Source organism: Crassostrea angulata, chromosome 2, assembly GCF_025612915.1.
Source record: "Crassostrea angulata isolate pt1a10 chromosome 2, ASM2561291v2, whole genome shotgun sequence".
Classification (NCBI taxonomy): domain Eukaryota; kingdom Metazoa; phylum Mollusca; class Bivalvia; order Ostreida; family Ostreidae; genus Magallana; species Magallana angulata.
Window position 1 is genome coordinate 76,599,322 of NC_069112.1, and position 144,179 is coordinate 76,743,500.

The window sequence follows — 144,179 nt, forward strand, 5'->3', positions numbered from 1 at the left end:
AGCAGTCATTGATTAAAGTGAATGCAATGTAAAAAAAAATAAATAACATGCACTTCACAGTCCTGCCTGTATATAGCCATAATACTCTTCATGGAAGATAACTCCTGGTAGTCTCTCGTTGTAGAAGATGACGAACTGTTCATATACAGGGCAGGTGGTGGTGAAGACAACAGGTATTGTGTTTCTTGTAAAGCTGTTGTTCTTGAGACATGAAGTCCTCTCTGATATAAATGTAAGATACGTACAAATAAATGTCCAGTTAGTAGGTTTTGTGGTAAATATTGGCAGTAGAATTACGTATAACATCTCCAAGACAGTAGGTTTGGCTTTGTAACACAGTGTATAAGTAGTTTGCGATTAAAGTAAATGGAATTTACAAGAAATAAATAACACACACAGCACAGGTCTACTTCCCAAATCTTCCTGTAAAAAAACAACAGAAAACTCTTCATGGAAGATAACTCTTGGTAGTCTCTTGTTGTAGTAGATTACACATTGTCCATGTACATGACAGCAGAAAAACAGCAGCTATAGTGTTTCTTATAAGGTTGCTGTTTCTGAGAATAAAGTCCCTTCTGATATAAATGTTGGATACTTACAAATAGATTTCCAGTTAATAGACTATGTGGTAAATACAGGCAGCTGTGTAACTGAACATTTGTCTTACAGTCATTTCATGCATATCTTTTACAATTCATGCTATGCTATGATATGCGGTTTTAAAGATATGCTATGAGATTTGAACGCAATGCTATGAAATTTGAATGCAATGCTATGAAATTTGAACAAAACGCTTCTATACACAGAAGAGTTCCAAACATTTCGGAATAAAATGATAGGAAGCCAAAGTTCACCACTAATCTGCAAAGTGAACATATATTCTTTAAAAAAATAATTTAAAACCAAGTTAAAATTATGCTGTATGCTGTGCTACGGTATAAAATGACGAATGAGAATCTACAAGGTTGTATGTTATGGTATGAGATTCCAATGTTATGCTATAAAATCTCACTGTTATGTTATGATATGGCGTATGATGTAAAAGATAAATATCAACATAATTCCTTTGGGACACTGTTATTTTGAACATATGTTCAACTGTTGCACACTGGGACACGTTTTCATTAGCTCATATAAAAAAGCAAACACAGTGTAGCTTCAGTCAGGTGTTGAGCTAACGAAAATGAAGTTTGTTTTTGAAAACGGAGAATCCGAGGTACAATACTAGTCCAGAAATAACAATTATTATCATGAAGAGTGTATCATTTTAATGTAGAGTGTATAACAATATATAGAAACATTATATGTCTCATTGAAACTGGTCATTGATAATTTCATTGCTCCACTTTTGTTTTCATTCTAGTGATAAAACGTCAGCAATACAGTTTAACTCATTCATAATCGTGATATTCCACTACTAAACAACACCGGAAAAATACTCTTGAGTGCACGCAACCTAAATGTTCACACGTTTCACTGGAAGTGATCCTTAAATGAATAGTGTCAAGTGAATGCAATTTACCCCCCCCCCCCCCCCGAAAAAAGAGAACAAAAAAAAAAACGAAAAAAAAACCCACAACAAACTAACAAAACAAAAAACATATTGATTTATATTTTTTTCAAGTCATCTGATCAAATTTGTACTTCACAGACTTATTCCAGCATGACTTATCAGTTGCAACGATGATTTTAAGACTGTTTGTTTTGTGTGTACTTTTAAATATGTCATTACAATCGGAAGCTGCTATGATTTGTGATTTGGCGAGACTATCTTTGAGGTCATTCCTTCGGCATAAAAACAATGTTTCATAGCATATTGTATATTTTCATTGTAGAGTTCATAAGTCAGCGACGATTGAGGAAAAATGGAAAATCAAACAACAATTGACACTTTCATTAAAACAACGTTGTTTTGAATTTTCCGAAAGGAAATAAAACTAAATGCAAATAATAACACAACAACAGAGAGGGTGATATGTATTTATTTATTAAACAAAATGTTGTTTTTAATACTTAAAAAATTACGCTTGATAGAAAGTTTCAATGGGCATAATTAATTAATGAACATAACTAGACTAACTAACCTACTGTTCAGACATATTTTAAAAGTATATATTTACGTTAAAAATGAAATAAAAAGAATATGAATGTTTGTTACAGTATATATTTTTCCTTAAATAGATAAATTTGGGAGAGAGTTAAAAAAACATGTTGAGTGAGATAAAAACCCACACTGTACTTGAACAAAAAAGAACACTCAAAAGCTTCATAGCTAGTATAGTTTATTTTTAAACACATCTGGGTGAGTTACAGGGAAACTCCTCAATGTTGTTCTTGTAAAGTTTGTGCATAGTATTTTTCCAATCAATCACGTAATGTTTTAAAAAGGATGTATCACTCTTCGATACACATTTCATTAAAACATAAAAAATCAAATATTGTTTTCACACAGCGTGCAATTTTAATCACGTTATTACTTATCAATGGATTTTTCTAATAAAGTAAATCATTCAATGAATAATCAGTGACAATTTCCAAAGCAATAACCACATTCATCAGCAAAAGAGAGTTATGTTTGTTAGTGTTGTTAAATTAAAGATTTGCCTTTTTTAATGTAATTACACATAAAAAGTATTTTTTTTTTAAAAGCTGAGTTTGTTTTAGCTTTGTAACTTTTTCCAAACAGAAAAAGTAATTGTTTGTCATTCAGCCAACTTCACACTTCTCCTACCTGGAGAATTGAAACTTACAATAAATAGAGTTTCAAAGCGAGGGATACCACCGGTGAACATGACCACGTAATGACGTCATCATGGTGTTACACGGAGAATACCTGACAGGGACAGCATAATGAAATACAATCAAATCATAACGCTTGAATTATATATTGTTGGAACAATATAACATTATACAATACTGATAATATGTTCAAATTGTATTTTATATGGAGTTAACCATGTGCTTTTACATCAATTTAATGAGTAACACATAAATATAACATTCGCAGTTATTAAAAAAAGACATTGTCGACAAGATAAATAGTTCTAGCTGTTATGAATGATTCGCTAACCAATATCTAAAACAAAGAAAGAACACATATAGTTAACGAAATACACTTCTTGATTTTTTTTTACATTTTAAGTCATTAGCTAATATTATGAATCATATTTTTAAAAAAAACCAATCTTCATTAGAAATTATGAAAGATGAAATCGATGCAACAATTTACTAGTGTACACAAATCTGAGGCAAAAAGGTATTTAATTTTGAACTGAAACTATCATATAATTCATTAAAACTACGATACATAATATCTATATAATATGTAATTCTTTTCTATAAAACTTGACACTGAATCATTATATTTATCATTCAACGCATTTTGTCTCTCTTTACATTTATGAGCTGATGTACATTTATTCTCAACATAAAGTCTGACATTTAAATTATATTTCTATTGTTTCGTTCATCCTTAATTTATTTTTGCTGATGTACTTTCAAATCCTACTTGATTTTTTAAAAAAAAAAAAGAGACTTGACATGGTCCCAAATTGACGCACTCTATACATGTTTATTTTTTTCAAATACCATCCTAAACCCTGTCTTCACATAATTTGTTGGTGGCACAGCCACTGAGGTTTTCATTAGAAACCATGGAACAACAAAAATCACTGTCTGATGAAATAATAAAGAGCACAGTGTTTGCATGCTGCTTCTAAAGGATCCATGCGCTGGAAAAACAGAAAAAGAAAATTTGACCAAAATCGTGACCATGCCCCTTTAAAACATAACATGTATCAACCGTATGCCTCGTACATTGTCTATGTGCCAATAAGTTAGTTTATTTACAAAAACAATTTTTTCAGCTAATAAATCACATGAATCTATTAAAAACTTTCCACCCTACTTTGTTTGAGTGCTTAAATCAAAGTAATGTTTTTTAACATTTATTTCACCATAAATGATGAACAGTAAATATATCATAAGTTATATTATGTTTTCGGCGAAGTTGACGTATGTGTATATTAGAAGTTACGTATAGAAAGACATAGTTCATCAATGTCGAAAGGAAATAGTATGGTATTCCAAGAGTGCGCAGTGGGTATATAATATGCCATGTATTTATAATTTTATATTAAATATATTTTTAGTGGTTATAAAACTTTTATAACTACTGCCTTAATATTTTTTTTCTGCAAATCAAGCTAATTCTTTAACACCATAAAAACACGAAAGGAAATATTGCATTGTTGATTTTACTTTTTTATCGATTTAATGTAAATTTATTGTGTATACAGATTTAAAAATTATACATTTCTATTTTTCTCGTATATTAGTACATGCTACGACAAGTGTTTTGACCCATAGCATTTTAATGATGTAATAATATGTTAGTAATTTGTATTCACCGATATAACTGACACATATGAAAGTTATTGAGCACAATTTTAGCTAATTTATTCAGAATAGAATGTGGCACATAATATAAATTATTCAAATTAATACACATTATATAAATTCATCTAAACTATGTTACCTCTGAAAAATATGTATAACTGTATTAAACTGAACCGTATCGACCATAATGTAAGAAAAATGTGAGTGAATAAAAAACACTTTTATCAAAACCCAAAACTAACTTTCTTAGACTTGAGAACTTTCCTATATTTGAGTGTTTATCAGAGCTGTTGGGGAGAGGACAAAGTAGGACTAATTGGTGTTTGTTTGTTTTATCATTCGCATGCTATCCATTCCTCTTTATTTAACTATCATGGAAATAGTAATCTTTTGTTCATCATCTTATTATTTCACTTGCATCGTCTCTTTTTTGTCAAGTCTCCAGATTCCTACCGGATGCATGTATATAAAACAACATTATTTATTCATGCATTTATTTATTCATTCAATTAGTACTTTAAAGAGCATAGTCACGATTTCGGTCAATTTCTATTTTTTCTGTTTTTATCATTAACAATGTTTTAGGAATGCATTTCTAATGATCAAAGAGTCAGTCTTTGAGTTATTAGCAAGATACATGGCTCACAAATCATTGTCATGTAAGCAAGGCTCGTGTCCTGTTCTCTGTTTTCAGAGGTTCAATATACCAATACAAATCTTTTTCAGGCTGATGTGTATTTTTTTTTATGTTAAGCATAAATTAGCAATTCCTAATATTTTACACATCCATTTTAGGTCTAAAACTGCAATTTTCACTTCAACATTCATAACTAAACAGCAGCTTAATTTACTTAACAAAGAATTGTAATCTCTGTAACTTGCTTACAACTCATCGAATGGCAATAAAATTTTGGTTGCCTATCAAAAAAGCATTGTAAACATTAAAATCGAAAAATAAATTAACCAAAATTGTGACCATGCCCCTTTGAAATAAAGAAAAAATGAAAACATAGTCATGATATATGTATGCATCTAATATGAAATTAAGATTAAACAAAACTGTATTGCTATTTCATGTTAAAAAATCGAGGTTTTCTTTGGTGTATGCTAGTCGATGAATATTATAATAAGCTCTTTTTACTTCTTGTTTAACTTCCTTGTCACGTGATCATTGAGTCTGCGCAGTTTTAACCTTCATGTTACTACTTTTTGCTGTTGCGTGGCCATGCCTATACTCATAGAGTGATCTTATTTGACCAGATCGACAAGACCCTATCATGGTGTCCCTATTCGGACACTCTGTGTATCACCTCGTTGTCCTCACTGTGTGGTTCTGTCTGCTGGCAGTATCCCAGGCGGCGTATGGTGAGTAAACTTAAAGTACAAGCTCATTTTAACAATAATAACGTAAATATACATCAACATAAGTGTACGTAATAAGACTTACAGTGTTTCACAAGTGAAATAATTGGATAGACATCCACTGTAAACTTGCAAAGACCAATGAACTACAAATTTCGTTGTCAAAATGGTTAAAAAACAGAATCAGAATGATGATGAAAAGTACTGGGACTTCTATCGTCCCGTAATTTAAGGTAATTGGGTTTTATGATTCTGATAGAAGCAGTCTCTAAGACTCTGGTTTACAATAATGCATGACAGATTTGACTATCATGTTTTGAAGTAAATATCTAAGTCCCGGTCACACTGTCAAAACTTAGAGCTACGAGCTATCACGATTCTGGGGAGTCATAACTCGACAAAACTCGGCCAGTTTGCAATGCTCCTTGATAAAAGGGGTATCAGTTCGATTTTTTTCTTGCAATTAATTCCATATTAACAGAAGATCAGCAAGATTGTTTATTTTTAACATGAGTTTTAGTCAACATCTGTACGATTTGTGCACATCACTTTCTCCAGAACTCGTACGGACAGGTACACACTTGGGCGAGTGTATTCGACCGTTGTATTAGTTCCTGACGAGTTGTTGCGATTGTTTTGCGAGAAATGCCCTAGTTGTCGATGTTTCACGCCTTTGCTATTTTTTTTGGCTGTGGAATGTTTACGGAAATGTACACACTCGGGTGACAGTTGCACTAGTTCCTGACGAGTCGTTAGGATAACGCGAAATGCCCGAGCGTTGTCGACTTATTACACCTTTGCTATTCATTTGGTTGTTGGCTGTATAACGTTTCACAACAATGGAGGAATGTGCTTCTAAAGATAATCTTATAGTCGCCCATACAAAAAGGCAGCCACTTTCGTTTTTATCTTTTTCTTATCTTCGGAATGTCTGTACTTATCTGAAACTTCCAGACAACTGATCCCGGTAATTGCACCCTTAGTGGACCATCACCATAGTGATGTCGAATAAATTTCGAAAGGAACACGTTTAAGTTTCACAATATAAAGTGCTGCCATTTCGTGAAAGGTGACTAAAATATATCTCAAGTGACTGAATGGAAGACCACTGGTATATAAGATAAGAAAGCCCAGAGGGCTCATTTGAGATTCAAGACTTAAAATACGAGATTCGAAATATGAAATTTAAGATTAAAAATTCGAGATTCAATATCTAAATTAACTAATCAAATCATAGATCAGAAAACCTGTATCTTAGCGAGATCATTCTGCTAGAAAAAAGATCATCTGCACATGCTCTTATATACAAAAAATGCTATATTCTCTCTAACTTAATAATTATTTGTCTTGATTTATACGCAGAAAATATAACTAGACTAGTTATAATACAATAACTTTCGCAGTGATTTTGCTCGCCTTGTGCATCCCGACCTGATGCTTTTAAACCCTGGAATATTTCACTATCGATAGTTTAAATCTGGGGCCCGTTTCTCAAAAAGGCGTAAATCTGAGCCTAAGTTAGTCCGACTAACAAAGTTACGCCAATATTTAGTCGGGTCTAAGTTGCGTTTCTGAAAGAGGCATAAATTAGGGTTTAAATGTCGAAAAACTTAGACATCTTCGCTGAGTACTAAGCATGCGCATATTGTATTTTGATTTGCTTTGATGCTATGATTATATGTGGTGGATCAATTTTCCAATTCATAGTACATGTACCCGAAAGTACGCATGTTATACTTTACCACTGAATGTTCAAGCTGTTCATGACATTTTATATTAATAAAAGTTGAACAAATGCCTATACACATATTCCCCAACTCCCTTTCCTGTTTTTGGTTTAATCGATCGATTGTTTTGTTTTGTTTTTTTTCGGGGAGGGGGTTGAAAGTCATATACACCATAAACAGGGAATAATTCGCCCTGTTTAATTTTCAATTATTTCACCCTCGTTGTCAGCGGGCGAATTTATGTTGATTTTCAATATCTAATATTAAGTAACTTAAGTAACAGCTGTGACTGGGCGAAGTCACGACAGAGTGAAACTGTTTGCAAGTGTAGAAGGACGGAAATTAACCGTGACCAAAATAACCCTGTATACAGTATCTTGATTAAAATAAAGATATAAAAGCAGTTATCTAAGAACACCCTTCCTATTTAAAAAAAAGTTTTATAAATAAAAGGTTTTTCCAAGTTTAATGGAAAAGGCATCTAAAAAAATCCCCTATCCACTTCCGGATAAGACATTTTGCACCTTTGCGGTTTTAACAAGTGCATGTGAGTTACATGTATACTTTTTCCCTATCTGCTTTGGGTTATTGGGGTGGGGGTGTATACAATTGTTACATAATAAGTATGACAAATGCAAGCTAGTTAAATTTGTAAATAATGCACACTGTTGTAAAACTGCTAAAACAACGTTTTTGTATTGCAAGTCGACAACTTCGAAATAAAAAAAATCCCATGATATACGTACATCTTAAATATGATCAAACAAAACTATCATAAATTCAAGTAATTAAAGATCAATTCAATCAAATGAGTACAAGTAAACAATGCATATAAATATGCACGAAGATCATTGATAGTACCTGTAAACCATACATATTTTAAAAGAATTACGATCGATGTTAAATATGAACGCAATTGATCACTTAATCATTTAATATTTATTCATTTGATAAGATATCGACGCTTCTGATTGGTCGAAAAATTTCTTTGATACCTGCATCAATAAAATTTTTGCCGGATCTACTTTTTTACATTTACATTTATTTACATTTTTTATTAAATGACACTTCACACTTTTTTTTATTTGAAAATGTTTTATTAAATGATAAGAAATGAAGATAATAATTTTTCTATTGATCGACGTATCAAAGAAAAAATTGACCGGAAAACTTTTTCATCAATGCGCTACCCGCATTGATGAAGTTTTCCGGTCAATGTTTTCTTTGATACGTCGATCAATAGAAAAATTATTATTAAATCCTAGAATTAATAAGATTAATGAATTTGATTTCCAAAAATTCAAGGTGTGCATGTGAAATTTTTTAATATTCGATAACCTTGAGAAACGCTTGTTAACAGATCTAAAATTGATACACACGCTGCACGCTTCTAAAACATATTTTTAAGTAATATTTTAACAAACAAAAATTGATTGTATCTAAATGCGAGTTCATAAACATTCCAAAATACATGTAGCTTTCATACGGTTTTGTAAAGATACTAGGAGTAAAAAAAATGAAAATGAGAATTCATACGTGTTTAAAGTTTTCAGTAATACATGTATAGGTAAAGAACAAACAACCACACACAAGGACAAATTACAAATGTAAACGTTTTGAGCTGCTCCTATTCATAATTTTGAAATCAGTTTCGTTTCACGGGTTCAAATCTGATTAGAAACATTAAATTCTAGTTCATGCTTACTGAGTATTGATTTAAAAAAAAATCAACAATCTATTCGTACTTATACACATCTATCTTGTTGGGCAATACATGTTTAATTAAGAAATAATCTTTTTAATTATTGTGTTTATATCATTTATCAGGGTACACCCATTCTTCACACTTTAGGTAAATTTCATTACGAGTAGTAAGTATATTACTTACGTTTAATAAGATGAGCCCATTATTTATCAAATTGATTTAATCTTAATTTATTTAGAAATAGAAAAAGTTATCGAACAATAGGTATTTTTGAAAGTTATACGTACATGTACAAATATTTAAATAAATGTGAATGTTTTCTTTAATAACACATAAAACAAACCAAAAAAAATAAAATTATCTGTATATTTTGCCTTAGAAACAAAACACTCGCCATTTTTGTGCACAGACTAAGAACTTACGCCTACCCATTAGCAGGCGTAGATTTAAACCCAGATTTAGTCCCGACTAAGTTTCCGCCTTTTTGTGAAACGCAACTTAGTCTGGTTTTGAGGTTTAGTCCCTGATTTAGTCCGGACTAAGCTTACGCCTGGACGTAGGCCTTTTTGAGAAACGGGCCCCAGGGGCCCGTTTCTCAAAAAGGCGTAAATTTGAGCCTAAGTTAGTCCGACTAACAAAGTTACGCCAATATTTAGTCGGGTCTAAGTTGCGTTTCTGAAAGATGCGTAAGTTAGGGTTTAAATGTTTAAGAACTTAGACATCTCCGCTGAGTACTAAGCATGCGCATATCGTATTTTGTTTTGCTTTGAGGCTATGATTATATGTGGTGGATCAATTTTACAATTCATAGTACATGTAGTACCCGAAAGTACGCATGTTATACCACTGAATGTGCATAGTTCAAGCTGTTCATGACATTTTATATTAATAAAAGTAGAACAAATGCCTATACACTTCTTAACATAATGAAATGTTAGAGAAAAACAGCTGATATGAAAGCGTCATATATAAGAGGTTTCAGAAACCAAATATGTGACAATTAAATGCATTGTAGATGATATTGAGGCACAATCTTACATATTAATTGAACGAAACAATACATAGAAATTAACTTCAATGTTAGTGTAAACTTCAAATATTTATAGAATACAGGGACAATGTACAGTGGATATGCCCCAATACGTCTGCAGAATAAGAAGTATGCTTCATAGACACTGTAGATCTTTAGACATTTTCAGATGCTGGGATAAGGCTTGATTCTTTTTTATCAATTCACTATATTATTTATAGAAAATAATATGACAATGAGTAACCAACAGCAACCAACTGAAATCGAAAATATCTTTTGTATAAATAATATTACATGAACCTTGTCCATCCTCTGTTCCAATATTGAAAGAATGTAGTCAATGACATGGAAACGATTCTTGATTTTCTGCGATTCAAATGATAATAGTTTCGAAAGATATTAATAGACAACAATTAACAAGACATGAATTATCAACATTTGAGGCCGAGGTCTCCCCATCTCCCTTTCCTGTATTTTGGTTTAATCGATCGATTGTTTTGTTTTGGGTTTTTTTCGGGGGGGGGGGGGGGGGGTAAATTGAAAGTAATATACACCATAAACAGGGAATAATTCGCCCTGTTTAATTTTCAATCATTTCGCCCTCGTTGTCAGCGGGCGAATTTATGTTGATTTTCAATATCTAATATTAAGTAACTTAAGTAACAGCTGTGACTGGGCGAAGTCACGACAGAGTGAAACTGTTTGCAAGTGTAGAAGGACGGAAATTACACGGGACCAAAATAACCCTGTACACAGTATCTTGATTAAAATAAAGATATAAAAGCAGTTATCTAAGAACACCCTTTCTATTTAAGGAAAGTTTTATAAATAAAAGGTTTTTACAAGTTTAATGGAAAAGGCATCGAAAAATCCCCTACCCCCTTCCGGATAAGACATTTTGCATCTTTGCGGTTTTAACAAGTGCATGTGAGTTTTACTTTTTTCCCTATTTGCTTTGAGTTATTGGGGTGGGGGTGTATACAATTGGTTATATAATAAGTATGACAAAAATGCAAGCTAGTTAAATTTGTAAATAATGCACACTGTTGTAAAAACGCTTTTGTATTGCAAGTCGACAACTTCGAAATTAAAAAAAAATCCCTTGATATACGTACATTTTAAATATGATGAAACAAAACTATCATGAATTCAAGTAATTAAAGATCCATTCAATTATATGAGTACAAATAAACAATGCATATGAATATGCACGAAGATCATTGATAGTACATGTGCCCCATACCTATTTTAATAGAATTACGATCGATGTTAAATATGAACGCAATTGATCACTTCATCCTAGAATTAATAAGATTAATGAATTTGATTTCCAAAAATTCAAGGTGTGCATGTAAAATTTTATAATATTCGATAACCTTGACAAACGCTTGTCAACAGATCTAAAATTGATGCACACTCTGCACGCTTCTAAAACATATTTTTATGTAATATTTTAACAAACAAAAATTGATTGTATCTAAATATATGCGAGTTCATAAACATTCCAAAATACATGTAGCTTTCATACGGTTTTGTAAAGATACTAGGAGTAAAAAAATGAAAATGAGAATGCATACGTGTTGTAAAGTTTTCAGTAATACATGTATAGGTTAAGAACAAACAACCGCACACAAGGACAAATTATAAATGTAAACTGTTTGAGTTGCTCCTATTCATAATTTTGAAATCAGTTTCGTTTCACTGGTTCAAATTTGATTAGAAACATTAAATTCTAGTACATGCTTACTGAGTATTGATTAAAAAAATCAATAATATATTCGTACTTATATACATCCATCTTGTTGGGGAATACATGTTTAATTTAGAAATAAAGCATCTTTTTAATTATTGTGTTTATATCATTTATCGGGGTATACCCATTCTTCACACTTTAGGTAAATTTCATTACGAGTAGTAATGTATATTACATACGTTTAATGAGGTGAGCCCATTATTTATCAAATTGATTTAATCTTAATTTATTTAGAAATAGAAACAAAGGGTATTTTCTAAAGTTATATGTACATGTACAAATATTTAAATAAATGTGAATGTTTTCTTTAATAACACATAAAACAAACCAAAAAATAAAATTCTCCGTACATTTTGCCTTAGAAACAAAACACTCGCCATTTTTGTGCATAGACGAAGGACTTACGCCTACCCATTAGCAGGCGTAGATTTAAACCCGAATTTAGTCCCGACTAAGTTTCCGCCTTTTTGTGAAACGCAACTTAGTCTGGTTTTGAGGTTTAGTCCTTGATTTAGTCCGGACTAAGCTTACGCCTGGACGTAGGCCTTTTTGAGAAACGGGCCCCAGAAGTTTAAAAAAATGTGGTTATGGTAAATAGCTTTTAAAACATATCCATTTTTCGCGGAGGGCGGTAGGGGGTTAGCCTAATTTTATTAATTTTGCCATGTAAATTAAAAGCTTTTATTTCCCGAGGAGCTCCAAAACATCTGACCCCCTCCCATCTAGATCTGCGCATGAAGATTTGTATCCGAAAGATTCTTCAAAACGAATATAAAATATTAGTCCGGTTTAAAAAAGGAATATAAGCATTATCTAACGTTTGTTTTTGTATACAGTCATACAATATTGGAAATAATCACTGAGATATTTTCACACCATTCGTGCCATGTAATTTATACAAGACATTTAGACTACTTTTCTAAAGTGAACAGCTTATAATGAGTCATAGTGTTTGTCATTGCTTTCAAAAGAAGAAGAATGCAGTATATTTAATATCCAAAGACGAGATAATAATGTCCCAATTTCATTTGTGGAGAATATGCGAAAATTTGATTGCATATATTTTTCATAATTTATCGTTTAATTTTTTTTATATGTTTCTTTTTATCATCAAGAAAAAAATGAAAGTATATTTACCACATCCAAATTAAATTTCCCTGTATCCCCCGCCCCCGCCAAAATTGACAATTTATTACGGGATGAAATTTAATCAGGAATCATTTTACAAGAAGTTGATTGTTGCCATGTTGCCACTGTCGCCATACACACTCCACGACACCAAAAAAAGAAACTGCGGGGAATGAATAGAAGTTGGCAGCTAATTCTCTCAAATATCTAGTGCAAAAACAAACAAATAAGCTGTGATTTGTTACCTATCCTGCAAAATATTAATAAAAAGTGTTATCATCACATAACAGACAATTTAATTTATGTATAGGCCTATATACATGTATGTTCAACAATCATGTAATTCTTTAGAATTTTTCTAAAAGACAAACCCGATTAGTAATTATTAACAAGTTGTTCAAAATTAATTCTGTCATATATATAAGTGTATTGGTGTATTTAACTTTATTTGAGTCAATTTGGGTAAACAGATATACCAGCACAGTCATGAATACAAAATATCTAAATATATCTAAAAATGAATATCTTTAAAACCAGTGAATGAAAAGCAACGCAAGTCTAACTCGATGCTTGAGTGTTAGACGTTGGTTTGGATGCAATGGTACAGTAGGATCTGCACGTAAAACTCCCTTCTTCTCTGTTTCGCCTTTATTCAACGATTAGGGTTTTCAAGTTTCCTTTTTTTTTTTGCTTGTCAATATTTTTTGGATGAGTCTGCTCCCTTCCCTGCCCTTATCCCCTCGCGGTACCAACGATGAAGGGAATTATAGTTTGTTAATAGGTCAGCCCTTCCCAAGCTACCTCCTTTCTTTTCTCCTTAAAAAGGCTTATCAAAAAATTGCTTATATACATGTATTTCAATGAATTTAAATCTCTCTGTCTGTCTCTCTCTGTGTCTCTCTCCCTCCCTCTCTGTGTATGTCTCTCCCTCCGTGTCTGTCTGTCTGTCTCTCTCTCTCTATTTCTGAGTTTGACAGTACGATTATCTCTGTCTGCCTGTCTCTCTGTCCGTCTCTCTCTCTCTCTCTCTCTCTCTCTCTCTCTGTAACCTCGACCATGACATTGGATTATGGGTAGACTATATTACATGCATTTGTTTTCTTGCCGTTCAGGTCGCATATATTCTATGTTTTCTAAACTTGTATTTAAATCATGGTGTCTAAGCTTTATCATAACATCTAGTTTAATAGGTTTATTTTTTTTTATTGAGTTTCGTTTCATAGCTAAAATCACACTCAATATTAATCATTTACATTAAATAGATCTTTTTCGTTTACCTATTTTGGACAGTTGAGTTATAACAGTTAACAGTTGTCACAAATTTACTATGTATCGGGGGAGAATACATATATTGGGTTTAACGAGGCCGGGTCTAATTAGTTCTGCCCTAGATTTTTTAATGAAATTTTTTACCTGAATTTCTACTGATATAATTATTATTTTAAGATTAAAAAATAAGACATTTACCACACCGTTTGTTTAGGGGGTCATCTCAAAGTTTGTTAATCTTTAACATAGGACCCTATGGGATTTCGCTTGAAATGTATCAATTTTGCACATTTTTTTAAACTTCTGCCCTAGGGATTTCTTTTTCTGTTCTACATATTAAAGTTATTGCTAAAAAGCATCAAATGGTCAAATAAAAAAACCCTTTTACCTCCTGGTTTGTTCCAGGGGTCTTATCAAAGTTGATTTTTGTATGCCCAATTTCCGAGTTTTGTCAGATAATGGCTATTTTTTATTTGACAAAGGCGGAAAAGGTGATCTTTATGGTATTATTAAAGCATTCAGACATATCTAAGTAATAAAAAAATGTATAACATCACATATTAAGGGTCATTAATATAAAATACATGGTTACTGTCTTGAAATATATGAATTAAGCTATATTTAGGCGGGTTAAGAAAACGAAACAGAGGGTTAGGCCTGCTGAACCCTCTTCACGTTTTCGACCCGAGCCCAAATATAGCTTCTACTTCGAGACAGTTATGTTTATTCCACAATATAACATTAATTTTACACATTAAACGAGCCATTTTCAACACATTTCGCTGAATGTCTGCAGTTGAAACTATCACGCCATGGCGTCAACCAAGCAAAAAGATGACGTCACAATACAAATGAAACGCTGCGCGAAAGCGTGCGTACTCGTTCTGTACTCGGCCTCGTTAAATGCATCGGGGGAAAATACATACAGAGCAAACAAAATCATGAAGATTAGCAAAGCACACAGTGTAATCACTAACTTAATTGTTGATACTGTACTGGGTTAATTCATCAAAGTTAATTAAATCATTATGTAAATACTATATAAGAGCTATTAAGGCATTTATTTGTAGATAAACACATGAACAAATGATCTTTATTTAGAACAGTTGGATGTCGCTTGGATATACGTTTCAGATCCATGATTTGATTGGACAATTTTAATATAGAATTTCGAATTTCGACTCTCGTATTTTGAATTTCGAATCTCGAAACTTCTTGACTTTCGTATTAAATCACATTTCATAACTTTAAGCTAACATAGAGTTGAAAATCAAACAAACAAATACTTTTTTTGACAAAATGATAAAAGGCAAATAAGAAGACCAAGACGACAAGGAACTAAAGTAGATATACAAAAAAGTAGTAGAAATAGAAACCAGGCATAAGAAATCCCAATCACTTTGAACTGCAAGCGTGCTAAGATAAAAATTACATACATTTTCGGAGTAAGGGGAGGAAAAATGATCTAAAAAAATGAAATTATCTAAGGTTTTAAACAGATTTGTGCGGTCAATTGTTAGACAACTATTCAGTTTGATATAAAATCAATTTATTCTGTGTTCACAATTATTACAAATGATATACAACTCAGAAGAGAGCTTATATTCCAGTTCCTCGTGGCCTCTGTGGTCAAGAGTCTAAACAAAAAGATATAGACCCGTAAAAAGAACGCCGAACACATTTAAACTTGTTTGCGTAGACTCTTTGAGGATAAGAACATCCTCGAAAATGGCTATCAAACAGATGTGTGATGAGTTTGATAGCCCGTGAAAACGTTTCCGGGGCATTGCAGAGGCAAAGTATCGTAAACTAAAAGAGCCCATACTTTTTAGTTATGAAAGCCGTTTTATCCCCGTCCTCAAGATTAACCTTAATTTGCCAGTTTGCGGAGTGAACATCTACTTTTTAAATCCAGAGGCTACCCGCTATCACGTTGAGACACTCCTTGATGAGTGAAAGCGGATAGGTGCCTTTAACCGTCATCTTGTTGAGCGCCCGATAGTAAACGCACCACCGCACAGAACCGTCTTTTCTTCCTTATCAGCGCGAAAATAGCCACCCAATCTGACGTAGACTATTGTATAATTTCTGCGGCCAGCATGCGGCCTTCATGAACCTCTTCCTCTCCTTGGAAGACCGCTGGAGTGCTGCTTATGCGCTGATTAATAGGCCGTGCGTTTCAAGTCTCAATCTGATGCTCGATAACTGCGAACTCGCCCTGTTTTAAGTCACAAACAGTGAATACATCCGAACATTGTGTTATGAGTCGCACGGCCTCATGAAGCACTTCAGGCGGAGCATTATTCCGGATGTCGTCAAGTAACCCCGTCATGTGTGAGGGTACTTCGGAAGAACCTTTCACTTTGACTTGTTTCACAAATGCCTTCGAGATTCCTGATTCGGTCGCAGGCATCGCAGTTGCTAAAGGCAGCCCCTGCCGAAAAAAGTGCCTTCTGCATGAGGTTCATGAGGCACATTTAACCCTCGTTCCGGAATATTTAAATGACCTTGAAAGAGTTCACCCTACAGTACAGGGAATTTCAACATGGGCTCATGAATAAAATCAGACATCTTGCCAGTAATTCCAGAATTGATCACTTTCATTGACAATGGAGGTAAACGTACGTTGCATGGGCTGTTTGGTCAGACTACCCTCATGCGAAATTCTCCTTTGCAGCAGAGTAATTGTACTCCATTTTTTGCATAAAGTCAATATCCAGGAACATGTCGATTTGTCAATCCCCTGTGCGCCCCCTGTCAGCCCCTGTGCACATCCCCTGTGTGCCACTGTAAGCCCCTGTCATACCCTGTAAGCCCCTGTCATCCCCTGTAAGCCACTGTATTTCCCTGTGCGTGCCCCTGACATTCTATGTACGTTCTGTAAAGTAAACAAATAGCTTTTAAATAATCCTGAGTTTTAAAAGTTAATATTCAGCATTCGTGTTTTAGACGGTGCTCGTTTTTCTTAAGTTTGCATTTCATAGAGGGCAATATTATTAAAAATGTTAATAATCCTGATCCAACATTGACACAAATCAAGGTATACACGTACTTTTTGTAAATAATTTAAAAACAATAAGTGAAGGAATGAGGGATGTCTGCAATGTTCTGTGCCACGTAACCTGTCTGAGCTAAAGCGCATAATAACACAACATGATCAGCACGTGCATAAACACCAAACACCGATCGAAATGACCACCTACATTTTGACTGTTTTGCCCAGTGTAATGATGCATAGAATTAAACAGTTTTTATGAAGTTCATGTAAATAGCTGATCTTCGTTGTCAACATTTTTTGTTGTTGGGCAAATCATGAGAGAGAAAAAGAGAGACAGAGAGAGAGAGAGAGAAAAAGAGAGAGAGAGAGAGAAAGAGAGAGATATTATTATTTTACTGATAGACCAGTTCATTGGGATAGACGGGGGGATAGACCAGTTTATTGACACTTTTAAATTCTATCAGTGTGCATTTTCCAGATTAGTTATTTATATGCATTATTGTATATATATATATTTAGAGCAATGGTACAGGTAATGAATGATTTAATGCATATCTACAAATGACGGTAACGGGGTAGCATAGCTGTATAAACACACAATGATGATCTTAAACAATGTTCCGGGTTTGGGATTAGAAAGATATCATACATTTGTTTAAATTTGATTTGATTTGAAAAAATGAGAAATATGAGAGCAATCTACAGTTTTAATTCATATCACTGTGCCAAATGATGTTCTGAATTTAAATCTTTCTTTTCATTTTTTTTAATTCTTAGAACTGAGAAATCGAAATTTGTACTTTCTTGTTTTTTCTTGACAGACTGAAAAAAGTCATAAGGGGTGTTTAAACAATATATTGCATCATCGTGTAGCATTACCAAGCATCAAGGCCCTAGGACGTGTGTATATACATATACAAGTACACGTGTGTCTGTCACCTCATTGTTCCCAATCTCGTTACCGTGCACTGCAAATTGTCAAGAACGTCCTTGTACAGTAGCTATTATATAATCACTGACCGACCATTCATATCTTAGGAAGTGTGTGTATATATACATGTACACGTGTGTCTATCATCTCGTTTATTCCTACTTCGCTATCGTACACTGCAAATTGTCAAGAGGGGTTGTTTACAGTAGCTATTATGTCAACATCCTCTCCTTTGGAAAGTATAGCTTCAATTAGCTAGTTGTTAATCGTGTTTTCAAGTTCATTGATCAACTGATCTTGTGTAGAAAAAAAACATTGATGAATCAAAAATCAATTTAAATAATTATAGAGAATTTGTCATGAAAAATTAGAATTGTCATTTTTTTCATTGCATGTTTAATTTTAAGGAAAATAATTCCCGGGTAAAATATTAGTATCTTTAATGAAAAAGCAAAACAAACTCTCTCGCTCTCTCTCCCTGTCTCTGTCTCTGCCTGACTATCTGTCTGTCTGTCTCTCTCTCTCTCTCTCTCTCTCTCTCTCTCTTTCTCTGTCTCTCTCTCTCTCAGTATCTACATAAACTCCTTAGGTTACATGTGTAGAAAACACTTAGTTTAGTTCTACATTTACATGTAATGTGTGTTGTGTATGTTCTAACAAGGCTGCAGATTGATAAAGAATTGGTAATGAAATTAGCATTGTATGTTTACTTATGAAGAAATTGATTCCCGAGGAAACTATATAATTAAATATTTAATTAAAAATCAATGCAAACTCTCGCTTTCTCCCTGACTGTCTGTCTCTCTCTTTCTCGCATATAATTAATCAGGTTTTTTTTATTTCTCGACCAATATCGAAATAACCTCCTACATGTTGGAAAAAGCATTGACATGTTCTGACCTTGGCGGCAGGACGGCGTTTTAAAACAGAACTTACGACCAAATAAATTTAATGAATGTTAAAATCAATATTTCATTTTGTTGGCTGTAAAATATTATCATGGACATCAAAGCAGTTCTATAAATATGGTTATATCTAAGTTTTGTTCTTTAAATATCATTCCATGAGACTGAAAATATTAACGACTCTGCCGTAAGTTCTTTTGTATAACGCAAATTTCTGTTCACTGGCAATTAATTAAATTTACTTTGATATCTTCCACTTTGCAGTAAAAATGGATATGGAAATTAGATTTTAGAAATTAATGAAATTGATTATGATAATAAATCATCAGTTTTACCTCAAATTAAGAGTCCAATAAGCTGGTCAGAAACATATTAAACAAACATACTAAAATAATTTCTTAGCCAAACTTATATAAGCTATTGAAGCTATATTTTGCTATTCACGGGAAATTAATAAAGGTATATCAAAATACTGGGTTAAAAAAAGGAGAAAGGCGTACTCTAATGGAACATGGCTACTTATAAATTCTACATTCTGACTGATTTACTGGTTTTAGTGTGTACCTATATGTTTAGATATATTCAAAATTAAATGCTTAATACCATGTGTAGTGCTTGATCTTTGGTTTTATTTTATTATTTATTACCAAGAATCATACGATTCATAGGTTTAGGATATTCATAGTAAAAGTGTACATCTATGTGTAGAAAATTTTAAAAATGAACAATTCACTCTATGTATTTTTATGTCTGTTTTTCAAACATAATGGAGTGGCAATGTTCCTGAACTCTGAAGGACTACATGCTCTGACGGCTTTCACATCTATCTAAAATAATCCCCGCCCTCGCGTGAGGTTTACCACCCGGTGAATCTCAAGTCTTTAGTTTTTAGCATGATTATATAAGTATCAATAAATATTTAACAAAAAAATGTGATTTCTAAAATTACGATAACAGTGCGTCTTGTGATTTGGCGCTGTTAAGTGCAAAATTTGACTTATAGCTCAAAATATAACATATGTGATTTAAATAGTTGAATAAAGTAAATACTATTGAAAAAAAAAACAAAAGTCAAAAGCCGTACAGATGATGTCAGGGGTATACACAGGGAAGTACAGTGGCTTACATAGTGGGTTGACAGGTGCATACAGGGGATGACAGGGGCTTACAGTGGCACACAGGGGATATATACAGGGGCGCACGTTAGATGTCAGTGTATACATGGGCTCTGTATAGAGGCTGAAAGGGAGTGTAGAGGTGATGACAGTGAAAACACAGGGGGTGACAGGGGATTTTCATACGGACATGTGTTGTTAGAGCTAGCAGTGTGCAATGTCGAGTACTGCACTCCCTGGGACACCATCTACCTTAACCGGTATGTGCCGCACACTTTCCCCACAGGCAAAGCTCCCAGACCTGACAGATGGCACAACTCGAGAAGCCGCCCCAACTCTTGGAGTATCGAGGGAACTTACATTCTTGTTGTCACCACTTTTACCCACGCGAGCTTGTGGATAAGAGGATTCGACCCGATATTTGTTCAGGTAAACTCGCTTTAAATACCACTGCTGATAGCATGCAGAACATAAAGCAGACCCCTGCTGACAACTGCGAGGACAAGGGGGATAGCCCCCCCCCCCCCCATTCCACGCATTACTGGCAATAGCTAAATGAGCAACAGGCTCTGGCCTCTGTGGCAGATCACGCCTTGCTTGTCTATAAGAATCACTACACAGCGAGTATATTGAGGATCTTGACTGCCCTGGCGGACACACCTTACAACGATTTCCACCAAAGTACGGCCCCATTACTCTGATACACTATTCACGTGTCCCGACATTGCTGTCCGATACGTGGCCTACCCTACTGTCTCCAGTATTCCAGTGGTCTGGGAATGCCATCCATGAATGCTATCTGTGACTGTGTCTCTGGCCAGGAAAACCATCATCAGTTGGACTACCCTCCCACTATTACTTGTACCATTCGAGCAGGGATCACAGTGTTAGCAACCCTGGAAAACCTAGCATTCAATACAGGGTCCCTATCTAGTGTCCATTGTTATACCCCTGTAAAACAGTTACTATATAACTCTATACGAAAAAAAGTCCAGCATTTTGACTGTTTGACTGGAACTGTTAGATTGGAACTGTTAAAATTGACCGTTAAAAAAAGACTGTTGACCGGTGACGTCACATTCCGCGAAAACGTGTTATTGACTAGAAGGGGTATAACAAAACAGTTGTTGACTGTGTCTCGGGCAACAGTTTGCGAGCCGGTCCGACCAATCAACAGTTGCCCTCGACCCCAGTCAACAACTTTATACTGTTCCATGACCCATTTTCGCCTCAAGAGGCGGGATGGCGTGCGCGTTCTCCCTGGGACTTAATCCCTGAGAGTGATTTTCCCCCAAGTTCCCTGACACCTTCACCAAAAATTTTGTAATCTAGGCAAACTGTGACTCGAAAGCTAAAACCCGTGCTTTAATTAAAACACAATTGTGGTCCGCCGGGAGGACTCCATGGCCCGTGAATTGTTAGACCCAGCTGTTTCTTACACACCCATTTTTTAAGTAGCCCTATTCCCACTCACCCCTGGGTAAGGATTATGTCTACCTACCCTATCACAGTATTATCTTTCATTACCCGGGCGTGCGGAGTGCTGTACACTGGCGGCATAAAAAGGTGTTATCAAGTCTAAAAGCTGGTCAGACCTATTGTACACCTGACCTCCTACTGCATTTATATCCTCTAAGCTTGGGTTCCAGCTAGATCAGCTTCCCTAGTTCCCTTGCCATCCGGGACATCCATGAAACTCGTCACTCGAGAGCCAACCCTGCCCAAACCAAATGACCAATGCTTGGTGTGTTAATAGTGATTTTTGAATTTAAACAACTGTGTGTACCTGTCTGAAGCCTGTGTCGGAGAGATACAGCCCTATTATAGGCATAGATCCGTATCAGGACAGATCTCGAGGCGGCGACCTGTGATTCGGATAAAGCCCTAGGATACGTCACACAGAGTCCCGTCATCTTTTGTGATATACATGTTTTCGTTTTAACTTGAAGTTCTCATATATTTAAAGCCATTTTTCTAATCCTAAATCTAAATACTATACTTATCTAACATAAAAAATTTAGAAATCGCTTATATGAAAGAGTTTCGTACAATGGACGGTAGTTTTTAAAACAAATTTCATTTTTTCATTTAGGTAGCAAGGGACAGTTTCGAACAAAGTACCCGTCAATATTTTTTGTAAAATTGAGAGTTGCTGTACTTGAAGGCTTATGGGTGTTGCTAAAATTCATAAAATGATTTTTTAATGATTATCATTAGTTAAAGGGGTGTCTCTTGTTGAATTTGATATGCAATATGTAGGCCCCATATGTTAGGTACAATGTACATGAGAATCAGATGTAAAATGCGAAACCTGCGGCTATGACTGTTGTGCTGACTTTACACGGTGAAATTGCAAGTTACAGACGGGAGGTAAAATAACACGAAAAGTAGGTGGATGGGACATTGTAAACTATACACCGGTAAGTTTCTGACATGTGATAGTGCAACATGCACGCGGTACGGAAGGTCAACCCTCTGCAGGGAATTAGCTGGGGGAGGTCTAAAAAGCTGAAAAATCATGAAAAATTAGCAAAATATGAAAGGTTCAAAATCTGATAAAAAGCAGTATGTAGAGGATTTTACAGGTTTTGATTAGTAATTTTCTTCAGAAATTGGTGATTGGCCTTATCAAGAGTGAATTAAAGGTATTTGTGCTGAATGGGAACTGAGGAAATTCTAGTTACAGAGTTCCGAAGACATGCATCCCTTGGCTACAATGAATTGTATCAAAAAAACTGTCCCCTGCCACCTTAGATAAAGTGATTTTCTTCAGACTTCAAACTTGTAAGTTTTGAACTGAAAAACAAGAAATCTACGCTATCGAGTAAAACGTTAAAAATTCCCCAAAAAAAAACTGTAAGGGAAGAAGCGCGTTCTCGTTGCTGTAGACTTCCTATCGATATAAACAATGAAATCAAATATAATGTTATAAATGTTTTCTTTCCCAAAATTTTTACAAAACAGTGTATTCCAATCGGTTAGAAAATGAAATAAGAATGTAAGTCCTGAGTTCGAATCCCGTTGGAGCTTTTATAGTTTTTACATTCCAAATATGTTTAAAATATATTTTTTTTTTTTGTCAAATATTGTAACTTAAGAAAAACCGGCGATAGTAATTTGTTTATTGCCTGACGTCATGACGTCAGGCATATCTAAGGTTTAAAAGTTGCAATCTCCGAAACAGTGCAGACAATGGGAAAAGCAATATCATGATATATCACTAAAAAGATTAACCGATGCATGTTTAAGATGTCGGCATTTACGTTCACAGTTGATAAAATCAGTGTTATATGGCATGTTATAACAACAGCGAGCAAGAGTTTTCAAGTAAAAGGGACGTTCACCATGCAATACACGTGTGTAATCCTGATTTGAAAATAGATCAGCATTCCACCATATTTGAACGGTGAAAAAGGGGAAGGAGGTCATCGCAACAAGTTATAACATATTGTCTATTACAGTACAATGTAAGTAATAATTAGTGTTGGATTATCACTATTACAAGAGAGTCATCAGTTTGAATTAAAATAAAGGTATATTTATACAGCTGGAATGTTTACTGGAGGAACTAAATCGCCAAAGTGGGGTGTGACCCGATTTTCGTTCAGTCGGGCGATTTCATTAATCTTGAAAAGTGATTATAACTATTAAATGTACACTACTACATTTTGACAATTACTAATCAAATGTGTTTCTTAATTCGATAGATTTCTTCCAAAACATCCGAACCAAAGTATAATATACATGTATGTAGCTGTTACAGAACAAATGTCAACAATTCATCTGATCCCATCCCCATGGTTCTCGGTAATAGCAGAATTTCGCGCCATAATGTCTCATTCATAGTTTTTGCGTGTTTAAATCACAGGCACGTAGCATCGGGGGTTGGGGTGAGGAGGCTGCTTCCCCCTTCACCACTTTTTTGGCAGCTGGCACTTTTCTTAACTTTATAGGATAAATGGAAATATCATGGATTTGCCCCCCCCCCCCCCTCCACTTTTGTAGGAGCATGCAATAAATGAAACTGCAAATAAGGAATTCTAATTGAATTGAAGTTACAGTTAGGGTTTTTTTCAATGAATTTGAGAATTCATCCTTTTTTAATTGCTTTTCAAGATGATTTTGATTAAGCTGCCCACACACATTCAAAATCAAAACGTGTTTGTATACCCTTTCATATTTCATATGGTTGGACATTTTTAAAAATGCCTTTCAGTTGATTTTGCATCTTAATTAATATAACAAATACATGTACAATTAAAAATACCCGACTTTTTACCCTCCAGCTTTCAAGCTTACATAAACTTATATGATATGTGTACATTCCTAAAAAAATGAATTGATAAAATAAATGAATTTCAATGAATTTTAATTGATATATATATTTACATGTTCTAGATCGAGGAAAAGACTGATATTTCGTCCTTAATTTGCACGTTCCGTTTATAAATTTATGATCAGCAGCGAAAATTAAAATTCATTTCTGATAAGCCTAATTGATACATGCATGCTTCTATTGAATAATTTTGTTTAGTCAGGCAAGCATTTTTGAAAGCTATTACTTGTAATATACTTCTGTCCACGTTATTAAAATGTGCCCCATACCACCTTTACAAGCACTGGATTTTACACTGGATCCGCCTCTGGTATTAATTAGTATTGAAAAATTAGACATAATGTGAATCTAGGAAACAGTGGTTCCATGTTGCGCGTCAGATGAATGGCGGGATCTATAGGATGTATTAAAAGTCTGCCTTCTACTCTCCTTTCATGTATATACCGGTATATCAACAGATACAGTTAATGACATTTAAATCTCGGTGATAAGGCCATTTACCATGCAGTGTGGCTCTTTATCGTGCCGCTGCCTACATGTATCTTGGCACGATATCTCAGCTTTCAAAGTCCCTTTTCAAAAGACAGGAAACGTTCTATTTTTAGAGGGAGGTTTTGTTGTGTGTTTTGTTGGATACAGTTTAAATTATGTAAACAAACAGATCAATCTTTAGACTGATTTTCAAAAATTGGTTGACATTTACAACCAAAATATATACATTCCTGATAACAGTTAGAATTTATTTATATTACTATGAATGTTAATGTATTTATCTAATTCATAGTTAAAGTTGTTTAGGTATAGAGATGTTTTTAATTACCAAAGCATCGTGTGTTGATATACATCCCGAGAATGACACTATACTGTGTGTTTATCTTCACAGTTAATGTCGCCCTCAACAAACCAGCGTACCTACAGGACCCATCGTATAGTGACGCCAGTAACGCTGTGGACGGACGTAAATCAGACCTGAGTGAGTGGGGAGGTCAATGTGCTGTATCATATTGGAAACAAACCGCCACCTGGTGGGTGAACCTGACAACTATCCATAGCATCTACAACATCACCATATACTTCTTGATGACATATGGTCTACAGGGTATAGTCACATTTTATTCTTTTATATTTACCCTCAGATAACAGTTCTGTTAAAACTCAAATTATATTTATTTCCACTGACTATTATATTTAAGAATTATCCTATTGTGTTTGATGTAAAAGTTCGTACCACGATTTGATTATGATGTTTGAAATAGTTATTATGCAGGTTTATTTCTTGATTTTTCGATAATGCCGTGCATTGTTTTTACACGATAGCTCCTTTATTTTCCACGTTTGTTTGATTACCAATAATTTCTTATGTTTGTATTGCTTATCGAACGAAATATTGAACACAACTGAACTTTCGTAAGAATGCTGCTTTTTCACCCGCTTTTAAACTTTAAAAACAACACGTTAGTCATGTATTTGTATTCTACATAGCGACCGACTGTTAAAATGTTAAATACTTTTAAAAACATGTACATGTAACTCAAGGATTCGAAGAGTTTGAAAAATATGTTAACACGGTAAACTTTTCATTTGATTTGATGGGAAAATCTTATTCTTCGTGACATTTACAAGAAAAGTGCTTTTAAAGAAACAACTTAAAACTAAATCTATATGTATGAATGAAATATAAGTGATAATCTGCACGAAACATAAGTTGTTCTTTTGTGCATTCTGACAACCCAAATCCACGTGTTATGTGTATTTTTGAGATATTTAACGTACACACATTTTTTGTGTTATTAGACTCTCAGTCTGTCATAACATCACCGAGGTTTTATAGTTTAAGCATTTATATGATAATATATTCATCTCAGGTCACATGCGCGGATCTAGAGGGGGGGTCGGGGGGGTCCCGACCCCCCCCTGGAAAATGAAAATTTATTAAATTTACATAGTAAAATTATCGCGAAAATATGCCTCGGACCCCCCCTGGCAAACACAATTATCCTTCGGACCCCCCCTGGAAAAATTTTCTGGATCCGCGCATGGGTTAGTTACATACATGGTTCTAAATTCAATAACATTAACAGGTTTGAAAAAAAAACCCAGTCATTAATACTGTTATACTTTTGATATAAAGTCAATGGCATCGCTGTTTTATCATTGAAGAAAAAAATATATTTATCGCTAAATATATACACTACACGACCGCGGATCCAGAAAATTCTTCCGGGGGGGGGGGGGTGGGGGTAGGGTGGTCTGATAGGGTCTGAGGCATACTTTTGGCAATTTTTTTTATACAAATTTAAAGAAAAATTAATTTACAAGGGGGGACCGGACCCCTCTGACACACACCTTTCCTCTCTAGATCCGCGCATGCTACATGTAAGACCTCTGTGAAAATTACCATGCATGGACGCTGCACAATAAACGTCATTTATGATATTTTCTCATCCTTTTTTTATGCATACAATCAACAAAGATGATGGGTGCATAAGGCGTGTAAAACATCCATGCACGGTCGGACAAGATACTGAGAAATTAGAATATCAAATGCAAATCATTCTAATATTTTAAAAAATATCATTTAAAACAATATATATTTAACATATCATTTATTTTTAATCTATAAATATGTTCAATACTGGGAATATGTTGATTCAAACAGACATATACGTATCAAAACCTGCAAATAGTGTTTTTTTTTTTTTTTAGAACTTAAAGGCATTTTCTTATATAGAGTGGGTCTGTGCTCTATATTTTTTCTCATAGCCTAAACAAGGTATAATGGAAAACAAACCGATTTCAAACAACAAAAACGTGGAGAGGTGACCCACTATACATTAAAACTATTATTTTGTATCCCAACATTTGAACGTTTTAAAAAAATAATACAAGTCCGTGAATTCGAGGCCAAAGTGACACATAGTATTTAAACAGCCTACTTTGTTGTGTCTGAAATGGCTCAGTTGTTAGAGCACCAGACATGCAGCTAACCTTATATATCTAGGGATTTTGTGTCATGGGTTTGATAGCACACACATTTGGGGCAATATTTTGTTTATTTTTTGTTAAATATATTAAAAACTGAATATAGTTAGAAATTGTGCTTTTGCAAACTTGAATTAAAATATATTTAAATAGATTCAATTTAAAAAAAATCAAAAATGTATTTTACGACTAAACTGAATGGGCATTTGCGCTATATATTCCCTATACACCTTCTTTTGCCGATATTGACAGTCAGTGTTTCTTATGGGTGTTTGTTACAATGTACAGCAAAAATAATATTTCGAGAATCGGAGAATTGTTCAGATTAAAAAAAACAGATAATCACATTGCCGATGTCTGTATTGAGAGAGAGAGAGAGAGAGAGAGAGAGAGAGAGAGAGAGAGAGAGAGAGCGCGCAAGTTGGGGAGGGGGTAAAGAGAGATGTATTCATTCAATCATTCATTTCTCAACATTACTAATAAGAACATTTGATTTGGTTAATAATCAAAACCCAGTGTGATAACCCACTAAATATAAGATACGTCTATCAGTTCTCGTACTATCGATATACACATGGAAATTAATCTTGCATTTGAAAAAAAGAAAACAACAAATGTGGATAATTCTTGATTATTCCAATGATTACAGTTTATAAAATCGCATCAGAGATACAACGCTGTACACATACAAGCTTGAAGAATTTATTTGTTTGATTAAATAATTAAAAGTAGGTAATTTTTGCAAATATATATATCAAGTCTACATGTAGCATTGGTTTAAAATATCCTTTATGGTAATAGTGGTCATTAATCTTGAATTCTTAGGATAGTTAATATTAAATGTACACAATTTATTAAGGTTTTCCGCTCTCAGCGGAAAACCTTACTATTATTCTGAAAATTTTTCAAATTTCTTCTTATTTTTTTTTTCTTCTAGACGCCAACTTTGATCCTTAATATCTCGCTCGTTTGTTCACCGATTGTTTTGAAATTTTCAGGACTGATAACATGCCGCGTGATGTTGTCGTTGCATATTTTAGTTGAGGAAAATCCATATCCGGTTTTGAGTTATTCCCCTTTTAGTAAAATTTAACGACTTCTTTTGTCCAGGGGGGTTTAGCTATAACGATGACTGGCAGAGTCTCAAAGATGGGCTGGTTTGGAAGCTAATACATTGAATTTGTGCGAGATATATTTCATTTATTATTTAAATGCAAATAAAAGAGGTGGTATAGATGTTGAAACAAAGGTAAGAAAAAAAATCAAAAAAATTCGCGTATTTTCCGTGTTAGTTTTCTACCTGATAAAAATTTGTTATAACATGTATTTTAAAAGTTCTTGGTCTTACCCAGACCTTTCATTCAGTATACCGAAAAAGGGGCTGGCCCCTATAATTAGGGAGTTAGAGGCGTCCAACGTTTCTTGTCAATAACTTACAAAGGAATAAAAATTTCTAATGCATTATTGAAGCAAAGTTGTAAAGAAATTAATTTTGAATCCTTCCATAGTATTCAATTTAATGTTTTCGTAATTTATAGTCAGTATTTGCAGAAACAATTGTTGTCAGTTCGGTCCATTTTTGTGGGGGTGCGCACGTTTATGAGGTTATGAAAGGACTTCTTGTAATGCACTAACTGATACATGTAGCGCGCCAAAATAATTCCACATAAAATTCCCAAATGTTTTTATTCATATGTCCATTTTCATTTCATAAAGATGAACCTCTCTGACCTTATTTTTGTTGTTTGTTTCATAACTGTGCCCCTGTCTATATTTAGATGCATTACGAGACTCAGGTAACCGATCGATAAGAGAGTCGCTAGCTGTATTCATGGCCGTCGCCTAGACGACAGTGCATGTGCTTGTAGAGCTGGACGTTCACGTTTAACGCCCCACTGTGTTACTTTGAATTGTTTCAGTACTGGGAGATGTGTTAATAAAATGGTTCCAATACATGGTAATCAAACTCAAATTTTCTACAATACGTATACACGGCCGTCTTATAAAGCACAATGTGTATTACTGACATGACAAATGTACGCGAACGCGGGATTGCTCCCGATAGAACATTTCTTTTAAAGCAAAAAAAAAAATAATACTGATTTGCGATGAACATAATATAATTATCATCGTGGAGATGATTTCAAAAAGTGAATGTAATATTCGTATACGATAATATTTGAATCCAAAGCCGCTAGTTTTAAGTTACGATTATTAGGGATATTAATTATGACTTGCCCCGCGTTTCACGTTTTTTACTTGCAAAACATCTACAAACGGAAATACCAAACAACCTTCAGCAGCAACTTATAAATTATTTATTCCATACACAATTCTAAAGAGGTAATTAAATAAATTTTATAAATGCTTTATACTTGTACTCGCTATCTTCCATGGAAAAAAGTGGCATGGAAAAAATGTTGTTCAATGTTCATCAAATACGCTGTAGTCTTAGCAATCGAAAATAATTAACAAACTGTATATTAGTATTGATAGATTGACATATCAACAAACATTCAGACCCGCAATGTGTTTTTTTTTACAAGTTCTATAAAATGTAGACCTAATGACTGAATTATTTACCGTTTTCGGTCTGCGTTATTTTGAATCACGTGTGTACGTTATGTGTAGCCATATAGATGAACACTTTAAGTGTTTAATTTTCAAAAGAAATTGTGTACATGCAGAGCAATGCAATGCTAGGACAATTAAATTTCAACAATGTATATGGTTAGGCCGGTCGGACTGATACTGGTTCTGCTTGTTCTACAAATAGCGAATGTAAGACGAAGTATTGGGGGTGTTATATTTTAAACAAATATAAGTATTGCTTTCTTAAAAGCTTGCATTACTCAACTTAGTATTTTATTGGAAGCATTCTTAGTTACCTTAGCTGCATATATGTACCAATGACAATGAACTTTATTCTCAATAAACTGTGTTTACAGTGTAGAGAAGATATATACAAAAATTACATTGTGAAGAAGGATTAGTACATGTACACGCTCGGTCTGTATCCCGGAAAAATTGACTACCATCCGAAATTTTTCATACAAGGTCTACACACTTGCAGCTAACATCACCTTTAAAAATACATTTTAGAATTTGCCGCTGTTTATAAATTCATTAAAAAGACGCGCAGAATCAAGTGGTAATATGTCGTTTGATATGGGATTTATGACGTCTATTTATATTGTTTTCATTAAAATTATTTCAAGCTTGTGGGTGGAATGAAATCAGTTTCACATGTTATATGACATAAAGATGTCCTCTCCCCCGTTTTTCTCGCAGCAACTATTTTTTTTAAATTTACATACAAAAATTGAATTATCATGGAGTTGCCCCCCCCCCCCATTTTGGTAGCATGTAAAAAAAAATGGTATGAAAATCATGAAATTACGGTGAAATTTTGACAATTTTGAAAAATTCAAAATTCTTCTTCTTTTCTTTTTTTGCTTGTCAAGACTTGTTGGATGAGTTTGCCCCCCCCCCCCCCCCCCCCACACACACTTTCAAAAACGATGCTTAGTGTCTGAAAATTACTCATTTCTTTATTCCCTTCTTGAATAAATAAAACAAACCAACAAACATAACCGATCCAGATGAATATAATTACATGTATCAAAAATAATTTCCAAAACAAACTACACATTCATCCATCACCCACAATATTGCCTTTTCGATATTTGTCATCGTTGTAGACCCGTGTAACAATCTGTTAAGTAGGTGCTTGCACGACAAAGAACCCCTTGCTGATCTACATGTTCATTAACGCATACAAAGAAAAAATATATTTTGATTTATTTTTGAATTTCTTTTGATGTAAAAAAAAGAGAAGAAATTGGTTCTCAGTCTCTCTTTATGCCTGTTTGTTAGCGGTTAATCCAAGTTCATTTTGACTATCCTTTTGTAATTTTAAAAATGCGATGTAATTTTTTTTTCATGCAATATTTCGGATTAAGCAATGAAGAGTTGTTTCTTGAAATTTTATTAGACCATAAAATTGTAAAATGCTAACATTGAAAATTGTGCCCGATTTCTTTCTTTTTTTTAAGGTAAAACTTTATTGATTTAAAAAATGATTCTTTGAGACAAACAAATTGACATAATCAATAAACGTTTGACAATCTCTAACTGCAGGTCTGTAGCTTTTAGTCTGAAAAAGAATCGGATGGACGACCTAGGACACAGATCGTCCATCCGAATTTCTTGAAAATTGCCATTTCTTTCGTACGCGGACGCAATACTCACCGAGACTAAATGGTTCGTATCTTAAGTTTAAGTTTTAACTGCTTTGAAAGATAATATTGGTTTTCTGATAATTATGAACATGAATAATTAAATAAAAATGGTTAAAATTACAGTAAAATTACCGGCACCGGTCTTCTCCATGCGCGGATCTGGAAGGGGAAGGGTTCCAACCCCCCCCCCCCCCCCGTGAAATTTCTTTCAATTACGTGTACATTATAAACTTACCAAATATGCCTCGGACATCCCTTGGCAAACTCAAAAAACCGTCTGACTTTTCAACCCCCACCCCGGAAAAATTTTCTGATCCGCGCATGTTCCCCCTCCTCGAAATACAAAATTATTCTTCAAAACCCCCTGTAAAATTTCCAGGATATCCGCATATATACTAAGAGATTCATTGGCGCTTGCGTTCGATAAAAATGCGTGTAAAACGTTTGCCAATGGTCTTTTTACCTTCGTACCGGGCATAACCATAGTCCCACTCTGTGAATAAAATGCGGCGAATCAAGCTAGAGACAACGTGTTAAAATCTGTATTTGCTTATAAACATGTAGAATCATCGTGCAAAATGCACTGTTCAATTATATTTTTTTTTACTTTACTCGTAAAGTTCAACATCTGTTTTGTATAATTTTTTCTCACAGTTTATTTCTTACAAAGTTACTTTTTATTTAGTGATTGACACTTTTCAGACTTTATATGTGATTTCAAAGAGACAGAGTGTCATGTCTCAAGGACTGTTTATCTCTTAAAACAACATTGTGCAATTATCAGATTTTCATTTCTTGGACATCAAATACTCATTGAGTTTATTTAATATCTGTGAACCTTTCACTCAGCTTACTTATATCATTACCTGTCAATTTATACTCATTGTTAAGATTCTTATAAATAGTTATGTACAATTGTCAATGCGCAGTCTGGAATACGGCGGCCAGCCCCGGCCACGTCCGACTCTCCCAGAGTCTTGAGTCCGGAGGCCACTATTGGCCATATCCGACTGTTTGTAACATGTCTGTCTGTTAAATTGTTATAATGTTGCCATCGTTGAGTCTCGTCCAATTAATGTGGAATCCTGCATCAATTGCCTGTTTATTTCTCTGGAACTGTATACTGGTGGACCTTCGGGACGGCAAACCTACCCTTCGTTTTAGCTTACAGCCCACGGCGCGCCACAACCTTATACCTTATACACTTTACCCCAACATTCCCTCACCCGGTTCGTACTGCACACGACCGATGCAGATCCAGACGAATTCTCTAGCACCGTAAAATCTACGCGGTCACAGAAATATTATACAATTATTTAATGCTGGAGCAGTCAATAGACCAGAATATTTTTCCCGAGGTGCAGGGGACAGCTCAGTATGATCTATTGCCCGAGGCCAACGGCCGAGGGCAATAGATCATACTGAGCTGTTCCCTGCATCAAGGGAACAAAATTCTGGTCTATTGACTGTTCAAGCATTAAATAATTGTTTTATTACCTAATTCCTTTTTTAGTTTTCGGGGTTTACAATTTGCATATTGCAGATGGTTTTCGTGCTATTATGCAATATACTAAGATATTTTTTTTCATCTTTTACATGCACAGAACCTGTTGCATGCATTACAACATCTCAATTTAATAGTAGTTTAAACAAAAGAAGGGGGGCTTAAACCCATTAGATTTTGAATAGTCTTTTACCTTATTTGAGGCTTTAAAGATTATTTGATACTCCATTTTGATAACATTGAATTTGGTTTCACCAAGTACTAAAAACAACGTCTATGTAAAGGAATATACATTCCCTGAGAACTATCGAAAGGATGTAACATTAACATACCCGCGTTCTGAAATACGTTGCCGGTCCAATAGATTGCAGTCTATTGACCGGTGGTCCAATAGATCGCAGTCTATTGACCGGCAGTTCAAAATAGACGCAAATATTTAATTGGTAATAAAACAACAAAATCCGTTTGATTAGGTAATAAAATACTTTGTTTCTCAGTGTTTGTACATCTAATATTGTACTATGGTCAGCTAAAATATTTTTGTAATACGTCACAAGTATGACGCAGCTACGACGGAAAACCTAATCGTTGCTTGCAACGAGCTCGTCTCTAGTTTACTTCTATTGTGCTGAATAATCCCATAAGTATACAGTAAAACTTGTTGAATCTGAATGTTGTCCATTCCGGCATGTTGTCCAATCCGGCAAAATTATTCAGTCCCTTGACATTTTCTTATCATTTTATGTTTAAAAAAATGTTGTGTAACCCAGATCTTGTCTATTCTGTAAAACCGGCCGAGATGAAAAGAACCAACTCTTTATAATTAGTGGAAGTTATCTCCCGTACTCCGGCCACTCATCGATCGGCCTTATGCGGGATAATTACTGCTCAATTATCGATCAATTTTCCTTCGTTGCTTTTTGATTTAAACAACTGTGAACATTAGTCAAAACTAGCAATTCATTTCAGTTGATACCGTTAGGTCTTGTTATAAATAAATACGCATTTTTTCTGCCAGAATGACATCCAAAATGGGGGTTGTGTATTATATTTCACCTCATTTTTTTCAGGCCATGATTCACGACACCGTGGGAGTAAAACTGCCGGTATTGTTTGTAATGCGCGTTGTATCATAGTTACACTTACGGAGTCACATTTTACTTCGTCAAAATACTCCATTCTTGATTAAATTCCCGTTTATTACCGTTTTAAGCTCACCGGAGCTGAAAGCTCAAGTGAGCTATTCTGATCACATTTTGTCTGTGTGTCTGTAAACTTCTCATATTTTCAACATCTTCTCAAGAACCACTGGGCCAATTTTAAACAAACTTGGCACAAAGCATCCTTAGCCTAAGGCTAATTAAGGATCACGCCCTTTTGCAAAGGGAGATAATTAGGAATTTATGAAAATTATCGAGAAATTTTCAAAAATCTTCTTCTCACGAACCATAAAACCAGAAAAGCTGAAACTTGTGTGGAAGCATCCTCAGGTAGTGTAGATACAAAGTTGTGAAAATTATGACCCCAGGGGGTAGGGTAGGGCCACAATGGGGGGGGGGTCGAAGTTTAACATAGGAATATATAGAGTAAATCTTTAAAAATATTCTTCTCAGAAACGAATCAGCCAGGAAAGCTGAAACTTGTACGGACGCATCCTCAGGTAGTGTTAATTCAAAGTTGTGAAAAACATGACCCCCAGGGGTAGGGTGGGTCCACAATGAGGGGGGGGGGGGGGGGGTCAAAGTTCAACACATGAATATATAGAGTAAATCTTTAAAAATCTTCTACTCAAACACTAATCAGCCAGGAAAGCTGAAACTTGCGTGACTGCATCCTCAGGTAGTGTAGATACAAAGTTGTGAAAATCATGACCCCCGGGGGTAGGATGGGGCCACAATGGGGGGGGGGTCGAAGTTTTACATAGGAATATAGAGAGTAAATCTTTAAAAATCTTCTTCTCAGAAACTAATCAGCTAGGAAAGCTGAAACTTGTGTGGAAGCATCCTAAGGTAGGGTAGATACAAAGTTGGGAAAATCATAATCTCCGGGGGTAGGATGGGGCCACAATGAGTGGCTCGAAGTTTTACATAATAATATCTGAGTAAATCTTTTAAAATCTTCTTCTCAAAAACTAATCAGCCAGGAAAGCTAAAATTTGTGTGACTGCATCCTCAGGTAGTGTAAAAATAAAGTTGTGAAAATCATGACCCCCGGGGGTAGGATGGGGCCACTTTGGGGGTTGAAGTTTAACTTAGGAATATAGAGAGTAAATCTTTAAAAATCTTCGTCTCAGAAACTAATCAGCTAGGAAAGCTGAAACTTGTGTGGAAGCATCCTAAGGTAGGGTAGATACAAAGTTGCATAATCCCCGGGGGTAGGATGGGGCCACAATGGGTGGCTCGAAGTTTTACATAAGAATATCTGAGTAAATCTTTAAAAATCTTCTTCTCAAAAACCAATCAGCCAGGAAAACTGACACTTGTGTGGAAGCATTCTCAGGTAGTGTAGATTCAAAGTTGTGAAAACATGACCCCCAGGGGTAGGATGGGGCCACAATGGGTGGCTCGAAGTTTTACATAGGAATATAGAGAGTGAATCTTTAAAAATCTTCTTCTCAGAAACTAATCAGCCAGAAAAGCTGAAAATTGTTTGGAAGCATCCTCAGGCATTGTAAATTCAAAGTTGTGAAAATCATCACCCTCAGGGGGAGACTGGGGCCACAATGGGGGTCAAAGTTTAACACAAGAATATACGGAGTAAATCTTTAAAACTCTTCTTCTCAGAAACTAATCAGCCAGGTAAACTGAAAATTGTGTGACTGCATCCTCAGGTAGTGTTAAAACAAAGTTGTAAAAATCATGACCCCCGGGTGTAGGATGTGGCCACAATGGGGGGTCAAAGTTTTACATAGGAATATAGAGAGCAAATCTTTAAAAATCTTTTCAGAAACTAATGAGCCAGGAAAGCTGAAACTTGTATGGAAGCATCCTCAGGTAGTTTAGATTGAAAGTTGCAAAAATAATAACCCCTGGGGGTAGGATGGGGCCATAATGGGTGGCTCGAAGTTTTACGTAAGAATATCTGAGTAAATCTTTTAAATTCTTCTTGTCAGAAACTAATCAGCCAGGAAAGCTGAAACTTGTATGGATGCATACTCAGGCATTGTAAATTTGATTTTGTGAAAATCATGACCCTCAGGGGGAGGGTGGGGCCACAAAAGGGGGTCAAAGTTTAACAAAGGAATTTATAGAGTAAATCTTTAAAAATCTTCTTCTCAGAAACTAATCAGCCAGGAAAACTGACATTGTGTGACTGCATCCTCAGGTAGTGTAGATACAAAGTTGTGAAAATCATGACCCTCGGGGGTAGGATGGGGCCACAATGGGGGGTCGATGTATTACATAGGAATATAGAGAGTAAATCTTTAAAAATATTCTTCTCAAAAACTAATGAGCCAGGAAAGCTGAAAATTGTGTGGAAGCATCCTCAGGCATTGTAAATTCAAAGTTGTGAAAATCATCACCCTCAGGGGGAGGGTGGGGCTACAATGGGGGTCAAAGTTTAACACATGAATATATAGAGTAAATCTTTAAAACTCTTCTTCTCAGAAACTAATCAGCCAGGTAAACTGAAAATTGTGTGACTGCATCCTCAGGTAGTGTAGATACAAAGTTGTGAAAATCATGACCCCCGGATGTCGGATGTGGCCACAATGGAGGGTCGAAGTTTTACATAGGAATATTGAGAGTAAATCTTTAAAAATCTTCTTCTCAGAAACAAATTAGCCAGGAAAGCTGAAACTTGTATGGAAGCATCCCTGGAAGTGTAGATTGAAAGTTGCAAAAATCATAACCCCTGGGGGTAGGATGGGGCCACAATGGGTGGCTCGAAGTTTTACATAGGAATATAGAGAGTAAATCTTTAAAAATCTTCTTTTCAAAACCTAATCAGCCAGGAAAGCTGAAACTTGCGTGGAAGCATTCTCAGGTAGTGTAGATTCAAAGTTGCAAAAATCATAGCCCCTGGGGGTAGGATGGGGCCACAATGGGTGGCTCGAAGTTTTACATAAGAATATCTGATTAAATCTTTAAAAATCTTCTTTTCAAAACCTAATCAGCCAGGAAAGCTGAAACTTGCGTGGAAGCATTCTCAGGTAGTGTAGATTTAAGGTTGTGAAAATCATTACCCCCAGGGGTAGGGGGGGGGGCACAATAGGGGGATCAAAGTTTTACATAAGAATATATGGAGTAAATCTTTAAAAATCTTCTTCTCATAAACTAATCAGATAGGGAAGCTGAAACTTGTGTGGAAGCATCCTCAGGTAGTGTAAATTCAAAGTTGTGAAAATCATGACCCCCAGGGGTAGGATAGAGCCACATTAGGGGGGGGAATCGAAGTTTAACATATGAATTTATAGATACATTTTTTAAAAAAAATCTTCTTTGGGGGGAGGATGGGGCCACAATGGGGGGTCAAAGTTTCTCAGAAACTAATCAGCCAGGAAAGCATCGTCAGGTAGTGAAAATTCAAAGTTGTGAAAACCATGATCCTCAGGGGTAGGGTGGGGCCACAATGGGGAGTCAAATTTTAACAAAGGAATATATAGAGTAAATCTTTAAAGACCTTCTTCTCAGAAACTAATCAATCAGATGATTCTTTATAATTGTTAAGACTTTGGCCCCAGGACAATTCTTCTGCCTCACATGAAGGTTCAGAGTTTGATGTAGGTTTATAACCCGTATATAAACTATTGTTTAGGATCTTTTTGAGAACTGCTATACTTAACATGTGATATGACTATAAAATCATCCTGTTAGAAAAGGGACTAATGATTATAAACATAAGAATATCCAGGGGGAAAATGGATTTTATTTATACAGGATCTACATGTATTAGATTCAGGATCTACATTGTCCAGATAATTTATATTATGACTCCATTAAGCTGATTTTATACATATTGTTCTTCAGGTGAGCGATGTGGCCCATAGGCCTCTTGCTTATTTTGATTCCCGTAAATTTATTCATTGTTTCTTGCATAAAAACAGTTCTCGCCAATTCGTAATCAGCCACCTGTTGACTTGTCGAGTGGTTAATGTTTGTGAAATAATTTCCGGTGATTCATGCACTTGTATCTTGTAGGACTTCTTAAGTTAATCGGCTTGTTCAAAATTTATCAATTACGATGATTTGTTTGAAAAGTATTCCCATCGTACGTATTCCGTTATGCAATTAATGTTCTCCAAATAGAAAATAAAAATCTGCATCGTAATCACGATCAAGGAGGGCTAACATATTTCAGAAGAATTAAACATTTTGCAAGAACAGACGATCAAGACTGCATTATACATGTATACTAAAATTAATTAGCAATAATGTTCTCCAAACCGGACGTTGCCTAATCCGACCGAATTTCTAAGAACCACCCTCTGCAAGATAAGAGAAGTTTTAATGTATAAGCAATACTACACTGTATGTACAATCTAATTGAAGTTAGACGTGTAAAACAAAACCTCACCTCTACGACACGCTAGATACACAATCTAACAAATCTCCGTACAGAGTCACATCAGAACAACCCATCGTAGTCTTTTTTTGTGTGACCTATTGCAATTGGTCTTCGTGCGTCGTGCGTTAACAATTTTACATTTTTAACTTCTTCTTGAAAACTACCCGGCCTTTCGTTACCATTTTTAGTGTGAAGCATCTCTCTGGTAAGAAGAATTTACATTGTCAAATTTATGGCTCTACCACCCCTGGGGTGCCACGGGCGGGGCTAAATAAGCAAAAAAAAAGCCAAATTTTCAAAAATCTTCTTCTCTTCTCCCACACATGAGAGGAAAAACCTCGTTGCATAGTTATGATATCCATGACGCCCTCTACCAAAATTGTGAAATTTATGGCCCCTGGGTCAGGGGTTCTGGCTCTAGGGTGGGGTCAATATGGCCATATAGTAAAAATGTATTAAATCTTAGAAAATCTTTTTCTCTACTGCCATATATTTTTGAAAAACATGATTATGATCTCGATGAAGCCCTATACCTAAATACCTAAATTGTGAAATTCATGACCCCTTTGTTAGGTGTTCAAGCTCTAGGGTCGGGCAGATATGGCCATATAGTAAAAATGTTTTAAATCTTTAAAAATCTTCTTCTCTACTCCCACACATGTGAGCAAAAAACTAAATACATGGTTGTGATGTCCATGAGGGCCTCTACTAAAATTGTGAAATTCATGACCCCTTTATTAGGTGTTCAGGCTCTTGGGTGGGGTCCAATATGGCCATATAGTAATAATGTTTTAAATCTTAAAAAATCTTCTTCTCATCTCCCACACATGTGGGCAAAAAAAATGAATACATGGTAATGAAATTAACAATCTCCTTTACCTAAATTGTGATATTCATGGCCCTTGGGTCAGGGGTTCAGGACATGAAGGGGGGGGGGGCGCAATTTGGCAATATAGTGTTAATGCATTTATTTTTTAAAAAAATCGTCTCTATTCTCTCACATCTGTATAAAAAAAACTGACTAATAATTATGTTTACCAGGAAGTCTTCTACTGAATTTTTTTATTTTCATGTACCCTCAAGGATGGGTTTGGACTCTAGGGCAGGGCCAAAATGGATGTATAGATGTTAATGCATATAACGTTAAAAAAATATCTTCTTTACACACACCTGAAAGGTAAACTGAATTCATGATTTTGTAGACAGATCTTTTAGTTTTTCACCAAAATTATAGGTTTCACAGTTCTTTTTGAAATGTGGTCGTCATTACAAATTTATAATTTTTCTACTCCAGTATGAAACCTAATTAATTTGATGCACATTTGAGACTCCATGACAAGTTTGTGTATAGGATATTTGCTACTCAGGTGACCGTTAATGCCAATTGGCCTGTTGTTTAATTACATCGGAATTGTGCAGTGTTTAACACTTTGGTAAAAGGCGATTTGATGTTGTTATAAAACCCTCCAAAAATATAAGACTGACACAAACCATGCAGTACCACAAAACAGTGGTGTAGAGACAGTTTATAAGTCAAAAGCACGTAACATATTTTTTTTTTCAAAGTGTGTGTGTGTGTGGGGGGGGGGGGGGGGGGGGTGTTGCCTATACTTACTATAATACGATTTCACCGTTCATGAACAGAATTCAAATTTTTACATGCTTCTAAAAATGTAAGGGGGGGGGGGGGGGTTAACTCCATGATAATTTAATGTTTTATATGTATATCTGAAAAAAATGTTTGCTGCGAGAAAGAGTGGGAGGGTCGCCTCCCCCCCCCCCCCCCCCTAACTGCCCCATCCTACCCCGGATGTTACGAGTATATTATTGTATAAAAAATAGATGTTATTTTGTTAAAACCTTTTTCTCAAATCCACTAACCGCATTTCGTTTGTTGTGACATTACAGTGAGACAGTCGAAGCTGATTGTTTTTTCACCCGTAATTATTTTAGATAAAGTTGATACCTGACCTTTAAAAGAGAAGAGAAATCAGAAAATACCATATTACTTGCGTAATTCAAAAACAGACATTTTGTAAATTTTAGGTATTTAAACTCGCTTGCGGAAAAATACGTTAAATGTAATGTCGGTACTAGGCGATAAAAATAGTCGTGCAAAAAGGATCAATACATAAATAAATATTTATCTTTTTCAGAATGAAGCACTTATGTGCATTCTTAATTATACTCTAAAATGCTGAAACATAGGCATCGAATTTAATCATTTTTGTTTATGTGTTTTTGTTACATGTCTGTTTGTTAGCTCCCCGGCAGCTTAAATAACTAAGACGTTTGATTACATGTTTGTTACATGTTTGTTACATGTTAGCTCCCCGGCAGCTTAATAAACTAAGATGTATTTCAAGGTGGGAAGACATTTGATATTTGTTGGCTTTAAATATCCTTATATATCCTTAATTATCTTATCGATTTACCGAAGTGTACCTGGATATTCAAAATGTTTTTGTTCATTTTTGTTGATATTGTTAGGCATTTACAATTGTATAGATAGTTATTGATTTTTTTTTCTTGAAACAACTGAAAAGGATTAAACAAAACAAAATTTGACGTTCGTGATTTCATGACGTATTCGACAAGCAACGTCAAACAAAATAGTGTTAACATGTCTTACTAAATTTGTCATAACATGCTTAAAAAACACAATATCTTGAATGTCTTTGTATATTTGCATTCAGGAACAGTTGGCTAATCCAAATTGACAAAAAATGTGAATTTCTGAAAATGTGATCGTAAGAGCCCTTTTCTCGTGACAGCAGTCATATATATTTGATTTTGTTGACATAATTAATTCGTGATCGCTAGAAACTATAACTAAATTGAGAACAAGATTTCCACGAACTTGTACGCGACATTCTTCATACTTCCGATCAGATAAGGTAACCATGGTAATGCTGTAAAACATGAAGAATTGATGTACATGTAACGTTGTGATCGACATTACACAGTTTACGTATTATACTTATTTCTATGTAAATACATTCTAAACATTGAAGATAAAAACAGAGATGCATGTACACAGATACAAAAACTTGGTTTATTTTAGTTTTACATTAATTTTCATCTTAACGCAACAGATCATTGCAAACACTTTTTGTATGCACTGATCATTGTACTTGTATTAAATACCAATGACGCCATCATGCCGTGCGTGAATTTGATCTAAGGTTATGGAACAACGACATGGTGTTATGTAAAGAAACCCTCAATGTATTGAACGAGGCACCTGTTATATATGTTAATGTAATTTTATGTATTGTTCGCAGTCGATACATGTATATGTATTATTTGTTTATGACATTAATACTTCTTGATAATGAAGGCTGGATTAATCATTCTAAAAATCGTCAACATATGGGTGGCGATATGGATTAGTGACACATAATAAACTGTATATTAATAAAATAAGAGAGAATACTATGAGTTAGAATTAATAATTTTCCAAGGGCAGTTAAAAACATAATAACGTTTAACACCATGCTGTGGTAAAGGTTTTCGATTCCAGCGTAGACGCGACAACCAACTCATTCATCAACTACAACACGGTGCTAAGGAGGAATTTTGGTTAATAAGTGGTATCTTTTGAATATCAGCTAGATGCGTTGAACTCCTAGGGGCGGTTTTGTGGTCTATCTCTGGTTATCCCCTGTTAGTTGTGTTAGAATTAGGGCCCGACCCAAAACTCGATTTCCTTGTTTGTACGTGGCATTCACTCTTGACAGGGGCATATTAAAGGTATATTCCCACCAGGCACGTTGGGGGTGGGGCATCCCAAGCAGGTTCCCTGGGTAACACCGGTGGATATTTCTCTGTGGGTAATAAATTACTTGTAGACTGTGACATTCACTGGCCAATAAATGTTATTAATATTTTATCTATAAATTTTCATTTAATTTATTTTCTGGTTATACTTGTGTTTGAAGCGTAGGCATAGATGGGATTATTTATGATAATTTAATAAAACAAAACTGCCATTCTTTTATGTTATTTCGAATCTTTGTAGGTTTTCTTTAAAATAAATATAACAGGTTTATTGAATATACGGGATATTACAAACTTAGAACATTTTTCTAAAATAAAAGTTTAGCATATATAAAATAATATATATTTAACATTAATATATACTAAGGCGATGGTAAGACTTAATAGTTTTAACGATGCACATATCATGGAATATTTACATCAACCGGGTATGATTCCTTTTATTTTTAACGGAACTTATAGTTTATTTAGAGCTCTAAAGAAATCTACACGCCCCGTTTATCAATAGGTTACAACTTAAAGCGACCTATGAAAAGTCTCGGAATGCGCGAAATAATCATGATGGTATCAGACTCAAATTCCCATAGGTGACGACTTGGCTGTAATACAGTTTCTTTTAGCTAACGTAGTGATGTGAATTTACAGTAATTTAGTGATTTCGTTTTTTTAAAAACTTTTGACAAACAATTTATTTGTTAAGAGAAAGATGTAGATATAAACGATTATTGCAGACAGAAATTACATAACACACTTACGCGGGTTATGTATTTTACTGCAATTTCCTGCATGAATCACCAAAGAAAGCATTTTATTTTTTCACTAAACACATGCAAATGTTTTGTTTATTCCACTGCTTATTGTTTTATTTACTTCCTACACACAACTCCAAAAGAATTCTATTCCAATAATATTTTTTTAGTAATTTTTACAAAGCGTGTTTCATCCTTTTTTTTAAAATAACGACATTGTTTAATTAATCTAGCTTCTTTTATCAGTTCATCTTTGATCGTGATTCCTTTTGTAGTTTTTTATGGTAGCATATCAAATTACTTCCTTGGATTCTCGGTGTACGTCTCCAACACAACAGACAGACTACAGGGAACACTGTGTTACAAGGACGATAACTTTACAGCACTCACCATACCTTCTGTCTTCACCACCACCTGTCCTGTACATGGACAGTACGTTATCTACTACAACGAGAGACTACCAGGAGTTACCTACCCTGACTATTACTCTGACACTGTTGCCAGTTACCTCTGTGAAGTGGAGGTGTATGGTGAGTGTTCCTTATTTCTTGAATTCAACCTTGAATAATGATGCTTTCGGTGAACATTTGTCAATATAATTTCAATGCACATTTAGAGCAGCAATACTCCGTCCAGTGACACTTGAGGTTTGTTTTGATATTAATTTTAATCATAATCTTAATGTAATAAGAAAAGCTTAAAAATGACCATGTCTAATTCTTATTAAGCTCAATTTATTGTTGCTAAAGAATGCAAGATTGTTGTATCACTGATATAAACACAATAAGCTGCTTTTATCACATCCCTTGTATCATAATTCTTTTTTCTTATCATTATTATATATTACACACAGCTGCTTTACAATTTCTGTATTGTTGTTGGTGCATGTATAATTGAAGCGGCCAGCAGGAATACACATAACATCAACAACTTTGTAAATGGATGCACCGTTATTTTAGATTAAATACTTTGATCTGGGTGGGTGGGTGGGTTGGTGGGTATATGTATTCTTTTTAAATAAATAAGGAAAGAGTTCAATCTGTTTTAAGTGCTGGTTGTTTTTACTTTTTACAGGATGTCCTGGAGGGTTTTACGGGGCAAACTGTTCTAACGCCTGCCCAGACACCAACTGTTACTGTCACTTAGAAACGGGCACCTGTCAGGGCTGCAAACCTGGGTTCCAAGGATTCCTGTGTAAATCAGGTAACGAATGTTCTATTGTACACTTAAAAATTTGTACTATGCATGGGTACCACTGTGAAACCGTAGTGTACCTCATTGACAATGTTTTACAACTCTTTAATGATGCTTTTTTTTTTACTTGTAATGGTAAAACTTCATAGTTTTATAGATAAACGAACGCCATTTCTCAAAACCAAAAACAGGTACAAAAATCAAAACTCAAGAAATATGAGATTGAGTATGTGTATGATTTTGCTTCAAAATCTAAAACCATTAAAAAATATTCAGTAATCTGCTTATGCTCTGTCTTAACAGTAAAAAGTAGTGACTTCTCTTTCTATGCAATGGTTTACTGTTCGTCGGATTTTAAATCATTATTAACAAAATTGATGTCAATCGCTCACTTCATATTCCAAGCGCAGATCTCTTAAAAAAATTGTTACCAATTTGCAATGTAACGACTGAGTATCAAAACCTGTGACCTAAAAAGAACGACTTTGAAACAAAATTGATTTGTACTGCAATATGAATAAACAAATACAATGCCTTAAAATCAATCAAACTGATACCCTATTAAACAAACAGGCACAAAACAAGGTCTTTAAGAGCAAAATGAAGCTATTGAAAAATTGAAACAATACAGTTATTTTTATGTTGGGTGTACATCTGTACATCTGTATTTTAGATCATTCAATTTCCATAGTGATAATGTGCTCATGTATCTTTGGTTTTAACAATATTTTTTTAAATACACAATTTTATTCATTTTTTTTTTTATTAATGACGAATAAAAATGATCTATTACTTTTAACTTATTTGTGTTGCCATTCAGAACAACAACCTTTCTGACGTTGTTGCACACTCATTTTATTTGGTATAAGTTGATAATTAAATCAACATCATACATGTATATATTTGCTTAAGATTTCACCGGAAAATAGACTGTGCATTGATGTTGTTTTGTAAACATATTTTTTTAAATTACCATTTCATTGTTCTGACAAATGTCTAATGTTAAAGTAAGCATTTTGTTTTTTCAATAGCGTGTAGTCGAGGATATTATGGTGCTGAGTGTCAACAAGAATGTGGGCACTGCCGTGACGTAACTCAATGCGTCCATACCAACGGGTCATGCTTAACAGGATGTGAAGTTGGTTATGATGGAGAAACATGTAAAGCACGTGAGTAATAAAAAAAAATTAAAATCAACTTTAATTACATTTTAGTTAAAGAATTGGTGAACATTTATTAGGCATGTTACTAGGTTTTTTTTTAATTCATACGTTATCTATTATTTCAGCTTGCCTATATGGATTCTTTGGACCAGATTGTGCTGACAGATGTAACGACACCTGTGATGGTTGTAACAGATTCAATGGTTCTTGTGATACTGGGTGTAACCCCGGATGGCAGGGATATGAGTGTCAAGATGGTAATGAGAAATATGCACCGACATTGTGCTCATTTGTACTGATTACTGAAAAAAAAGTATTTGGCATAATATAATGTTTAGGTAGTAAAATGATTTTAAAAATGTTTTAAAAAGAATTATATCTTGAACAGTCTTGTTTTGTTTTGTTTTTTTGGTAAATACTGTCTAAATTATATTTTTTCATCGGTACAACTTTTTATTACTGTTTTTAGATTAAGCCAAGTCAATTGAGCTGATTTCAACCTCTATTAAGCTCAGAACTATTTGCTCATAAGATGATATTAAACTTAAATATTTACATTGCATTTCATCAAATATGAAAAACAACAAGAATTTAAGTCGCTGCTCGCATCTAACGTTTTGTTAAATGAGTTTGTAACACAGATAAATAAACCAACTAAACCGATTTATAAAAGCTTAAATACAAAAATTGTCTTCATGTTTAGAGTTGTTATCATTCAATAATATGTTTGGTGAAGCCATATATTTTTTGTAATGTATCAATTAACAAATGTATAGTTTGCTCATTTATCTAATCGTACCAGTATTTTACATACAAGTGCCAAAAAAATTGTTTATATATATTAATCTATATGTTTTCAATCAACCCTAGTTTTAAAACAATTGTTTTCTTTCCCAAAATTACTGTTTTATATTTAAGCATTGAATCATTATTTTTTGAAAGATATAGTCTCATAACTGCAGCGGTGTGTGCATACAAATTGAGTAACGCGCTAGCGCGTTGTGAAAATTTGTATGCACACACCGCTGCAGTTATGAGACTATATCTTTAAAAAAATAATGATTTAATGCTTATTTTTACATTTTTTTAAACTTCTTGCCTTGTCTGCATATGTGATTTATATGTCGAAATTTCTTTTTTATCCTAAGGGTAAGTTCAAATTAATGGAAGAGCCACTGTAACAGCCACAAGCGTGAACTTTGATTATCGCTTGTGACGTTGCATTTTACAGCGTTCAACGTTTGTGACGTCATAATAAAACTAGTCATTCTAACCTTTGAGTACCCTGTGTGTGTTACGGTCTTATAACTGCAGTGTCTTTTCACACACTTTACATGCGAAAAATATTTGGAATGTAAATATAATTTAATAAATAGACGAAAAAAAATAACCTTGGTTTGTTATTAGAGTACTAAGAGGTTTCTTTTTCGTTTCTTTCACCAGCTTGTGATAAAGGATCATTTGGTGAAAACTGCAGTGAAACATGTGGACACTGTCGTGACGTAGACAAGTGTTCTAATATAAATGGGACATGTTTGACTGGATGTGATGCTGGTCATCAAGGGTACTTGTGCAAAACATGTAAGTGATAACGTCCAACCTGATATGAACTTCCAATTCAAACCAATTTACTGAAACAAATAAGATATTGCATACATTGCTATGTATTTTATAAATGTCTAGCAAATAATATTTTCACGTGTCATGACAAAGAATTTTACTTGCCTGTTAAACTGAGAATTGTTACTTTTTCTAAATTTATTAAACAGTTCAAAAGCTGGAGGCAAGTTAATGATTATGTTTCTCATCCAAGTATCTTTAAGTTGCCTGTAATGCACTGTTAAGTTCACAGAGTCTGAATCTATGTACGTTTTTTTTTTGTTCAATATCAATATATTAAATGTAGCTTGTTCATACGGATTCTTCGGGCCGGATTGTGCTGAGAGATGTAACGACAACTGTGATGGATGTAACAGCATCAATGGTTCTTGTGATTCTGGCTGTAACCCTGGATGGCTGGGATATGAGTGTCAAGATGGTAATTTAAACATTTGTTAATTGAAAAAAAATTCATACTGTATGAATGTTCGCCATGTCTTTTTAGCCCATTTGCCTTTGTCGACTTTAAGCGGGTTCATAAACGTAACAGCAACATTTCAGGAGCGCTCTTTAATGACTCATTTTGGAAAAAAAACCCTTTCAAAACAACCCTCTTCTCCCCGTTTAAAATTAACAAACATAACCAGTAAAATAGTATATTTTTTAAAGAAAAAATACTTAAATTCTCAAACCTTCGTTAAATCATTAAAGAACTGTATCGCCATGTCCGTTTTATTTTCTATACAATTAAATTTAAAAATCATCTGAGTAAACTTCAATATAATTTTTTTGCAAATACAATGATATAATTAACAAAATATTTGACTTAACAATATATTTGATATTCTAAATAACATTTTTTTTCTATTTAACCAGCTTGTGATAATGGATCATTTGGTGATAACTGCAGTGAAACTTGTGGACACTGTCATGATGTAAGCCAGTGTTCCAATATCAATGGAACATGTTTGACTGGGTGTGGTGCTGGTTATCAGGGGGAATTTTGTAAAACAAGTGAGTTTATGAGTTGTGAGATTATGGGGTGTGATCAAACGTTTTTTATCCACTGTTCTAAATAAAACACTGTACTTCAAAAAAGTCAAAATTAAAATTGTAATATTACATTTTTACAGGATTTGTAAAGTTGTGTTAAAACTATCCTGTAATATAATTATACTGATATCGGTCAAACATGACATTGTCTTGGGCAATGATAAAAATCTTTTATCGAATCAATAACTTGATCCAAATGCCCGGATCACGTATGGTTGCAAGACGCGGGTCGAAGTGATACGGCTTGTTCGAGTTCATTAATACGGTGATGATAAATTTAGGACGTACAATTTCATTTGAACCAAAAAAAATTTAACGAATTTATTTTCAAATTTAACGTTAAGTCATTGAACGCAGCCTTTGTATAAATAGAACATACACATTATTTACTGTGCAGACCGTCATCAGTTTTAAGGTGGGGTGGTATGGACTCGTTAAATGACAGTCCGAAAACTGGATCGTATAACATAATCACTATTATCATGAAACAGATTATTGGCAAACAAAAGATCATTAATCCATTTGTACAACTATTTTTCAATACTTTTTGTATCCATGTCTTATATTTGAGATATGGATAACATAACATAAAGCATGTTTATAAACCATTTATTACTTATGGATTAAAATATAATTCAACGAAAATAAAATTTATTCATAGAATGTGACAGAGGATCCTTTGGAATGGACTGCAATGAAACATGTGGGTACTGTCATGAGGCAAACCACTGCTTTCATACTAATGGAACATGCCTATCCGGATGTATTGCTGGCTTTCAAGGGGATTTGTGTAAAACAAGTAAGTAACACTCGTTTAAGGTTAATCAGCGTATATGATTTCTTGTATCTAATAAGAGTATTATTTATTTTTTCGTCAGCTTGCCAGCGTGGGTTTTTTGGAGTAAACTGCGCTATGAAATGTGCTGACACGTGTGATGATTGTAATGATGTCACTGGTTTGTGTGATCAAGGATGTCTTCCAGGTTTCAAGGGATATGTTTGCCAAGAAGGTATATCATTTAAAAGATTGTGTAAGATTTAGGTTAAGATTAAGTTAAGAACCTACATATTTGCATGTATACATATGTCTGAATACATATAAACAAATGCAAAAACAAATTTAAGGTTAAAACATATATTATTCATCGAATTATCAATTAATATTTATTATAAGAGTAAATGTCATACCAACTTAAATTTTATTGTTAAAAGTTTGAAAATTGCATGAAAATGTAAGCATTATTAATGGAATTGTATCTTCTTTATATTGTTTTATTGCTACAATCCGAAATATAATTGTGTATAATGCCTAATAAAGTACTTAATATGGCTTCTTTTGTAATTTCACTATAAGAACGACGCAGCTTATATGGTTTATTACAGCAACAAAAGCAGCGACAGTCTAGTTTTGAATTTTTAGGCTGCGATGGTTCGAACGTAGTTATGAAAACTACGTCGCCCTATTTTGAAAAACAAACTACACTTTTCTCCTAAGCACACCTCCATATATGTATATTCCCCACAAACAAAGTCTGTGGCTTTATAAGGATCACCGTATCCGTCTGTTTGTCCTTCCACCCGTCCGTCTGTCTGTCTGTCTTTGTTAACTTATTGTCCGTCTGTCTTTGTTAACTTATGTCCGGTGAATAATTTTGTTTGAGGTTCTTACTTCACACAAATATTGTTTATGCCCTGAGGGTGTGTCATGATATTGACCAAATATTTTTTGGGCATGGTCAATGTCACTGGCAGAAAAATTATCGAATTCGTGTCCGTTCCAATTCCTTTTTATGAAGAAACATTGGAAATTCTTACTTTACACAAATACTGTTTATGACCTTAGGGTGTGTCAATAACTTGACCCAATGTCATTTTAGCATGTTCAAGGTCATTGGAAGGAAAGTTTATATTTGTGTCTGCTTTGTTCTTATGGAAAAAAGCACTGGAAATTGTTATTTTATATCTTATGACCAAAGGATGTGTCATGTACTTTACCCAGAGTCAATGGGCAAGTATAAAGTCATTGTTCAAAAAATGCTGAATTTGTTGATTGGCAATATCTTATTATTAAAAATGATTAGAAGCTAAAAACTGACACACCGATTGTCTGTGACCAGTAAATCTGTCCTGACCTTGAGCATTGGTCATTTGCAAAACGTCATGTCACAATAAGGAAAAGAGCATCCATTATTTTCTTATAGAGAATTGCAACAATAATTTGTGCGATATATGTGTTATCAATGGTGATTCATGCTGCCAAAAAATAATCCTAAAATCAATGTGAAACATTAAAAAAAAATATTGTCTTTGTTCGTTTAATAATGAAGCTATTATATTAACTGGCTTGCAAAATGAATTAAACTTTAATTAAAAGGATATTAGTCAACGTAGTCAATGTACGGCTAGTATCAGTCATTAAAAACTATTGATTTAATTAGAAATCAATCGTTTCTTACAGAGTAAATACAGGTTGATCAAAGGAAAATACGTTAATTGACATGATCTCTTTTCCCCCTCCAGGACAGACAGTGTCCTTATCATTTGCAAACGCAGTTGAGAAAATTAATTGTAGGAATACAAATCACAGACAGTCTTAAAATGAAATATTTAATATTTACATATATTGTACATTTTGATAAAAAAATCTTATCAGAGAAATTAATTTTCAAATATAAAAAAATATATAGCAAGTACGTGAAACAGATTAAATTTTCAAAGGTTTTCCTTTACTGTTTGTTTAGAATATATTTGCAACAAAATCTGTTGACACTTCCTTTTACTTTGAAAGTACTGTACATGTTAATATTTTTTGTTTGGTTTTGTCTTAGAGCGACAAAAATGTCATTTACTTTTACATTTGCTGTTCGATGATAGAGTGATTAAATCGGTAAAGACATATGATTTAAAAATGAAAAGTCTATTATTTGTAAATTGTCATTTTCAGACAAACACACATGACACTATCTTGAATTCATGTGACAGAAAACTGTATGCATTGTGATCTCATCTATTTTTGTATTTAGCCTGCCCGTATGGATTGTTTGGACAAGATTGTACAGGTGAATGTAACAACACCTGTACGGGCTGCAACAATGTGAATGGTGTGTGTGACAGAGGATGTCATCCAGGTTGGAAGGGAGACTACTGTGATATAGGTAGATTAGCCAACAAAACATAATTTTTTGTTGTTGGTATATTTGTTATTTATATATTGCATATTATTTAGGTTGATAGTTTGTTTTATGACTATTGTTTACTCAATACCATATGAATTTCAAATCATATTAAAAGCTGTGAAAATAAACGCAAAACATACAGAAGTCATGTAGAATATTACTAATAAAAGCAGTTGAACTTATTTTCTCAGTTTTAAAATTTGATCATCTATGTGTTCCACATCGACTCCTGATACTATTTTTTATGCCTTATATCGACTTTTAAATTACTGTTAAAAGCCTCACTTGCCATCCATATAAATAGATACAAGGGAGCATTTACAATGAGAAATTTACGCCAACTTGTTTAACAAGCAATCTTGGGAAATACCTTTAAGGCTTGATTTATACTTTTTCAATGTTTTTGGCATAAACATTGCTTTAAATCTTTCTTCTTCTACAATGATTATGCACTTTTTTTTTCAAATGTTAGATACTTAACATTAAATATTACGGTTATCCTCTTTTACCATAAATTGCAGTGTATGTTTAAACTGCGTGTGTCATGGACGACATTCATACTTCTTTCTCATAACCTAAATGATCAACCTTAAATCACTTTATCTTCAATAGCTTGTGGCAAGGGACTGTATGGAGCTGACTGTAGCGAAACGTGTGGTCGGTGCCGTAATGAGAGCCAGTGCGTTCATACCAACGGGACATGCTTGACTGGATGTGATGCTGGTTATGAAGGCGATGTGTGTAAAACACGTACGTACATCTACATGAAAATGATCACAAAAATCAATTATTATTCCAATAGATAGACAAATAGATAAATTTTGTTGGTTAATCTTTACCTGGTACGATTTATTTAAAAGTATGTGCATATAATGTATTGGATAAGTTTTGTATCCTTGTAAAGCCGTGCTAAGCTTTTATCTTCTTCCCTTCGATTAAGTCGGACATATAGATTTCCGATATGGTACCAGGGATATATGGTGTGCAGAAACATGAACCATTTCTCATGCGTATGACAGTATAAATTTAGGGGCTACATTTTTTATCATCTTTCCACTGAAAAAAAAACCTTGGTACAAAAGTGTCCATTTTAAAAATCAGCCATTTAGTTTTACCTCACATATCAAATGTCAGAACTTCAACCAACATTCTACAGTACCGACTGAACACAGCATGTCAGAAAACCCCGATCGAAACCTTCGTCGGCTTTCACATTGTTCACTTCGTGTCCGCTTCAGGTCTGCTACGGCGGCCTCAGTGCAAAACCATGCACAAACACCTAGATGACGCAGAGCGGACACATTTAAGAGTGGGGGTAGGGAAAGTTGTTTTTTGTTTAGATCTTCGGGACTGGGAAACCATTTTCAAATTTAAGAAATGAAATAATGTTTTGGATAATATCCTAAATGTATCGGAATACAATGATGGATTTTTACTACAAAATAATGTAAATTGTCATGTGTATACTTTATTGATAGCGGGGATGTAAGAGGTAATATGGATTTTGACTACAGTTCTAGATCCTACTGTCTTGTAACCAAATATATTTCAGATTTTAATCAAATTGACTAGGTATGTTTTTGTCTTACGTGATAAAAAAAAACTATTGCAATCTTAAATGTTTATATTTATTTATGTTATTACAGCCTGTCCATATGAATTGTTCGGACAAGATTGTACTGGTGAATGTAACGAAAACTGTACGGGCTGCAACAATGTGAATGGTGTGTGTGACAGAGGATGTCATCCAGGCTGGATGGGAGACTATTGTGATATTGGTAGGTTAGCTTGCATGGAGTCTGTCTATGTTGTTGATATGATGCAACGTTACTCATATTACTTATCCATAGTACCTTTTTCAGTTATAAGTGGCTTCAAATCATTGATGCAGGATAGATCCCCAACAGATTTGTTAATACTCGAAACAGGTTTAATTAATTTTATGTTTTGAACATGTTTAAAGCATTACTAATCATGATTTATGCCTTTGCAGTTTGATATATGGTAGGTAATAACAACGTTCAAAATGATAGATATGTTGATACATCCCTTAATATATACACCTCAACATGAACACTGTAAGCAGATTCACAAAGTCTTTACACAAAAAGAAATGAAAGTCATTATGAAGGTCACAACTTTACTCTGCATTCATATAACTGTATTAATGGCGCATCAGAAAGGTCTTCTTGCTTAATACAACTGACAAATACTAAATCTCACTTCAACAAAGTCGAGGATCTTTAAAAGTGTATCAGTTTGAGTCCATTTAATGTTGGACGTATGTCAGAGAGTGTGCTGTTGGTCAGTATTACACCAGTAACAAACAACAAGTGTCCACAAAACAAAACAAAACAAACAAACAATAAGAAACAGACAGAGGGACGGCAGCAGAGAGAGAGAGAGAGAGAGAGAGAGAGAGAGAGAGAGAGAGAGAGAGAGAGAGAGAACCCACATACACATTGTTGGTTCTATCGTAATGGTGTAGATCCGCCTTTATAATATTAAATTATCGATTCGGAAATGCACTGTACGCGTTTTTTTTTAATATGATACATGTATCCTTGAGGGGTAACTGGTAGGTATTCAGCAGATAAAAGAAAAAAAATTGCTCAATTGGTAAGTAATGCAACTTTGATTATTGAAACCCTTTTTAATTGTGCTGATTATAACCTAAAAAGGTTTGTTCATATTATAATATTTTAAGTGCACAATTGTGACTAAACACGAACGATTTTGCTTTAATTTCAAGAATTTTCTACAACTTCATTTTTATCTGATTTGTCATTGGTTACTTTACATTATCTTATACCTATTTATTTTTTACCTGTCATGATACATCAATTTTGAGATTTTTTGAATATATCTATATAATTTTCTAAGATAATATGTTTATTTAGAGATTATTTTACATAACAATATCATACATGTTTTCTTCAACAAATTAGCGTGGTGTATATATTGACATTGTTAATTATCTAATCAAAAAACTCAAAAAATAAAGCAACGTATATCAAAGTAAAGAAATGTATTACAGCTGCTTTATGTTCAACAAATATCAACAGTTTTCTGTTCATTTATATTTTTTAATCATTTTTTCAAAGAGGTAACTCACTGAGGGAAATCACCAACCTTTGAAGAGATAAGAACGTACTTGTAACGTGAATATCCACCACACCAGCAAATCCGCTGGTTATTTATTTTATTGCAAAACTTTTTAGTAAATGCTCAGTTTAATTTTAAACAATTACTTCTTTTTTAATTAAGCAGCTATTTCAAAGAATGTTTGCAGGCCAAATACTATATCAAATATTTAATACCCAACATTTATTTATCAGAGATTTCGTCATCTTGAACCACCTTTCGATAGTTCCGGGTGAATGTAACCTGCAAATCATTTGACGACAGACAACAAGAACCACCTAACTCTTGTGATATACAATGCGTTTTGGAATACTTCTAACGTTTTCAGGCGATTTATGGTAAATCTTTTTGGTTAAAAATTAATGTAATTGTGTTTTTTATCATTTATAATCATATGTTTTCAATAAGTTCCTCATACTTTTGTATTTTGTGCATTACAGAAATATTCAAATGCATGTTGTTGTATGAATATAATGATAAGGCGTGCCCCTCTTAACAAATAACTCGAAATTTACCTTTTATACTGTAAATGTAGAGATAACTTAACATAAAACCATTATGCTGAAACGTATTTACCTTTGGCAAGAACATATTTTGTTGCTAGTGCGATTTGGCTGATTAAACATTTACAAGTCTCAACTGTCTTCTTTAAAATCCTATGACTTCAGATTAATGTTTGACATGTTTACTTATTTGTCGATTCTCCATTGCCACACAGTCCGTTCAACGTACAGACCTAGGGAGTAATTTGGTCGCAAATGAAGGAAGAAACTTCTGAATAAACCAGCCATTTATAGTTGGTAAGCAAACAATAAACACATGCATAATATATTTTCAAATTCTGGAATATAGCATATAAATGGTTTTATTTTTACAACTCGTGTTGTTCTATCGAATAAAGAAAAAAACTATAATCTATCCCAATTAGTAATTGCTCGTCACTTTATGACAGTGATTATCCCTTTTAATGTTTACCTGTAATTGTTGATCACTTGATAATTTAATTCAGTTTAATTCAATTCAGTTCAAATCTATTTGTTTGCTCCATTATAGATGTGCATGCTCTAACCGTCAGGAAAAAGCTGATATACATATAATATTAGAATGATCTTTATTTCTGTCATATTCAGGGAGAAGTAAATCTTAACTGTATCGAGGTGGATATCAAAGAACACCTGAAGATCCGCTCTCTTAAAACGATGCTCTTTCTTATATCAAATGCGGATTTATGCAATGGAGTTCTTTCAGCTACAATCACACTGTCGCCTTCAAAACTGTTCACAATTTGTGTTACACAACTCTCTGAATGCATATTGTTGCTTGTTTTCCCATTCCAAACCAAGTAATTACGTAAGGGGTCATTTGAAGCACTATTTTGAAAAGCCAACTGCGTTTACAAACATGATTGTAATATGTTCATGTCTATCTATATCAATGAATTCATTTGATGCTCATTTGTAATAAATTAGCGTTAAACTTAACATATATTTCCTTTTATTCTACTTTTAGCGAGACATACGAGACATGTAGTAGTTATAGGATACTAAACATTAGAAGCTACGTTACAAAGAGCGATTATACAGATTTAATCGAAATACAATCAGCAGATTGCACTTAAACATAACATTGAGTGTCCCACACAACACAAGATGCTTTTGTGCATTGACAAAATCTTAACGACGTAAATAGTGGTTAACATTGATACGAATTTCCCGGATATCAATTTATTGTTATCTTAAGAATAATGCCACAAACGCATTGTCAATCTTGCTTTCTGTTTTGGTGAATGTTTTATTTTTTATTAGAACCGTTTGTATAATAATGATATATTTTGAAAGCAAATGAAAAAAAAATCCACACAATGTTCATCCATCATTTTCTTTTTTAACTATGTCAAAGGGTTTGTGATACGTTTAATATAAAAAAAAAAGAAAAAATAAATAAATTACAGAAAATTTCACCAGTAGTTCTTTCTTTGTTGTTCATCTTCTTTGGAAACAGGAAAATGTGGAAAGTGAGATAAGAAAGCCAAGTTGGATATATTATGAACCCATGAACATTTTTCACAGCTAAAACTGTTAATTTTCTACATAAAAGAAATTCCGTGAAGTACCAGAAAGGGTACTTCTATCGTTTTAATTCCTTTAATGTGTTTTTTGTCGCGGGATATTACACCAAGGCGGTCGCTATGTATAAGCAGGGACTTTGTCCGGTAGATGTCTGTGGATATATACTATAAATAGGTTGTATCTGTTGATGGTTTAACTAACACAGCTTCATAACACAGTGCATTTGTTGTCAAATACTTTATTTAATCTTCAGATGAAATAAAAAGCCAGCAATTTGATTTTTATAAAAAAAATTGTTAAACCCGAATATAGTACATATACTATGCCGACTAATTAAAGTATTTCATACAAAAACATAATAAACAACTGGCAGTTCTCTTCATTTTATGAAGTAAACATAAAAAAGTATTTTGATTCTGCTTTAAATGTTGCCATTCGAACAAATCATTGGTCTTTTAAAAAGCATATTCATGAATATTTTTCGTGTAGTTTAGGGGTTGGATTACCTAGATCTTGAACTTCCAGCGCTCTAATTGCGATGACATAATCTCTTACAGCTTGGTTACCCACCAGGAGACAGAACCATACAATGAGGAATTGTAGTGTTACACACAGTATCCGGACAGCAGCAGCATTATATGTATTCTTTAATAACTACATATGCGTTATAGTAGGCAAACAACAGGCACGTAGCATCGTTTTTGAAAGGGGGCATACTCATTCAAAAAAAATCTTTTGAGGTACTCACCTCATCGCAACCCTTGGGGTGGAAGTTGCTATATAAATCAACGAGAAATAAATTAGGAACTTGTTTTAATCTCGTTTTGTGTATTTTTCAATTATCTTTAAGCACATGTTTGCAGAAAAATTAAATAATGAATGACAAAATACCTTATTTCTTTTAATTTTAACAGTAGCTGGTGTTTTATTCAAACTGTCCGAATCCGTGTATTTTCTTCTTAATATCTATTACTAAACAAATCCTCGACATGAGCTTTGTTTGCTTATAAAAAAATCAAAAATATAATTTCGCTATTTAATCACATATTTTTAAATATCAAAATGAAAAGAAAAGAAAAATGCAACTGCTGAATTAGGTAAACTTGTACGTTCAGAAAAAAGATACCCAAGCCGACAATACACCCAGGTTAACCCTATCAATCACCGAATAATCACCAATTCTTATCTCAATAGTCTTCAACGACAAACATTACACTCATTTAATGGTCACGATTTTGGCCAAATTATATTTATTTCCATTGTTAATGTTTAGAATGCTATACTTATGCATTTCTAATGATCTTTCAAAATGTGAGTGTCAGTTGCCGAGTTTGAAACAATATAAAGAGCTTCAATTTTTTTTATGTAAAAAAAATGTGGTTTTTTTATTAACATTAGTTTAATTTTTTGCTTCTTCAATCTAATCTTTGTTGGATCTGCGTGTTCGTTATACACATATATAAACAATTTTTAGCGTTTGTTACATTCATTTTATGTCTAAAACTTTCATTTTCTTATTAATATTCATATTGTAAACAAGAAATTTGCTTACTAAACAAATAAATTAACAGGTCCGTATCTCGCTTAAAATTCGACTACTGGCACTAAAATTTTCGGTGACAATTATAAATGTCCTACCGGCGGATGGTAAACAATAAAATCGGATAAATAATATTTGACAAAAATAATGGCCATGCCCCTTTAAATCCATACAGAGTACATAGATTTTCCAAACTACACTGATATTAATTTTTATCGCTAGCTAGAACGATTCTCCACTTTCATAAAAAAAAAAATCAAAAATCACTATATTGATAGCAGCATATGATTTGATGTCTCGGGAAGATTGATTTCATGTTGTCTTTTATAGTATTGTATGATACATATTTGCACATACAAATGACTCAAATATATCGTTACAATTAATTGTTATAGCAAGTATAAAATTGTCTGTAGAGTATAAAACAAAGGAATACAAACCTTTTTTTGTAATACTAATATAGCTTGTAAGCAATCTGAGGCTGAATATTTTTTTTTTTAATTTCATTACTTTGATTATTTCCAATAAATGGGGTCTTAACACTGAGAAAACTGAAAAACACCATCCACACCATGAATTTAAAAGTCGTAATACTGCTTCTCCAAGAAGGGCATCGCTTTTTGGCAAACTTATCCTATCCTATGTTCTCCTTCACCTGATACGTAAGCTGGTAATTGTGAAACCCCATTCCATTAAATTGTCAAATTTAATGTCTATTGGGAAAACAACGTGATAAGATTCTTATTCTTAATAGTGATTTATAATTTTAATTAATTTAATTTGCATTATACGAGTGTAGTCATAATAACCTTTTTATAATAAGAACTTACAAGACAAACACACACTATTTTTAATTGTGGCGACTTTTTTTGCATCATGTAGTAGTTATCAAGAGCATCATTTTGGGTTTTATCGATTTTCAATACAAATATCAAGATAATTTATCACCGACCCGGAAGATTGAAAAAAAAAATCTTACCGTACTACCCTGGATTCAACAAACATACACCTTGCGTCAAGAATGGGACCCGACCACCGTGAGGGCACAGATAAGAGGATTAAACGGTATTAAACGGTATGTGCCAGCACGACCCCAGGCTTGACGCTGGTAACTTTGTTTGATAAATTAAATGGAATGCAAGATAAAAGGATTAAGGACGCATTTCACAAACAATTAATACATTACAAATGTGTAAGCAATTGTTAAATAATTTTGTTTAAGGATTAAATGACCTTTCATTTGATATCAATAAAAATGGGCTGGTCCCTGAAATTAGGGGACCAGAAGGCTCTTACGTTTTTTTGTTTACCTACGACCCTTTATTGAAAGAAATTTTATGAAAGGTTATAGAAGCAAATATGTTTATCTTACAGTTATGTATTTAAGCAATGTAATATTATCTTGTGTTACGTAATAAGGTGTTTTAAATTGTCAACAGTTCAAAATTGTGATTACCCATATCTCAAAAATGAAAATTTTTTGAAATGCAGTACAGAAGAAAAAATGCTCAACTTTGATGTATTTAATAATATGCAATCTTCGAATTCAACATTTCTTTAAACGGATCGGCCCCTAAAAGCTTCTTTCCTATTTATTTCAAGAACGGTAACGAGTTTCTAAACAATTGTTCAACAAAATGTTTTTAGAATTAGATTATCTTTCTTTTGATATCAATAAAAAAGGGGCTGGCCCCTAAATTAGGGGAAAAAGGGCTCTAATTTTTTTTTTTTTTTTTTATCTATAACCGTTTACCGAGGGATATTTTGTGAAAGGTTAAAGAAGCAAATATGTTTATGTTACAGTTATTTATTCAAACAATGTAATGATGTTATCATGTGTTACGTAATAAGGGGTTTTTAGGGGCCAAACGTCCAAAATTTTGATCACCCAAACCTCCGAAATTAAAAATATTTTGAAATGCAATATACAAATCAAAGAACTGATAGTACTGAAAGACGGGTTCTTGAAAGTTTGAATTTGTAATTGTCCTAGTTTTCCTCGTATAAGCTTCCAAAATTTATGAGTTTAAATTAGTTGTTACAATCTATGTTAATTCGGCTTTTTTGCAATTGTCTGATATGTCTAAATTTTACTCAATCCCGGTCTTCATAATTGTAGAAAATTGACACAATGTAATATATTATGTAAAATAAGACCCCAAGGAAATATGTCAAAAATTACTACTAACCGGGAAAATCAAACAACTGTATCAAAGTAGATAATTTTAATCATTAGATTTATTTAATTTTGTGATCCAAAAGAAAATCCACAAGTCGGACGGTATCCGTAATAAAAGTTTTATGAAAACCCCGAAAACTCTAAAACTGCTGAATTAACAAACAAAGTGAACATTTGTATACCGATAACAAACACAGGCACCTGACGTTAGAAATATTTCTTTTACAATAAGATTCTAAGAACTTTGACAATAAAAAGATTTGTCACGGTCGCCATTTTAATTTTTAAGACCGACTTATCTGACACGATTTTCTTCATTTGCGATTTATGCAAAATTAATAGGTAAAAATAAATCCGTTCGCCACTTACTACTTTTTTGTGTAAACTCGTGCATCATCTACACGAATTACGATACAACCGTTCCTTTCATTAAAAATCATATTCCGAAAATCAGAGACTATTAGAATCATTCATTATTACGAGTGTGGGATAGTGAAATTCCACCGAGGGGACAAGATTCACGGTCTAGGACGAGGCTTTGCCGAGTCCTAGACCGTGAATCTTGGCCCCGAGGTGGAATTTCACTATCCCACACGAGTATATAAAGAATGATTATTTTTCTTGCATTATATTACCTTAAAAAATGATGTTTGACAACTTTCTGATATGACGTTCAAAAGATTACTTTCCGTTTATCCCTCCGCGTGCTTCAAATAGTGCAAGTCAAAATGAGAGCATACGACAGTTTTTTAATTAAAAATGTGATAAATTGTAATTAATTAAGCAACACAATTACTTAATGGATAATCTCAATGCACCATTTTGCATTTTCCTACAGCAGACAACGTTTGTTTACGTTTTAAAACGGCGTAGTAATACACAGTGTAAGACAGAAAAATCTCACACTGCTGTCTCACACCGGACAAACCGATCTCACACCGGTGATTATGCGAGAAATGAATAACAGAGATTGTCAACTCCGCCATCAGCGTGTAAATGTTACGGGACCAACCTTACTTTGAGAACTTAAGTGCAACAGCAATATTGTATAAGTCATTAAATTTGAACCTGATAGTGAACATGAACATGTACCTGTTAATATTTTAAGCATGTTTTATTTATGAAATATTTACAAAAACTCTTTATTTAGTTTTTAAATTACTTTTTTAAAACGTATTGACTTTTCACAAAGTAATGGTAATGCATTACTTTACTCATGTAATGGTAATATAATGCATTACTTCAATAAAACTAAGTAATAGTAATGGTAATTTATTGCTATAATTCTGAAGTAATGGTAATGTAATGCATTATTTTACAATGTAATTCACCCCAAGCCTGATTCCAACTAAGCCGGAAAACATGAACATTAACATTTAACTAGGTTCTTCAATCGATAAGATTGTATATATTATATGATGTATAAGTCTTCCAGAATGTATAATTTATTATAGATTTTGATTACAATGCATTGTTTAAAATTTAAATTCAGTTTAATCAACTAAAAAGCCAACGAACGAGAAGGCAAATTCAGACTTGTTTTTATTTTCTTTGTACAAAATTCCTTTAAAGACGAACAGCAGTTATACCGCAAGTAGACTGGAAGCCAATGAAACAATTATTTAATTTGAAAAACATCTGTTTATAACCCATCCCGATTTTAACTTCCGCTTGCTCATGAAGTTTGGTAGTATTAAGGTGAAAGATTGTCAAAATAAAATTCACAACTTTTCAAAAATGGCACATTGCGTTTGGGAACTTTAATTTGGATTCCACCATCAACCTCTTCTATTGATTAATGAGCTCGTACACCAACTAAATCGTCAACGGCGCTGTGCATTCAGTTACGTAACTCACTCCACATTTGAACCCGAGCAAGAATATTTTGATCAATAAAACTATTTGTTTATTTTCTAAATAGAATTTTGTTGATACACAGAGGACTTAAAAAGATTTAATGCGTGTTTTTATATTACATATTTACTGAAACGCATGAAAACTTTCTGCACTATTTTCTTACGCGTAGACTCAATTCATGTGTTCTACGCGTGCCTTCCGGTTTGAGACTTCGGCTGACAGTAAACCAATAGACGGGGTCACGTGACCCCGTCTAAAAAGTTACTAAAAATGATATACTTAATAATTTGCAATCATCAAAATTTCGGTAAACGACCCAGATAAGGAGATAAGGGGAAGGCTCCAAAAACCTTTTTTCCAAATTATCTGATGAGCGGTAAAAACTTGTTGAACAAAATGTTTTTTGAATCAAATGACCTTTCATTTAATATCAAGAAAAAGGGGATGGCCTCTAAAATTAGAGGACCAGAGGGCGCTTTTTTTTATACCCCCCCCCCAAACAAAGTTTGGGGGGTATATAGGAATCACCTTGTCCGTCCGTCCGTCTGTCTGTCTGTCCGTCTGTCTGTGCAATCGTGTCCGGTCCATATCTTTCTTATGGAGAAACATTGGAAGTTCTTACTTCACACAAAGATTGCTTATGACCTAAGGGTGTGTCATGACCTTGACCCAAGGTCATTCGGGCAAGGTCAAGGTCACTGGCAGAAAAAGTGCAAAATTCGTGTCCTGTCCATATCTTTCTTATAGGGAAACATAGGAAGTTCTTACTTCACACAAAGATTGCTTATAAATGACCTAAGGGTGTGTCATGACCTTGACCCAAGGTCATTTGGGCAAGGTCAAGGTCACTGGCAGAAAAAATGCAAAATTCGTGTCCGGTCCATATCTTTCTTATGGAGAAACATTGGAAGTTCTTACTTCACACAAAGATTGCTTATGACCTAAGGGTGTGTCATGACCTTGACCCAAAGTCATTTGGGCAATGTCAAGGTCACTGGCAGAAAAAATGCAAAATTCGTGTCCGGTCCATATCTTTCTTATGGAGAAACATTGGAAGTTCTTACTTCACACAAAGATTGCTTATGATTAAACGGTGTGTCATGACCTTGACCCAAGGTCAATTGAGAAAGTTCAAGGTCATTGTTTCAAAAAAGCTAAATTCTGTCTGTGTCATGTCTTGTATTAATGGAAATATTAGAAGCTAAAAATTAACAGTTTTCAAAAATAAAGCAGTTGTTATTTATAGAAAATGGACAGTGAAATAGATTCATCCAATATTTTCTATAATAGCAAAAATACATGCGTTATGATTTTTTTCTTAGCGGGGGGTATCAATTGTGAGCTTGCTCACAGTACATCTAGTTTTATTTGTAGCCCTTTACTGAGAGATATTTTGTGAAAGATTATAAAAGCAAAATTAGACTTATTACGTTTATTAATCCTAACAATGCAATGCTTTTCTCATGCGTTTACCTTGTGACGGGTTTTTAGGAGCTAGAGAAGACAGAAAACGTGAAATCTGAATAATATACTGTTTCCCTGCTATTTTATTTACATATTAGCACCTGATTTTTTCTTCGTTATTTTTATTAATTAGAAAATTGGTCCAAAGACCAAGTAAAATAAAAAAAAAGACAACTCTTAAAAAGAATCTTTCAAAACAAATAATTCAGTATTTCTTTGAATTGTTTCATTGAATTTCATTGAGTTTCTTTTTTCAACTCATTAACCAACGAATATTGTTTCTATTATCATATTTTTGTGGGATTTCATTCAGCAGTTTGCCTTAAAAGAATTTTCAAATATTTTCGCTTCATATTTATGTGGATTCCAATAAAAATGATACAAATTTCACTCATGTTAATTTTGCTTTTCATTTTCAAACGCTATAACATTTCACTTTCACGAGAATTTTAAACAGAAATGTTTTTAAAAATTGACATTTAAGAGGTTTATTTCACATTTCCCTATCATCGTTCTAATTTTTATCATAAATAACCCTTCGAATTTTCATTTCAAATTCCTTGCGAAAAATCCCGAGGATGAGCAAAGGATGTAATTAAATGATCAATTATATTGGAAAATCGTTTAAAACCATTATATATCAGAAAAACTGACATAGAAATAACACCTGTAAACATTAACCACGTTAATGCTTTACGGTATTAGAACCCGATGTGTCCTATTTTATCACCTGTCGTTCGGTATAATAAACAATTTATTGCATGAGCGTTCGGGAAAAGTGAAGATTTATTCCCCCAGAAAAATCACATTTCCCTGGGGCGTTGCCGTCGAAAAATATGATTTTCCATGGGATAGTAAATCCTATTTCCCTCACAAACATGCAATGAATGTATAATATCCACCTGGATGATAGATCGTAGTCCGGGCTACTAAAATAGCTTATATCGGATGATTATAGTTCTGTAATATTACTTATTAGGTTAGTTACCGACTCACTACGGAAATATATTAGGTTGATCAATCTCATAGATGGCCAGGCGAAGCCGAGCCATCTATGAGATTGATCAACCCAATATATTTCCGTAGTGAGTCAGTAACTAACCTAATAAGTGTTTTGTTTTCCCGAGGACTATCAAGCGACATATTCATTCACAAATAGCGGTGATCTACGCAAAGCCATGTACAAGATGCTTTACATCTCGTCCAATTAAACTCATTTAAACTCTTCAAAATTATCAATACCACCTTTCAAATACGCTTTAAAACACCTTCGCTTCACACATATTACTTACAATGTTTTGTTGCTATTCAATTTTAAACCTCTGTAGAAATTTGAGCAAATTCAGACACTGCCATTGTGTTCTGCTCCAGACAAAACAATGTGACGTCAATATTCAAAGGGCAACTACTCTAATTTAAAAATAATTCCAAAGGGCCACTGCTCTAAATATTTTAAGGACCTATTGAACACGATCTCTATGTTAAATAATATGAAATATCGAGATAAGTAGGCGAGGCGGCGGTCAATGACGGTCATATTGCCTAATAATAATCCTCAAAGAACCTACATAGAGATATATGACGCAATCACGTGCCATGTTTAATCCAATGAAAATACTAATGTGACATTTCAGTCCGAGGGAAAACAAAGTAACTTGGTATGGGTACTGAAAAACAACACTCAGTCCTGAAAGCGTGTGATACCCGAAGATGTCCTCTCCATATAATCTAATAATGGACGCATGCAACCACAAAAGTTGCCATAATTAATGTATTAGTCATATCAATTAATCAATCTATATAAGAACTCGTAAATGCATTAACCAACCCGCACGATTGTTAATTTTACAATCGTGCGGGTTTTTTTTTCCAAAGATCTTTTTTAAAATGATTTTCTTCGCCTCCTACCTTGGATTGAACACTCAGGTACCGTATTGAACTCAGCTCGGGGACACAGAAAAGAGAGTAAATGGAATGCGTAATCGATAACATCAAATCCATATGGAATGCTTATTAAAATATTTCAGTGTATGTAAGCATGCATCTGTGGCAATTTAGGAATGGAGTTGTGAAAATGCCCCCCACCCCCCCCCCCCCCCACCACACATTACAGCCGTCTCTACATTATTTCAGCTGGGTGGACGAAGGGTTCCCGGTCTAACGCTCACGAACACTTTGCCATACACTCCCACTGTTTCATATATATATATATATATATATATATATATATATATATATATATATATATATATATATATATATATATATATATATATATATATATATATATCAGGCTTGGGGTAATGCTAAATGTAATGGTAATGCATTGCAATGCATTACATGTTTTCAAAGTAATGCTAGTAATGTGTAATGCCACAAAATTAGCATTACAAGTAATGGTAATGTAATTAATTACTTTCCAAAATCTAGTGTAATGCTGGCATTACATGGCATTACTTTGCATTACTATGCTTATTTATGCATGTTCACTTTTAAAAATGTGATAATTAAATGAATAGTTGAAATTGAATTTGATTAAATTTATTTTTAAAGAAGAAAGAAATAATTCTTGAGATAAAAATGTTTTAATTGTATTATTAAAAAAGATTTTTAAAAATTCATTTTTGAATTGGTAATACATGTATTACTAAATATAACAGCACAATTTCATAACATTTTTAAGAGTGTTGTTATTAAGAGTTTTTAATCATTTAAACAATTTACTCCAATTTGTTTGCACTTCAATAAGAAATGTGTCAACAATACACTATGCCCCCAGGATAATCTAAGTATCAAAACAATCTATTGTTATAAGAAGTGCTAAACACCCCAATCCCCTTCCCTTCGCTATGTCTCAATAGAATAGGAGACAGACATGCACCTTTAAAAGCAAAATGAATGCACTGTCCATCCATGATGAAAATAAATATCACTTCCAATATTATAACCCATTTGAAAATAATTTTACATACTTATTTCTCTCTCTCTCTCTCTCTCTCTCTCTCTCTCTCTCTCTCTCTCTCTCTCTCTCTCTCTCTCTCTCTCTCTCTCTCTCTCTCTTGTATACTAAGTACACTGTACATTAGTTTGTACTGATAGAAAATACAAGATTCATGTATTTTTTTTATTATTGCACTTAATATATCCTAAGATAAAGATCGTCAAACAGTGCTTTTTAGTCCAAGCTTCGACTGCCCCTGTAAAACATTTATTTAGTATAGCTGGGAAGATTTTCAAACTAACAGGATGCAGTTAAATGATGAACCCTTTGAAACTTCGATCATAAAGTGCAACAGCAATCTTTTGTCTTAAAGTGTCCTCAGTAGACAGAAATACTATTAAAACAGCGTATCTTAAGAAATATAACTGGGAAAAACCATCTGTTTATGAATTAATACAATACTATTTCGTATCCTACATTGTATCATGCCAAATGTCTATAAATATCATTTTACTTATGTAATACGTATGTTGTTCATAATGCCACAAGATGATTATATATTGAGCAAATAAAGAATGACTCTTGTATATATAGTCATTGAATTTGAACCTGATACTGAGCATGAACCTGTAGATATGTTAAAGAGTGTTTTATATTTGAAACATTTGCAAAAACTTTTTATTAGCTTTGCTTTTTTAAAACAAAGTAATGGTAATGGTAATGCATTACTTTACTTATGTAACGGTAATGTAATGCATTACTTCAAGAAAATCAAGTAATGGTAATGGTAATTTAATGCCCAAATTCATGAAGTAATGGTAATGTAATGCATTACTTTACAATGTAATTCGCCCCAAGCCTGATATATATATATAAATATTTATATTTTCTATAAACTAATATAAAAAAAATGAATATCCCCTTCACAAATTATATTTGTAATCAGTGTGTAAAGGGATAATGGGAATTGGATTAAACATAATATAATAGCAAATAAATGTGATGTGGAATAGTAAGTGTACATTTGATCCCCCCCCCCCCCACCCGCCCTAGAATACCCATTAACTCCTTTAAACATTTTTAGTATCAGTAACAACATAAACTTGCTTAGATTAATTGTATTGGTTTGTGTTTAAATGCAAAGGCGTCGGAACCCGGGGGGGGGGTGCTAGGGTGGGCTTAGCCCCCCCCCCCCACTTTTTTTGCAAAGTTAGACCTAACCATTAGGCACATAGCAGAATAGAGAGTTCAGCCCCGCCCCCCCCCCCCCCCCCCCACCTTTTTTTGGCAGGAAATATAATCCGGATTAGAATTTTCATAATTTGGAAAAAAAATTATGGTAGGTAAGATTTTTTGTTTTGAAGAATAGGTTAACCCCCCCACCCCCCCCCCCCCCCCCTTCACCCCTTCTCATGATTTTGGGAATAAGGTTTTTTTCTCTCGATATTTCTGAGGATCAGTCTAACCCCCCCCCCCCCCCCCCAATTTGCTTCCGACGCCAGTGAAACGTTATGCAAACTGACTTTTCTTATCTCTTTGACCTGTTTCCCCAATGACTTGATTTTTTATGATATCGATCGATGCGAGCTTACAACACTGTTTGTTAATGGAATTCAGAGTAAGACTTACTTAGTTTATGAACGAAGTATAACATTTGTCGTCAGAAATGCAGTTTAGGTTGCTATATTTATGGCACCCCCCTTCCCCTTTATTTATACTTTTTAAATAATTTAAATAATTTGTACATGTTAAACCATGTTGCTAAAAGGAAAATTGTTGTACCTGACTCAAGAAATGCTTGTAGTTAAACCACATCGTACCTTATGTTCCTAATTCGGGTCGGGTTTTACGGCGATTTCTAATCTAACCAAGCAGGAAGTCACGTATTAACATTAAATTCTTAAACTTAGATACGGCTCCCCAGTGGAATACACTTGTCTCAAGTGTATTGCCTGCGATGTACCAGGCACAATAAATCTACAACTTCCTTGTTCGAAAAAGAGATGTTATGCAAAAATCAGTAGTACCTAAATTTAAGCGCTCAAAGGTTTTATGAATTTGATAAGATAAATAAACCAGATATAATTGTTGAACATCACGCACTCTATTGTAAGTGGATGTATCTACGATATATGACTGATTCATAATATAAACGAATATAATATTCTGATATTCATTATGCGAATAAAGTTTTGTTTTGAGTTAAAACAGATAATATTTTGTACGCAATTAAAAGAGCATATTGGAGGCACTTTATGCTTAACTTCCGTTTCAAAATTTTGTGTACGCTCTGGACTTTATTAATATAGTATACTGACTATAGTTTTTGAGGAGTGCATAAGCGTATTACACTCATTAACTTTAAATTTTGAGAAAAATGTTGTTATAAGATGACACCAGCAAAATTAATTTTCAAAAAAGTCTATTCAACACAAAACATTTTTTTTTAAATACAAATCTGTGTTTCATACTTTGATTAAGGATTTCAGCCGAAGTCAGCAAATAGACAAAAACTTATTTAGTGAGAGATAATAAATATGTATAGGTTTACACGTTCGACTCGGTGTTATAACATAACCTTATAAACCTTTACACTCTCATTAAGAATAATTGGATATTTATATATTTTTTTCTATAAATATTATTTTCTTGGCATATGTTGTTTATTCATTATTGACCAAATACCTGCGTCATTACAATTTGATACGTAAGGATGAACATTTTGTTTTAGCTATTAGAGAGTGTCTAATAATTATTCATTTTTAAATACACTATTTAAAATATAAAGATAAATATGTAAACCGTGCAACGTGTAACCAGGTTAATTCGCCAGGGATCCCTCTCCGTGCCTGGTGACCTATATATCACACACGGGTCTCCTATCAGCATTGTCGATAGGGTCAAACAGAACAGATGTAAACATTTGCCATTAAGACCTTACCCGGAAGTTAAACTAATGCATTTCATACCTGTAAATATTGACTAAGGATGTGGCCGCACCTGATAGAAAAGGTAGCCCTTCTACAATTATTATTCGCAGGAGTATCATGCTTTGGTAAGATTCATATTTTCTAATTAATTATCTTTTTTTTTATATCTATCTTTCGAATACCTGCGTAGTTTTGATAATATCTTTCCGACGGGGGGCACTGCAATCAGATATCAGCATTTGTATCCTAATGGGTTTTTTTCTTTTCCATCCTATACAATTTTTTATGCCTTCTCTTTGTATTTTTCATTCCTTTTTCCATCCCATTTTTATTCACCGTGTATTAACTGCTTCATAGACAAAGCAGACACATGTTAGTCCTGCTTTTATATCCAATTGATGTACGCAGACTTAGACCAACGATTGAATAAGTACCTCACATTAAACTGCAAGATATATATGGTTCGCTTTGAAAATATTTGAATGCACAGAAGTATTAAAATAGGTTTAATACTTTTTTTTATAATTTAGTGTGACTGCGTTCACTACTGAAGTTCAATGAAAGTTGAATGTGTTGCAGTACTTAATGCAAGGTTACTTCCTAAACCCGAGAAGAAAATAAAAAATATCTGAAACGCATGACGGTCTCTCTCTCTCTTTCTCTTCTTCTCTCTCTCTCTCTCTCTCTCTCTCTCTCTCTCTCTCTCTCTCTCTCTCTCTCTCTCTCTCTCTCTCTCTCTCTCTTTTAAGTTGGGATGCTACATCAACATTTATTTGTTTTATTTAAGTGGAATGCTACATTAGACTTTAATTTTATGGATTGTTAAAGCACTATTTCTGAAATATGATTTCTTTGCTCGAAGAAGGGTATACGTATATAATTTTTTTGTATATTTCATAACAAAATGTGCACGTGTTTTGGTTGTCATTATCAACACGCTGAAAAGTGGTGTGGACAGAATATATTTTATAAAAGTATAATAAATCAAGTTCACTAATGTCAAAATTTTTATTTTTTAAATCAAAAAATGTTAACAAAACTAAAAAAGAAACACATTGTGTTCATATTTTTAAAACCTATAGATACATTTTTAATGAGATAAGTTTCATAGAGATAAATATAGTACAATCTTTAAAAAAAAATATTCAAATATTACCGATCTCGATATAAAAAATTATCCAGATCTAAACTGAGAGATAAAACAATATTATAACCACGAAAATGTCTTTATCTGCAGCCAGATCAGTTGAGTTTAATTGTTTAGGTAATTTACAAATCATTTTTCAACCAAATTTTACGGGGTTTTTTTTGTTGGTAAACTCGTTTAATACACATGTATTTAAATTTTCCATTATTCAATAAGGATTAGGCCACTTTATATCGTCTTTTTTCAACACGTGCGAGACAATGTCCATAAACTACCAGTTAATTATACCCGATTAGTAATTTTTGTTAAATTAATAAAAAAATAAACATACTTTTATTTGGTAACTGGGATTCTAGAAGACGACAGAGAGGATACAGAGAAAGTCCTGTGAGCATTCCTCCAGAGAAAGTTTAAACTGGACTATAAAGTCCAATTTGAACGAGCCCATCGGGTTGGCAAGTACAATGAATTCAGTGAGCATCCCAAAATATAGTTGCTAAGTTTACCTAATACTTCAAAGACTGAGAAATTATTCTCACCAGCGCTGCAAAAATACTACGCGGAACAAGTTTATATGTCAACGAACGATTTCCACCTGAAATCGAATAAAAAGAAAAAAAATTGTACCCTGTTATGAGGCAAGCGAAAAAGAAAACATACGGATTGTTGGGGATGTTCTTTGCATCAATGGAGAGATGTACACCCCAGCCCCAGAGTCCACCCCAAAATCGCGCGGAGCTTGGGGACAGAATTCAACCGAAACCCCCACCGTATAAAACGTTTAAAAAAATTTGTACTCTGATGTCCACAACCCTATTTCATTTTTATTGTAAAATCTTGTAAATAAACGAGTGAATAGTGGAAAACCAACCAAGACCCAAACAAGTTACGCGAGTGGATTATAAGCCAAAATATGGTCTAGTGAAATTTATGACTCGTCAAAAGGGCAAATTTAATTAGATGTTTTAGGAAAAGTTTAGCTATGAAAATTACATTAATATATTACCACCTAAGCTCAGAAAGATTTTTATGAAACTTGGAACCTCAAACCACCATCTCCTACAGGGGTCTTGGAGATGGTACATGTACAATATATATTTAAAACAAAAATACAAAGCAAATTAATGTGTGAAGTGTTAATTTTCCGATTTTCCGCGGGATATCATGTAGTGTGGTTGATAAAAAGTTTTGTTAGACATCCCCAGATGAATTGTGAACTGCTGTTGGTACCCCTTCTGCATCACGTATAGTGATATTGCGATCAAAATTAAATTTTGAACAAAAATTAACTCAAAGAATATATCAGCTCTGGAATTGTAAAATTGTAAAATGGGGCTTTACGCCATTTTTTTTAAAACTGAAATATCTAAATGTCGGCTTGTTCTTAATCTTATGTTACTGGAAAACTTTTATGATACAACACGAACAATGACGAACCTAAGGACAGTAAAACTTTTGGTAAATCAAATCAATATATCATTATCTTGAATTGAAATTAAATTTAACGAGATTACGCTAGATATGCTGCTTTAAAAATGTTCAATTAAAATGCAGAGATATATTTCTGCTAACTAATAATTAACATTATAATCAAATTTGATTGATGTACCTAACTATATCACAGTTTAAATAATCAGATTCATTCGACTTTGCAGTGAATGTAGCTTACACACCTGCTCAGGGTTTACAAGGACAAGCGACAATGAGTGAAGATCCATTTCCAAACACACAATGGACGGCAGCTAAAGTTGTTGACGGAAATACATTCCAGGCCGCTAATGGAGAATCGTGTGCCATAATGAACTATGATCAACACTACAAATCTGTTTGGTTGAAAGTGCAGTTAGGGCGCCGGTTCAATGTTGCTTATATTGAACTTTACCTTAGAAACGAACAACGTACGCAACATACATTATTACATTGTAAAACGTACTCTTATTCAGTGTTTAATTAAAGCATTTTACAGGATTTTATATAAATGTACATTAATTTTCATTTAAAAACGGAAAGGGAAAACAGAAGCTTATCTGATTATCCTTCTTTTCTATAATTTTATTTTTTATATCACTAGACTATTTATGTATATTGAAATTAAAACTTCCATTTTCCCCAAAAAGGTTTTTGCAGTTCAAGTTGATATATTAATTCACAGTGACTGTTTCCTAGGCTTACCCCCCCCCCCCCTCCCTAAATAAACAAATAATAGAAAAAAAAATAACAACAAAATAAATGATTATAAAATACAATGAAACAATGATACCGTAAAAGATCTAGATATATTCTAAATATTCAATTGCTCAATTCATTTTTGACTAGTTCTAGATCGATTATCTGGCTTTTCGATATATGCATTCTACGATGACACGTTCGATCCGGCATCACCAAGCCCAAACGACTTCGTCTACCACCATGATCCAATGTCTGGATGTCCAGTCCCAATACAAAACATCACAATCAACAGACTTGTTAAACAAATAGTGTTCACAAATAACCGACCAGTTGGATATCAGTCCACCTGTTCAGGTGAAAACAGCAACCTTTACACATCAATCGAAATTTGTGAAATTAAAGTAATGGGTAAGTCTGCACTCTAATTTTGTTTTAAAGTATACCAAACATTGAGTTCTATTGTTAAAAATTTGACAAATTGAGCATAAATAGTGTATCTCACCTGATGCATAATGAGTAATACATATCAACATAGAAAGTATAAGAGGAAATCCTGGATTAAATCTGCGTCATTAAATAAGCTCAAACTTTGACACAAATATTAAAAGTATACGTGTTATACATTGTTATTCAGTTACCTTTTAATGAATGGTTTACTTTATTTTCAGTTGTCTTAATCCTAGAATTGTCTCTGCGCTATTATTAGGTTGTGATACTGGGCGGTATTCTACTGGCTGCGTTGGCGAATGTCCCTCATGTACAAATAAAAACTGTGACGCTTTCAATGGATCCTGTATTGATAAATGTCCCGATCCCAACGCTTTAACGGAAAGTTGCATAGGTGAGGCCCAGTAAATGTGCTTATTAAGTGTATTCCCTGTTAGATAGCGTTGTATTGCATTTGTTCCCCTCTTTAATAGCATAGCAATTGTATACTTAATATTGATTATTTGATATTTATTTCACTTTCAACTTCAAATTTAAACCACATTTAATTCATATTCACTTTTGATGCAATCACTACATTAGGCTATCGTTCATATAATCTGAACTATTTGTATTGTTATGTAATTATGTTTTTATTATCTTTAATAACCTTTTATATAGAATACGATTTAAGATTTTGCAAATGTTGTATTTTTGCTTAAGTCTATTGCGGGTTTTTTTTCAGTATGTGCAGATGGACAATTCATTTCTAATGGACAATGTGTGAACTGCAAGGGGCACTGTATACACAGTGAACATTGTAACAAGTTGACAGGGGGATGTGATAACGGGTGTGCAACTCAATGGACAGGGAATTTTTGTGATCGTAAGTACACACGGCTATTCACATATAATATAGAACGGAAAAAACAGTCTTTAAGTTTATTTTATGATATTCAAAGTCGATGCTTTGCAAGCACAGTTCATTTCATTCATCAAAAACCATGTGCTAAACCATTTAAGAGCTATTTACATAATGTACTATAATGCAATATATTCAACTGGGTAATGCCTGGATTTGATTGACACTAACTTTGTTGTATTGAACATTTTAAATTAAGAATCCAGAGTTAAATTATTTCTGTTTAAATGAACAATGATCATAATAGCGACCATAGGAAAGCAACCACAGCTCGCCGGCTAGCGAAGCGAACTCCAAGAACTTGTGCGCGCGGGAAAAAGAACAGGCTTAACCGGCAGATTCATCAAGATTTTTTTTTCTACATCCCATAGTGCTCTCTAATGTGTTCCCTTGTGGTGTATGCCAAATATGGCTGACATTTAACTCGTAATATACCTAGAGTTTTGAAGACCCGTTTGATTAGATAAGCTTGTTTTCAAAACCGTGCCTTAAATGACTTTTTTTTCTTTTCTCTGAATTTATATTGGTTTTATCTTATTGTTTTGTATTAGAATGCAAAGATCACTTTTATGGAAGTGATTGTTTAACTCCATGCGGGCACTGTTTAAACAATGAGACATGTGAACAGGGAACTGGTCAATGCCCCAATGGATGTGTGCCACATTGGCAAATGAACAAATGCGACAGTAAGTTTTTAAAAAGTGCTAAGTTGAATCTGGAATATCTTGACACATCACAATCAACAGTTACAGCATTGAAAATATGGTCTTATAATTGTCTTAATTGATTTTGCCCGGTTAAACATTTTCACTTCAAAAGAAGAAACTATGCGTTTTAAAATCCTTTTTTTTTAAATTATCCAATTAGTAAGTCATATTCAAACTTATACTCTTGGTTATAATCAAGCCTCCTCCTCTCCACCTTTGTTTTATTTATTACAGTCCTCTGGCGTTTTTAATCACTACGAAGTATTGACTTTTTGTACCTATTTTCTGTGGTGTTAATATTTCAGAACCTTAATTAACAATTTCCAAAACAGAGGTCACAGTCAGTGGTTCTATTTTTACATAATGATAAGTTAAACTATGCAGAATTATTGTTATTTTCAATTTGTTCTTATTTTATTTTTCTTATTTTTTCCTTTTCTACTTATTTCTTCATATGCCATTTAGGTCTCTCTAAAGATTTCAATATAGATAAATTTATACTGGAAAAGCGGATTGTAGTATCTTTTAATGATTCATATCTGAACTAAGTTAAATTCATTATTTCATACATAAATCAATAATAGAACGCAATCAAAACACATTTGAGGAAAAAGAAAAAAAAATATTCGACACTCGGAGGTTGAGCCTGTTTTATTTTGGCACGTCCACGTCCACGACTTTAACAAATGGGTTAATTAAGTGAAACCTCGCCACTTTGAAGCAGAATAATTTGAGAATGCGTGGATCGATTTTGAAACGAATTTCATATTTTGTATTTATTAGAGCGTCTCTATCGCAAAAAAATAAAACTCTTAAAAAATAAAAATTCAGGATTTTGTCTCCTTCCGTTCGACGGCATCATTTTTATGGGCATAATTGCGAAAATATTTCAAAATCTTCTAGAACTGTTACAACAAAAAAGGTTGGGTGTTAGTGTATCAAAACAAATTTGAAATTATCTTTAAACATGATTTAATAAACTAAATAATTCTTATATTTTGTATTAAATGACAGAAAACTGACATTGCCATTTTTGCTCAATTGACCGGTTTGATAATTTGGCGTGTTGTAAAAACAATATATCTGGTTTGATTCTAAGTATGCAGCGACCATTTTCATGGCAATGACTGTAACACTCCGTGTGGAAACTGTAAAGATAAAACAGTGTGTGACAAAGGGACTGGTCACTGTCCTACTGGATGCCAGAGTCACTGGACGGGGGACAAGTGTGATGGTAGGTTTAACATAATGATGCGCATTATTCAACTATTGGTATCTTACGTTACTATATTTAATGACATCGGTGTTGTTTCAGTTTGCGCCGATCACTTTTATGGTAAAGAATGTAACAACATGTGTGGGCACTGTAAAGATAACAGTGTGTGTGACAAAGGGACTGGCAGGTGTCCTAATGGATGCCAAGCCCAATGGACGGGAGCGAAGTGTGATGGTAGGTTTCTTGACTTATGCTAAACGTTAGTCTTGTGTAAACGGTTACTCCTCCAAAGAGCATGAAAATATTTCGGTCTACGTGAAAGATATTTTTAGGTAATTTTTCAATATAACTTTTTTTGAAATTTCAAAAATGTAAACTACGTCAACCCTAAACAGATGTGCTGTAACTTTTTTTTTATTATTTATGGTTCAAGTTTTCCATTGCATGCTCATCAATTTCAACATGCCCAATAAAAAAAAACCTGTGACATCAACGGTTTCGAACGACATAATAGTTATACTGATTTGGGTATTTTTTATATTATGAAATCGATGAATTGTAAACTATTAACAACTGGTGTGGATTACTGCGAAGTTTTATCTGTAATATAATCATCTTCTATAGTTGCGTTTCGTTTTATCTGATGATCTGTGCCTCGTTACTGTGAGTGCGTCAAATTTTTTTTGACCGGAGATAAAATGACTCGTTTAATGTGCATATTTTGGTCGTTGTGTTACCTTACCCGACACAAATGTTGTACTTTTTTCTTACAAGTGACTTTGACATTGCCCGAATGACCTTGTGTTAAGGTTATGAGAGTTTTGCACTTTTTCCGCCACTGACCTTGACCACGCCATAATGATCTTGGTTTAAGGTCATGAAAGACATAAGCAGTATTTGTGTGAAGAAATAACTTCCAAAGTCTTCTCCATAAGAAAGATATGGACAGACAAACAGACGGACAGACGGACGGACAAGGTTATTCCTATATACCTTAAACTTCGTTTGTGGGGGGATAGTAATGAAAAAATTCTACAGAAGATATGCGTCAAATGATTATTTTATAATGTCATTGACATTTTATTCCAATGCCAACTTTCATTTTAATATCGACATTATTAAATATTCAAAAATTGACAATATTGACTTCGATTGCTACACTTATTTGCTTTTACGTTCTGCACATATGCGAATCGATATCGATACGATATCGTCGATATAAAAAAAAATACCGATGTTAATTACAGACAGCTCCAGTTATTAACACTATATTGTTAATTAACACCAAAATGAATGTAAAGCAACGTCAATGCAAAATAACGTCAAAATAATGTTATCTAACTATTGTAAGATAATATCAAAGCGATATCGTCACTATCGACAAAACGTATCGACAAGCCAGGCATTATGCCTATATACGAGTCGATATTGATGCGATATCTTTTTCATCAATGCTATCGACATTGAGTATAAACAAATCTAGTTGTGAATATATGATAATTGATATCGATCCGATTTTGCCCATTTCGACGATATCGACACCAAGGTAAATCAGTAGCAATAAAAGTATAAAGTATAAATTAGGTATATATGATTTTTTTATGAAAATGATATCAATACAATATTGTCGATATCGATTAAAATATAGAAATGCCTAGTAAATATTAAAAATGTCTCAATAGCTTTAGTTGTCTACATCCTCGAATCGATGTCGATACGATATCGTTGATATCGACAATAAAGAAGTAAAATACGGATTCTCAATCATTGATAGTTTCAACATTAAAATATTCAGAATAAATTATTTATAATCATGGTGTTTCACAATAGTGAAATGACATCGATGCGATATCGACACATATTTTTATAGTGTTTAGTACAGATACCGGTATGCATTTGAGTTTTATCAGATCGATATCAACAAATCGATATAAATGCAAATTTCCTACATTTCATCAATATCGATACTACATAGTTTATTGGACATGACTTATCAATGCTAAGTAATAACATTTTTTTTAATTTCAGTGTGTATCGATCACTACTACGGCATTGACTGCAAAACCCCGTGTGGAAGATGTAAAAACAACAGTGTGTGTGATAAAGGAACTGGTCACTGTCCGAATGGATGCCTGAGTCACTGGAAAGGCGAAAAGTGTAACAGTATGTTTTCACTGATCAATTAATGTTACAATATATGTAAAAGGCAAACTAACATATCTAGTTTTAAGGGTTTTTTGATGATCATGGTAAAGGCAATGATAATGATATTAGAAACAAGTTTATATTCGTTTGCTTTTCAGCTCACCTAAACTGAAGGTTCAAGTAAGCTTTTCTGATCACCTGTTGTCCGTCGTCTGTCCGTCCGTCTGTCCGTCCGTCTGTAAACTTTTCAAATTTTTGACTTCTTCTCTAGAACCACTGAGCCAAATTTAACCAAACTTGGTACGAAGCATCCTAATGGGAAAGGAATTCTAGATTTTTAAAATAAAGGGCACAACCCTTTTTAAAAGGGAGATAATTGCGAAACTGCAAAAATTGGGTTGGTGTCTTAAAAAGTCTTCTACTTAAGAACCATTGCACCAGATATGCCAATATTTCCACCAAAGCTTGTTTTTATAGTGAAGATTTTAAATTGTAAAATTCGCAATCCCCGGGTCAATACTGGGGTCCCAAGAGGGGTTCAAAATTGATTAAAAAAGACAAATTTAACATAGAAATATATGGGGGGAAATGTTTTTAAAAATGTATTCTCAAGGACTACAGTGCTAAAATAAGTGAGATTACTATACAAGTACCCTAAGATAATGTAGATTCGAAATTGTGAAAACCGGGATCCCCGGACTAATACTACGCACGGCTCCAAAATATGTTCAAAGGTTAACATAGACTTATATAACGGGAAAATCTTTTTAAGAATTACAATGCTACAGTTTGTGAGATTACTATGCAATCATTCTAAGAACGTGCAGATTCTAAATTGTTTAAATCATTTTTGATTAAAAGAAGTATTCAAAAAAAATAAAAAAGAAATTTCCATGATAAGTTAATCATAGTTGAATTATCTGCAAATACATGTGTATGTTTATCGACTAGTTATTTGTTTTTTTGGAATTTCGATCCCGACATCAATTGCTCACATATCGGGATCCAAGTGATTGGGATCAAAGATCATAAGTTCAAACAACCTCATAAAGTTGTGGATCTTAGTTTTTACGAAGTTTTGGTTCACAAACACACAGTTAGGAAAGATAAAGGAACAAAGGATAAAAAATGATTATGGATAAAAAGTAGGAATCATTGATATACTTTATCAACTATATATAGACTTTCCATGTTTTTGAGTTTAGTCTATAAGGCAGATGATCGATGAGAATGCAAATCTAACATGCCAAATGTCCTCATTACACTTGCAATATTTTTTTTTTTAATGAATCGATAAAGAAGCTTTTAATGATTGAAATACAAAACATATACCAATATCATCTTTTAATTATTTTACGAATTTTTTTCATTTTTTTTTTTACAGTGAAATGGGATTTTTTTTTACTACAAATGGGTATTTTAGAGCTTAAAATTCAGTCTCATTTGATGTGTAAAATAACTATAATAAAACATGCCAAAGATAAAATTGTTTCTTCTTTTTATGTATTGTTTAATATATGGCAAAATCTTGAAATTTATGAGTTTTACAATATTTATTCAGAGTTCACTTCATAATAAACCCTTTCGAATTAAAATGATACAAGGACTATTGTTAAGGTGAGCGATTTGTGGCCCATGGGCCTCTTGTTTATAAGATGTTCTCTGATTGGTAAAACTACATGCACTTTCTTTTAATACTATTACATATTAAAAAATATTGTGCAATTTGCTATTCGGCATATACGATTGTTAATTAAAAAATGGACATGATTTTTTTTTTAAAAATTGACGTATAGTTACCTAACGTGTAGGCGTTTCCTTTTTCTTTTGATTTGCATTCGATTTATTCTTTAGATTTTTGGAATTAATGCACGAATAATATGAATGTATCAAGATACCTTAAAACTATAATCAAAGATTATATCAGGATTACCTTATATAATCTGATCAGTTACGAAAAACAAATTCATAAATGCCATCCTTTCTATTATTTACTAATTGTAAGTAAAAAATAAGGAGTCATTATTTAAACATAAGGTAACTACTAAGGTCAAAGTGTGATAAATCCAATACAACCCCAAAGTGGGTTTGATTTCGCCCTGAATGTAACGATTACCTCATACATAAATTTAGGCAATTATACGATTAAAAATTAACTGAATGACACTTTTTTGCGTGTTTTTTACTTGTTTTATTTCGTATAAATATACAAACCTCGTGGTATCAGAAGAACAGTATCAGTATAATTTGTATCAGGGGACCCTTTTCCTGACCATTAATTCATTACAGTTCTCATTCACGGTGTGATCACAAAGACTTTTGAAAATGTTTAAAAATGTATGTCTATCAACCACATTAAATTTTCAGTTTGCAACGACCACTTTTACGGAGACAACTGCAACATATCATGTGGGCACTGTAGAAATAACGGAGGATGTAATAACATAACTGGCCACTGCCCTGGTGGTTGTCAAGCTAACTGGCAGGGAGAAAAATGTGACGGTAGGTTGTATAATAAAGTCCTTATGTTGCACTTTAAGTACGTAATATGAAACAATAATTGAACAAGTATGCTTTAACCATTGTGTCTTATCACTGCATGTTAACAACGAAAATTTATTCGAGGCCTGAGTTAATAATAAGCGATGCTAGAGAAAGATTTTTTTATATAACAGAACAGTTTAAAACAAATGGAACACAATAATCGAATTTGAATGGTTCCACTGTAGGACTGCTTACAGATTGTCAACAGTTTGTTCATATTTTGGCAAAAGACAAACTATTCTATTAATGCATTTTCTTTGTTCAATTAGAAGATATTATTAACCTTTTTTAACTTTAAAGAAAGTACAAATTTAAAATGAAACTGATTTATCTTACCTTTGTTCTTATATCTACTAAGTATTTCCCCTCCAATGTTTTGATATACGGTAATTATGAATATCCTTAGACCGGCGTTAAATTTGTAATGTAAAATTGTTAGCTTTCTGAAATGGTTCTTTGTGTTTAACTTTAGATAAACATGTAATGTATTTACCTTGTTTAAAAATTTCTATAGAATGTAAGGACGGGTTTTATAACGCCAACTGCACTAAAAGATGTGGCCATTGTACCGACAGCGAAGTTTGTGATAAACAAAACGGGTCTTGTGTGAATGGTTGCAGTAAAAACTTCCAAATGCCACTCTGTCAGGGTATATTTCAATTATCCAACTGTTTTGTTATAAAAAACTTATTTTGTATCCAAATTATGCTATGAATCAGAATGATGAGGGGACTTTTCATCTAAAGAACGTTATTTTAGAATGTGTTGACGGATTCTACAACATAACCTGTAGCGCTAAATGTGGAAATTGTTTGAGCGGAGTTTGTAATAAATTGAGTGGTGCCTGTCACACAGGATGTCAGCGTAACTTCCATGTTCCTATGTGTCAAGGTAGTGACTTCACTTGTAAAACAGTTTTGTTTAGTGTCACTGTATATGTTTTTTTTTAAATTTAAAAATTTAAGATTTAAAATATCATGATGTAAAAATGTTCCTTATAAGGCAACGTTTAAAATCAATAAAGATAATGAGAAACAGTTTATCAATTTTTTTCAATCTCCAATCTCTTAACTCAACAGATTAAAATGTTGGTTTTGGTAGGCGCTTATACATGTGACAATAAACTTTGGGTGTTATATTTAAGGTAGGAAACTTTAGGTTCATTTGGGTAATGAAATTTATATTCATTTTTACAGACTGTGTTGACGGATTCTATAATAAGAGTTGCAGTATTAAGTGTGGAACATGTAAAGCAAAGGCAGTTTGTGATAAAAACAACGGGTCATGTCCAGACGGCTGCGATGGTTCAGTTCATCCTCCTCTATGCAAAAGTAAAAGTTTACTACTTTATTATACCTGCATTTTACATTTTTAAAACAATTTCAAAAACATCATATATTCTTCATTTTGATAATCATTTTTAAATTTATTGAAATATGTAAACTAAGTGCATAGTAAATAGTTTTTGAAGAACATGATGTTCGGTCATTAAAAGTAAGAAGTTATAGTTTTATATTTAACACCAATCAAGTATGACTTCCTTTATTTTCATCGAAAATTTAATGCATATTATAGCTCTGTAGAAACTGGCAGGACTGAAATATACACGCCGTATGTATCGATTGGTCGAAACCTTTATCGACATAAAAATAATCACGGACTGCAAAAAATATTTTATGATGATGTCAGATCGATATAATGACCCAATGTATCGTGTACTTCATTATTATGTGGTGTTTGTTTTGGGTTTTTTTTTCTAAGGAACAGTTTTACACGTGGCTTGTCACTTAAGAATATCCTTTCATTTTTTGAAGTCGGTATTGAAAAACAAACAGATGATTCGGAGACGAACGAAGGTGCGGTGGCTGGAGGGGTTGTATCGATATTGGTTGTCTTGGCGTTGGTAGGAGTTGTTGGCGTGATCTATAGGCGGTAACTAATATTGATTTTTTTTTTTCAATATCTTCTTCTTTAAAAAAACTAATAAATGACCTTTATTGACTCTCATTTAATCTGTAACATAAACAAATTGTATGCACTACATGTACGATTTTTTTTTTAAATTGGAAGAAATTGTTAACATTAGAGAAAAAATTTGAACTACTAGTATTTTAAAAGAAATCAATGCAACGTTTTGATTCCCCTGCATTAAGTGAATGTGTTTTCCTCCGATCTGTTTATCAATTCGCAATGTTTGTTTAAAATATTTTTGTTGCTTTTTTTTCCTTATTGAATTGTATTTTAAGCTCACGTCTGTCTGTCTGTCCGTCTGTAAACGTTTTACATGTTGAACTTCTTCACTAAAACTGCTTTACAAATTTCAACCAAATTTGGCACAAAGCATGTTTTATGGAAAGGCGGATATAAATTGCAGAAATGAAAGACCGATCTTTATTCAAAGCCGAGAAAACCTTGAAACTGTAGAAAAAGGGGGATGCATTTTTAAAAATCTTCTTCTCAAGAACTACTTACAAGTCAAATTCAACGTAATTTAGCATAAATCGTCCTTGGGGGAAGGAAAATATGAATTGCAAAAATTAAGGGCTAATTCTGTTCAAAACTTGAGTAATTAACGAAAATAATGATAAGACAAAGAGAATGGGGGTCAGTCAATTTAACTTCGGGCTCGATATTTCATCCATCGAAAACTGGTCTATATTAGAAGCAGCCGTCTTGAACTAAAATGAATTTGCTTGTTGTGCCACAGTTTACGTGCGAAGGGAATATTTGAAAGATTCAAAATATATTTGTGCCGTTTAAAGGAAGTAAATTGAGGTTAAATGTCTCACTGCATTGGCATTTTTATTTGTGACGATGGTTTTAGCTTATTTTAATTTTCGTTTAGCATGTTTAGTTTCTTTTTGTTTTGACTTGAGAGGAACCATCCTCTTTATTTTAGTATTTCAAATTATTACGTGCAGACTTGTAAATCAGACAGCTGATTGTTTACATGTACCTGCGCGAAATTTGATGCACCATCAGCATATAAAATAATACTCATTATGTTGGTTACTGTTATTCGGTACGATCTCTACGTAATGGTTGATTAATGCAACATGTTTTATTAAGATGCTCAGCAATTTCGATCTAAACGGAGATTATTCTCTTTGCTAGAAATACATAAGTATATATATGATGAGAAATAAATTGTTTTTTTTTGTTTTAGTGCATTTTTCTCTTGCTTTAATTGTTTACAAATTTCTATATACTAATCAGATCTGAGAGTCAATCTTCGAGTTATAAGCAAGATACAGCAAGAGCTTTGCGCTCAATGTTACTGTATGTTTGTACACAAAACTGAGTGCTAAATGCTTTAGTTCAACCAGGCCTCTTGATTCTCTTTAATTAGGGCCGATATTTGGCCCAATTCCCAACCCGAAAAAGGCAAATTTTTCCCCAAATTGAGTGTTTTTCCCAATTTGAGATTGACTAAAGTAAAAAATGTAACTAACATAAAACCATACTTATTATTAGTATATATCATGTATATTCAGCAGTCATTAAAAAACGTTGTGAAGATGTGCAACACTACCGCATTGTAAACTGTTTCTTGTGATCGGTTACTAGCCAGAATTTCCTCAGACAGAGACAGTGTAATTAATAAACGATGTTTAATACTTTTTATCCTGATATTAGTTAGTTGATAAGCTGTTAATAGTTTATAATTCTGCAATAAATGTTAAAATTATTATAAAAAATGTTTGTCTTAACATATCCTCTACAAAACGGTAGTAAGTGGGTCAGAGGGTTGGACTAATACCCGAAATACCCAGAAGTACAAAGACTGATTTTATAAATAGTGACAATCAGCTTACACAATCAAAAAAAACTTATTATTTGTATAAGGTTTAAATACAAAAATAAATTAAATTTTACATTAATACAAATAAAATACTTTTTTTGAAATGTTGATAAACTGTTTCATTTTTTTTCCTTTGCCATTTGACATATATTGTAATTACACAAAAACCTTTTGGGAAATTTTACATTTGCATTAAGAAACTTGTATCACACTCTATGAATAAACTTTTTTCCTTCTCAATGTTATACTCACATGTTCCCAGTTTTAAAAATAATTTTAAAAAAATATTAATTTAAAAAAAATCCTATCAGTATACCGGTACCCTAGTTTTTTTGTTCAGTGGACTGTACATATAAATTAAGAAAAAAATCCCCAAATTTTATTAAAACGTCGCATTTTTCCCAATCCATTGGCCCCGGCCCCAGTACCAAAAATGGGTGTGAGAGGCCCCCTGAGTTCGTTTATATTTTAAATACAGCTATGCTGAATAGGAAATACCAAGTTTAAAAATCTTAAGTTGAATGTAAAAAGCTCATGTGAACAGAAACATGAATCAAACCAAGCTATGTATTTTGCTTATAATTCTATGATTGACGCTGTTATTTTGGTTGATCAATAAAAACTGCTTGCTAAAAGGATGATATGCTGTAACTACTTTCTGGTGTTCCTTCTTAAACGATGAATTGCATAAAACTACACAATTTTTTGATAGTTTTCAGAGGACAAATAAAAACGATGTCTTTTAAACATTTTCCATAGTCCTGACACATTATTATAATGAGGATAAAAGCATCAGCGTTGTTCTTAAAGAAAATATTGCAACGGAAAATCATCTTTGTAGACACTTGCTGTTTTTTAATAAAGATGAAAATAATGTCTGGGCCTTGGTACCATAGAGCGACATGCCTGCTAGTACATTGATTTAAATTATAGCTCTTTAACATATGTAACAACCTTTTTCAGTTAAGTTTATTCATCATTCAAGTGAGTAGGAATATGAAATTTCATACAAAATGAATTCATGCATGGTAAACGACAATTGTTTATAATGGAGAAGGCCAATAAATTTTTTCAATGTTTTTAATTTGAGGAATTGAGCAAATTCATTCTGGTGCATTGTGGTACACTTTTCTTCTTTCACATATAGGATTTTTAAAAATAAAATATAATAACTAGTAAGTAGTGGAGGGAGAAGATATGACTTTATGCTCTCATCTATTTTAATCGTTTTTTAAAGTGATGGGCTGGGGGGGGGGGGGGGGCTAAAATAAAGCGAACTGGAAGTTAACTTTGAACACCATCTGAAAATTAAGTTCTTTATATTGCATATAATTTTAATTTCGATAAAAATAGTATTCTATAAAGGTCAAAGATTAAGTATATGTTAAAATGAGTGTAGAATTCGGATATTCATTTTTGGTTAATCTACCGAGGGGCCCTATGGCACAATATCCTTTGAACGCCCATGTAAAGCCCGTGTTGCTCAGGTGAGCGATGTGGCCCATTGGGCCTTTTGTTTATTGTAGTGATGACAATATAATTTAAAAGTTGAGCTATGATAGCTTTTCACTTAGAAATAACATCAAAGCTAAACAATTCAATTTGTTTTTAATTTGTCGGTGTTGAAATCATTAACTGGTTATACAATTATAATACAGCCATTAGTTAAAAGTGGTTAAGAAATTTACGACAGTACAAACAGTACAAATACACATATCAATTACGTCATACATAAATAACTCCTAATTTAATAATGTTCAATTTTAGACGAAAAGGAGGCAGGAGCAAAGAGACACAAAGCAACACAACGTCAAAACCTTCCAGGTTTCCGGCAAAACAATCCAGTAAAGGGCAAAAATATACTGATCTAACCGGTAAAATCACAAATTCAAGTGGTTCTTGATAATTACCATCACCTCCAGACGCTGTTCTTTCATTATATAATGGTTAATTTCATTTAATTGGTTAACAATACATGTCTGTTAAACATTTGCCTCATCAACTGCTGGTGGTGAATCAAACCCATCCGCACCGAACAGGTTTTGACACAGCTTCATTCTATATCATTATTCTTATTTGTTGAATAATCAAATTAGACGCAGTTTATTATCCGTTCTATTGACTTCGGCGTTAGCAACACACTTGGCAAGGATAACACAACAAATTGTTACATGCGCGGAAATTGTGGTCGGTTAAAATATTTTCCAAGGTGAAGATCTAGTTAATGATTTCAGAGTCTTTTTGGTGCTTAAACAATTAAAGGTCACAATTAATCTAATATATCTTTTTCCGTACTTTATGATAATAAGATAATTATATATCATTTTCATGACATTCCATTGGCAATCTTTTTGGACATCTTTCTACAAATTAAGCACCGATACACCCCGTAAAACAAAGCATAATAAAAAATACATGTGTATCTTGAATTTCAGAGTTCCTCTCATTTACTAAATCTTTACATTAACATCTAGACCTTTTATTTGTTCAAATCTATTTGAGAATCGATCGATTGATGCAATATTTATAATCAAATTTTAATATATAATTATGTTTCATAGAAAACACCCATGACGTTTCATCTGGCGAGTATATAAATGTAACAATGACAGTGGACGACGAGGGATATTATAATACTACAGAGTTAAACACGTTCATTGAAGTTAACGATTTACAAAAAGTAATACAGGAGAAAGGCAATGGCGAAAACAACGTGTTCCAGTCGGAATACAAGGTATTTAAAGGGTGTTGTTTGCTAAGGGTTGAGATCTCAAATTCGAATTGTTATAAAGTTCCATGTCATGAGTAAAACTTGTTCTAAACAAAAGATTATATGTGAAATGAATTAAAAGTGACATAACATTCGATTTTTCTACTATATTATGGAATTAGGCTCAAACAAAAATAGACTTTTAGCCAAACAGAGGAAATTCGGACCGAATTTTGCAGATTTTGATTTCCGCTAAAACATTTTTGGCAGTACTCTAATATCAAAAGTTAAGATTTTATTGTTTAATCTATATAATTTTGCATATTTTCTGTTAGTTTTACCTCACTTGTTTATTAAAATAATCGTATGGTTCGACTTTCAAAAATATTGAAAAATGCTAAGTAAAAAGAAACACTATCTCAAAATTTTGATCATTGCCCTCATATAAATTATATGCCATCACATCAATAAAAGTAGTTAAATATTATCAATGTTTTTGCATTATCATCATTCAATTTTTGTAAAATTGGATCAAAAATGGATAGGGATTTCAAAAGTGATAGATGAATTTCGGACTGGAAAATTTATGGAAATTGTGAGCGTAGACTTAATGCTTTAGATGTATTAGTGTCACTATCATTCACAAACTATATTTCATTTTTAAAAGTGTTGAGCAATTTTTATTATTTTCACAATTAAGAAAATCTCAATCATAGTATAACATTTTAAGGGATTTTCCTCCAATTTTCCAAAAACAATCAATGGCCATTAACTCAAAAAGTAGGTCATTGACGTAAAAGTAAAAAATAACACTACAATCAAAGGTCTCCCATGAAAGGTTTAAAACATACAATAGATGGTTTTTCATTATCATAAGTGGATTTTTTTAATTCTGAGTAAACGTCATCTTTAATGTTTTTGCTGAAAATACTGCAATAAATGAACAGGTTGTATGTTATCCATGTAGTAAAAATATCTAGTATGGACAAGTAAACAATCATATATAGAAGTCTTTTAAAAAGAAGGGAGGTATTTTTAAAAATATATATATATATATTCTAGTAATAAAATTTCACATTTTACCAATCACTTATCGATGTTGGATCCGTTCCATTTATTTAATTGAATAGTATCTATACTTAAAAAGAATCTGGCTGATTTACACAGCCTTATCATTAAAGAACTTTTCAATCGCTAAAACATTTATTAAGTTAACTTGTTAAGTGAGATCATGAAACAGAAAAATGTGGGTAAGGATAAAAGCATATCGACATAATAGGAATACAATAATACATATATTGATGCATTATTCTCTTCATTCAATTTTTGTTTTGCAAAATTTTAATCCTTATTTTACAAGAAACATATTCAAGTTTAGCTATTTTTAGTATTCAAAATGTTTGCCTATCTATGAAATTGAAAATTTAATTTGGATTTATTCTATAACAAATATTCACGTTATTTAATTTATATTGACAGAAAAGATAAACATGAATAAGTCCATTCAAACATTTACTTTGATTTTATTTCATAGAGACTTCCGGCTGGAAACACTTGTGTATGCAAAGAAGGGAGGAAACAGGAAAACATGGCCAAAAACAGATTTAAAACAACATTTCCATGTAATTCTTTATTTTCCTTTTTTTTTTTAGTTATTTCATACATTTTAAAACTTCTGACAAGTTTGGAACACTGTTGTTTTAGATGATCACTCAAGAATAGTACTTAACGAAAAATGGACTGATGCAGACAATGATTACATCAACGCCAACTTCATCAAAGTAAGTAATGAAGCAAGCCTTCAAAGGAATATCTTATCATATTCATATTTGTAAAAATACAGACAAATGATCATGCATATTGCACAAACATCCTTGATGTTAACATTTTCTTTAGGACTTTAATGGAAAAAGAACATATATCGCAGCTCAAGGTAGGTTTTTCTCATAGCAGAGTGTGTATATATATATATATATATATATATATATATATATATATATATATATATATATATATATATATATATATATATTAATGTGTTTAATGCGTATAACATAAGTGTGCTTGGTAGATTTAAAGGAATATGTTTTAAGTAAAAATATAACACGACCCAAAACTATTCTCTTTGTAAAATATCAAGGTCCTAAAAACAACACCCTGTCTGATTTCTGGAGAATGATTTGGCGGGAGAATGTGAGGTTGATCGTCATGCTCACTAATATTGTGGAGAACGGAAAGGTATTTAAAAAAGATATTTTTGTTAGTGATTTGTTAAGAAGAAGGTACATTTTCTTTCATTCTAAATCTCATAAAACTACTCATAAACCATTTTGAACATGTGTGTGTATAAAGTCAAAATTGATCAATACATTTTACGGAATATTACATGATAAAGCTATGATGCGAGTTACGTCGTAGGCGACAGCTGCGGACCTACTGTAATATTCAAAAAACCCAATTTATAGGAACTGGTGTCTTCTGCTCAGTTTAATTAAAATTACGGGAAAATGCACTGTTAATGACTTCACAATTAACCTTATGAAAGTATTTTCATATAACTATATATATATTCTTCATTTATTGGTATTCTTTTGTGAAAAAAAAGTTATGTTTTAATTGTTTATGATGATTTTAAAATTCACCCTAAAACAGGGCAAAATATGACTAAAACTGTACCTTGTTCTTTGTTTATAGTTTTCTTGTGCAACATTTTTATTACATTTGTTTTTAAAAAAGAAACTTAATGTAGAAGATTCGAACAAAGAAATGTTGAATTGTTGAAATATAAAGATAAATTATATCTGGAAGTTTATTATTATTTGTATTTAAAGAACAAGTGCGCGCAATATTGGCCTGGGAAGGATAACTCGTTGGAAGTCGGTCCTTGTAAAATGCAGCTTCTGAAGGAAACTACTTACGCATTTTATACGTGTCGAAAGTTTAATGTTCAAAACACTAAAGTAAGAATTGTGTTTACAAATGTTAAAAAGCATAATATTTTTAGTATCATCCAAATCAGCTTTGCTATAAGCACATTTCTTTATTACATTTTACTTGTTTTTGTATATGTGAATATATTATATTTTAACAGTCGACCATAAAAAGAACGATAACTCAATACCACTATACCGCTTGGCCAGATCACGGGACTCCAGAAGAATTAGGATTGGTTCAGTTTCACAGAGCAGTGACTAGAAAATATCAATCAGACGGATTGATGTTAGTTCATTGCAGGTAAACGACCAAACTAATTCTTATCTAAAATGGTGTCAAATGTCTTAGATAGCTCAAAGAAGTAAATAAAATCTCATACTGATCAAATTAATTAGAATTAAGAAAGTAAAAAAAGGAAAGAAAACCGCAACATGTTATTTCCAACCTTAAAAAAAAGAAAAAGAAAAAAAAAGTGTTTGAATCAAAGCCAGCATTTGAAGGTATTCTTGTATACAAACTCAAGTTGGGTTTTTCCTCGTTGTTTTAAGCGCCGGTGTTGGAAGAACTGGAACATTCATTGGTCTAGATTCCTTACTTAAACAAGGAAAAATAACAGGGAAAATCAATGTGTTTGAGTTTGTAAAACAGATGAGAGAGGACAGAATGACTATGGTGCAAACACCGGTAAGTAATCATAAAAAAAATAACTTAACGGATTTTGAATACGCGGAGGTGTTGAGGAAACATATGATATCTGAGTTACATGTAATTTCGTTAAATCACAAATCTTAGTTATTATATACATATTCAAATATCTAGCAACGAAACATAGACCAAAAACAAATAAAAAAAAACTGAAGACAATATTTTTTCCGAAATTAGTTTGTATTACGTAGATTTACACATTGATGACGTAATGATTGAAACTTGGATGTCGTGTGAATTTGATCGGAAAACATTGTAAACATATTCAAAATATAACTAATCTAAGAACTCTAATTAAGTATTGTGGTGTGATTTATTGAGAATTGAACAGAAGAAAACTAGGAGAGATTTAGTGTTATCAATCATTCGCTAAAAGGTAATTACATTTGCTTTTATTTATCGGCCAGGCTTTCCTCTGTCGTTATTAACGATATAAAAATCCGACTAGAACAACACTACCCCGTATATATTGAACTTGAAATTTTATACCTATCCCTTGTTTGATCGATGTTTAAATTAAAAAAATTAAAAAGAGCTGCTAGAACGCCATGTTTTGTGTTGTGCTGATGCAACATACCGTTTTCCTTGCAAACTTTATAAAAGTTGAAAGGTTTTACGAGAGCCAGATGAATAACTATCTAATTAAGAAGAACATAGAATTATCACAGCGGTTCTGATTAAATTGAGTTGTTTTGCCTTCACTTAGTATGGTTATTTTATTTTGGAAATAGCTTTCACGTGATAATGCACCAATGTGGCAGTAATGTACTACCTGATTTTATTGCACTGGCATCTATTCCAAAGGATAACATTAAGGTTTTGATCTTATTCACAATAGTTATTTAATTTTACGATCTTGAATATAACAGTCAAAATAAGACGCTAAATTGCCAATGTGCTTCCTTAACACCAACGCGTATCAGTATTTTAATGCATGATAATGATAATTCATGAAAATATCAAATATTATTGGACATTCAAAAAGTCCGTTTCCATCCATAGAATATGTAACGTTTACAACAGTGCGTTATTTCTTTAAACAACTTTTGATAGCATATGTATTACCATTGAATTGAATTGTCAAATTACAACGATAAATCCGAACGTACAATTTTTTTATTGAATAATTGTTCGATTTAATTGCGATTTTAATACATTTTGATGCAATTTCCATAAATTCTATTGATATTTTTTTGTTTGTGGATTGTTCTCTTTTTTAGGAACAATACATTTTTCTTCACAAAGCATTGTTGTTCGGATTCCAAGAGAAGGCCACGGTTATACGTGAGAGTGACATACCGACCAGACTCCAGACATTGTTTCAGGATTCTTCACCGTTAAACCAGAAGGCTCTATACAAAGAATACAAGGTACGAACTGATTTTTTCAAGATAATCTTTTAAATTAGATTTATATCTCTGGAAAATAAGAAGAAATGGTTTATTTTTGTATTAGATTTCAAATTATGACCAAAAATAGAGTAACCTGATAAAATTATTAAGACCACGGAATATAAAATCAAAATACAAGGAAACATTCATGATTTATTGCTTATTGTAATTTAAGGCTCAATGAAAATGTCTTCATAATCAAAAACTGTCCTTTTTTGTTGGGGGGGGGGGGGGGGTTGTATGTTTGTTTGCCTTTTTTGTAGTAAAGCTACCTATTCTAGGAAATGGATTAAACAGAAATATCAAACCATTACATATCATATGTTAGTCGATCATACATAATAACAAAGTTCTCTAACTATCATATTTTAGTTCCTACAAACAGTGAAACCAGTTTTCGAAGACGACGATAAAGAAGACGGAATGAAGCCAGAAAATAAAGACAAAAACTCAAACATGAATGTCATACCTGGTACGCTTGTTAATCAATTCTAATTTTATCAAATATTAGATAGAACATTTAGTTATTGACAATTATAAGTTCAAAAATAATATTAACGTACCATATACGTATGCATTCATATTAATCAGGTTTAAAATATTCTTAACGATTGTACTATGCGACCCTTGATTGCTTTTGTAATACAAATGGCTTCTTTTTCATTTTCACAATATTAAAACTTCAGAAAAATCGAATCTTCAATATGGTTTAAGTTGATTTTTTTTTTAATTTCAATGTCAGTGTCCAAGTATCGTCCTTACTTAACGTCGTATGTAAAAGGAAGAAACGACTACATCAATGCAGTTTGTGTCCCAGTAAGTTACAATTTATAGGAAACCTGCTATTTTACTAATTAAATATTTTTGTATCACAAAATAGCTTGCATGAATATTCCATATGCATCTTCCTGTACAATTAAAATAATGCTTCAAATTCAACATCTACAGGAACTTTACAGTTATGCCGTATTATATCACCGATCGTATGAGACCTTTAGCAATGAAAGTGAATTGATATTAAAGAATATCAATCTTTTTTGTTATAGTCTTTCTCGAGCCTCGGTGCGTTTGTTTTGACACAAGCCCCACTTCCAGAAACAAAAGTTGATTTGTGGACACTGTGTGTGGACCATGATGTTAAGGCAATAGTAATTTTATCTGAAGACAACGAGGTAAATTCATTACTTGACGGTTGTTTAAATGTTAGGTTTTTTTTGTTGTTTTGTTTTGTTTTCCTTTTCTTTTTCTTTTTTTTTTTTAGTCGAGTTGCCTTTTTAATCAGCGAAAATGAGATTGATAAACATTTACAAAAACACAACTTGAATATCTTTTTTTTTCTTCTCAGGATATACAATGGGTTCCGAAAAGAGGTTGTTCCTGCATATGTGCGCCTTATACCTTAACCTCTGGTGACACAGGAAGTAGCATTTGTGCAGTTACACAGGACACATTACTTATTCAAACTGACGTGAGTTCGTTTGACTTTGTGTTTTTATGTTCATTGCATACAGCATTAAAACCGTTGCATTGTTTTGACAAGACTTGAATAATAAGGCAAATAACATGTTACTTTCACTTACAAGGTCCCTCCTTGTACGTTTTTATACACAGTTTTGTTAATCAATTTATGTTTGCCGTAATATAGGATACCAAACAGGATGTTGATGTGTTCCATATACCTTTTGAAAACGACAATGCCATGCTAAAGGGTGTGGAATTGCTGCTGGATAAAGGGAAGGAGAGCGACTTTACCTCAGTCGTCATCAGCAAGTAAGTTTGAGTACAAAATAACAAAATCCTTGTTTACAATTAAATGAAAAATAATGTCAATCTAAATAGAAAGAGTTCAATAACTTTCATTATAATTTGTACAATAGGTGGGGTTTTTTTTGTTAAGAAAGAAATTGTGAGTTGTGATTGCTAATGCTGATCACTGTTTACATTATTTGCCGGTTTGACTGGTACATTTCATATTTTACATAATGCCCCCAACATATTTTACATGGACGGTGACGATCTGGCCGGTAGTTTTTATGCTTTATATAAACCTTTTTAATAATAAAATGCATATTTTATAGAGACGGTGCCAGTCCAGCTGGTAAATTTTGCGTTTTACATAATGCCCTCTAACATTCTGGTATATATTTTACAGGGACGGATCTGGTCCAACTGGTATATTCTGCGCTTTACATAACGCCCTCCAACAGTTACGTATGGACGGAGAGGTGGACATACTGACAACTGTCAGACTGATCCAAACAAGACGGCCGGAAGTCATCACTAAGATGGTAATAAAGTGGACAGGCTGAAATGTTAAGAAAACAAATGCAGATTTACTGTATAAAGTATACACAATAAAATTGGTAAATTGTATACAGTATATCATGTTTATATTCTCGCTCCATAAATTTTTCGCCTTTTTACTCTGGCGGACAGTTTCGCCCGCATCTTTAATTCCCCTAAACACATTTAAGTTTAAAGAAATCTAATTTTAGACATTTAATTTCACTCAGTCTCAAGTTCGCCCACTAAAGCCAAAAAATCGAAAAGGGGAAAATAAAACAGGGGCGAAAATCCCTGAATACATGTACAATATCTTGAAAATCTTGAAATCAAAACGATATATTCACTAACATGTTTTTTTTTCTTTTAGGAGGAATACAGGAGATGCTATGAACTATTATTGTTATCTGTATCAGAAGATGGAATATATGCCAACATGTGACAAATACCGTGTTATATATACCCAAGTGTGGAACAATACAAATTACATGATTAATTAAAAATATATATTTTTATATGCAACAAATATATCTGTCTGTAGTACAGTAAAACGCACTTATAGCGAAATTAGCTTAAACGAATTGATGTTTACAGTGATGTAATGTTTATTATCGTTACTTATTGTGAAAGTAATAAAACAAATTGTATTTATAACGAAGCAGAATCAGTCGTCCTTAGCATTTTGATTAAAGTGTGTTTTACTGTATGACTATTTGTATTCAGTGCCCTAATTGAGTTCTATTTTTTTCTTTTAAATTCATCTCTTTTTTCCTATCAAATATCTGTTCATGTTACTTAAAAATTAATATTCAATTAATTTAGGAAATGTCAATATATATGTACTCAAGCTAGATGGTTGTAATTTTTTTACAACAAATATTTTTTTTCAATTTTTTTTTTAAACTCCTCAATCATCAATTCTCCTGTGTTGAATCATTATTTTTTAATTTGACGTTTCTATCACAAAAGCTTGCTGTATTTGGATTGCATTTGTTGCAAAACAATGAATATCATTACGTAGATAACAAAGACTGTGTTTTCTACACTCAGGCTTTGTATTGATTTGACATGTGATATCAAAGAATTCTTTAGTACAATTAAGATATTCTAAAAATTCAAAGAAATACATAATACGTTGTTTCCTGATTTTGTGTAGTCTTTCTGATGTATGACATCAATTTCATCTGTTTATCTAAAGTTTGTAAAACCAACATTTACAATAACTGACAAGGCATTGCCATAATTCTCGACATTTACATTTGTTATCGTATCTAAGTCATTGCTTTATATATACCCCGACATGTAAACATACAAGATGTATTAAATCTTAGAATCCAAGGTATGTTGTTTGATGCTTCAATGTATACAAGTGCTTTGGCAGCTTACTACATGCATTTTTTTAAAATTATATTTTACATAGATTTATTTTGGAGCATTATTTATCATAATATTTTTAAAATATATATATAAACGGTATCCATATAAGATAAATTAATCGATAGATGTTTAACTTAAGTTAGTATCACAATGATCTTTTCGTATAGTTAGAGTAAACTTGTGCTATTTATAAACAGTGTTTACATCAGAAAATATATCACGAAATATAAACGAATATACCATATGAAAGTCAATTCTGCAAGCATGTTTTAATTCTGGTCATTAAAAAACAAAATGTTTTGTCAAAATATCTTACAACAATTAATCAAATACTGCTGTTCATTTGATTAAATTAAACTATGAATATATACAAACTTCAGTTTCTTTTAAACAGAGTATATCTCTTGAATAATCAAAAATTACTCAACTAAAATATATTAACTGAATACTAATAAGTTGTATTTCTTCAATAATTTAACCATAGTCAAATAGCCTGAAATGAGCGTGTTCTACGGCATCAAAATGTAGATTTACCCGGCTTTTTAATGCACACTCTTTTTTTCTGCATCGATACATGTTAAATATTAATAGCGTACATTCTTGTTGAACAACCTGGTTTTGCAAAATGAAATGATTTTAGAGAAAGTCCGTCATTCTGATTAAATATGGTTGAAAAAACAAATACAACCATGAAAATATGACACACCAAAAAATGGTGTCATTCGTGCAATAGTCTTTGAGCGCTTAAATAAACAAGTATTCTGAGAGATTAATTCAATCGGTAGTTTGTTTTGTTTTGTTTTTTGTTGTTGTTTTTCTTTTTCTTTTTTTTTTTGGGGGGGGGGGGGCTGTTTAATTGTTTGGTTTGATTCGGGGTACATAAGACTGTAAGAAATGGTATCGTGCCTAACAATGCAATATTTTCATAAATTTCTACCAGCAAATACTTAATGGACTTGGCGAAATTACAGGAGATAAAAAAGAGCATTATTTTACCCACTTTGTATTTAATTTCGATATCACCTAATCTGCTTTGTTCATTTACATATGTATCTCTGAATTTTAAAGCATAACATCTCATAAATAATATTTCTGAAATAGTCGTATGGTCCGAAGCTTTCACAGAATGATACAAACCGGTAAGGGACGTGTATTGCTTATGAAAAATGAGTAGGAGTTTTGCTCACTCCTCCTAGGCACATGATCCTACTTTTATCTTTTTGGAGGTCCGCGTTGCTCTGCTTTGAAATTGTATTTCGTTTTATGGCCTTTTGAGATGGTTGACGGTTTGTTATTGTCATGTTTTCATGATATTTGTGTAATCATCTATTAAGAGAGATTATGTTGTTTTGATGCATTTTCTCCGACCTATTTGGTCAAATCTCAACCTCAAAGAGGTTAAACACTCTTTATGGTTTATTTTATGGAAATGTTATGGTCGAATGGATTTGCACAATGATATCAATTCAGATATTAGAGCTATTGGGTCAAATAGGTCCTTTCCCAAATGGTATTTATATGCAGTTTTGGGGTTATGATTTAGGAGAAAGAAAAAAGAAAAAATAGATAACCGGTTAAAATATTACTACAGTATCCGACAAGGGAGTTTATACAAGTGAACTACAATTGGTCACACATTTTGCTTTTGGCATTTATTTCAGATATATATTTGTTCCCATAAAAAGTTGCTATTAATCATTTTGAGTTAATAATAGGCGTTGGTTTTTCTTTTAATATGTATTTAGCTTTACTGTCTATTAATTGTATCTCTTTATCGGTGTAGATAACAATGTCACAATACCCATAGTACCAAAAGCATATTTCATAAATATTGTTTAAGCATTTTGGTATACTATCATTATCTAAATAGTTGTTCAATAAAAAACATTGGTTTGATAATTCTAAGGGAAAACGTGGAGAAACTCGTTTAAAACATGTACATGCAACCTAATATTTGGAAGATAAACTAAAGTATGACATTAAGATAAAGGAAATCATCAACTGTTCTTATATATGCATTATGTTCGATTTACCTCAGTTTGGAACAGATAATAAGCATTATAGTTTTGCAAACAAAACCGTAAGATCTTCTTTTGCCTCTCTCAAATAATCAGGTTTTACCTTTTAAATAGTGTAAATGAAGAATCTAAATACAAACTGTTTTATGGACCTTTTATGGAAAAAGTACCAAAAATGAAAGTTTATGAAATCGTAAAAAATGGTAACAAGAAGAAATTGAAGCCTTAACAAGTATGAAACTTTTAACAACGCACTGTTTTAATATGAAAAGCTTTTTACAGAAAACAAGATATTGTAAACGTTAGTTTATTTAGACAACTGAAATGCGGATAAGAAAATTATAGGGTTAAACGTTTGTTAAAAAAAACGTATGTTATTATTAGGCGCAGAAACGGTTTGGGGTTTTTTTTTTTTTGCAGTTGTGCTGATAGTGAACATTTATTAAAAGACATTTATTTATTGGCATGATGGATTGTTTTGATTTATAGAGTTTGTAAAAATCATGAATAAAATTTGTTACTATGATTCAATGTCTCAGTTTAAATTTTACTACTTTATTTCTTGTAATCAAAATGATTTTAAAAAATATATATATATATCACAATACATCCAAAAAAAGTTTATCTCCCTTTGCCCATAAACATCAAAAATGTATGCAGTGTATAAAAATATTTTTGGGTTTTTTTTTTCGCTTGATATGAAAAATACTACAATCATATACAAATCATTAATACTTCTTCTTTTGTTAAAAGCAATACGTCCCTTCCACAAATTTCATTTTATAGCATTTTTGTCATCAAATCTATCCGGAGACGGTGGAATCATCCGATCTCGTGGTGGACCACCACGAATAAATAAATCATGGCTATAAGGTCATATCTCTTTTGTAGGTATAAAAGAACACACGAAATAACGTCCCCACGAACCTTTTTAATTGAAGCAGTACTCGACATTTTGCCTGTTACGAATATTAATGATTACACAGTATAAGATGCAAAGAATATCGAACACAATCTCTAAAAAACCTAAATAGACCTCTCCTTGTTGTTGGAGATGAAATGCATAAGAAGCGGACAAGATTTGAAGAGATACCTGAGTAACTGTGTCATAATATCATGTAGGTGACCTTATAGAATGTTCACACTAACCACACTTGTAAATATTATTTTTAATGTAGTTATACAGCTACTTGAGATATATGAACTAAACTGTTAAAAATTAAGATGTTTGTAACGAAAAGATGTTTGCACTAGTAGCTGACAAGATTGAGCGATATTTGTGTAGTTGAGTCGTAAAATCATGTGGGTGACCTAATAGAATGTGATAAGCCAAACTGGTACATATTACAATCTATATATACAGCTACTTGAGACTTGTTGAGAAACCTAAAAAATAAATATATTTGTAACGAAATGTACTAGTAGGTATCAAAGATATGTACAGCTGACGAGATTTAAAGAGAGATATCTGAGCAATTGTGTCATAATATCATTCAGGTGACCTTAAAGAATGTTCTAATTAACCACACTTGTAAATATCTTCAATCTATAAATATAGCTACTTGAGACATATTGACAAAACCGCCAAAAATTAAGATACTTTTAGGAAAATGCGCTAGTTGCTGACGAAATAAAGAGATATATCTGAGTAATTGTGTCGTTTTATTATGTGGATGACTTGAAAAAAATGTTGATATTAGCAAGACTGGCATATATCTTCAATTTATATTAACAGCTACTTGAGAGATATTGACAAAACCGCCAAAAAATAAAGATATTTGTAACAGAAAGCAACAGTAGCTGACTACATAAAGAGAGATATCTGAGTAATAGTGTCGTAATTAATGTGGATGACATGATAAAATATTGTTAAAAACAACCCTTGAAAATGTCTTCAATCTTTATGCACGGCTACTTGAGTTGCATGAAAAAATTGTCTTTAAAATAGAGATAGTTGAAACGAAATGCACTGGTAGCTGACGAGATAAAGAGAGATATCTGAGTAATTTTTTTGTTATATCATGCGGTTAACTTGATAGATTGTTTTAATAATAACCCTTGTTGATATTTTCAATCTTTAAGTAGAACTACTTGAGTCAACTGGACAACATTGTCTAAAATAGAGATATTTTAAACGAAACGCACTAATTACCGATGAGAGTATGAGAGGAATAAAAGTAAATGATGATATAGTGCAATGTACATATTAAGAACACAAATAGAAATCCTAGGTATGTTTTCTCACTTGGATAACTAGTAACTAGAAGCAATTTTTCTTTTATCTCGTGGCCAGTTACTAGTAGCTAGCTTTTCTTACTTTTTGAAGCCAGTTACCAGTAGCCATTGCATGTACTAGTAACCAACTTTGGATTCATCTCGTAGCCAGTTTCTAGTAGCTAATTTTTCTTACTTCTCGTAGCCAGTTACTAGTAACCAACTTTGATTTCATCTCGTAGCCAGTTTCTAGTAGCTAGCTTTTCTTACTTCTCGTAGCCAGTTACTAGTAACCAACTTTGATTTCATCTCGAAGCCAGTTACTAGTAGCTAGCTTTTCTTACTTCTCGTAGCCAGTTACTAGTAGCTAGCTTTTCTTACTTCTCGTAGCCAGTTACTAGTAACCAACTTTGATTTCATCTCGTAGCCAGTTACTAGTAGCTAGCTTTTCTTACTTCTCGTAGCCAGTTACTAGTAACCAACTTTGATTTCATCTCGCAGCCAGTTACTAGTAGCTAGCTTTCTTACTTCTCGTAGCCAGTTACTAATACCAACTTTGATTTCATCTCGTAGCCAGTTACTAGTAGCTAGCTTTTCTTACTTCTCGTAGCCAGTTACTAGTAGCTAGCTTTTCTTACTTCTCGTAGCCAGTTACTAGTAACCAACTTTGATTTCATCTCGTAGCCAGTTACTAGTAGCTAGCTTTTCTTACTTCTCGTAGCCAGTTACTAGTAACCAACTTTGATTTCATCTCGCAGCCAGTTACTAGTAGCTAGCTTTCTTACTTCTCGTAGCCAGTTACTAATACCAACTTTGATTTCATCTCGTAGCCAGTTACTAGTAGCTAATTTTTCTTACTTCTCGTAGCCAGTTACTAGTAACCAACTTTGGATTCATCTCGTAGCCAGTTACTAGTAGCTAGCTTTTCTTACTTCTCGTAGCCAGTTACTAGTAACCAACTTTGATTTCATCTCGTAGCCAGTTACTAGTAGCTAGCTTTTCTTACTTCTCGTAGCCAGTTACTAGTAACCAACTTTGATTTCATCTCGTAGCCAGTTTCTAGTAGCTAGCTTTTCTTACTTCTCGTAGCCAGTTACTAGTAACCAACTTTGATTTCATCTCGCAGCCAGTTACTAGTAGCTAGCTTTCTTACTTCTCGTAGCCAGTTACTAATACCAACTTTGATTTCATCTCGTAGCCAGTTACTAGTAGCTAGCTTTTCTTACTTCTCGTAGCCAGTTACTAGTAGCTAGCTTTTCTTACTTCTCGTAGCCAGTTACTAGTAACCAACTTTGATTTCATCTCGTAGCCAGTTACTAGTAGCTAGCTTTTCTTACTTCTCGTAGCCAGTTACTAGTAACCAACTTTTATTTCATCTTGAAGCCAGTTACTAGTAGCTAGCTTTTTTTACTTCTCGTAGCCAGTTACTAGTAACCAACTTTTATTTCATCTCGTAGCCAGTTACTAGTAGCTAGCTTTCCTATCTTGCATTGGAATATCATCAGAAAATTGAAGAAAGTCTATGACGCGTCCCTAAATTTTGTCTTCAAAGAAGAATAAGGTAAAAAAAAATTGATAAAGGATAAAAAATTGATAAAAAAAATAATTTGAAAGCTAAATAAAGAGTTTTGGCAAATGTTTCATGCATAAAACACGCTTAATTTAACCTATCTTCAGGTTCATGTTCACTATCAGTTTCAAATTGAATGACTTATACAAAATTGCTGTTGCACTTTCTGATCATCAAAGTTTCAAAGGTTTTATCTTTTAAGTGCATCCTGTCGGGTTTGAAAATCTTCCCAGCTATATTAAATAAACGTTCTACAGGAGCAGATGAAGCTGGGACTGAACGACATGTGTTCAGGCCATAATAAAAAAAGACATTAATCTTTTATTTTTATCAGTCAAAACTAATGAAATGAATATTCAACACAGATATTGAGAGAGAGAGAGAGAGAGAGAGAGAGAGAGAGAGAGAGAGAGAGAGAGATTTTTTTAATTGATTTATAATACTGGAAGTAATTTTCAAGCTTCCAGAGATCATGGTTTGACAGTAAGGTACATGTTTGTTCTCTATTCTATATTCTATTGGAACACAGCCCAGAGAAGGTGGAGATTGGGGTGTTTAGCACTTTTTTCAACAATAGATTGTTTTGATACTACTTAGATTGTCCTGGGGGCATTGTGTGTTGTTGACTCATTATTCACAGTAAACAATTTATTAAATGCACAACTAATTAGAGCAAATATTTCAAATGATTTTAAAATCCTGATAACAACACCCTTTAAATTGTTATTAAATTATGGTATAATAGCTACAGTATAGTTATATTGACAATTTGAAAATGGATTTTGATTTTTTTTTAATAATAGAACCAAAATAGTTTTATTTTAAGAATTATTTCTTTCTTTTTTAAAATAATTTCTAATTAAATACAGTTTCAGTTATTTAATTCATTGCAATTTTAAAAGTGAACATGCATAAAAAGGCATAGTAATGCAAAGAAATGCCATATAATGCCAGTATTACACTATGTTTTGGAAAGTAATGCATTACATTACCATTACTTGTAATGCATTACTAGCATTACTTTGAAAACATGTAATGCATTGAAATGCATTACCATTACATTAAGCAATTCCCCAAGTATGTTTGATAACAATCAATACATAGCAAAAAACCACTAAACTTTACATCAGAATTAAAGGTCTTTTTCACTGAATATTTGCTTATAGGGACTTTTAATAATTAACAAGCTTGATAATAAATTTGTTCATTATTCAAAATATTCATTTGCCTCCGTAATATTATTAATATACATGATACGATCTAAAAAAAAAATTGTCCATTAATCCCGGATTAAATGTCACAAGCTTTTATCGTCAAGTGTTTGTAAGAAACAAAATACTCCTATACTGTACTTGTGAATTGATTATATTAAATTTTAAAATGTCTTTGCGACGTTTGTTTATCGTTAGTTTTTTTTTCAAAAATGTTTCTCTTTCTCAAGTCGCTGACTCAAACTTTTTTTTTACATATCTGATTGTTCTGCACTTAAAGATTATTGGCATCATAAGTACATAATCGGACATTATGATTAAAGAGCTTTTGACAGTCACAAAGTGGAATAAATTCCACGGGTTTAGATAACTAGATCTTCTTATTCTTTGTTTGAGGTTTTAATTTTTTTCATCAGTTATCTTGTAAATTGATTTTACCTCCTCCGAGAAGGTAATACAAATACTTATAAAAGAGTCTGTGTTTCCTATTTTCTTTCTTCAAAATGTTTTAGATTGAAAATAATGATTACTGTGTATTTAATTGTCAATTCTACATATTTAGACATAATACTTATCATTGAGTGTCATCGATTTAACCAGAAATAGATTAACAAGAATTATATTATTTGTGGTTGCTGATTTTGAAGGCTATTGACATATGAAGATCGAATGGATTGGTTTACAAAAAGCAACTAGGTCAACAAATAAGTCGCAACATTGACACATATTCGTTCAAAAGGTTTATTGTAGAGCAGGTGTAGCGCATCGAGTTACTCTTTCGAGGTTAAATTCAGAATATATTTAAGACACCCTGCACGCCGGACATTAGTAGATGATCATATATGAACAAATAAAGGGCAATATTTATCTATAATACTTACAATTGGGCTAAAGTCTCTCTTTTTACTTTTATATCTATTTTATCTTTGTACTTGTCTGACGGCTCTCGGGCTGATATACCGCGAACTCGGGCTACTATAGGATGCGATATGAAATTGCCATATAATAATCTATATATATAGCAAAATATATGCAGGACTTTTTAACTCTTTTTGTGCGTCAGTACTCATAAAATTTCGGTGGATATATTATCAGTTCTACAGATGATATTGGCTTAATAATTGTTTTTTGTTTTTTTTTCTATTTTATTTCTGTTTTTTTATCAGTTTTGACAGACATGTAATGCTTTTTAATCGGATAGGTCTTTGTTTAAATAAGAGTGACATTCCCAAACATTGTAAGATTTCTGAATGAGCTCAGCCATGGAGCATTTTTTCCTAACATGGAAGTTGATTTTTTTTTTAGATTTATTCAGTGATGATACCGAGGAGTTTCATTTTCTTTAGTTAGTCATTTGGTTTTTTTGACTTCAGACCTTTTGTCGACCAAACAAGTCTATTTTAAATGCGTTTAAGGTTTGCTTTGTGAGAAAATCCCTGCGCAAAGGAATCTTTACACTTAAGAACGGCATTTAAACTATCGAGATCATCAGCCATATAAGAGTTAGAGCTGCGTCACCCGCGTTGACTTAATGATCGTGTGAATTTTTTAACCCTTTTATGTTCTGATATGTATAACATAAAGATCACAGTGTCCCTGTGCTCAAAGAGCTTTTGACTTTATCTCAGTTGAACAAATTACACGGTCTATATAAATGTTCTTTGCTCATAGAAAGCCTTGTCTGTATGTTTATTCTGCTATTTTATGGTGTTTTTTTTGACAAAAACTAAATGGCACGAATCCAAGAAATGTTAAAAACAGGTTTGGTTTATTTCTTTGTTTCTCTATATCACACCAAAGTTTTATTAACCTTAATGCCTCCTCTGAGACATATTGAATTCTGAATTGATTCTCTTTGTGGTAACTGCTGAAACCTCCTCGAAGACGTATGGAATTATTTGGAACAGAAAACCTGCATGTTACCCACTCAAAGATGTTTTGAATTGATAACAGTTCTCTACATAACATTGAGATCAATTATACATCCTCTTGAACTTTTAAGTTTGAAATCGGTGTCGAAAAGGTTTACGTGAGATACTGTTTCCCACCTTAAAAAAAATTCCAATATTGTTTCCCACCTTCAAATTTTTTTCTCAAGAAATTGCACACCATTTACCACATTCTGTAATCGATTCTGTAATGTATGGTTTACATGTTTAATGAATTTATATCCCTTCCTTTTAAAGGTTTTTCAAACTTTCCATATCCACGATGCATTTTGTCATAAGGTGTAACATATATCATTTTTTACATTTTAACAACAAATTTGCAGAATTGACTTTTATTACAATGTAGAGCTTGAATAACAAAACATGTATTCAGAAATAAAAGACGTACATTTTAAACGATATAATGCAGGAAGCACATATAAATGTGTAAATGACATATGAGAAAAGGCCGTTTTTGTCAAAGGTACAATGTTAATCATTGAATGAAAAAAATCTATTTTCTCTTTATCTGGATACATTTTTGGTTACCTTTTGAACACAATGCAATTGAGCATGAATAGAAATGTTTTAAAATCATAAATAACAGATTGCTATGTAAATCGTTGAAGGAAATAAATCAATTTTTTTTCCAAACTAAAGCTGGTTTTAGTTATCAATTAGTCGATGATTTCTACAAAGTAATATGTTTTGTTTTGTTGGAAATAAATTGCCACTCATACCAGTCATATGTTTAGTATTCACATGCCCATCTTTAGGTTCGTTCTGCTCAAGGTACAGACAATGCTGAGCAAGGAGATGTCTAAAGGTAGATTAAAGACGATCTTTGAGCCACCTTTAAGCTACATGTATATATGCTGCTTAAAGGTGGCTTAAAAGTGTTTAACGGTGACTTATAGAACGAGTAAAGATGGCTTACAGGTTTTTGCAGGCAGCCGCTTAAAAACAATTTTAAGCATCATTTAATCTACTTTTAAGGACAACTTATAGGTACTTTATGTCCAAACTTCTTTAAGCAACATTTAAGCAATTTCTATACAACATAGCAGTCTGTTATCAAAATTTAGCTTACCCGAGCAACGAAATTTATTTACTTTTTGACAATTAGCTGTGATCAGTGAATAGCTGTATACAAAGAATTTTTTCCTCAAAAAGAACATAACGGTGCATCTGGACAAAAGACGCGCCTGTTGCTGGATAAAAGACGCACCTGTTGTGCATCTGTTATATCTTGTATATTCTGTGTTAGTATGGTTTTTTTTCTTATATTGAACAAACAATAAATTTTAATTAGATATACACAAAGATATAACAGTATGCCTATACCTACAAAGAAGGGATTTTAAGAAGAGAAATTAATTTTATATGTTTAGGTATTTTTATAGGTCTAATAAATCTTGCATGAAAACTAGAAATAGTTTACATTTAGAAACAAAATGAATCTCATACTTGACTGATAAATTAATTTATCATTAGTTCAGGGTTTTTTTTAGATTTGTCTTGCGATAATCGGACAAACTAAGGGTCTTAAAGGTGCATAAGTAAAAATATTGATGTTCCATCGCGAGAACCAATGATACTAATGCAGAATTTCAACTTATTAAACTATTGTTTTTCAGGATTGACTTTACTCCGTGTTCTTTTTTTTATATAAAATTTAAGTTCAATATCTGAAGTCATAAATTGTCATAAATTGTGTTAAAACACAATATAGCAATAGTATAGAAATTATCAATATTGATATATGTTTGTTGTGTATTCAAAAAATGTATAATATGACAAAGATAGACTTAAATTGAAACAAGAAAAGAAGAAATTTCAAATTAAATTTCTGATTTTTTTTCTTTAGGTGGCAAGGGACAGTTTTTTGGATACCATTCATTGTAGCCAAGGGATGCATGTCTTCGGAACTCTGTAACTAGAATTTCCTCAGTTTTCATTCAGCACAAATACCTTTAATTCACTCTTTATAAGGCCAATCACCCATTTCTGAAGAAAATTACTAATCAAAACCTGTGTTTGACGTTTAAATATTTTTCATCAGTTATCTTGTAAATTGATTTTACCTCCTCCGAGAAGGTACTACAAATACTTATAAAAGAGTCTGTGTTTGCTTTTTTCTTCCTTCAAAATGTTTTAGATTGAAAATAATGATTGGTGTGTATTAAATTGCCAATTCGACATATTTAGACATTATACTTATCATTGAGTGTCATCGATTTAACCAGAAATAGATTAACAAGAATTACATTATTTGTGGTTGCTCATTTTGAAAGCTATTGACATATAAAGATCAAATGGATTGGTTTACAAAAAGCAACTAGGTCAACAAATACGTCGCAGCATTGACACATATTCGTTCAAAAGGTTTATTGTAGAGCAGTTGTAGAGCATTGAGTTACTCTTTCGAGGTTAAATTCAGAATATATTTAAGACACCCTGCACGCCGGACATTAGTAGATGATCATATATGAACAAATAAAGGGCAATATTTATCTATAATACTTACAATTGGGCTAAAGTCTCTCTTTTTCTGAATTTACTTTTATATCTATTTTATCTTTGTACTCGTCTGACGGCTCTCGGGCTGATATACCGCGACCTCGGGCTACTAAAAGATGCGATATGAAATTGCCATATAATAATCTATATATATATAGCAAAATATATGCAGGACTTTTTAACTCTTTTTGTGCGTCAGTACTCATAAAATTTCGGTGGATATATTATCAGTTCTACAGATGATATTGGCTTAATAATTGTTTGTTTTTTTTTCTATTTTATTTCTGTTTTTTTATCAGTTTTGACAGACATGTAATGTTTTTTAATCGGATAGGTCTTTGTTTAAATAAGAGTGACATTCCAAAACATTGTAAGATTTCTGAATGAGCTCAGCCATGGAGCATTTTTTCCAAACATGGAAGTTGATTTTTTTTTTTTTAGATTTGTTCAGTGATGATACCGAGGAGTTTCATTTTCTTTAGTTAGTCATTTGGTATTTTTGACTTCAGACCTTTTGTCGACCAAACAAGTCTATTTTAGATGCGTTTAAGGTTTGCTTTGAGAGAAAATCCCTGCGCAAAGGAATTTTTACACTTAAGAACAGCATTTAAACTATCGAGATCATCAGCCATATAAGAATTAGAGCTGCGTCACCCGCGTTGACTTAATGATCGTGTAATTTTTTAACCCTTTTATGTTCTGATATGTATAACATAAAGATCACAGTGTCCCTGTGCTCAAAGAGCTTTTGACTTTATCTCAGTTGAACAAATAAGACGGTCTATATAAATGTACTTTGCTCATAGGAAGCCTTGTCTGTATGTTTATTCTGCTATTTTATGGTGTTTTTTTTTTACTAAAACTAATGGCACGAATCCAAGAATTGTTAACAACAGGTTTGGTTTATTTCTTTGTTTCTCTATATCACACCAAAGTTTTATTAACCTTAATGCCTCCTCTGAGACATATTGAATTCTGAATTGATTCTCTTTGTGGTAACTGCTGAAACCTCCTCGAAGACGCATGGAATTATTTGGAACAGAAAACCTGCATGTTACCCACTCAAAGATGTTTTGAATTGATAACAGTTCTCTACATAACATTGAGATCAATTATACATCCTCTTGAACTTTTAAGTTTGAAATCGGTGTCGAAAAGGTTTGTGTGAGATACTGTTTCCCACCTTAAAAAAATTTCCAATATTGTTTCCCACCTTCAAATTTTTTTCTCAAGAAATTGCACACCATTTACCACATTCTGTAATCGATTCTGTAATGTATGGTTTACATGTTTAATGAATTTATATCCCTTCCTTTTAAAGGTTTTTCAAACTTTCCATATCCACGATGCATTTTGTCATAAGGTGTAACATATATCATTTTTTACATTTTAACAACAAATTTGCAGAATTGACTTTTATTACATTGTAGAGCTTGAATAACAAAACATGTATTCAGAAATAAAAGACGTACATTTTAAACGATATAATGCAGGAAGCACATATAAATGTGTAAATGACATATGAGAAAAGGCCGTTTTTGTCAAAGGTACAATGTTAATCATTGAATGAAAAAAATCTATTTTCTCTTTATCTGGATACATTTTTGGTTAGCTTTTGAACACAATGCAATTGAGCATGAATAGAAATGTTTTAAAATCATAAATAACAGATTGCTATGTAAATCGTTGAAGGAAATAAATCATTTTTTTTCCAAACTAAAGCTGGTTTTAGTTATCAATTAGTCGATGATTTCTACAAAGTAATATGTTTTGTTTTGTTGGAAATAAATTGCCACTCATACCAGTCATATATTTAGTATTCACATGCCCATCTTTAGGTTCGTTCTGCTCAAGGTACAGACAAGTCTGAGCAAGGAGATGTCTAAAGGTAGATTAAAGACGATCTTTGAGCCACCTTTAAGCTACATGTATATATGCTGCTTAAAGGTGGCTTAAAAGTGTTTAACGGTGACTTATAGAACGAGTAAAGATGGCTTACAGGTTTTTGCAGGCAGCCGCTTAAAAACAATTTTAAGCATCATTTAATCTACTTTTAAGGACAACTTATAGGTACTTTATGTCCAAACTTCTTTAAGCAACATTTAAGCAATTTCTATACAACATAGCAGTCTGTTATCAAAATTTAGCTTACCCGAGCAACAAAATTTATTTACTTTTTGACAATTAGCTGTGTTCAGTGAATAGCTGTATACAAAGAATTTTTTCCTCAAAAAGAACATAACGGTGCATCTGGACAAAAGACGCGCCTGTTGCTGGATAAAAGACGCACCTGTTGTGCATCTGTTATATCTTGTATATTCTGTGTTAGTATGGGTTTTTTTCTTATATTGAACAAACAATAGATTTTAAATAGATATACACAAAGATATAACAGTATGCCTATACCTACAAAGAAGGGATTTTAAGAAGAGAAATTAATTTCATATGTTTAGGTATTTTTATAGGTCTAATAAATCTTGCATGAAAACTAGAAATAGTTTACATTTAGAAACAAAATGAATCTCATACTTGACTGATAAATCAATTAATCATTAGTTCAGGGTTTTTTTTAGATTTGTCTTGCGATAATCGGACAAACTAAGGGTCTTAAAGGTGCATAAGTAAAAAAATTGATGTTCCATCGCGAGAACCAATGATACTAATGCAGAATTTCAACTTATTGAACTATTGTTTTTCAGGATTGACTTTACTCCGGTTTTTTTTAAAATAAAATTTAAGTTCAATATCTGAAGTCATAAATTGTCATAAATTGTGTTAAAACACAATATAGCAATAGTATAGAAATTATCAATATTGATATATGTTTGTTGTGTATTCAAAAAATGTATAATATGACAAAGATAGACTTAAATTGAAACAAGAAAAGAAGAAAGGACTATATATGATAAGGGCCTAAAATGGCCCCCTAAAATGAACATCATTATTTTACTATCATTCTTTGTTTTCTTAGTACAGATATGTTTGTGATGTGTTTACATAATATTCATTTTGGTTCAAGTGCCATCAATTTAGAAATATGACATTGTAAATACAACCTTTTCCCGCCATTTTTGCATTTTTAGCGTAAAACAGCTTGTTTTCAAGCAGTTTTTCCTTCCGAAAACATAGAGCGCATTCTTGAACAAATAAAATATTTTAATCAGAGATGTATCTAGCCAAGACTAATAAGTGACAATTTTTTTTTCCTTGTTCAAGCATGCGCTCTATATTTCCCATTCGTAAATAGATAAGAAAAATGTCAATTTTTGACTGATTTTGATTGAATTATAGAAATGGCGTCACTTCTGACGTCATATACTGCCAGTGAGTGCAAATAAATCAAATAAATAGATGAAAAATATATGTTATATCAACTCTTCTAAAAAATTAGTAAACATTTCATTCTACCCGAAACACTTAAAAAATAGCGAATTAAGGGGGCCAAATTTAACTCTTATCATATATAGTTCTTTCAAATTAAATTTCTGATTATTTTTCTTTAGGTGGCAGGGGACAGTTTTTTGGATACCATTCATTGTAGCCAAGGGATGCATGTCTTCGGAACTCTGTAACTAGAATTTCCTCAGTTTTCATTCAGCACAAATACCTTTAATTCACTCTTTATAAGGCCAATCACCAATTTCTGAAGAAAATTACTAATAAAAACCTGTAAAATTCTCTACATACTGGTTTTTATGAGATTTTGACCCTTTAAATTTTCTAATTTTTCATGATTTTTCAGCTTTTTAGACCTCCCCCACCTAATTCCCTGCAGAGGGTTGACCTTCCGTACTGCGTGCATGTTGCACTATCACATGTCAGAAACTTACCAGTGTATAGTTTACAATGTCCCATCCACCTACTTTTCGTGTTATTTTACCTCCCGTTTGTAACTTGCAATTTCACTGTGTAAAGTCAGCACAACAGTCATAGCCACAGGTTTCGCATTTTACTTCTGATTCTCATGTACCTAACATAAGGGGCCAACATATTGCATATCAATTTCAACAAGAGACACCCCTCTAACTAATGATAATCATTAAAAATCATTTCATGAATTTTAGCAACACTCATAAGCCTTCAGGTACAGCAACTCTCAATTTTGCAAAAATATTGACGGGTACTTTATTCGAAACTGTCCCTTGCTACCTTTACTTAATTTTTTGGTAACAAATGAATATGATCGCAAACGTTAAGTTTCATGTGTTATGTTGAAACATTTTACATTTTTATTGTACTATTAGGTGTATAATTTCAGATTGTTGCTAGTTAGCAACAGGACACATCCAACAAATACATAACGTCACTTCCAGAAAGCATACCTGAAAAGTTTTTACCAATGATATAACAAGTTGCTGTCCTTTAAAAAGGGACTACAATACGTGGACCATTTGCATGTGTTTCCAACGAAAACGTGAAAGCCCTAAGATTATCAAAGTTTCCACCGACTCTAGCTGCCTACTTTTAACCACTAAATTTGTACGCTGGATTACGTATATGTATAGCCTATCTATTAATGTAGTCTGCATGTATAGTATCAGGCATTCGGCGAATTCTACACTGTGGTTTCATCAATATTCGTTGAATACCAATTTTCGGGGATTTCGTTGTTAAGTTTATCAATGAACTTATATGTTCACTGAAGTGCAATTCTACTAATAATTTGTATTGATAGGGCCATTGACTACGAATTTACGTATCCTTGAAACTGTGATTTTCACTTTATTCACGAATATTGATACCCTTGAATATTAATGAAACCACAGTATATGCGCACACATTACGATTCGCACTACTTTGTTAACTATGCAGTGACAGCTTTGTTTAAATTAATTTCATGTTTTGATGCATTTTTCTTGAGATTTAAACTTTTATACAGTGACATAATTATTGAATCACACTTAAATGCTTAAAAAAATTTAATCAGGAAATACTCTAGCCTCGCCTACTATAAAAGTTAAGTTAAGTTACATGTGTATACGGAAAACAACAAAACATTGCAAATTATGCTATTTGATGCATGTTGTAGTTTCGGCATAACATTAACTTATTTCATAATACTGACAGTTCATATCACATGCCGATTATTTCTTTAAAAGGAATACTTTGTTTCTGTACGGACTACTGTTTACCGACAACTTTACAATTACAGCGCCTTTGAACTTATGTGTGCATATGGCATGGAATCCCGAATCAGATAAACTTTTGCTAGCCTGGTTCCCTGAGCTACCCATTACGCACAGGAACCAGGCTAGTTCGTGCGCAGGCTGAATTTTCCCCATAGCATCCGGTTTAACCTCGCTTATATATTTTCTGCGTGGACCTCAGGGTCCACGCAAAAAATAGAGACAATATAAATAATTAAGATTTTTAATAGCTTCAAGCTCCTAAAAGTAAGTTTTAATACTCAATTAAAAATAGGCAATGTCAAAAAGCAATAAACAAAATATGAATAAGTTAATATTGTAAGAAAATATATAAATGATAAATATATTTTTTTCACTGTTTTCCAACTTCCAAATTGTTTTATGATATATAATAATTTCAAAATAAAGAAATATTTCCCAATTGTGAGCTATTATGACGGATTCCTAAGTCAAAATTCAGTGGTCATTAGCATTAAAGTTGACTGGTTTTTTAAAGTAAAATATAGCACTATTTTAGTAGGTCTTCGAAGTACAATGAGTAGTCTGTTTTGTTTCTAATGGTAGCATTTTTGCAACCCTAAGTAAACGTTATTCTGCATTGTTAAGTGTTTTGTTTTGTTTTGGGTTATTTTAAATTAACTCTTTTTTTGTGTTCATGCATGTCTCCATTTTAACACCTCTAATGGTACATGATTGTGTAAAACATATTCATACCTAAACATGTTCCTGAGTCCATCGTGTGCAATAAAAAGATACAATTCTCACTAAGAGTCAATTTAAGACATATCGTTTTATTTAGACTTTATCCTGCGATTATTTTATGTTTCCTGAACTCCCTCAAGGAGATATCTTCGTAAAAGACTAAAACTAAAACCCTGTATCTTGATGGGCATACATACAATTACAACACGCGCATACCGGTGTGAGATTATATTACTTTAAGTTTACGCATTATGTGTTTAAATGAAAAGGTGACGAATACTAACCAAAATTGTCCACATTATTCATATTGCAAATGAGACCTTTAAAACCCATGTATGAATAATAAGAAATGTTTACTTTCAATTACTGACATTGACAAGCTATGGTTGAGTACAAATTTGGATGTAAATCAAAATATCGATATCATCAGCAAAATGAATGTTAGAGCTTGGGCAGTCATGAATTGGTTAATTATTTATCTACCTCTCATGTTTTGAAACATACAATTAATCATGTTCCTTCACTCACAGATCTTCTGACAATAACTGAATAGAATGAGTTCCATGGTCTATGAAACTAGGATTTTCTTTCTAGTGTTTTTTACTCTACTCAAATGACGCCATGTATGTAGATTGTTCCCACACTTAAAGAAACCCACTGCTGTTCCTATTTCTTTGTTTTTGTATAAATCGGACTAGTTAAGAATCTATTTCACCTCCTCTGGGAGGTTTTACATTTCAAATCAATATCAATTTTGTTATTGTGCTGCATGTTTATAACCTCCGTACAGGACGTTTTGAATTCGAAAAAGTCGGGGCGTCAACAGCTCCTCTGTATGTATGCATTATTAGTCAATATTGTTTTTTTGTATTTAGAGTCGTTAATATTTCGTTTTACGTCCTCTGCGAGAGTTAAATTTACATTTTTAACTTTCTGAGAAAAAAATTCAACTGTATTAATGTCAGGGCTTCCTCCTTTTATTTAACGAGTTGAGAGATGTTTTAGATTCATGAAAATTATGTTTAGATTAACAGGTGTCTGAGTGTAATGAGACCATTTTGACTATTTAATATACTTGAATGAAATAGAATCCTAGTCAATTTACATTAAGCATAACTATAGATTTGTTTCTCTAAACTTTACAAAGCTTAATAGCAAAAGGTAATCATAAAGCGCATACAACTACTTATAAAACATTTCTTTCTGATGTCATTCATCTATGAACTTTTTCCATATAAATATATTTGACAATAAAAGTAATGATAATAATAACTAGAAACGATCTCGTTGCGAGCAACAAGGAGGTCTCTCGTCCGATTTTTAGAAGAGGAAATGACCTTTCCTTTTATCTTCATCAACGAAACATATCAGGAAATGCAGATGTGATCTTAAAGAGCGATGGATGAAGAATTATACACCCCGTTGGATCCCTAATTTGAAGAACCAGCCCCATTTTATTTCATATTAAATAAGAGGTCTTTTGACCTAATAACACGTCTAATAACCTGTAATAAAAAGAAACCAGAAGAAAAAAAAGAGGGTCTTCCTTTGTAAACGGAAGACCCTAATAACAATAAGAATAGAACGGTCTTCCGCTGAAGAGATTTTCTAGTTTTTTAGCAACGTATGTCAATAAACACATTTATATACATGCATGCGTGTATCTATTTATGTAAATAAATACTAATCAGTCCTCCTTTTAAGGTAATGTTGAATACTTACTAAAACGTAGGTGCATTGCTAAATATTGTGTGTGTCATTGCGATGGCGGCATTTCTTTGATGCCAACAAAGCAACCCAGCGTACTGCAGGGGTACTTCGGCGGCACGTCAATGATGCCTGCAATGCGACGAGCGTTTGAATTTAGCGAACTGCTGACAGAAACAAGCTTTCTATTAGTAATAAAAAAAAAAGCTGCTATTATTCTACTTTACAATAAATATAAAACGGAAAACATTAAAAACCATCATTTTAAAGATAAAATCGTTAAACAAACCTCAATTAAGAAAGAAAAAACGTTCGACACTCAGGAAGTGAACCCGGGTCGCCTGGGCACAAGTCCACCACTTTAGCAACTGAGCTACGCGGACTCTCGCTTCAAGATTTTAAAGCCTGAAATCTCGATAATGCGTTGATCGATTTTAAAACAGATTTCATATTCTGAAGTTATTTATAGGTTTCTATCGATTAGTAGCACAAAAAAAATTCAAAACCAAAAAATTAAAAAATGACTTTTTTGTTTCCTTCCGGTGACGACCGGAAGTGACGGCGGACGTTCGGATACGCGTACACTGTAGTACATTGCGGGTGGACACTTTCTACCATCCCTGAAAATTTTAAGTTCTATCTTAAATACTTTTGGAGAAAACTCGTAAACAAGCAAAAACATAAAATCTTTAATATCTCGGGACCGGAAGTGACGACAAAAAAAACTCACGTACTTTTCTTACAATTTTTGTCATAAACAAGATCTGAAAGTTTTATCAAAATCGGCTAAAGCGTTTTTGAGAAAACGTGGGAGAAAAAAAAAGAATAATAATAATAGAGGAAAAGAAACAAAGCAAAAACAATAAGGTCTTCCGTTGGAAACGGAAGACCTTAATAATAGAGGAAAAGAAACAAAGCAATAACAATAAGGTCTTCCGTTTCCAACGGAAGACCTTAATAATCATAATCATAATAATAATAACTAGACTCGATCTCGTTGCGAGCAACGAGGTGGTCTTCCGTCTGAATTTGGAATTTGAGATATATGTTTGATTTTGATTTTGCTATTTAACAGCCAAAAATGATTTAGAATAGAAAAACAGGGTCTACATTCTAAGGTTTAAATTCTATATTGTTTCATGTGAAAGATGTGTGTTCAATAGTTTAGAAATTCGTCACCGTTTTCGAGATATCTGAGAAATAACGTGTTAGGGGCCGGTCTTCTACCTCATTATTTGGGCTGCTGAACCAAAGTTGAAGTTTGTTTTCTGTTAAGTACACCATTTTTTTCAATACTGCATTTTAAAATATTTTTCCTTTTTGAGATATAGGTAATCAAAGTTTAAGACTTTTGACCCCTTAAAAACACTAATTGCTTAACACATAAGACATGTATTATATTGTATGGGTACATAACAGTAAGATGAACATTTTTGCTTCGATAACCTATTGCAAAATACCCCTCTGTAAAGAGCTATAACTAAAATATTTTACACCCGTCTGGGTCCTTGATTTTAGGGGCCCAGCCCTTTTATGTTGGTATTTAATGAAAGGTCACTTTAAACTATACACATTTTGTTTAACAATTGTTTACAAATTCGTTATCATTCTTGAGATATCTGAGAAAGAAGATTTTAATGGACCGACCCCTTAAATTTTGAGGTGAATATTGTTGAGTAGGTCATTTTGAGAATCGTTTCTTTTATACTGCTTTTCAAAAATATGTTCCTTTACCAGATATAGATGATCAAAGTTTTGAAATATGACCCCTTAAAATCCCTTATTATGTCTTAGTTGAGAAAATCAATATATTGTTCGGGTACATAACAGTAGGATAAACATTGTTGCTTCTATAATCTTTCACAAAATATCCGTCAATAAAGAGCTATAGATAATAGACTTTAGACCCTTCTGGAACCCTAGTTTTAGGGGCCAGCCCCCGTTTTTTGATTTTACATGAAAGTCCTTGTTAATTATTACTTAATTTACATCACATGTCTTAACAAAATATTTTTCAAAAAGAGATAAACAAAAAACCAACAAAAATTCATGAGTTCAAGCGAGCGTCGGCGCTTTTCGAGATAAAAATGATTAAAGACCTTCATGTTGAACTTCAGTATTTTTTCTACCAACCCTGAAACTAGACACGATCTCGTTGCGGGTAACGAGGAGGTTTTCTGTCCAATTTTAGGGGTTGAGATACATATATGACCTTTTCTTTTGCTTTTTACCAGCTGAACATGATTTGGAAAAAGAAGAGCAAATCCTTTGGTTTTAAACAGACTCTTTTCTGTAATTTCTATATCCTCTTCTTTTTTTAACAAATACATATATATCATAAATGTATCTTGAGATATTTGGGAAATACAGTTCTATTGACAGACCCTTTATCTCCTTATAGGGGTCATTAAACGAAACTTTGGTGGTTTTATACTATTACAAACGTTATTCTGAGCACATTCTCTTCTACACTGCTTTTCAAAATATTTCTTCTTTTAAGATAAAATTGACCAATTATTGGAGTTCTTGCCCCTTACAACCCCTAATTATGGAACATATCGGACAACTTTTATCATATACAGTTAAAGAGCTGAAGGATAAACAGTTTTGCTTCTATAATGCATTACAACATGTTTATTTGAAAAGAGACATATATAAAAGACTATAGACCCTTTTCCCCCCTAATTTTAGGGGTTGGCCCCTTTTTTGACATCAAATGAAAGGTCGGTCAATTCGGAACACCGTTTGTTCCAAATGTGTTACCGTTCTTGAGATATTTGTGAAAGATTGTTTTAGGGGCTGACCCTTTATCTCCTTAAATAGGCATTAAACGAAACTTCGGTGGTTATATATTACTATGAACGTTATTTTGAGTATTCTATAATGCTTTCAAAACAGCTATCCTTTTTAAGATATAAATGGTCAAACTATTGGAGTTCTAACCCCTTAATATCCCTAATTATGTAACAAAACAGAAAACATTTATTTTGTTAAGATAAATAAATGTACGATAAACATTTTTGTCAATATAATGCATTGCAAAATGTTTATTTAAAAAAAATAGAGATAAACGACTTTAGACCCCTTTTGGCCCCTAAAAAGAGGGATCAGCCTATTTTGCTTGGTGTCAGTTGACATTTTTGTATAGATAACTGTTTGACGCTCTACCTGTTTAAACAACATATTGAAGACAAGAAACATCGTGATCAAATCTCAAATTGCCCCAAAATTGTCAAAAAATTAACATCCACATCTTCAGGTCCAGGCGAGCTTCAAGGATAATGACTTTTGGTCAAATCTATAATCTAAAACAAGCAAGGAAATCTACAATTACTGCTCTATCTTGCATATACATTTCAAGTCATTAACTATAACAGTTCATGAGGAGATACGTGGACAATATCGTGTTCCAAAACACATGAAAAAGGGAGATAACTCAGAAGCGGAAATGAATTTTAAGACAGGAAGTGGGATTCAATAAGACATTCACCTAAGACACGATCCCTGTAAAAATCATTAAAATCGATTGAGAAATGGCTGAGAAATTAAGGGTGACTACCAAGAAGAATAATAATAATATAGAAGAATGAGAAACAAGACGCTGAAGACAGAAGACCTTAATAATATAGAAGAAGAAACCTGAGAAAAAAATTAAGGTCTTCCGTTGGAATGATAATGATAATAATAATAAGAGTAATACGAACTCTGCAAAAATAAAATTAGAATAACAACAAATCAATTGCATTGTCACATATTACTTTGATTTATAGCTTGCATTACCCTCCGTGCTTTCAAGAATCGAGTGGCACAATTTGTTCGAGAAGTATCTTTGAACGCTGAAGATTCTTGATTTTAACTTTCACATTCATATAAATTGTTATGGTAATATGTTATGCACTTGAATTCAAAGATAGACATAATAAAGTGTTTGAATCAACTATTGACGTCTAATTCATACTGTATAACTTGATGTTGAGTGGATTATTCTATGATCAAATACAATATGGTACTTATAACGTTTTGCATATTTTAACTTTCACAATTAACGAAATATTACACATAGTTTGTTTCTGATTTATTTTATCGACAGTCAATTGAAAGTGGTAAAACAGATATAATTCAATTGTTAAACCATGGTTAAGTTAGAAATTAAAATATTTAGTAGTATAAAAATCGTTTGTATGTAGCTATTTCTTTTTAATATATACATATTTAACAACGTTTTGCAACATCAACATATAGTAATCGATGTTCACACAAATGAGCATTGAAGAATAAAAAATTACTCATTGCCAATATTGGTTCCAGTTGCGCTGCCAAGGACTGTCTGAAAAGCCAAAAAAAATATATACCATATTAAGGTAACTCCAGTGTTTTAAAAATTTGCGTCAAACCAAACCTTTTTTTTAAATTAAACATTATTTTAAACACCTAAAACAACCTTTAAACTTACTATAGAAGCCAAAATATTAATGCTTTTACACCTTCATTTTCCTACAGTGAGCTTCAGCTCACAAGGTCCAAAATGCAACAGCAAAACTTTAACACCATGAAAAATGATCTTATAATGTCCTATATTATGCTCTATAATACATCATATTAAATTATAATTTACACAAATCAATTGATTATCATAAAATCATAAATAGTTTATTGATTTTCTACAGAAAATATAAAAAAGATATTTTTTTTTGCCACGACTTTCCAAAAAAAGTTAAGTGTTTTAAAAAAGTAATGGTTAGGTCATTAGGTGGGACATTTGTTAAAATATCGCATCCTCATCGTTTAGAGGGATTGCAAAAAGCAAGGAAAGCAGCGAAATGTAAACATGGTAAATAAGTGTGTACTATTTCTGGAAAATTCTAAACAACTATTCATTTTACAATTATTTTCTTTAAAATATTTATCAAGAATTACATATTGTGTGAATAATAAAACATAGTGTATCAAAATTGACCTTTGAGTTTTTGCTTGATAGTGTCTTGAACATGTGTATCTTCATATTGAATATATAATTTTACCAGTTGTATATTGCAAACTTGGAAAAAATTTGGAATGTACGAAAAAAGACTCAATCTATCAGTCACAGAAACTGATAAACTCAATGAAACTGTATCATACCTATAAAATTAAGGTCGAGACTGCCAAAAACACATAGAATTGAGTGCAGTTGTTCCCCCTTTTCTGTCAAATACTTTCTATCCAATATGTTTTAACATATTTATCTGTAAATTAATCAGTGTTACATAGTTTTAATTAATCTTCAAGCTCTACAGGTAATTACTTATCCTATCCTTGTACCGGAGGACACACGAGGTCGTCAAGCTACATAAATGCAGTGTAATTGTTGGAAGACAATGCATGCAATACGTACAATTATATAACACACTCATTTACCATTTTTACATTTTGCTGCTCTCTTTGCTTTTTGCAATACCTCATAACGATTAAAATGCGATATTTAAACAAACTTCCCACTTTTTGGCCTAACAATTACTATTTGAAAACACGTGTTGTGCGCCAAAATTATAACCGGAAAATAGGCATGTCGTGTTAAAAAAAAACCGGATCCGAAAGACACTGAAATTACCTAAAAATGAGAGTACTTGCAGTAGATTTATTTATTTTGCAATCAATCATCACATAACTTTTCTTACCATTCATTGTCAGAGTTTTTATCTCAATAAATGGATTGTCGAGTCGAATATCGTTGACATGTTCAAATATAAGACGAAAAATTGTTCTTGTGCTTTCTCTCAATAGGTATTGATGTTCAATGAATTGCTTTTGATCAAAGGTGTCGTCAAATTCTACATATATCACAATTGATTCCTTCCAGTCAAATCGTAACTTTCTTATATTGTAGTTCTTTTTTAAATTTTCTATAAAAGACAACAAGTTTTGAACAATGATTGCTGATGATCTAACGGCATCTTTGTTGTAGGGAAATACCAATTGTTGTAGTTTTCCCCGAATGTCATCAATATGTTTTGAAAAATGTGGATATATGCATGGTATTTTCGTTTCCTTTATCATTTTAAGATCCATTTTTGAGTCAGGAATGAATGAACGATGTTCTAATCTTTCTATGGGGAATGTGGTATAGGATAAGGGCATATCATCAAGACTGCTGGCAAAATTGTTTAAGATATATGCAAGTTCTTTTTCAATTGTTGGACACCTTTTCTTTAAGGGTTTGACTCTTATTTCAGCAAAAAAAGTGAGACCAAGTGCTGCCAAAAATGAAAACAAGAAAAGTATTACTTGCATGGCATGCTTTCATGTTTTGAAGGGTTAGAATGTACGCCAAAGAGATTATGTTATGTTACTTACACTGTTGTTCAACTGCTTTAACACTTTATACTCTAGACATGGTCACCATTTTGGTCAAATTATATTTTTCTATTTTTATTATTTACAATGCTTTAAGAACGCATTTCTAATTATCAATTGGAATTTGAGATGCACTCAGAGTTTTAAATAAAAAAAAGATACATGGCTTTTAATTCTTGTGTCATGTAAAAAAGGTGCGTGCCCTGTTTTTGTTTTACATAAATTCAATATACCTGTTAAAAATCTGTTTCAATCTGATTTATCTATCGTCTTATTCATCATAAGTATATATAAACAGGTTCTAACGTTTAAAACATTTATTTTATATCTTAAACTGTGATTTTTACTTCAACATTCAAAATGTTTATTAAAAAATTGTTTATATTGCACAAAACTGTAAGCTCTGTAACTCGTTTATAACTCGACAAATGATACTCAAATTCTGGTTGCCTATTAAAAGCCATACTAAAGCATGGTAAGCATTAAAATCGGGAAAAAAATAATTGTTGACAACATCGTGACCATACCCCTTTAATCCAAGCATTAAAAGTACTGAAAGCTTTGCTAGTGTAATCAAAGACCTAATCAACTCGTAAGTCGAATAAGTAATTTTGTTAACATTGTACACTTATAAGTTAATCAAAAATACTATCCTTAGTTTAGGTCAGATGCTTAAGAATAAAGTTTGTAACAAAAATATCGGTGATTTTGCAAAGAGCAAGTACTTATCATGTAATACAGGCCATGTTTTAATATAATTCATCTTAACGAAGAAATGTTGAACACTATTCCTACACTCCAACATCTATAAAGAAACAATTAGATGTGCATAGGACGCTTGTTAAATAAAGTTGGTTGCCTATAAAATTTGTGTATGCTTTGCTGTTGGCTCCAGTTTTTATATTTGATCAAAAATAGTTATCTCTCTATACTTATTGAGTGAAATTCCTTTATCTTTTATGTAAAACTGAGTGAACAGGTGGTTTGATTGTTTTAAAACTATGTCCTATATGAGGTACTATGTGAGTTAAAAATGAAACATTTGGTTTAATCTTCTTGAAAATACGTGTTTACGAAAAAATGGATTTATTGGAAATATCGGATTGAATATATCTGTTATCCAATCTAGACCAGTCTAAGTGTGAGTTCAAACTTGAAGCACTTTTTTCATAATCATAAATACACATTCTAATGATAGGAAAACAGTCAATATGTAATCATGTTATAACATACTTTTCATTGTTGATTTAAAACTGACTGTTGATCATTGAGGATGTATCTTTGATGTTAAGCAAAGCCCTTTTATTCACATGATAAAAAATGTTCTCTAGGATATCATATTTGCCAACAGCAAGTTGTCCAGTTTGTTCTAAGAAGCAAAAATTTTCTAAATTATCCCCATCTTGATGGTAGGGTAGGCGACAAAATTTTTTAAAGTACATTTTCCACCCGACGACGTTACCTGCCGCTTTACTATCATTAATGAAATACACAGTAATAAGATCCATTGTGTATGTCCTCCGCATCGGTGTGGAAACGTAAACTAAAGTTAAATAATATAAGATCTTTACATATGAACAGATTCATATTTTTCCTTAGACTTAAACGTACCACTCTCATTGGTTTTACTATTGCAAGTAACCGTCCAATATATTTATATGTTTTGTTGGATTTATATTCGGCAGAATGGCCAATGCCTCACATACTTATCACAATATTACCAAACAGAAAATACCGAAACTGTGTTCTTCAAGTTCTTAGATTATTCGGTGTAGCTGCCCTTTAAATATAATTTGAAATAGAGTAGTTGTCCTTTGACATTACGTTATTATACAGCGTTTGCTTAAACCTCTTCGAAGGATATATACACAACAAATACACAACAAATGAATTAACGTGGGCGATTTGTTTTTTCTTTGTTTGCATAAAACTACAATAACAAAAAATTCGTGTTCACCACGTGTATACATGTATCAGCTCTTTTATATTAACGAAGTTTCAAAAAGATTATTATCTTGTTCTTTCAAAGGGAAAACTCCAAATGAGTGTACATTTATTGTTGGAATATATTGATAATTGACATTAGCTGCACTTCAAAGCATGTTTTTAAAAAAACACCAGAATTAAAGTGATTGTCTTGTATTTGTAATTAGTTATTATAACCAAAATCCATGTGTTATGAGTACTATTTGAGATATTTTTATCATTATGACTAGATTTGCAGACACTCGCAAAACCAGCGAAGTTTGATAGTTTTAGTATTTTACATAATGATATATTCATCTCAAATTTGTTACATACATGATTCTTAATTCAATAGCCTAAAATGCTTTGATGAATATAGATTATTTAGCAACATTACGGAAATTGGTGTTTATAATAAGAATAAAATTTAAACGGAAATTGAATTGATTTTATAATAAAATTAAAAAAGAAGCCAACAAAATATCAATTTTCTTTTAATTAGATAACAGTTTAGAACAAAACAAAATCCCTGCTTTAATCATTCCTTTCGTTTTCATACACGAATAAAGTATTGCATGAAAAAAATCTTCAGGAATATACGCATAAAATATGTACAAATTATACTTTTGCAAATAGGAAGAATAAAGAGCTACCGGAATCTCAAGTCTTTGTTTATAGCTCAATCGCAATTTTAAAAAGGGGTTTTTGTACAAAGATTTCGCCCCATTTCCGGGTCATATATGTTGAATATCAAAGTCCAGGTGTTGTCCTGACCTTCTAAAAATAGAAAATCTGTTGATTTCCTCGCAACCAGATTGTGTCTATTTTTTTTTTCCTCTAGCAAAAGTCGTTATTTATAGGAGATACCTATTTGCATGTATGTTTGGTAGATTGCATTTTCGTATGGCGGCATTCTCTTTTAATCTCTGCAACAATGCCGTTAGTGCAGTTGGTATAAAAAAAAATGAAGAAAAATTCAATTAATGATATCTGCAAAAATATCACAAGAACTTTTTCTTACTAGTATCTCCCAAGTCAAAATCATTTTGCATAGTTTCTGCTTGCTTATCAAACTTTTTCCTTCAGATGATATTATGGAATGCAATGCACAAAACTGAAACCATTTAAGCACAAAATTTATGAAATTATTGATATTGTTAAATGTTATTTCCAGCAAAACTATGTCACTTTTAGATAATACACAGCGGTAAATATTTTAGCACAATTAACAATCAAATACATGTTGTATCTGTAATATGGTCAAAAATAATTAAATTGTTGTCCTAGATATTTAGAAGAGCAAAATGTGTCCTAAGCCGTCGTACACAATGTTATTACTATATATTTTGTGATATCACTTGATAAAGTTGAAATGTGATTTTCATCTTTAGAAATGTCTTTGGACATCAACTTTTTTCTATTAAAAAACTACTACAGTATATTTGCCCTCTGCTCAGTTAAAAAAAAATAGAGGAAAATGCAATTGTTTAAAACGTTATGTTAAGCCTTGCCAAAATCTAATCAGATACATTTTTATAGATTCCTATATATTTGATAAACTTGTGTAAATGAATATAACATTTCAAAGTTCGGTGATATTTTTAAAGTTACTCTTAAAAGGATCATAATATTAGTTAAACTGTACCTAGTTCTAGAAAAGAAAATATGAACTGAAATTGTTAGGAAATCAGATTTCGCTATTATGTATATTGTGTCTCAAGAAGTATTTATATTTTTCATTAAGACTCATTAATTTACTTTAAATTCATTTTATATTCCAATGACTAATCATATATAGTTTTATCTTCTCAAAATTGTATCAATGGTTACAACTGAAAAAGTCGGTGATTGACTTAGTTTCAAGGAAAAATTACATTCAATCGAAGTGTTTAAAGTGTTTTACAATGTAAGGATTACGTTCTCTAAGGAGCGAAAAAATTCCACAAATAGGAACAAAAAACTACAAATTGTTCATTGTTGTTCTACTATTGAGATGATTTTTTTCACTTTCAAGTATCTAGGTCAATGACCTACTTTTTACGCTAGAAACCTTTGAATGTTTATTGAAAAATGTGTCTAAATTGACCAACCTTTCCAAGGTTTTCTTAACTTTTAAAGTATGAGATATAATAAAACAATTTGTTGGTTCGAAATGATAAAGTACGAATAGTTTTACTAATTTTATATTGCAATGAACTGTTTTAGCTCCGAATTTGAATTTATCTTGATCAATTTTCAAAATTATCTTTATTCTGTTAATATAAACAACATATAGGGTCAATGATCAAATTTTCGATATCTTTTATCTGGAATCAATTTTATGTATACTAAGATTTTTCCGATCTCGTGCAAGCCAGTGATATAGAATTATACATAATACACGAGATAACACAACCTTAAATTATGTAAAATGATATCAAAATACGTAGAAAATTAACTTTTAACTTAGCAATTGCAATGCTACATAAAGTATTTAAGAGAAATAAAAATGGAAAAAAATAGTTCGAATTTCGTCCTATTTCAAAATCAATGTACCTTTGTCGAAGCAAGTCTTCCTCCAATAAGCAAAGCATGGATATCAATATTGTTATTTGTTTATAATACTGTTATTATGTGCATTTAAAACAACTTTGTCTGTTCTGTTTTTAAATCTCAAACCCTGAGTTAAAGTAATCCTTAAGATAAAAAAAAGAGTTTGTATTTATCATCAGTAAATTTTTGTTTTCCTTTCCTCAATACATCATCATTAGACAAAACAATGATCAATTGGTTGCTTTATTTGAGCTATATGGGTATATCCCTCAAACTATTTTTAGAATCGGTACGACAACAAAGTAGTTCCTTTAAGCAAAATGAATCCTATACTTTCAGATTATATGTACCTTTATTGGGACATTTTAAATCAGAATGCTTGACACATGTCAGAAAAGAGGATTTTCAATTTTAAAAACAAGTGTCAAAATTGAATTATCATTTGAAGAAAAGAATTGAAATTGTTTGATGTACACCCTTTCCAAAACTGAGAAATTCCCTACTTTTACTTTCATTTTCAGAGTTTTTCAATACAGACGCATTTTGCTAGAAAAAGAATCTGACTTCAAACCACGAAATTTTAACAGGAAAGAGACAGTTTGGTGAGCTTTAAAATCAAGAGGTCCCTCGTTGCTGAACGAAAATTAGGGCCGGAGCTATGAACCCTAACGTTAACATTACCGCCCATGGAAAATGCATTAGTGGACTATACCCATATATACATTGATACAATGTCAAATCTATTCTAAAAGTGATACTTAGAACTCATGTGCAATACAAATACGAAGTATTTTCTTGTTGATATATACATACGTTCAAAAATGAAACAATTAAGATAATTAAGATAATTAAGATTATTATACTTTTATGTTTAATACTGAAATCTGATTGGTTAAGACGAAGTTGGTAATCCGTTCTTTTAACCTCAGCGTTAGCAACACACTTGGCAACGGTAACACAACAAATTGTTACATGCGCGTAAATTATGCACATACGATTCGCCGTAGAATTCCTTCATTTCTATATAAGAGCGGTAAAATTCTTTAAAAGCAAGGCATTCAGTATAATAAAATAAAAAGTGCTTCGCGTCGGTTGACAATGGTTTTCTCGGGGTGTCAATTTCGACAGCTAGCCTCCTTACTAACTGTGAAGATATCTTTGTGCATTTCTTTGTGCATTTCTTTGCTTCCACTGTTAGCTCTTACTGTTATTTTTGCTGTAAATGCAATCATGTCTATAAAAGATATATCAATTTTATAATAAACATACAAAGTTATATTTACAAGCTAAATGTCAATAATAAATAACGTTAATTGACTGTCAAGTGGCTGTATGTTGAATTAAGATAGTGCACGAGGCTGATTTTACTGTCATTAAGGTAAACAAAATGATTTCAAGTATAAGTAAGTGCTTTTTGCTGGTCGGGAGCCTGGAGTTCTTAAAGAAAATTTTCTTCGGACCAAAATTTTAATGAAAGGATCAGGGGTAACGTCCTCAGAATTTCATGGATTCAAGATACGTTTATATGGATACAAGTTGATGTGTGATGTGATGTAAAGTTTAACAAACGGTAGGTGTACCGTAATCCCTCCTTGACTTTCATTTTTCTGTATTAATTTGTTTTCTGTGTTGCTTTCTTAGCTTGAATGGCAAAATATAACAATCTATTAACATAATTATATCTACTAAGTTTCTTGTTAGTCTGGCTGATAAAACGCGAAAATAAAATGTTTACCTCCAGGTTTTGGTTATCTTTGTCTATTCCTTTCCGTTTCTTTTTTCTTTTTGCCGTATACTGTCCCATGCCATGTTAATAACTGGTATGGCTCGTCTGTCAAATTCGTTTCAAGGAGAACTTCATATTTTCCAACTTCAATAAGACCATTACACTCAAGGTAGCGAAGGTCGTCCAACACAGATTAATGATGATGTGCAGGTAAACGATAACGCTGTGTACAATATTCCTTCCATCTATCATTATTACCAGACACTTGAGGAATGTCATCAAAAAATCCAGTTGAAAGGTCACAAATTAACTTTTTGTGAATAGCTTTATTTGTTTTACTGTAGATAAAACAATATATTTTATTTTAAAGTAAGCGGTAAGCAAAGCGAAAAATAAAATAATCAAATGTACTTGAACTTTATTAAAAGTAGACCTTTTTTGGAAAAATGTTACATAGCGTTGTAATAAAGTAATCAAATAATTTCGACAAAACAAGACTTTTTAGAAGCCGTACAAGTTTTTGAAATAGTCAACTACATTTATGCAGTACATTTAGAATTTGTTTTACTTACTTCATGTCTTCCATTTCCTTTTCATTAAAAGTAATATGTTCCCGACTTTAAAAACGTGTCTGTTTATTGCAGCGAATATTTAGTTCCATATACTTGTCAGACATTCAAATGGGCATGGTCACAATTTTGGTCAACAATTATTTTTCGATTTTTATGTTTACAATGCTTCAGTAAGGCATTTTTAATAGGCAACCAAAATTTGAGAGTCATTCGGTGAGTTATTATCTAGTTACAGAACTCACAATTCTTTGCTATGTAAACAAAACTTTTGTTTACATTTTGAATGATGAAGTGAAAATTTCAGTTTTAGACCTAAAATGAATGTGTTAATCGTTAGGAACTGTTTATGTATGCTTAAAATAAATAATAAGATTTACAAACCAGATTTAAAAAGATTTTTTTCTTGTATATTGAACCTATGTAAACAAAAACAGGGCACGAGCCTTGTTTACATGACAAAGAATTGTAAATACACAATAAACAGAATTCAGGATCTTTCATTTTTGGGCGATTTTACCGTTGATCGGTAGGTGAGCGTTGTCATTTGTCACTAAGATCGAAATCTTATTCTAGGTCTGTTATTTTTTAGACCAATCTGTTTTTTAAGTTATGCATGTTTTGTTGCTTTTTGTAGCGCTTCTTTCTAGCTTGTTATATTTCTTTTATAATGTTATAGGTCCTTTGGAAAATAGATGTATTCGATTTTGTCCTCAGATGTTTGTGACATTAATAGGTTCTATATTCCATTAATGGTGACGGAATAAAAATAATCATTACCTGTTTTAACATACAACAAGAGCCCCATGGGCCACACCGCCCACCCGAGGAACAATATGTATGATAAAATCAGCTTAATGGAGACATAATACAAACTATCTGGACAATGTATAATAATATATGTAGATCCTGTATAAATAAAATATACTATACCCCCTGGATATTCTTATGTTTATAATCGTTAGTCCCTATTCTAACATGATGATTTTATATTAATATCACATGTTGAGTATTGCAGTTCTAAAAAGATCCTTAACAAGTGTTTATGCATGTATATATGGTATAGAAAGCTACATCAAATTCTGAAACTTCTTGTGAGGCCGAAGAATTGTCCTGAGGCCACAGTCTTAACAATTATAAAGAATCATCTGGCTGATTAGTTTCTGAGAAGAAGAGTGTAAAGATTTACTCTATGTATTTCTATGTAAAACTTTAACACCCCTAATGTGGCCCCACCCTACTCCCAAACACTACCCCCGAGGGTCATGTTTTTCACAACTTTGAATCTTCACTACCTGAAAATGCTTCCACACAAGTTCCAGCTTTCCTGGCTGATTAGTTTCTGAGAAGAATTTTTTTTATTTTTTATTTTTTTATTTTTATTTTTTTATTTACTCTATATATTCCTATTTAAAACTTAGACTCCCCCCAGGAGTCATGATTTTCACAACTATTAATCTACACTACCTGAGGTACTTCAACACAAGTTTCAGCATTCCTGGCTGATTAGTTTCTGAGAAGATCTTTTAAGATTTACTCTATATATTCCTATGTAAAACTTCGACCCCCCATTGTGGCCCTACTCTACCCTTGGGGATCATGATTTTCACAGTTTAAAATCTACACTACCTGAGGATGCTTCCACACAAGTTTCAGCTTTTCTGGCTGATTAGTTTCTGAGAAGAAGATCTTTTAAGATTTACTCTATATATTCCTATTTAAAACTTAGACCCCCCCCCCCATTGTCGCCCTACCCTACCCCCAGGGATCATGATTTTTACAACTTTGTATCTACACTACCTGAGAATGCTTCAACACAAGTTACAGCTTTCCTGGCTGATTAGTTTCTGAGAAGAAGATTTTTTAAAATTTACTCTATATATTCCTATGTAAAACTTAGACCCCCCCCCCCCCATTGTGGCCCTACCCTACCCCCAGGGGTCATGATTTTCACAACTTTAAATCTACACTACCTGAGGATGCTTCCACGCAAGTTTCAGCTTTTCTGGCTGATTAGTTTCTGAGAAGATCTTTACAGATTTACTCTGTATATTCCTTTGTCAAACTTCGACCCCCCATTGTGGCCCTACCCTACCCCCGGGGATCATGATTTTCAAAACTTTAAATCTACATTACATGTACCTGAGAATGCTTCAACACAGGTTACAGCTTTCCTGGCTGAGAAGAAGATTTTTAAAGATTTACACTATATATTTCTATGTAAAACTTAGACCCCCCATTGTGGCCCTACCCTACCCCCGGGGGTCATGATTTTCACAACTTTAAATCTACATTACCTTCCACACAAGTTTTGTTAATTTCTAATTATATCCCCTTGAAAAAGGGTGTGGCCCCTAATTTTCACAACTTTGAATCCCCTTTGCCGAAAGATAAATTCTGCTAAGTTCGGTTGAAATTGGCCCAGAGAGAGAGAGAGAGAGAGAGAGAGAGAGAGAGAGAGAGAGAGAGAGAGAGAGAGAGAGGGGGGGGGGAGTCTTCTATTCAGTTGCCCGTTACACGGATCCTTTGGAAAAAAGTAATTAATTTATCATTCTACCAATCGCTCAGGTCAGCTTGTCTTTTTAATAGGATTTATAACAGACATTATATATTGTGAATTTAAATTACAAAATGAAATATTAATATTGATATATTAAAATTAACTCTACACGTGCATTAAATACAAAAACGAAATATAAAGTTATTTTTTATAACAAATTGATAATAAAAAATTGTTATTTTGTCACTTTTAATCCACATACAGGAAAGTTAATATATCGTAGAACACTGCCTCAGTACAGTGATATTTACAGGGTTGCCTTTCGTGCGCATAGCGCTCCCTCGTCAAGCCGTATTATATCCATTTCTTGTCATCTTTTAATATTGTACTAATCAAATCAATAAATTTACTTTCATTTTATATTTTCTCTTAGCCTGCATTAGAAATCTGCGATGTTCCATTTTCTATGAATAAACTTTGCTAATTCATGCGTCATGAGCAATATTATAAACGTCTTCACGTGTTTTGAGTATATCTTTTTTTGAAAGATTAAATGAAACTTTCAATTTTACATAACCAAACTGATCTGTACTTTTGAATAATAGTATATATCTACTCCTTGATAACAAAGATTTTTTCCACAAAGTTTGTGGCACTATATTTTTTTTTGTCTTGGAAGCAAACTAAGTAACTAGCTGCAGGTCTGAAAAAAAATTGGATTGAAAGTAAAAATCTGCAATTTACGGCACACAAAATATTCCGCTTGCTTTGGACTGATTAGTCTTATTTTCGAACATATTCTACACAAATATTTGATTCAAAAAAATATTTCAGACATTATACTACAGATATCATCACTTCACTTGCCTTTGATAATCGTTTTGATACCGTCACCAGCCTCATAAAGTGAAATGTAAAAATGGCGACTCTCGATCTCGAAGTGAAGTCGGTAAGCGTGTTTAGGAGAAAGCTCGGGGCAAGTAAAGTACTTATATCAGTAGCAAATTGACTGTAAAATTTAATGATACTTATTTTATTCCATTGAATATGTGTGAAAATAAGGTTAATCAGTCCAAAGCTAGCACTAGATTTTATGCACCGTAAATTGCAGATTTTTACTATAGGCCCCACTGTAGCTTCCAGGTCATCAATCCGAATTTTTCAGACCGGGAGCTACAGACCTGCAGCTAACTAAATAACATGTTCCATGTATGTGTTAGATCCCTGACTGTGAGCGTAAATAAAGGGTTTATAGCGGCGCTAAATAGACATTAGTATAAAAATATAAAAATAAGAATTGAATGCTTATTTTTGGATGTCGTCGGTCATATGACACACCAATGCAGTGCAGACAAATTATCATACCGCGCTAACGCGGTAAAGGACTGCGAACGATATCCGCCTAACAAAAAGTCATTTTTAATTATAGTCTAATTAATTTCAATTTTTAATCAAAATGTTAATATTTATGTGCATTTTCACTAAATATAAATGATTTGATCAAAGAAAGAGAGACAACTTTGTACTTTGGGTTAAAAGAGCTCATTTCATAATTGAAACTAACGGAAACGGATATTTTTATTGAAAAAAAATTTCCCCCGTGAAATAAAAGCTCCTTTTGAGGGGTTTTATATATTGTTATTTAGCATATTTATACCAAAGATATTGTTGTTTTATGTAGGGGGGGGGGGGGGGTTGCGCATATGTCTGCAGACCAAAATACATTCCAAAAAAGCATTTTGCTTTGTATCGTTTCAAAAGTAGTTACAAATATGATTTAAAATGGAAATTTTCATTTAATATCCAACGTAAGCATATAATTATTTTTATGCACATATCGGTCGCTAAATAATATTTTCCCCACTCATAGAGACCGGTTTTAATGACTAAAAAAATGTAGACAATCAGTATGCAAAACTTTTGTTTGAAAAATAACTTATTTAACATATCAAAGAAACATCAAACTTTAATTATACTGACATTGGCACGCAATGGTTAAAAAAACAATGTGTGTACAATTTTAATGTACAATGATTTGCTCTTGATCAATGCGTATTGTGTAAATAATGAAAACGACGCTATCCATGTGTTCAAATCCTTTTAAAAAGAAAACCAGATAAATCATCATATCGCACACCGTAAACTTAACGAACATTATATTTACTTGAATTTGACACCAGTTCATTTTTTTTCACTTTGTTCAGTTATTATTGTAAATAAATGATGCGTATTTCCAGAGTAAACCCAATATATAATATAAGCAAAAACACTAATATCAATTGCATCGCGGGTATTTATTTTTTGTATATTTACCTAAGGAATCAGGGCACCATGTAAATATTTGACAAAGTTAGTAAAAATTCTCTAAATAGTTACATGGTCTTTTTAAACTGATATGTGGCGATAACGAACCGTGTTTAAAATCAAAAGTTCAAAGAAGAAAAAAAAACAGGAATAGAGCAAACACGGACCTCTACAAAAATAGAGGTAGGATTAGGTGCCGTTACGGAGTGAGCATCCTCTGCTGACAGGTCACACCAACCGTGTGCTCTTTTTCGTAATCGGGAAAACAGGAAAATCTGTAAACAATGTCGTGAATAAATATGACCTAACAATAAAAAAGTGAAAAAGTCAGTCAGCATTCGACCTAGCAGAAGATTGCATTTCCTGACAAGGTCGTTGTGTCTACTATAGAACTTCCGAAATGATGACCAGACTAATGATGAGGCTGTTGATAATCTTGTTTTAAGATATCAGTCGCATTTAAGGACGTTTAAAATAATGTTTTTAATACATGTAACATTTAGGTATAACTTTATTGTAAAATCAAACCTTGAAGGATACAATAAATTCTTGGTGTCTATGAATGAAATTTAAATAAAATTTATTCATCTCCGTCTTAACCATTCATATCCCATTGTTTATTTGTTTTGTTAAATTTCAATGATGCAATTGAATATTGTCAATGCAAAATTGGCGTATAATAAATTCACAACGTCACAATTCAGTTTAATGTTTATTTTGATGATTCATCTTCTTATTTTATTTTAATTGATTTCACTTAAGGTTTGAAAAAGACACATATGCATTAACTCATCCCCCTTGTCTGGTAAAATCGGTTGTCTCTGTTCTTTACTCTCAGTTGTTCACCTAAATATACATCTTGATGTTAATTGAATAAAGTCCCCTAATTTGAATTATAAAAATAACTCAATATAACTACATATACAAAATACAAAGTCAAAGCAATCGTTTTTTCTCTAAAAAAAACATTAAGTAATGTTCTTATTAAAAAAACATGTAACCCTTACTAACTTTTATCGTTTAGTTTAGCTGGTGCATTTTTAATCTTTTCCGCTTGATCATCGATGAATTCAATGGCTTTAACGTTAAAACTCTTGAAAATTTTTCGAAGAACTTTGTATTGCCCAATTTTTAAACCAGCTTCCTCTTCCTCTTCCAGATACTTAAAATGGTCCTTTATTGGTCCATCTACAATTGTCGGATTTGGACAAATCAACTTGAATTGACGCGTCCAGTGGATGATATCAGTTTGCTTTTTTAAAAAGCCATCCATCAATACAGCAATAAGTTTTTCATGCAATTCTGCCTTGGTTAGCATATCGTCTGACCTAAGCAATAATAATATATTTGTTATATGCTTATTTATCAATCTATCTATATAACTATATATCTATCTATCTATATATTTATCTATCCATCAATCTATCTATCTATCTATCTATATTTCTTTCTTTCGAAATATCTATATGTATCCACTTTTCTCTCATCGATTTTTTTTTTCATTAATATTAGTTCACTGAAAATAATTTTATATTTCTTTTTTTGCTGCAACGATTCAAAAATAAAAAAATAAACACATCAAAAATAAGCTGCTGGCATAAGTCAACAGGTTCTAATAAAAAAAAAATAATAATTACAACAAGATTATCGAATCAATTTAGTTAATTAGAGCAGATTTTTAAAATAACAAGAATAAAACGAATTTTGAATCTGAATCAAATTAGACTTTTCGTCATACGATTCATTGGATGTATATTTAATGCAGTGTGAAAAGCAGCGTTGTTGTTTACTTTTTAAAACCACATTTAAAGTTTGCATCAGAATTCATTTGAATTACAATTTTTAAAAATGTCCACAAATCTTACCTTGGTATCTAAGTTGTTAAATGTTGGTTGACTTGCAAAAGAATATTTTTCTCCTAACGAGTTGCTTTATAAAAAGCAAAGCATTTCTTATGAGACCTTTAAATTTTGTTATGTTTAAGGTAATTGGTTCCATAATTTGTCAATCATAAATCGCAAACAAATGATTTGATATCACCGGTTCTTCAATCGAGACAGACGATGGCACTGTAAGTATATTTTTTTGCTTCTATTCCTTGTTTTGTTTTTGATTCAATAGCAAGTGATGGAAAATTGTATGGATGAGTACAGTTATTTGCAGCAACACACACAAATAGAGTCTCTCTCTATCTCTCTCACACACACACACACACACACACACACACACACACACACACACACACACACACACACACAGACATATATATATATATATATATATATATATATATATATATATATATATATATATATATATATATATATATATATATATATATATATATAGATAGATAAAAATTAAATAAGAAAACACGAAAAACGTTCAATATAGCTTAAGCGCTTTCATTTTAAAATCTTCAGAAGCTATATAATGTTAACATAGTAACGTGACGTCAAAAAACTTTAGCGTTGAACGGCAATGTCTATTATGACGTCATAGCTAGATTTAGCGGAAAAAAATATAATTTGCAACATAGTAGATACATGTAACATACAATTCAATACATTATTATTACAAACAGTTCAATTTGGGTTTAAAAATACGGATGAAATGTTTTTCTTTTTCTCTTCTTTGTACATTACTGTCACTCAACAGTTTGTAAAATGGAAATATTTTAAACTGTTTATTGCCGCAAGTGTCCAAATGCTCACTTAACGGTATCTGTCGATATCCCGGGGTGTTTATGTGTTGTTTGTGTACACGCACACGGGCCCGAAGTGGATTGCTTGTTTCCCCAATATAGTACTCGTTGCAGCCTGGACATGTTATAACATATAATACATTCTTAGTGTCACATGACATGTCCATCTTTACGATGAATTCTTTTCCGCTGAAGTCGTACTTAGATCCCTCTGTAATATGGTCACAGGTCCCGCATCGTGGGTTTCTACACTTAGTAACTGTGTGTTTAGTATCAAAATGGGAAGTGCACAATATTCGTTTTAGATTTTTAGGCTGACGTCTGCTGTTAATGAAGTTCACATCTTTGTAAATTTCTTTCGTGGATTGGTCGTTGATGAGGATATTATTAAACTGATGAATTATTGACGTAATGTTCATATTTCTTGGATTAAAAGTATGTACAAATGGAATAATATCAATGGTTTTTTCCGGATGTTTAGTGGCTAATAATTCCGATCTATCATACGTCCTGGCTTTACGAATTCCGTCGTCAATGAGACCTTCGGGATAACCTTGGTTAGTGAGGTAATGTTTGAGTTCCCCAAGGCGTATGTCTTGGGTGTTTTCATCGCTCACAATGGTACAAATACGTCGAGCTAAATTATATGGAATAGCAGTTTTTGTATGATGAGGGTGACATGAATTAAAATGAAGATATTGATGTGTGTCAGTTGTTTTGTAGTATATATCAGTAAAAAGTTTTGAATTATTCTTTATAACCAGAACGTCCAAAAATGGTAATTTGGTGTCACTACTTTCTAAAGTAAATTTGATGTTGGGATCAAGGTTGTTCACAAGTTGATGAAATATCTTTAAATTTTCGGCACTATTATTCCATAAAATAAAGCAATCGTTATATTTATATATATATACCTAGTATTGTATAAGCCCTGATACAATGTACACGTGTTTTGGACTAGGTGAGACAGCAACTGGAAGCTATGGCTGTATTGCATTCCTTCGGGGCTGATATTTATCAGTCTAGGGGTGTATTGCCCTAAAATGTCCGATGTTATGTGTGGTATTTGTACACAATCTTATTGTGTAAAAAATGCATGCTTATTACAATATCACAGCGTCATTTATGGTTGATTCATATTTGTTGTTATAACTGTGCAAAGCTTGTTGATGTATTGTGCATTCCACAATTGTACCGATACGGAAACATCGTAGTCAGATTTTATCAGCATTCTCCATTTTAAAACTGACTTAATTTTTTTTTTTTTTTTTGATAAAATAAAATACAATTTTGAGTAAAAGATAATACGATGTATATTGTTTTCTACCAGTTAAAGGTTTGGAATGAATTCTAATAAAAGATTTCACACGGTTCTCGCACTCTTTATTCGTAACGTTTTACACACCTTATGTGACCCGCAATTCACTACGTCGTTGTATTAGTAACAATATTTTTGTGCAAACATTTTGCTGAATGAAAAAAAAACCCTCAAAAATTTAAACTTCTATTTCTAAACTTAAAAGTTCTCAATCGTAAAGGAATAGAAAACAGGATAATTACATGTACCAGGTAACGGGAATATGCGTTGGATTATGAATGGCTGACGTGACGGGGGGGGGGGGGGGGGGGGGTCGTGTGACGTCGTCATTTTCATTGTAAAACAAAATTCGCAAAAATAAACAAAAAGGTATTGATAAAGGTAATCAATTTATTTTAAAAATTTATTTTTATTAAAATATGTTAGCAATTTTTATTTGATAAATATTGTTAATGATTACAAACGTTTTCGTCCAAGAAAAGTATTATTTTACCGTGCGTGATTTGCAGGGCTAGAAATACTTCCCCATAGTGATTTGGCGGGAAAATCAAACCTATCAAACGATCAAACGAGTACATAGAATATATACCTTACTAGGCATCATTTTTTTGGTCAATTGTACATCGGATACCTTAATGCTAAAATCGAATGAGCAGAGAGAACAATTAGAATTTTTTTTTTAATCTTACATGTACTTATATTACATTCTCTAAAAATGTTAATCTTTAAAATAATGAGAATTTGTGGTAAGTCAATTTTAGCGAAATTCTTTGGAAACTCACACAATTAGAAAACTATTATATTTATAGGAGAATACACCAAATGTAAACCATCCACGAAAAACGGCCCCTACGAATTTAATAATTCTAATTTATCTAACAGCCATTAGAAATGTAAACTAGAAACTTGCTGCCATAGCATCAAAAAGGTCTTTCTTTCTCATATAAATGCTTTATTCTGTTAAAACAATAAAGACCTTTTTTCAAATAGAAAATAAAATGGATGTAATATGCACTTTGAAGAAAACTTCAAGAACTTATTTCAATATCAAATTACAAAATATAAAAAAAGAAAAATTAAAATCATATCTGACTACTTCCTGTGAAGACACGCGGGGGTGTTAAGTAAGCATATGGGCAATTTAGCGTCTTTTTTTGACTGTTATATTCAAAATCGTGAAATTAAATAATTATTTTTAACAAGATCAAAAACTTAGTATTATCCTTTAAAATAGATGTCAGTGCAATAAAATCAGGTAGTACATTACTGCCACATTGGTTCATTATCACGTGACAACTATAATTTATAAATAGCTTACGTATATTCCTTAACATAAAATGAGATAGAACAACACTATCCCGCGGTTTCAAAAATAAAATAAACATACTAAGTGAAAGCAAAACAACTCAGTTTAATCAAAACCGCTATGTGTTTACTTATTAAAAAGTTATTTATCCGGTTCTCGTAAAACCTTCCCAACTTTTATATAGCTTGCACGGTAAACGGCAAATTGCATCAAAACAACACACAACATGGGATTCTAGCAGCACTATTCAATTTAAGCATTTATCAAACTAACGATACGTATAAAATTTCAAGTTCAATATATACGGGGTAGTGTTGTTCTAGTCGGATTTTTATATCGTAAACAACGACAGAGGAAAGCCTGGCTGAGAAATAAAAGCAAATTTACATACCTTTTAGCGAATGATTGATAAAACTTACATTTCCCCCAGTATTCGTATGTTCAATTCTCAATAAATCACACCACAATACTTTATTAGAGTTCTTAGATTAGTTATATTTTGAATATGTTTACAATGCTTTCCGATCAAATTCACACGACATTCAACTTTTAGTCATGACGTCATCAATGTGTTAATCTACGTAATACAAACTAATTTCTGGAAAAAAAATATCTTCAGTATTTTTTACTTGTTTTTGATCTACGTTTCGTTGCTTAGAAATTTAAATATGTACATAATAACTAAGATTTGTGATTTCACGGAATTACATGTAACTCAGATTCCATATGCTTCCTTAACACCCCCGCACAGAAAGTAACGATGATTCAAGCAAAGCATGATTAACAAATCAATATGCAATAGTAAATCATCCTGAAGCGTTTGGGTGTTGAATTCTTTACCGTTTTAAGATCTCATAGAAATAAGGTTTATTGTTTCGGGACAAGAAATTGATGAACGGAATTGCTCAATGAAAATAAAACTAAGTATTTCTTGACCATTTGCCTCTGGTTCATTACTGTTTATCAATAAAACTAAAACAGTGTAAGAAAAAAACAGTTAAACTTAAAAGCAATGCCATTTGTTTGAACCCTCCGGTGTGGACCGACCGAGGTGACGACAAAAAAGGAAACACGTCAAACACATCTTCTAACAAATGTTTATCATCTCTGTAAGTTTTGTGTTTTGATCACTTACAGTAACTGAGATCTGGCGGGTAAAACTTTAGTTTAAAAAAGCTACTTGGGATATTTGAGATATCTCAACGTATAAATTTCCTGTTTATTTAACATCGGGTAGATGACAGATGTTAGCATTTCCACTTATATAATGATTCTATGTAAAATAACTAAATTAGATAAAAAATAATTATTGAAATGCTTCCAGTGTCGACCGGAAGTTACGCAGAACAAAACAAAGTAGTTTAAACACAAATACATACACAGCTCTACAAAGTTTGATTGTTTAAGTCACCTTTTTGAGATCTCTAGGAGTTAGGGCTTTTAGTCTCGGGACAGGGAACGGACAAACGGAATAGCTCAATGAAAATGAAAGTTAGAAATTCTATCACATTAAACAACAGAATTTAACTGTCTATCCCTTTTATCTACAATTTTCAAAGAAAAACATCTAAACTTACACACAACTTGATTTGTTTGAATCCTACTGGTGAGGACGGGAAGTGACGGTCGATAAAATGAAGCACGTTAAACACATCTTCAATCAAATGTCTATCATCCGTGTACGTTTCGTGTCTTGATCACTTACAGTTTGTGATATCTTGCAAGTACAAAATTTATTTTAAAAAGCTACCTGAAACATTTGAGATATCTCACCGGAGAAAAACATTTTTGTTTGATCAACATCGCTTCGATGCCAAATATAAGAATATTTTCTTATATGTATATATATTCTTTTTGTTTAAAAAAAATTAAATAGGTGAATACAATTTTTTTGAATTATTTCTGGTGACGACCAGTAGTTTTAACGAACAAAACAGAATAGTTTAGATACATCTACATATATAGGTCTATCATCCCACAAAAAGTTGGATGTTTAAGTTGTTGACGTTTCTTAATGAGACAAGTGTTTCTGACGCGGGACAAGAAATGGACGACCGGAAATAATTTTTAAATAAATAAAAAAAAAAGCCTCGAGATATTATCATTTAAATTATAATATTTCTAGAAAATTCAGGAAAACCTATCCAGCCATCACTGAAAAATCCTTCCGATAAAACAAAAAGGGGGGGATAATAAAGAGAAAGAAAAACATTGCAATCACTATAAGGTCTCCGTCATTAATTACTCACAAAATAGAACATTTAATGTATGATTGTTTCAGAAGTGTTCGAATTACTTTATCGTTTTAGCTTAGATCTGTCATTTGATGAGAAGGATATACACAATAGATTATTGGCTGACCTAATTACTGGGTATTTTGGTAAAGGTGGAAGATCGAAAGAAAATTTTGTCAGGTGGAAGATGCATTTTAGAAAATACTGCCCGTTACCTACTCAGCAAAATTATAGTGTTTTGGAAAACTTTGACTATTTGGAACGAAATGGATTACTTGCTGTTGGGAAATACGATATTCTCGAAAACATTTTTCGTTTTGTTGATGAAAGGGCTTTACACAACATAAAAGATGCATGCCAAATGATCAATGCCATTAAATCAACATCCCGTGACGCTAGAGGTATGTAACTACAAAATAACATGTACATAATAATTTTTCTGAAACGATTTAGACTAAAAAATATAGAGATGACTTTCTCAAAATTGCTTGTATTCCAGTATATGGATACAATTTTATTGCTGAAATGAAAATAAAGATGCGAAGAGGATGTCCAGCTATTGAAGAACATCTGACATATATCCTCAACGATTTAGTTATTAGTCTGGAAGATGTGTTTTCACCCCATTTTCCTTTTCCACCGTTTTTCTTCACTCACCAATCTCGTAAATGTCCAATAGAAACAGGTCTTATGATAATAAAAGGAACAGAGCGCCCAGATAGGTTTCCCCATATTTGGAAAGTTATTTATAATGCTCTTAAAATCTTAACACACTTTATTTCGACCTACAACAAGGATGCTTCGAAATCATCAAAAATCATTGTTCAGACTTTGTTAATTTTTTTGTCCAATTTAAAACAGAAATACAATGCACAAAGATTGCGGTTTCTTTGGAAAGAAGCTATGGTGATATCTATTGAATTTAACAATCCGGTTGATCTAAAAGCTTTTATTGAATGTTCCTACTTGCTGAGAGAAGACACCAAATACGCATTTAACATCATATTTAGCAATGTAAACGAGTTTCAATTTCCGGTGCCATATATTGAGATAAGAAACGCATCAATATCTAGTAAGTGGCGACGATTCATCATATTTGCACATTAATATAACAAAATTACCTCGTACAATTTTGATTTGATTTTTAAGTTAATTCTATAAGTTAAATGCGATTTGTTATTGTCAATTTATACTGTTTCAATCTAATATATATCTAAATTTTAGGCATACCTTTGCAGAGTCACAGGAGTCTCTTTTAAAAGATGGAATCTTTTCAACTTTACATTTACTAAAATGAATAGTTTTAGAGAATATAGATATTATAAAGAACGTTGCATCGATATGCTGATAAGAGTTGGTTTTTGTACTCACTTAATAAATGTACATAAGTAATGATAATGGTCTTTTCATCGGAGCGTTTTTATAGCTTGCATTTAAAAAAATGACTGACAAGATGACAATTTATTTTTTTAAGTATAAATAAATTAGATTAAATAAGACCTGCTTTTCTATGAACAAATTCATGTAGTAATTAAATGCACTTTCTTGGAATTTTTCGTTGTTGTTCCTTCTTTTTTATGACAGATCCACATAAAAATAATTTATGTGGAATAAAGTTAAGAGTTGTTTCATCTATGGTTAACTGTATTGTAAAAGAAAAGCCCAAAGAATGCATCCAGACAAAAAAGAATTGGAAGAATTTTTTTTTTTAATTCAAGCACGATTTTATCTTTGGCTTTAATGTGTGCTCTTTGCATCAAAACAACATTTGGAACAATATGTTTAAATGTGTCAGAAAGCACCCTTCCTTGGAGAAATCGTCACCTAAAGAATATGTTATCATGTAAAATGTTCCTAATCGTATCCGGATATGGGTTCTCTTAGAGAACCTGTACCCTGCAGAACTTGTATTTTTCTTGTACACACAGAAACATATTGTCTAGCAATATTAAATAGAATGGAAGTTTTACCTTATAAGTGTCATTATATCTGGTACGGGTGCAGACATTTTTAAATTGTTATTTGAGATTTGATACTTGCATCACATATAACACGAATTCAGTTTGAAACATGTACAGTTCCGATCAGAACCAACCTAACACCAGAGTTACACCAACTAAACCTCGGGTTTGCTTTCCGGGTTTACTTTGGGTTTAATTTTGGAAATTATGGTCCACTCGGGGTTTACTTTGGGTTTACTTGGTGTATACTTGAGAATTATTTTTTTTTGGAGTCTGAAGTGTGAACCAGACCTTTTTTTACCTATCATCCTACTGCCTGTAATTCCTGCCCATTGTATAATCCGAATACACATGTAGCGTCTGCCTTAAGGGTATACTTCTGATCGGGGTTTACTCTCTGTGTCCACTCTGGGTTTACTTGGGGTTTACTTTGGGTTTACTCTGGTTCCACTCTAGTAAACCCAGAAAGTAAACCCAGGGTTTAATTGGGGTTTACTTTCTGTTAGGTCGGGTCTGATCGGTACTGTATTTAATAGTTACTATATGAAATAAAATTTAAATATAATTGGGATTTGTACGTTGAAACAAAGATTTTTTCTCCATTAATAAGGCTCTGTACGAATTTTTCAAAACATTTTTTTTCTTTTTTTCTCATTTGAATCACTGGAAAAATAACAACTGCATTTTATGAATATTTTCATTTCATAATCTATTTCATCAAATGACAACCCTCAATAGCATATAAATTCTTAAATATCTTTATAAATATGATTAAGACTGTCGAGTGCGTCTTATCTCCTCTTTTTTTAATTTTGTTTCAAGGACAAATTAATTTCCCTATAACTTAAACAGTTTCTCAAAAAAATAATTTAGATAAAAACCTATTTTGAAAAAAATAATGGTGTAGTGGGAGTCCCGTGTGATGTTTATATTGACGTGAACATCGACACTATTATTTATAAAGTCAGTATAAACCCCTTAACGGCCAACAGCACCTTTTGACGCATGCTGAGAGAAAACATAAGAATTTGGGCTGATTTATAATTAACCAAACTTAATTTTCTGTGCAAATTTTTTAGTTGAAATTACCATACATAAAACGATTAAGATTTTTACTGCAATTTTCGTAACGGGTATGATATTGTATGACTAAAAATAAAAAAAAAGATAGCCGCGAATGAAAATTGGTTGTTCCGATCGTGGAAAATAGATGATCTTAAAAGCGTTTTCAAAAGAAAATTAATGGCATTGGATTTAGAAAGAATCAAGAAATGTTGACGTTCTATCAGCTTTAACAAAGCGTTATAACAAAGAAAGACTATGCTGCAAATAATTGAAAAAAATAATACAGATTCCCGACAGGTTCAACAAGGTTCCAGTTTCCAAAAATAAAAATTCACGTCACATGTTGGTTGTATAGCAACAATGTAAACAGCGCGGAAAATTAACATAGCTTACCGTGACGGCGAAAGTGACAGTGAATCATCCGACGACGATTTATA

At 32.6% G+C, this 144,179-nt stretch overlaps 4 protein-coding genes, 1 long non-coding RNA gene and 1 pseudogene across 7 annotated transcripts in view; 4 read left to right on the forward strand and 2 right to left on the reverse strand.

Annotated features, from left to right (window-relative positions):
- Nucleotides 1-5,606: 5,606 nt before the first annotated feature.
- Nucleotides 5,607-56,710, forward strand: LOC128170923 (multiple epidermal growth factor-like domains protein 10). Of its 2 annotated transcripts, XM_052836689.1 has the most exons (18): nt 5,607-5,763; nt 25,541-25,756; nt 43,697-43,951; nt 44,496-44,624; nt 45,647-45,784; nt 45,904-46,035; nt 47,222-47,359; nt 47,685-47,816; nt 48,254-48,391; nt 49,092-49,229; nt 49,309-49,440; nt 51,454-51,585; nt 52,219-52,356; nt 53,253-53,384; nt 54,711-54,798; nt 54,945-55,088; nt 55,469-55,550; nt 55,881-56,710. In XM_052836689.1, exons 1-15 carry the CDS (start codon nt 5,676-5,678, stop codon nt 54,722-54,724), a joined length of 2,052 nt encoding a protein of 683 aa, XP_052692649.1. In that variant the 5' UTR covers nt 5,607-5,675; the 3' UTR covers nt 54,725-54,798; nt 54,945-55,088; nt 55,469-55,550; nt 55,881-56,710. The 2 variants fall into 2 exon arrangements, with proteins under 2 accessions (XP_052692649.1, XP_052692648.1); XM_052836688.1 differs by having other exon boundaries at nt 53,253-54,798.
- Nucleotides 56,711-69,688: 12,978 nt separating this feature from the next.
- On the forward strand, nt 69,689-96,169 carry LOC128170922 (uncharacterized). The gene is made up of 31 exons (XM_052836686.1): nt 69,689-69,855; nt 72,533-72,775; nt 73,194-73,454; nt 73,753-73,887; nt 74,218-74,358; nt 74,946-75,080; nt 76,201-76,335; nt 76,417-76,551; nt 78,346-78,480; nt 80,830-80,964; nt 81,521-81,655; nt 81,766-81,897; nt 82,203-82,337; nt 82,821-82,938; nt 86,576-86,682; nt 87,370-87,542; nt 89,053-89,140; nt 89,223-89,299; nt 89,415-89,451; nt 89,659-89,756; nt 90,350-90,478; nt 90,610-90,752; nt 91,001-91,136; nt 92,378-92,527; nt 92,921-93,020; nt 93,291-93,364; nt 93,595-93,720; nt 93,894-94,016; nt 94,194-94,318; nt 94,701-94,836; nt 95,202-96,169. Exons 1-31 carry the CDS (start codon nt 69,789-69,791, stop codon nt 95,271-95,273), a joined length of 3,936 nt encoding a protein of 1,311 aa, XP_052692646.1. The 5' UTR covers nt 69,689-69,788; the 3' UTR covers nt 95,274-96,169.
- Nucleotides 96,170-119,045: 22,876 nt separating this feature from the next.
- Nucleotides 119,046-128,358, reverse strand: LOC128174878 (uncharacterized; annotated as a pseudogene).
- A 4,332-nt stretch (nt 128,359-132,690) lies between these two features.
- LOC128170925 (uncharacterized) overlaps nt 132,691-144,179 on the reverse strand; it is a 35,993-nt gene continuing 24,504 nt past the window's right edge. Inside the window, exons 8-9 of one of the 2 annotated variants that reach the window (XM_052836691.1) lie at nt 134,166-134,482; nt 132,691-134,000 (exon numbers count right to left, since the gene is read on the reverse strand). In XM_052836691.1, the coding sequence (XP_052692651.1) occupies nt 133,939-134,000; nt 134,166-134,482 (379 nt within the window). In that variant the 3' untranslated portion in view covers nt 132,691-133,938. The remainder of the gene's footprint in view (nt 134,001-134,165; nt 134,483-144,179) is intronic. The other variant, XM_052836694.1, reaches the window with a different exon arrangement.
- Nucleotides 140,391-142,595, forward strand: LOC128170940 (uncharacterized). Its single transcript, XM_052836720.1, has 3 exons — nt 140,391-141,117; nt 141,216-141,788; nt 141,941-142,595. The coding sequence occupies exons 1-3, from the start codon at nt 140,751-140,753 to the stop codon at nt 141,973-141,975; spliced, it is 975 nt and encodes a 324-aa protein (XP_052692680.1). The 5' UTR covers nt 140,391-140,750; the 3' UTR covers nt 141,976-142,595.
- LOC128170963 (uncharacterized) overlaps nt 144,126-144,179 on the forward strand; it is a 1,482-nt gene continuing 1,428 nt past the window's right edge. Inside the window, exon 1 of the long non-coding RNA XR_008241966.1 lies at nt 144,126-144,179. This exon is cut by the window's right edge and continues 450 nt beyond it. This is a non-coding gene — a long non-coding RNA (uncharacterized LOC128170963).

Coding starts and splice junctions, on each gene's coding strand:
- LOC128170923 (XM_052836688.1), top strand. CDS start 5,676: ATGGTGTCCCTATTCGGACACTCTGTGTATCACCTCGTTGTCCTCACT. Junction 47,360..47,684: donor AGGGTACTTGTGCAAAACAT/GTAAGTGATAAC, acceptor TATTAAATGTAG/CTTGTTCATACGGATTCTTC. Junction 52,357..53,252: donor AGGCGATGTGTGTAAAACAC/GTACGTACATCT, acceptor ATGTTATTACAG/CCTGTCCATATGAATTGTTC.
- LOC128170940 (XM_052836720.1), top strand. CDS start 140,751: ATGATTGTTTCAGAAGTGTTCGAATTACTTTATCGTTTTAGCTTAGAT. Junction 141,118..141,215: donor AACATCCCGTGACGCTAGAG/GTATGTAACTAC, acceptor CTTGTATTCCAG/TATATGGATACAATTTTATT. Junction 141,789..141,940: donor AAGAAACGCATCAATATCTA/GTAAGTGGCGAC, acceptor TCTAAATTTTAG/GCATACCTTTGCAGAGTCAC.
- LOC128170922 (XM_052836686.1), top strand. CDS start 69,789: ATGTGGCCGCACCTGATAGAAAAGGTAGCCCTTCTACAATTATTATTC. Junction 69,856..72,532: donor CGCAGGAGTATCATGCTTTG/GTAAGATTCATA, acceptor TCGACTTTGCAG/TGAATGTAGCTTACACACCT. Junction 94,319..94,700: donor ACCTCAGTCGTCATCAGCAA/GTAAGTTTGAGT, acceptor TATATTTTACAG/GGACGGATCTGGTCCAACTG.